The following is a 114044-nucleotide window of genomic DNA, read 5'->3' as shown; positions in this document are numbered from 1 at the left end:
TTTTTTTTTTTTACTTGCAGCTAGTATAGAATAAGTCATAAGCTGCCATCTTTTCTAAAGTGCAAACTTAAAAGTCCAAATCATGACTTTATCTCATTTCCTTGCTTTCGTCTTTGAGGCAAGTTAATGTTGTTTGTTTGAGCAGTAATGTGTGTCAGTTTATTTTGTCACTTTGTAAACAAATGTAAATTATATTTTAATATGAAGCCAAAAAAAAAAAGAAAAGACACTTAACTGGCGCAACATTTGTCAAGTCTAAACCGTGACGTGTTTGCCTATATGCTGTTCTTTGGCGATCTAGCAGTGAAGACTATTTGCAGTGTTAAGGGTTTAGAGACTGTTTTACAGGAAGTTTCTATACATATTTTGTTTCGTCCTTACTCTGCATACCTGATTATTTCTATGGCTATAAGCATTTAAAATACAAGGTGGAGAAACAGTCACTGATGTTTAGTGAATCACTACAATGGGACTGTGCAGAGGCTAATTTGAGAAAGAGGACATCGGTTCTTGGGACACTGACAAGCCAGTGTTGACACAGCATGTTTAGATGAGCCATGGCAGATGTACAGTCAGACTGTGTGTGAAATTTTATCACCCCTGTCATTGTCTTGGATGTGTTGCTTAAGCACATTTCAGTAATGTAATTCACCAGCCGCCAGGATGTTCAGCATCTATCTTCACATCTAAATCATCCAGCAAATCTGCAATTACTGTGTGTGTGTGAGTGTGTGTTATGAATTGAGTTTCCTTCATAATGAAATCTGGGCCTGATATAGTTCTGTGTAAGACGTGTGTCAGTAACATTCATGCTTTGTTCGCAGGTTTACTGTAAGTTCACACCTGTGTTACTGGAGAAAAAAGTTACAGCTCAGCACTGTACTCTTTGGTTCACTTATACAATCCATGTATCAAGGACGTGTGTGTGTGTGTGTGTGCAAGCGAGAGTGTTTCACTCTGACAGAACTGTTTTCTTTTTGAATTAAGAACAATAGACTTCTGTATTGTGAATGGTATTTCTATTTAGTTCCTTCATTCAATGTTCCTTGCCTTTCTGCAAGTCAAAAATGCTGTATTTATTATATGCCACAGCGCTTATGCAATTGTATAATCCTTCTATTGTTTTTTTCTCTTTTTTTAACCTTTTGTGTTCCTTATCGTTGATGTAAATTGTCGTCAAAACTTTTGTGGCAATGGAAAAACTTCTGCTAAGGGAGATTTTCTGTACTTTTTGGAAAATGATGGATTTGTGGGTAGAATTTTGGAAATTCGTTTCTAAGTGCTTTCAAGTATTTACTTGGCCTTATGTATATATATCTATCTATGACATTTCAGAAAGGTATGTATAGTAATTCAATCCGAAATTGTTGTAAATAAATTATATATTGTTAAGTCAAGGACTTGATCCTTTACTTGGTAAGTGCTGTTGTGTTTGTCAGTAAACGCTGAGGGCCTAATTGTAGGATTTTGGAGGGTTTATGTTTTATTATTTATTTATTTTATTTTATTTTATTAGAGTACAATCCCTCTTCATTATCATTATGTTTTTGTTTGTCATGAGCTTTTGTAGCAGAACCTCTCAAATTGCCTCATGTGAACACAGGCCCAAAGGAGACAAATCAAACCTTGACCTCTGACCCTTCTTGATTCTATTTGTGCTGTGCAGCTTTAATGTGTTGTAGTGGTGGGTTGACATAGATACTAGCATCTGAAGGCAAGTTTCACCCATACACTTTGAAAAGGGAGTAGTCAAGTCAGTTGCAATCTGCAACCCCACCACTAGATGTCACTAGATTGTACACACCAGTCCTTTAAGGATCACAGTAAAGCATCTTTGGATGACATGAAATTATTACACAGGACACTTCAGGAAGTGCCTCTGATTTTTAACCTTTTAGGCTCTATATAAAACCGTGCCTTTTTGTAACCCTTTACTGCCATAAAATGTGATCAAACCTGTTGTTAAATATTAAAAGCTAAAGATTCTGGAGCTTTGGCCATATCCAACATCATCTTTAGAAGATGTGCTTGTCTGATGTGTGTTTACATGACCTACATATGGACCTATGGTCTTATGAATCATCACGAAAGGCAGCCGTTGAATAAGCTCCACAAATATCAGTTTTTTTAATAAGTATAAAGCTAAAAAAATTATTTTCCTTCTCAGATTACTTATTAGCCTTCAGCTGATTTTATTTCATTTAGGTGTTTATTTTTTTAAACAGTGCCGGTTATCTGTTTCCCACCTGTTCTTAGTCAGGACTACTTCAAAGCATATTGACTGGACAAAGGTTTACTGTAAACTATACTATAAATTGCAACAATAATTCCTGAATTGTCGGGATTCATCGTTATAAGCGTGAAGCGCTGTGTTCAACAAGTATTTCAGTCCATTGTCCAGTTGTCGGGGAGCAGGTGTTAGTGGGCGCACAGATATCAAGACATCAGTCGATAGAATTTCTCACAGATGGTTCCCCTCCAAAAAACACTTGAGCTGTTTTTTTTTTTCTGCCCCAGCAACGTGCTGTTACTAAATCCTTTTATTTGAAATTTTCAGCAGCTATAAAAACCACTTACAGGCTGGCTCTGAAGCAAAATAAATACATATTCAACAATGGCTTGAAAGTATTCAAAGGAAAAAGTCACAATATCATAAGTGTCACACGAGAGACAGACATGGTAATTTTTTTAGATATAAAAATTTCCAATAATCAAAGCTAATCTATGAAATATTAAAAAAATCATTAGCATGTTTTCCATCACCCATATGTGTAATAACATTGGATCAATTAGGACTGCAGTATGTGCTCTGATTTCCCAGAGCATAAGTGAGTCTTTGTGTGGGAGGGGGGGGGGCAGTCATGCAGAATCAGGACATCCCCCTTTTCTGCTTGACCGGCCCCCATTACATTAAAGGGCACTGTGGTAAGAGCCGATGAGTGGGCCGGGGTCCTGAATGGGGCTGCCACTTCTCTATACTTAGTGGAGGAGGAGGAGTGGCAGATCATTACTGCAATACGTGGGAAATTGGAAGATTCTTACTTGACTTCAGGATTAACAATAATGAGATTCTTCACTAACAGCTACAATTAAATCTAGATGTATAGAAGCTGTCGTTTTTATGCTTAATCTATAACAATTCAAAAGTCTAAAAAGTTAGTGATGAGGTGAAATAATTCCTTGACTACTTCCAGTTATGCAACACAGCATTTAGTATTACAGGCAGTGATGTCTCAATGTCCCTAACAGCACAGTAAAGTGACAGTTTGTGAAGGCAGCGTTAAACTTCAAATACAAGAACAAAGTCTACAGGATAGAAGAAAGACATGAGTTTAACTTGGTGTGTGGCTGTCAATGAGGGGAGCATGTGGATGTGTCAGAGAGTGGAAGAGGGGGTAAAGAGGGAGGGAGAGAGAGAGAGAGGTGCTCCTTCCTCTGAAGATGTGGCTCGCTCTCTCACACTGGAGCAAAAGCATGGCCTTTGCACAGGGGCTTATCCTTCTTCGAGTAGAATGTCTTACCCTCCAGGTTGATTTGGCAGAGCTTTAAAGATGAAAGGAGACAGAGAGACAGATTGAGAAACCAGGGCAGAGTTGATATCAGACTTCAACATTGCCGATGTGAATTTACACAGTTTTCTACTGGCCAGAGCAGGCACATCTTATTTACTTGACTGCATCAGTTTTCTTCACAGGCGGAGAGATAGAGATAGAGGGAGATGGAGAGAGTGATAGACTGCAGGTGGCAGGTTAAAAGAGAGACAGATGGGGAAAGCTTGAGGTCCAAAGATAGAGGCAGGTGCCATTGTGCTGGGACGGCCACAAGATATGGGGCAAAGAGAGCCCACATGGAGCCCTTATCAATCAAAATGACTTACAGCACAGACGAAGCACGTATCGTGCCAGCTGTAGCCCAAGGCCTCCAGAAACCGATCCCCGGCATCAATCTTAAAGTCACAGCCGTGGCATTTGGTGCCAAACATCTTCTCATAGTCTGCAGATGGAAAAAAAACGGTGGCAAGTGGTGAGCAGGAGATAAATATAAGCACCGGAATAAAATATTTCAATCCAAAAGAACCTTTATGATCATCAGGTCAGGCCATCTCCATGGCCTCCACCATCACCATATGTAAACATTACTTAACCTTTACTGGATCTTCTGGAGCACAGAGTGTGAAATAGGTTTTCATGTCTTTCATCTTTTTAAAAAAAAAAAATATGTGCGATATCTCACAACGCACAACCACTTAAGGGATGGAATGGTGGCAATAAAGATGGATGAAGCTGTTTTGATGGCGAATGTTGGCTGTGTTGTTTGATAACTTGACGTTATTTTGTCCACCCGCTGTACATTAGTGCCTTTCCAGAGAGTAATGGAGGGATTAGGATGAGGGGGAAATTGCTCCAGATACTTGACTGGATTTGCCAGTCTCTTTCATCACAAGGACTCTGGGGAGAGTGTCAGGTTATAATGCTGCTTCTCAAGAGTGAGTGGGTGAGAGCTGTACAATCCCTGAAAGATGCTGAGGCAGCAGAATGTTTATCAGAGCTAAAGGCATTATTCAGAATATGAGCACTCAGGTTCTGGCTTCGCCTCTGATAAAGCAGCCATCCACGTCAGAGCCTCGGTGGTGAGCAAGAGGCACGCTGCCCCGCTAAATCATTTACAGCATAATAGAAGAGCACACACCATTCATAAAATCCAATAGAGAAATGTATGAGGTAAACTGGAGCTAAATAGATTACAGTAGATGAAAACATCACACTTTATGATTGACTGTGGTACGTGCCAAGAGATTTACAATACGGGCTCACACGCCAACCCCTCACAGCGATACTACAACAATGCTTTACAAAAATGTCGCACAAATAGCTTGATAAATAATATTCAAGCAAAGCTGCATTACATCCTGGATGTGGATTCTTTGTGTTTGCTCAGTGCTGGCATCCATTTAAAGTAAAAAGCATTCGTTACCACAGCAGCTTGATCACAGACTCGCCAGTGAGCGACGCAATGTCAGTTCCCCTCTGTTTATCCATGTACTCATTAAGGCCAGTGCAGATTTCAAAAATCTCGGTGTGTGAAGTTGGAGGACTTAAAAGAGTTGACATGTTCTCTGTTGGCACCAGAACTAATCAATCTTCACCCTGGGATTTTGACACAGAGCTTCATATTTTCTGCTCAGGCATCTCACTCTTGACTCTTTTGAATGAAATGAAATTAACATTAAAATTGCGGGTTGCTATTCAGTTCTGATGGCTGCTCCCACCATTGCTTCTTTTTCAATTGTTCGATTAGAAACCACATAAATGCTACCTTTCCTTTTTTTTCCAGAAGAGGATTTTTTTTTTCTCACCATGGTAAGACCTTCATTTCTATAATGAAGCCTCAAGAGTGTATGACAGGAAATGTATTATTAATTTTGAATGAAAAGAAGACAATCCTTGAGTAGAAAAATATTCAAATAGGCTTTCACTGAGAACTGAGTAAGGATCTTTGTTGTATCACTGTTAAACATCCCGAGGGCTTCGCCTTGTTCTTGCTTAAATGTATTGTTTTCCCCCCTCAGTACAAGAGATTTGAGAATTCAACACTTTGCATACAGACTATATAGCATAAAAGATGTGCATACAGCCACCTGGACACCATGAATTGGTTTGTGGATTTTGTTCATTTTGAAGCCAGGAGTGCCCCTATTTGGATGTGATGCTGGAGATGGAGAGGAGCAAGCTAGCCACATCGAAATGCACACACACATTCTTCATCATCTATTTTAGTGTAAATGTGACCACAATGTACAAATTAAACATGTTTATGGACATTTCAAATACATAAATGAACTGTACTATCAGAGGTCATAAATCAAGTGAGAATGTTTTTAAAGACACAATTAGACCTATCGGTGCAACCACCGAAGTCGCCCCCTGCTGGCCATTAGAAAGAATGGCCTATATCGGAACACAGAGGAATATTTTGTGTTGCAATCAAACATTAACACACTGCACTGCCTATATACACTGCTCAACTAATAATCATTTAATCACAGTGGACATGTTCAGCCAGTGTGTGTATGTTATGAACAAGCATGCAGCAGTTCACCACTCACCCCTCTCACAGTAGGGTTCACCCTCCTCCATGTAAAAGGCTTGATTCCTGATGGGATTCTTACAGGCAGCACACTTGAAACACTGAACATGGTAGGTCATCTTCAGGGCGTGCATGATTTCCTGGAGAAAGGAACATTATTGTTTTCTTCTTATCTTCACCTCAGAATTCACATCCTTTGGTTCCATGTGTTAAGTATTGAAGTTCTTACCCCGGTGATCTTCTTTTTGCACTTGGCACAGTTAGGAGCGTAGCGGTTGTCATGGCACTTGGTACAGTAGACAGCCCCCCTTTCCTCAAAGAAGCCGCCCTCCTCTAGGACTGCCTTACACTGAGAACATGTGAACTCCTCCGGATGCCAGGAGCGTCCCAGAGCCACCAGATACCGACCCCTGGAAAACACACCAATGCAAGCCCATCCATAAAACTCATCAGACTCATGTTTCAAGTTCTCCTTAGAAATTTGAACCCTCACTTGTTGAAAAACTGCTCGTCTCTCAGCCTGTAACAATGACCAGAATAAGAACTAAGTCTTGTCTGTTATCAGTGAAATGCCAGGATAATGCCTGTCCCCCACTGATAACGAGATGTCTCCAAACTGTGTGAATTATGCTGACTGACTTAATTTGCAGCAGATATACGGTCGGTTGCCGTGCATATTAACTGCCTTAAATTATGTGTCATCGCTAACAGAACTCCGAAAGGAGCAAACATTCTATTATTCTAACAAGAGGAATCAATCAAACTGACGGTGCTGATGGGTTAAGGTGCAGCCTCACCTGATGATTTTGTTGCAGGCGCCACACACTGGGGTCCTCCCGCTGTCTTCTGGCGCCTGCTGCGCTGCCTGCAGGATAGAGCTGCGGTTCTGCATGGGCGTTGGTTGAACCGGCTGCTGGTGCTGGGTCACGACAGTGCTGATCTTGTCTGGGCTGAAGCGCTCAGCGAAATTAGTGTCAGTCACCCACGGCGGCCGGCAGGATGGACCAGAACGGGTTGCTGCTGCAGCTGCAGTCTTAGAGACTGGGTCAGAAAACAAAAAGTGACACTGAATGACTACAGGTATTATGTAATAAATACACACTCTCTCTAGATGCCTGAAGCTGCTGATTCTCATATATTGACACTTAAGAAGAAGAATCTATTAGCACAACCTCTACTGGAGGCTGCTGGGATTCTTTTTACGCATCAGCAGGAGCATAAACTCACCATCTGGTTTATCTGCCGTTTGGGCCTTGGCAGGTGAGGGAGCTGGCTCAAGGCTGTAGGGAAAAAAATGACTAATTAGAAAAGGTACTCACAGCGCACACGCACACTCCTACAAGTTACCATGGTTACTTCTCAATGAACGTTACATTTGGACACACAGTAGGCATGGCCACTGAGCTGATTATGAAGGAAAATATACAAAAACATCCTTGTTTCAGGTCACGTTGTCTGCTGAGATGATTATTAACGCTTTTGTGAGACACAAATCAATCACGGAATTCAAATAACCAATACTGAATTACAGATGTGCATCAAAACTGTAATGAGAGCAATAAGAAACCTGAGCATGTTCCCAGATTGATTGACATCACTGACAGACAAAAGTTACAGAATGAGAAAACTCATCAGACGTCTTGTCTTCTGAAGAGTTTTGCTTCAAGCCTGCATGTGCAGGAGCGAAATAAAGACTTTTCTACATTTCAAAGTTCTGTTTCCTGCAGCAAGCATCACTATATTCAGAAAATCTTCAAACCATGACTGAGACAGAAAAACAACTTCTGAGCCAAGACAGTGAGCTCTGGAGACATTTTAACTCACGTAAAAAAAAAACTATATACTACTGCCTCAGGCATCCATCATGTTTACATCATCAACTGTGCCATCTACAATGCACTAATGAAGGATGATGAAATCAGTTTTCCATTTGCAAAGACAAAGAGGAAAACATGAAGTAAATGACAGCAATAGACCCATTCTCCATTCTATGGTACTGCCTCCATCAGGCCAACAGGTTGCACATCGATTATACTCTTTATATATCTATACAGCTAACACAAGAGGAGGGTTATGGAGGCAGGGCAAGTTGCAGACTTACAGCTGGGAGCGATCCAGCAGGAAGAATAAAGTCTTGTATTTTCTGAACAACATACTCTGAATAATAAAGCATGTTAAATCCCTTTGCAATAGCGAGAAGATAGCTCGGAGGGCTGTGACAGTGAGGAAGTTATATTTTTCTAAATGAAGGAATGGAAGATACCACCCCCCCCACCCCCAGCAGCAGACATCTGCAAAGCAACTACAGCCTAACAAGACTGACAGGAAGTGAGAAGGATCTGCAGTAGCTGGGTCAAACAAAGGGCACAGCTGGTTTGACACACAGGGCTCGGGTCAGCTGCCCTCCACTTTCCACTACGACAGGCCTGCCTACTGGGACTCCACCTAACAACATCTCTCAGTCAACACCGCAGCCCCCCTGCCCCGACTACGCTCCCTCGCTGTGCTGCCCTACATGGCAACAGGCCAGTGGTCCAGACTTCTCACACAACTTAAGAGAGGCTTTTCTGGCTGTACCTCGCTATTGTGAAGGTTGCAGGTGCAAATTGGAGTACACTCACTACAGCTGCTTATTCCCACCTGCCGTGGCCTGGATCGTGTTTTCTTGACATTTTCTCTGCTTTCAACATCCCCCTCCCCCCTCCTCTGCTCAGCAAGAGGCTTGATGTGAGGCAGGTGCACAACTCCTGTGTAGACGTTGAACGTTCCCTTTCACTTTTCCCTGTTCACTCTTTGCACCTCTGATTTCAGATTCACCTCCATTTCATGAGTTCTCCTTTTTTTTAAACTTCAACTCCTGTGGGGCTCATCACCCTGAGGAATGGGGGAAAGCAGGAGGTTGTTGGCAGCTCAACATCTGACAGAGGAAGAAGCAAGTTTTGATGTCTTGTGGAGTAAGAAGACACTGACGTACGTATGTCACCCTGCACTCAGCGTGGAGGGAAGGGGTGACGGAGATCTGCAGGAGCCTGAACGTGAAAACAATCCTGTCAGACAGCAGTGGCACATGCCCAAGAGGGGAGGCCGTTATTTATATGGCACCTAACGTCAAAACAACTAGTTTATTAATTCTGTAGAGGCTGTTGTTTATTACTACATTTAAAGTAATAGTTTTTACATTTTTAAAGTAAGCCTTTAAAATGATTTTTCTACATCTGGAATTGATCAAATATGATCAAATACATGCAACTAAATGTGCTGATAAACATAAGATGATATATATAAGATTTACAATGAATTTATGCAATTTAACAAAGTGCAAAATTACATTATTTAAATCTTACAGGTATAATTACAAAAACAGTTATTTCAAACTATGCAAGTCCGAGCGATCTGCTCATCATCACAAGTTTCAGATGTTTCTAACATGAACCTCATTACTTCCGGGCATTTTTCTCATCACTACCTACCCATCACTACTATGTGAAGACACATCTTTTTGTCCATGTGCAAGTCATTTTTAGCCATTTTTTTCTATATCTGAAAGTCAAATCCTGACAAATCCCGTCATTTATTCAGTCTGGTGTTGAAAGGGCGCTGTGCTGCACTGCATCAGTTGAACTATTAATATGGTAATATTGATCTTTATTATTATATTTTAAACAGCCAGGTATTTTTATCAGCCGAGTGCTAAGGACTAAAGGCTACATCTGCTCGCTGTTCACCTCTGCACTTTGTGAATGTCTGTTACTTTGTGTGACCGCCCATCTGTTTTTTTTTTTTTTTTTTTGCCTTCCTGCAAAACAATTTTCTTCCTGGGACAATAAAAGTAAACCTTGAACCCCGATCTTTGAGAAGACACACCAATAATTCAGACCTGAGGAAAGTCCTGATTCTGTAGTCGCTTCTTTACACTGGGAAAGTGAAGCCAATGTACAGAGAAAAAAATCATTGTTTATAAGACACAGCCTTTTAAACTGAGATACAAGAAGAACGGGAACAAAGAAGAAAGGACAGAGGATCGAGAGTGGCTTTTTTCAGATGTTTTATATTTTATATACTGTTGATGACAGCAGAAAAAAACAAAGTACAGATTTATCTTTCGTTTCTTTCTTAATGGTTGGAGAAGCCTATTAGATGAGGGGATCAGAACTGAAAGGATGAAGAACTAAGTCAATGTAAACAGAGAGAGAGAGACATACACAGATAAAAGGTGGGTCTGAACTTCACAATCAAAGAAGAATAACGAACAGAAAGGTGCTTCCCACTGCTGAGACCCGCTTCCCACCTTCCCACTAGTTTACTCCTAAGTGACGCAGTGTGAAATGGAAAGCTGGACTACAGACACAGGGAAAGCTTACACTTAGGCTCAGTATGCAAGGATCCACTTTGGGCTTTGTCATCTAGGCTATGTTTCTTCTAGTTTTGCTTTTCTTCGTTTCCCAAAACTTCTTTGTCACCCCATCTGTATCTGAAAGGTGAATTTGTAAACTGCCGTTAGACAGTCAGCTATCTTCGTCGTCTTTGTCACGTAGTCATTGCAGTGTGGCTATCGCTAGCAGGCTCTGTGTCCCAGGGCGTCTGGACTGTCGCTCAGGATTTGATATTGAGGGCGCGAGCAGACCTGTCGTGGTGCCAATCCCTCAGACGGGCATAGCGGGGACTCTGAATCTCAGTGAGGAACTTTTCCCTGATCAGCAGGAACACAGATGTGAAACAGAGATAGACGAGCAGGAAATAGAGTGCAGGGGAGAAAATAATATAAAAAAAAATGAGCAGGAGAGAGTGGAGAAAATCGTAGCAGAGAAATACACAGGTGAAAAACAGACAGATAAATAGGATAGGTTTACAAGCCAATATTTTAGATTAACAGTATTTTTAAAAATGTAGTTATAGTTTAAAGGAAAAGAGGCTTTAGTATACACAGATTTGAGGGTCGAAGACCGGAAACAGAAGGAAACAGCTGGGATGGCTCTGTCCAGAGGTCAGAAACAGAACACATCTATATACAAATTGATATAAAGGTTTGATAGATTATCAATCCCAAAATTAAATATATGGCCCTTTGGCTGAGATAGGTAGATATGAAGAAGCACAGGGATAAAAGATGAAGACGTTTTTTCTGTCATTTTCTGTCGAGGGAACTGCAGAGGAACCCGTAGACAATGTTTGGTTTGTGCCATGTCCTGGAAGGCACCATTTTCCCCAGATATACACTGTTCCCAATCCAGAAATTGTCAGATTAAACTAGCTAACAAGCTGATTTTGTATAGCTGTATTGCCCAGTTTCCCATCTTTACGCTAAGAAAAGTGGCTCCTCCTTTGTACTTATCAAATTTTTACACTTGAATTCCAGACAGTGTTTCCCATTGTTTCTCTTTCACACATGCAGCACACAGCAGGAGACTGTCCGTGTCAAATGCATTCTCTTGTATCTACTGCATGCCTCAGGACTGGATGCAAAAGCAGCACTCTCTGATAATGATGGCTGTTGATATGCACTGATATCCACACAAGATGTGTGTGAGGGCGTTGGGGGTAACCAATGAGTGAGGAAAAAGCAATATACAGGCAAGCAGACCACAGTAGGAGGCAGGTACATTTTGCACAATATCATCAGCATGTCATGTCAGGTCGGCGCAGGCACTGGCTCAATCAGACGTTACATGACTGTGTGCTGGGATATTCACATGTCAGTGCTGCGGTGCATTTGTGGTCTTTGAGACTGGAATCAAACGTCTCAGCTACAGTTTAGCAACAAAAGAGCAAAAATGTCAAACTAGACAACTTATTCCACACGGTAGATACCTGCACAACTACAACAACACACTATGTATAATACAAATGCATTTATTCCACACCAGCCATGCATGTTTCAAGTTAATTGCCAAACTCTACCTTGCACAAACACTCGTGGATGTTCATATTAGTGTCACTCAAGTCTTTACCTGGCCCTCTTCATGTTTTCATCATCTGGGTCCTGCACTGAGAGATCCAGGAGAGATAACACACATCAGAATGCCTCACTGACCAGCATCCGGCTGACCAAAGGCCCAAACTAAATTAAAAAGTAATAACATTCATATTATATAATGGTGCCATTTCTTCCACTGTCTAGCTGCTTTGTCAGACTCATAACAGCCATAAGAAAATGCTGAGCTGTCATCCACCTGACAGCTGAAAAATGGACTCTCTCAGTATCCACCTTTTCGGTGTCACTCATTCTACCGTCACTCTCACCATTAGCCCCCACAATCAGATCACAATAGATCAACCGTTCAGTAGCAGGACCCCATCTACACCTTATCTTGACTACCAGAGAGCTCCCCCCTCCCCCAAAACAAAAAAAAAACATCACTCTCCGTTGTCTGGCAGCGTATAGGCCCTGACTTACTGAAGTCGGTGCCTGTGAGCTGGGCCAGGATGCGAAAGGAGCGAGACTGGGTGGTACCAGTGCGGGGCTGCCAGTCTTCAGTGTCCTGAATAAGTCTCTTCTTGCTGCGGTCGTTGGGGATAAAACAGGGCATGTTCTCCATCCTGAGGCCGTGCCTGCACACACACCCAGCAGCAGCAGACGGCAGGCGTGGTTAACACAATCCCATCTAGGGACTACCCACACACACACACTCACTCAGCTAATCAGGTGACCTTGAAAGTAAAGGACAACCTGAACACAACATGCAATACTTTATGCTCAGTATCGGTGTCACACAGTAAGAGAACTAATGGATACCCATTAGTAAGATTTCTCCTGGGTATAGTCTCATAAATGGACATTACCACATTAGATCATATTTATTAAAATAATGGCACAGAGACCGACAGACATCAGCCTTGTTTGTGGAACAACAGCACATGTAGTACTTTTTTATAAACAACTCAAACCTTTTTAATGCTGCTGTTGGTCAACCATGCATTCATCAACATGCAACTAAAGGATAAAAGATGAACGGTCACTAATGAGCAGCCATCGTTGTTCTGTAAACCACAGTTGATAGCTCTACCAAAGAGCGATCAGCTCTTTTCTCTTGTCATAAACAGTCTGAGCATTATAATCTCTCAGGCTGAACACCAGGCCAGCATGCAGCTGCCCTTACTTGGACTGATGGTAGATATCATCAAAGTAAGTGGCTTCACCCCTGTGAAATAAACCAAAAGACCAAATGAAGCAGACATATGAAAGAGAGAGAAAGGATAGAAGGGAAGTATGTAAATAAATAAATACACTTAAAAATCAATGTTTTTAGGTTGGGTCTGGATTGTATTGGAAATTTTCACAAAGGTTCCCACGGTAAATCTAATGATTAGCATACATACATACATACAGCATACTCCCATAGCATACATGAATGTGAAGGACAAGTTGTCCCATGAAATAGGGTGCTATGTCTTTCTGTGAGTTTCCATAATGAAACAGGAAAACCACAACATCCCTATCTAAGAGACCGGTCTGCTATGAAGAACGCTTTTCATTGGATGCTGGAATAGTTTACACCCCTGAGTGAAGGCTCACCACTCATCATCATCACATGTCATCAACATTTTAAAAATATTCTACAACAGACAATACTTCTTAAATGATCTTTTTGAGCACCTTTACAATATCTGCCTTTACTTGCAAAACTAATAACTATAATATTTCATTTATGGCATAATTCATTCTGGACAAGCAGCATGTTTGACACTGTAGTGCAAATGAGTAAAATAAATATACTAACTTTTCAAGAGTTTCCATCTGTGGAGGTAAAAGAAAAGAGGAAAACACAAAGTAAGAGAAAGAGGTCAGAGGTCAGCTTTGGGGAGGAAAAGGAGAAGCAGAAAAAGGTTACACACAATAGAAACTCAAAAATATTGCAAAATGCAGAAAGCATGCAGTAGGTGATATCAGACATGCCGTTATTGTTATCAGGCTCTGCGAGAGAAAGGCAGCTTTGTTTGTCTGTCAAATCATCCATTGTGACCCTGACCCAAAATGACGCAGAAGGCTGGCACAAAAAAACTGTTGTGCTGTTCTCCTCTCTAAACACAAATACTCCGCAGAGTTATGTAAATGATTTTTTGCCAACAAAAAAGGGCTCAATTTGTGTGCCACAGTACTTAGTCACATCTTTCTTGCATCATAAAAAAGATAAATAACGCAGCAGTGACACATGTCAGTTTCTGTATAAACACTAAATCAGCATAATACATGACGGTCAGGCCGGGACACGTTATGCTGTTTGTATCCCACTGTTACAAACAGCATCTTCACTAAACTATGCTAAGAGTCATGGGGAAGCTTTAAAGATGAGAGCCTTCCACAGTAAGACTTCACAAGCATGTGCAGTCCCTCTTCAGTAAGTAAGGCTGCTTCAAAACATGAGCAGCAGTGCAGTAAAAGCAGAATTTATGAGTGAGGCTAAATACAGCAACAGTCCACGTCTCAGCGCTACCATGACCTAAATTACAGGAACTGGACCGGCCAATCTTTGAAGACCATTTCAAGCACACAGGATCATTTAAAATACTCTTTTTTTCCTGGAATCCTTGTAAACGTTGAAGCCATTTTTCCTCAACCACTTTTTCCTGAAAGTTGGTGACACATCTTTTAACTTTAAAAAGATCTATCTAGTATCACATACTACACGATGATGCCACAAAAGACTGCAGGTAGCTCCACGAGTCCAAATGTCAACAGAGAGAGACCTTGATTAAAAAGTGAAAATACAAATAAAATTTAAAAAAATAAATATGACTGAGGAGCTGATTTTTGTTCTTACAAGAAACTAAAGTGACAACAAAGTGAAGAGAATACACAACAAAGCAGCTCCTAAAACTGACAACTCAATCTATCTTTTTCTTCATTCTACTAATTTATTTGTCAAATACAAGTAATAATAGGAAGTAGATAGAAGTAATAATAAGATTCAATAACCAATCCCAGTCTAAAAAGATGAACTATTTTCTAAAAAATACATTTGCGTGTTGCTTTTTTAAAAATTAATTGTGTTTTCTCACACACAAAACACACAGCTTTGTGTCCATCATTTCAGAGGACATTGGTGTTTGACAGAACTTTAAACCCATGCCTGCCTCCTCTAATGTAAAATAATAACTATTAGATTGACATTATTTTTTAAAGCATGTCACAGTGACACGTTTATGAACACAAAATAAACTGTGACTGATTATTGGCACATTTTCAAATCTCCAGGGGAAATCCATACCTCAGCACACTATTCCCTGATATGCCAACATCTTATTATCAGTTTGTGAGGACACAAATGTCAGTTCAGACAAAAGTCGTCATATGTTTTTCATTTTCTGCATTAAATAACTGGCAGAGTTATTAAGATGGTCTCCTCAGTGAGTCAGTGTACGCTGTTATATTCATCTTTTTCTTGACAGAAAAGATGACATCGATGTGACATAATTTTGGCAGCGTACTCCGATTAAACAAAATCTCATGTACATTCTTGCAAATCCCAAAGGACTTGTTTTCTCTGAAAAGCCAGAATAATGAGACATCAGCAATGCTCTGAAAACCACATTACTCACAGTGGAATTCCCAAAAGGTGAAAGGATTTTTTTGTTGTTGTTTATTTAAATGCACCTACCCATTCTGAGGCTGCTGTGTACTGGCCTGGCCCTGTGAGCTCGGAGTGTTAAGTTTAGGAGCGTAGGCCACAGGTTTAATAGCAGGTCCTGAGTTGGCACTACCACCACCTGCTGTAAATGGCCTCGCCATCTTGTTAATGGTTGCGCTCGGGGCAAAGGAGTACTTTGGCTGAGCAGAAGCCGCAGTGAGCGAGTCCTGTGAGGGTGTGGGAGAAGGAGACAATGCAGCACAGTGCACAACATGCAGTTAGACATTTCTGACACAAAGGAAGGCAAAAAAAAAACTTCCTTCCTTCTGCTGTTGCACAATCCCGAGCTTCTCCGATGCAGCCTAATATTTTCTCATAGCAGATGATTACTCTGTGCTGCAAGAGCAGCTCTGTCAAAGCCTGCAGGCTTTTCTCTAAACACGGAAGAAGTGCTTAAGAAGTGTGAACACAGCCATTTTATTTGTATTGGCTGACAGCCAAGGACTGGCCAAACTAATCTGCTACTGCCGGTAATAAGAAAATGCTCAAAGTGAGAAACTGTCATATATAACTGACACGTCTCACTAATGAGATTCTGCCAGAGCATTATGCATGGACTGCAAGTACACCTACTAAAATGGAGTTCTGTATTTGTGCTGCTATTTTATGACAGCTGCTTCAGCACAGACACAAAGCCACCGCCATTGTACTATTCAAACAGTAATCAGCTGGGCAAGTAGCTCTCGAGAGGCTCAGCGGTGAAACTTAATGTATCAGTGTTTATGTGGCATCAGGGATTGTGCAAGGCTTTTCAAAATAAACTGCAGGAAATTCCAAAAGCAACATTCACAACACTCCATCCAGCCAACAACTCATTTAGCGACTCGCTGAGGCTTGGCTAATGCACAGTGTATGGACTCGCAGGTGATTCAGATGAATTTAAACACAAAGTGACATAACACACTGCTGAATCCCATTATGAGGAGGAAGTTTTTAAACTCAGAGTCGGTGCAGTCCTGCAGCACACCATGCCAAAACCATCCAGGTGTTCATACAGAGGTGGTCTCAGGCTTACCTTCTGGTCTCCGCCCGCTTTGAAAGCTCTGAGAAAGAAGAGACAGAGACAGAAATTACAACGAGGCAACTTCAAAATGACAATCAGGCCAGCACATGATGAGAACCTCTGCAATAAATTATAGCATAGAATATTCTTCAATATGTTAATCACAATATGACATGTAATAAATACATTAAGTCTGCTACAACATTACGTTTGCTCACAGTTTCCCTCACTTTTCTCTCTCCATCTGAGCGGTCAGTGTTGTTAAGTGAGCAAATGCTTTTAGGCTACAGATAGAAAACATCAATTCTATTTATTCAGTGCACTGTGCACTTAACTGACAGCTTGGACATAAGCATCACATTTATTTCTATCTCTAAACATGTGGTTCAAGAGCTCTTGTAATTCTGACCCGTTAGCTCATGCCACTTATGTTTGTATTGACCATTACTGACTATTGCCAAATCTCAACTGATAAGCCAACACGATAATATCAACGATGAAAAAAACACTAAACAAATGCTATTGTTGCACATTCCGCATTCTGTAGATTCACCCACTGAGCTAAGACTTCTGTTAGAACCACAGTGTTGTACACTTTCTAACTCTACTCCCAGGATTCACATTACTGCAGTGCCTTTGTTGACTGCAGCAACACAGCAGATGGTGCATCAAAATATATTTACACATTAAGCATGGAGGCCCACCGCTGTAAAAATAACCAACAGTGATTCCTTACCATTACCATGACCAGTATGCACGCTACACAAAGCTACAACAGGGCTGAGTAAGAACGAACCAGCTCTGCAGCCACCCTCATTGTTTCAGGCCATACTCACACACACACCAAACAATGGACAGCATTTCCTGCTTCTGTGAGAAATGAATAACTGCTTATGTCCCTGCCTGCTCAGCCACTCGCAGAGATAAAGACGACAGGACTGAACAGAGAGAGAAAGGAGTAAAAGGGATGATGTACCGACGTGTCTGTGCAGGTCACATTTCTGGGAAGATAAATCAATGTTCCGGAGCTCAGCGTAACCCACAATTTGATGAGTCATACTCCAAACCATAAGGACTGTGTAGGATAGCTGTTCTCTCGCTGTGTTTGTTCTGGCACAGAGGGACTTCAAAATATGGAGATGATTAAGTCATTCTTTCTTGGAAGTAATTAGTTTTCTTGGGCAGAGTTTGACCTGTGCTGAAACTGAATATGCACACTGTATGAGATCATTTCCTACTTCGTTTCACGGATCACTTATTTTAGCTGATGCATGCTTGGCTTTCAAGCTGATGTTAGATAAAGTCAAAAATTTCCCCCACAATAACAAGATCTCCCATGACACTGTAATCAGCATCGCACATATCGCAGACGTCCTCCGACCACAGCCATGCAGGCCAATCAGTGAGACACTGAGATATGGACCCGTGCGTCCCTGCAGACTCTGCACAGGCTCCATTCTGTGAAGCTGAAAATCTATTGCTCATATATTGCATTCCACTCCCTGAAAGACTCTGGATAAAGTTTAAACCTTTCCCATAAAAAAAGACACAAAATGATCATTGGTACTGAACAAAATGAGACACTAAAGCAAACAATAGACCATATCTCATCACCATGCAGCTGTCCTCCTCTCTTGACATAAAAGAACTGTGGATGGCAGCCAAGATACGAATAAATAAAACTGACAATAGCTCCTCTCTGAGAAGTGTTTTAGGAAAACAATATTTGCTTGTCTTACAATATAATAAGAACAGAACCGGGTGAGATGAAGAGAGGATTCATGGGAAAGGGAGTCGCTGGTGGAAAGAATGTGAAATGTTTACAATAGCTGGACTCCACAAGGAGATGAGAAATAGAAGAGGCAAACCGCAGAGTGCAGGAGAGGTATGGCTGATGTTAAGTAAACATGCCGGCTTATTAAAGGCCTATCAAAATATTACATCGCCCCCAGTGAGATCAAGGTGAAAGAAGAAATCCCATCTTTCATTTCACTGCACCTCGAGCTCTGAGTTTCACTCCACCCACTGCATGATCTCAAAAAGGGCTGAAAAAAAGTAGGTATGAGAAAGGGGGGGGGTGGATTTATGAAGCAGGAGGTGCTCTGTGTCAGCCGGTGCCAGCCCTTTACATCTGTTTGTTTCTCCTCTCTTCTCTGTGCACATATAACACACCTCAACACAGCTACATGCACAGAAAGCTGTTCTTACTATACAATTATCTGTTTCTCCTGCCAGTCAATAAAACACGTCATACAACAATGACTGAAACACAACAACACCTGAAGTTACCCTGACATTATAACAGTGACATCTAAACATGATTCCCTAACATTTCTTCATCTGACATAAACTATCATACAAGTGAGTCGTGATGTGAGCTTCAGTGTGAATGTGAGGAGCGATTTCTCTCAGTGCAAAACTTTTAACAGTCTGGCAGAGCTCATCTGATTAGAGGGCGTTAAGACTTTTTTTTCCTCGTCTAGAAAATTCATGACCTACAGAAGTCCCCAAAAGTTAACTCTGTGGACTCTACATCAGTACTGAAAAGTTTATGATGATGATGGAGTATAAATAAGTCATCATCTTTGATATATATGTGTTTTAACAATAACAATCTGTATGATCTACTGTTAATTTCATGTCCAAACCAACAACACTTGGTCTAAAATAACACTTTTTATGCATTCCCCTTGTAAACATAAAGGGAGGCAGAGCCTCAGCGAAGAGCACGATGTCACCTTTCTTATTTTTATCCTTCTCACCACATGTCATTTTGGATTATGCTCATTTCATTTTCACTCTCACCACAAACTGTAGCACATCAGTTTGTTTCACACTCACACTCACTCTTCCCTTTAAGGCATTTAGTAAACTGATTTCTGCCTCATCCTGTACGACAGAAACTATATATATTCACATGTACAGCTAACTTCAGGAATGCATACTGTTTGTTATACGAGGGAAAAGCAAAGATCTTTATATGTCAATCAATGCAGTAACTCTTCATTCTTGCACATTATAACCTTATGCTGCATTAGACTGCATTTAAACTATTCTACAGAAAGCATAGGTAAGCCTAAAAGCTTCTGAATCATTTGATTAAATGTCAGAAAATGGGTTCATAGCAATGCCCTTAATTACAGGAGTCTACAGTGACATCTTCAATGCCTAAAAGCACAAAACAACAATTCTTAAATTTAAAAAAAGACTAAAACTATTTGTCGCCTGAAAGAAGTAGCCAATTTTCTGTCCAGATAAAAACAAATTAATGAACTAAAGAGAGCAGAGCTTTTGGGAAATAAGAAGTGGTTCCACTGGATTTTGTGAGTAAACGTATGAACGTGAGAATAGCTTTGAATATGTGGACAAATACGGAGCAAACAGTCTCCAGGATCTCTAAATCTGAATCGATTTGATTAATGCCTCTGCTTTCTGGAAGCTCATATAAATGACCTGCGGCTGCTCCGATTCAACAAACTAAGAAGATTTGCAAGACTTTAAACAGCTGAGTCTCTTGGCAGGAAACATTAAAGTGAACACAGATATTTTCACATTACTTACGAGGATCACAAAACCAAAACGAGTCCCAGGACGGCAGAAAGTTCGTCTATTACTTAACAAGTCAAAACCTTCTCATTTTCTGGAGGGTTTTATGTTCTTGAATAATTACACTTCATTTTTCTATGGGAGGAGAATCTTTTACTTATAATTAAGCTCCTGATGAAACATTTTGATTTCTACTCTACAGAGATACTTCGTCAAGAATTTATAGAGAGAGAGATGTATGTGAGGAGGTGTAAGTGCTGCCGATAGGAATCCAGTGCTAATTAAAATTACTGAGTGAGCAGAATTAAACAGGAAAAAGTTCAGAAGTAAGATTTTCCAGGCTCTCTCAACAACAAAGTCCCTCTAACTTCGTTATGAAGTTAAAGTGCCATGTAAGGTAGCCCAGTGTCTTCTGACACTGGTTCATTTTAACAGAACAAAGGCCAGTGTATCCTCCTAACAGCAGCTGGCATTCATATCTGCAGCTGCAGTGCTGACTTCCACTCCAACTCCTTGCTTCTTTAAGAAGACATGGACAGAGTATTACTGCTGGAGGAAAAGCTAGAAGGAACCCAGAGAGTGTGTCTCTCTGCCAGTATCACAGTCCTCTGGCTACTCTGCTCTGAGAGCTTTTTTAACCTGTATCTGGATTTGAATCAGGATCAAAACATGCCGTCACATTTGGCTGAGCTCTTGGCCTGTTTTATTGAATTTGGTCACAAACGCATCGATGCATCAAGATAAGGCTTTTCAGTGATAATGACACGACCAAATGTCAAGAAAATGTAGGACAATAGGTCAGAGAACGTACATTCTACATTCTTAACATGACCTGTTGTTGTGTCATGGCAGTATTGACCACCAGAGAAGGTGCCACTGCTGCCATTAGGTTCAAGCAATTGATTGCAAGTATGCCATGTATCTAGATGGCATTTGACTGTACTGAACCTGAATGTATGTTGCCTCCAAGTCATAAAAATCAATTGGAGAACTGCTGAACCGAGGGGTCATTTGTTTCAGCTGGTGCAAGCCAAGCCCCCTAAACAGTACAAATGCCTCTCACATGACCAGTTCTGTAAAAACAGGAAAATATTTGTATAGAAGTAATAAAACTAGTTTTTAGAATTGTCTGTATAGTGTCATAACTATGAAAGATGTGAAAAGAGAAGGATTTCTTTCTCTTTATGAAACAAATTTCACGAAAACCCACTAAAAACTGCTCAGTCAAAGCTAAACAGATCAAACACATGACCTCCCTTGCAGACATAATAACTTTCTTTCCACAGCGTGTAACAACAGGATGATAACTTTGGAGTAAAACTGATTTTAAACCAGGTCAAAATCTAAAACTAATTTAAGCCGTAGAGAGGTAAAATAATGGAATGTGTAGTAGTACTGATAATTTTAATGTATTTCACAACTATCTGTCATTTTGGGGCAAATTTCAAGGACATTCTGGTATCTCATCTTGTCCAAGTGAGGATGAAGGTGTGCTTCGTGGTGATTTATGCTGCTATTCGAAAGAGATAAAATGCAGGCTGAGAGCATGGTGTTGCATCATGCACTGCCCAACGACGACCTACTTGCTGAGGGTGAGGGTGAGAGAGTCTGTTGCTGCTCTGATCTTGTTTTGTGCCTCCACGTGGGTCATGTCCTCTGCGTTGGTATCACCAATGGACACCACCCAGTCTCCAACACCGATCCCAGCCTGAGCTGCCTTTCCGCCCGGCGTCAGCTAAAAGAGAGAGAACACAAAGAGAAGGTTAGAGGAGAAACGTGTTTCCTGTGATAACAGAGAGGGGGAAAACAAAAGAATCTTAAGGAGAATATCACAGCTGATGATCACTTTATCACACAAAATGCAGTGTTTGATTATAATATCCATTTTTTTACACCAGGTCTCACAAAGGTTCAAAACACTAGTTTGAAAAATTCATCTCTGCCCATGTCTGAAATTTAATAAAAGCATTTTGGCATTTTACTTAATCCTTTTTAAAAATTCAGTCAAAGCATTCTGAAGACACGAACAACACAAAAACCGAAAATGTCACAGTGTGACCCATTATCTCATACACACTCAGTCCGGTGATGTCTGTTAACACTCAGTAATCAATTTAAGTTGTTTCTGAAAACATTTCACTCAACACTACCAGGAATGGGCAGTACAGGTCATCATGATGTCATCAGTCAGCAGCATATGATTTACTGCAGATGTGACTTCAGACTATGAGCAGCAAACAAGAATCATATGTTACCATGTAGTCATACCATTGACTGGAATGAAGCACCTACTGCTCCCTCATTCAGACAGGTAAGTCATCGGCTTAAAAGAGTGACATCATCCTCTCTCAGACTGGGACATATTGAGTCAGAGCTGGTGTGCCTGACAAACATACAGGCAGTAATGTTGCACCTACTACCCTGCTTACCATGTCCTCCATCTCCAATAATATAAAGAGCAGAGATGCCAAACTGTGTTAGGTAAGGGCTCAGTCAGCTTTCCCGTGCGGCTTAATGAAACTCAAGCTTTATGTCAAATTCTCAGATAACCGGAGAACAAAGTGCTCTGGATCAGATAAGTAAGCGAGTGCCAGGATTTCTGCCACAAAAAAACCCTTATTAGGATTAGTCTCTGATGTCATGGATCCCTGCAAATGTTAGCTCATCAAAAGCTCAGAGGACTCAGCGCTTCAATCAATAGTTTTCTGCCATGTTCAGCTAAGCTATCCCACTTGCTCCTTTGATTTTGCACATTAAACATAAACACTTGTCTAAGTTGGGAGGTAATGTGCTTCATAACCTGATGACAGCTCAAGCTTACAAAAAAAAAGACAACGAAGTTAAAGCCAGTCCTAAATCAAAACATGGCGGTGCTAAAAATAGGATGAAATGCGTTCCTCTGAGGCATTCTGAGTTACACTCATTTTACAGCCAAGCTGAAACATCACTTTAATTGCCTTTGATTTAAACTCACTGGAAGCAATTAGAGGGGTTAAGAAAGAAATCATTTTTCCAGTTTAGAAGAACTTCAAAGAGTTTTAAGAGCTGGAAAAAAAAAACAACTTGACATGGACACATGTGATGTGTTCTGAAAAAGGAACCGGAGCCTGGCACAACGCCGCCAAGGTTCACTGTAGGGAGCTGCTTCATTTCACTCTATTACACTAGATAGTAAAACTTTAGGAACTTGCAAACAATTATTTTACTAGCAACATTTCCTATTTGTATTACCAGAGGAGCCTCATAGGAGCTGTTCTTATTAGATAGATACCCATGCAGTGTAAACTATGGACAGACAGCAGAGAGAAGCAATAAAGCTGCTCCTTAGAAGAGTTACAATTAACAATTTAGCCAACTAGTTAAATGAAAGCCAGCAATAAAGGCATGGATTCCCTTATAGCTACCCTAAACAGTTTTACACTAAAGGCTCTACAATTATGAGAGCCCTTATCTCTCTATTAAATACACCTGCTGACCAGACACTTCTTGTGTAGGTTCAGGCCCCAAAAGTACTTTGACGAGTTTAGAGAGTGTGATGGTTTAGGTTAAATATGTCCTTTTAGAAAGCTTGCTTTTCAATGTGCCAAAACTTTCCCCTAAACTACAGAGTCCTGTCAAGTTTTCTGAGCTTTTATCATCAAATAAGCACTGATGCTGTTTTATGCAGGTCGAGCACCGTATCTGCTGCAGCCACATCAGTGCCACAGACAGCTATTATTAAAATGTGGTGCATGATTAAAAAAAATCATATGAAGTTATAAAGCTTGTAGATTGTAACTTAGGTACATGTGTGTGAGTGGTGTTGATGGACACAGGCACCTGTGCTTCTGGCTCAGGTTCAGAGTGCAGCTGCTCCCTCACTTGAGAAGGCAGTAGTTAAAGTTGCTGCGCTCAGACCTTTGGTTGGTAGGGGGTAGACAGAAACCCTACACCCACCCCCCACCCACAGCAGTTTGTCAATACAGCAAACGACATTGAACCACATATTCTTGTTATTGCAACATACACACACACACACACAACAGCACCTCACAACAACGTGACGGTGTAGCCGCACCACAAAGACGGCCTCCTGATGTGGACAGTTCAGACATGCAAGCAAGAATCTCATGGTGTCGTAAATGAATTTATCTAAATATGATGGGCCCCATTGATGACGTGACATTGGAGCAACTTAAATTATTCACAACTACAGGAATGGCCTCACAGTTTGCAGCCTGTTTCAAGGTTTTTTGGCAGAGCACAGCAGCAGAGCTGTTTTGGTACGCTATCAAATTTCAAAGCATTAGCCAACCTTTCAAAATGCAACGTCTTCAATTCACCTTTGAAGTGCCTCCCTTGTGAAAACCTACAGGAGAGCCAGGACCTCATACTTGCTCTCTGCTGGCTTTGCCTGTTTTTGGTTAAACTAAAGTTTACCTACAGCCCGTGATATACTGGTCATGAAACTTTGCACCAGCTCACTTTTATTCTTTCCAGGGCTATTTGGGGGCCGAGAGACAGTCTGTCCTTACATCACTCACACAGCACAGCTGATGCAAAGCCATAAATATCACTCTGAGAAATGGAAAACCAAACCTGCAAGTATGTGGACCCGACCCCCCCCCCCCGTGATGACCGCACTGCAACACCTAGCACTAACTCACCTTAAAACACTGCTTACAACATTAGACATCCACATCCCACCAGAAGAAATGCCCCCTGCGGCCAATCTATCAGTATGTACTGAATTATTAATTCACCCCTCTAACACGGCCTCTTTTCCCAGAGTTTGTGTGTGTGTGTGTGTGTGTAAGAGAGAGAGGGAGTGTTTAAGAGGATACCAGCGATAAAGGAACAGATGGTCTACAAGTCAGAGACACACAGAGAAACAGGAATATAGAACTCGATGACACATCCAGCTGTGGTGGAGGAGGCACATTCACAAATCTCCGCACTCACTTATTGACATGACATCATTTGTAATTTTCTCTGAACATTTGATTTCGGTTGTGTGGCATGTGTTTGTCGATAGGAACCAGATGGCACTCAGGAGGCTCAGTTATGGTATCATAATGTTTATGGAATCGCAAAAGGCACGAGATCTGGGGCAGATATATGGACAAACTCCTCAAAGGAGTTGTAGAGCTGCCCCAGAAACACTGAGGAAGCCATGAAATGACTTTACGATGAGATCTTGCTTTCTACATTTTATGTCTTTCCGGCTGAAGCAGGATGTTGGTGCAAATACACGGAGAGGGATCCAAGTTTATTTAAGTAGATCTCCATCCTTTCAACATTGCAGAAGTCTCAAGGAATTAAGAAGGCACAATGACCTAACTTCACATGCTGTCAGAGGAAGATCTGCATTTACCATAGACCTTACATGACAACCACATAAAGTTGAATTTTTCTGGTCGAGACAAATGCTTGGTTAATTGAGCACTTAAAAAACACATGGATTTCACACATGGAGAAAAGCCTCACTCATTAGAAGTTGTCTGTGGCTTGGAGGGAAATTATGATGATATATTTGACAGAGATTCTGCATGAACAGCTTTAAAGTGCAGAATGTAAACACAGACAGGGCACTTAAATTAACACATATACAACAGCACATGTCTTTACATTGTGACACAATTTAAATCTGTTTCTTGCCAGATTTACCTTACTTTCCTACCTAAATCCCACCTAAAAGCCAGCAGTAACAGATCAGTGGAAGACGTTTTTTTATCTTCTACTTCAGCCAGCAGTGCATGAACAATGTGAATGTGGATGGGGACAGAAGTTGCTAAAAAAAAAAGGGTGCCAACAAAGTGACACCTATGTGTCATATTTACATCACAGCCAATCACAGCTAGAGCTGGTAAACACCGGCGAGTTGTTCGTCCCAACTTTCCCACTGCACACTAAAGGCATAATCCAGTGTGAAAGAGCTGATTTGAGCAGCATCCAACTAGTATTTAACAACTGTGACCAGAATCACTGTCGCAATAAGTGATAAATAGATGCACACATGTTACGCTAATGTCAAAAAGTTATCTTCTCCTTTTGCTGTCAGATGACAATGGTGATCACTCCTCTGGTCTCACTGGGAAAGTATTCATTTGAGATTGGAGGAGTCAGTTGGATGGATGCAGGAAGTGAATGTAGAAGACATATTGGACACGGAGGGGAGACAACAGGATAGTGTTGTTGGCAGCGACAGGGTGGATATGAGAAAAATCCATGGAATGCTGAGAAAGCATCACTTTCCAGGTTCGCAGACAGAGGAAGGAAACAGCTAACACACCGACTCACACACACTCAGCTTTTACAATCATAATATCAAGGCAACAAGTACATGGTAGATTATCATAATGCAGCACTGATCTAATAAAGCCAACAATGCTAATGATAATCACCCTGTAGTGTTGTTGTAAAATCACTCTTCCTTCAGTCTTCACTTATGACTCTTGGCCTTCCACAGATTGCAGGAGCTTTCTGTCCTGTTGATCCACATGTTCTTCATTAAGTGATCGCTTAACTGTCTGTCTGGGTCGAGATACTTATCTCATCGGCCAGCCAGTAAGGACCGACCACCCACTGAAATCATCTCATATAATCCCTGTACGAAGAGGCCAGAGTTTACTGAAGGATGCTGTATATCTCTGAGGTTTACGGCCCATTGTTGGGCTGCAACTGTGGGAGTCACTGTCCCTTCTTTTATGACAATCAGGACAAGAGCCAACAGCCCTGGAGAGGGACACATCTTTATAACTTCTGTATCCTGAAGGCCCGGCTGGATCTAGATATCATCCACTGACCAGTCGTTACGGCTCCAGCCACAAACATTCTCTCTTTTCCCCCCTCAAATATAAGGATTATTAATAATATAATAGAAATGTTTAACTGCTCAGACTCATTTAAGTATGCCAACATTCATGGAGACACTGGTGGAGAAAATGTCAAGCATACATCTGTCATCAAGTAAAAAAACAGCATGTGTAATGTATCTGGATTGCAGAAAAACTGGCACCCAACATGTCTGATTAGTAATGATAAATCAGCTTGAACTGCAGCCTCACCCACTGACATTCACCCTACAGTGTGCCTCGCCTGTCTAGACTGAAATTCCTCTCAAGTCAACAACCACATCCCACCAAAAATCCTTGTTTTGTTTAAGGGCCACTCATCAAACTGAGTTTTTTTAAACATCTGTTTAAGGTCTTTTATAAGTAGAAGAAAATGTTTTTCGTCATTAATCCGAGGAGAACATTGTGTTTCTCACTGGCAGAAAACAGAGCAAATACAAGACATGTACTGACAAGGCTGGCGATAACTCCTGCCCTCACCAAGGATTACATCAGCTCCACACACACCTCAGTGCTAAGCCACTTACAACATAACATCTCTGCACACACACACACACAATCAATCAAAGCAACACCATAATAGTGCATTTGATTGCTGTGTTTTATCGACAAACTCAAATAAATCACATTGTTAATAACACATGTAAAGTCCAGGACTGACCCTTCTCTAATTACCCATTAACTCCTGATGATCCCCTAAACAGCCAACTGTGAATGAATTAATAAATGTAAATTAGGCTAACACTTATAGATCACCTCGGCCTCTAAGATAGCAACATCATAACGCCAGTGCATAACAGAATACCATATCTGTGTGCGCAATAGCTGGCAGCAAAGCTGGAATTATTTTACGTGTGTGAGCGTGTGAGAGTGTGAGCCTGCATGTTTGTCAGGCAAAAGCTGCGCTGCACTTATAAGGCCTGGAAAGTGGCTGCTGCTCTCGTCAATAGCAACAGTGAGTTTATACAGCATATGAACATTTATTCAGTGACCCAACATGGAGAGCAGCATTGTGAGACAAACAGCAGCAGGTCCCTATGACCACTGGAGGCTACTTATGCCAACGGGTCAGGTATATTATACACTATGAATCCTATGTGTGCCTGACACAAATGATAAAATATGTGGTCAACCTGGTGTATGATAAACTTCCATGCAAACCCACAGTAAGAGCACACACACCTCAGAGCTACAGAACACAAAGGTACACAAGCAACTGTAGTTTCTTACCCTTGACACAGTGAGGGGCATGCTGAAGTCCTTGCCTCCCTGCAGCCTGAAGCCCCAGGGTGCTGGGCCGGAGAGAGTAACGGAGTACATGTTCATACCCTAGAGGAACCAAAGAAACAAAGGAAATGTCTTCATTAGTACAGAAAAGCCTGGAAAGGATTTCCGAGGCCATACATCCCTTTTCTGCTTCATCTAAGTCAGTGGAGTGGCTGCTTGTCTGCTTTTGTTTCCAACACAAACACACTCCATAGAGAAAACAGCATTTAAGTTGTTTTTCTTTCGCAAAGTACGATATTATCTCAGAACATTGAGGTCATAACACTGACCATGTCTGTATAATTCATTAAATGAGTTGTAAATTATGTGTTGTACAAATGAGGTGTATTTGTGTTAGCATGCAGGAGCTGCTGCTGGAACACCATACTGCTATTTTAAGCCTTGAATGTACAGTATGTAATGCATATAAGTAACACAGAAAACATTAGAATCCAGGATCGTGAGAACAATAAGAAGAGAAACCAGGCTGAAAAGTTATCCTTTTCCCTGACCCACTTGCACGCAACATCCGATTGTGACCTTTTAAATATTTCTGTTAAACCATGAAAACAGTATTAAACAGCATTATTGACACAGAATGTCAACGCACTGAATACCCGGGTCATTTTAAGCACCAAAGGCAACTTGAGATATCACTGGCTCTCACTCAGGAACTGGCCGCTGACCTCTGTGCTCGCACCCACTCCGGCCCTTCTTCACCCTTCACACACACACACACATACGCATATCTAATCAGGATGCCACCATGGCATGCAAAACCTACCTTGTCCTCAAGGGCCGGCCGGTAGCCCAAACCTGGGAGAGAGCCTGAGAGTCAGTAAGCTAGGGCAAGCAGATTCTCTGTCTTGCTGGCAAACCCTACCCCCGGTGCCGTCTGTCTGTGTGACACAGGCAAGCCCTCGCCTCTGCTCACTCCTCAGAGAGGCTATATAAGGAATGTAAAACTACACCAAACTATTTCAGCCCAACACCCACATGAGTCACAGAGAGGGGGAGAGAGAGGGAGAGGGCAGAGGAGCATGGAGAGAGGTAACGGCAACTACCCCAACATCCTGGTGAAGGCCTATAAAGTCAGTGGATTTATTTATTTTAGAGCATTTGAGAAATGCAGACAGTTCAACACAGTTGAAGCCTACAGGACTCTGCACTCTGTTCCACACAGTTTAACCAACCTACCAATTATAACATCAAGTTCTTAAAGCAAAAGTAGCTCCCACACATGGGAAAGAGGCAAAATAAAAACAGACTAAAGAGTATTCAGCAGGCATCCCCAGGATCCCACTAATAAAACCTAATTCAACGCAAATCCTTGTTAGAGGGGGCTTCAGTTATTTTCATTTATTGTGTTGAAGAACTAGTGCAGATCTACCACTCTGTTCTCTCATATGACTCCTCTAAGAGCAGAGAAAATCAATTATGAGACAATATACAGGTGAGGATCCACAGCAGGGTCAGATTTCACTTCTGATAGAATAACACAGTGAATTAAATATTCAGCTACATCTGTGGAGGCAGCAGCATCAATCTGAACGTTAATTAAACACTATTCTTTAATTTAACCCGCTGGAGGGAAACATCAGGCTAAAGCAATAAATGACGTAGTCCCAGTTAATGGTGTTGCTATTTATAATCCCCCCATGGTGTTGCTGTTTAATCTCTGTAGGAACTTTTAATATGAGTGTACCTTACCCAGCAATGCGCCGAATTACACGCTTATTTCTAATTATGAGCTTACACAGCTTACTTTTAAATGATCTCAGTGTGTCTAAGACAATCATTTTACACCAGTAATTAAAGGGCCACGCTGTGAACACAACACTGCAGCCTGGAAATAAACACACACACTCACACACAGCAGAGGAGGAAGCAGGACCAGACACGAACCCTACTGGACTCTAACACAGTGTTCCGCACTGACAGCCTGATGGAGGATCACACAGAACACAGAAGAAGAAGTGAGCACAGCGCAGCCTCTCAGTGACTGAGCCTGAGAAAAGTTTACAAAGTCACAGCGCGCACACAAAGAAAGCTCCAGCTTACCTCCTGTCCCTCCTTGTGTTCGCCAGACATCACGAGTCAGTGTACCCGATAAACAAATTTAGAAAAAACAAAGAGTCAATCGGAAAGCAGCCGAGTGCTCGGACTTCCTTGAAACAGACGTCGGATCCCCCTGGTGAGCAGCAGGATCATTCCCTCAAATTCTTTTAGTAGGACTCGGATGAAGCGTCACAAGTCACATGGGCCGCGGCTTCATTTCATATACTGCGAGTATGAAGCCGCCGGGAGAGGCTGAGCTCCCAGAACCGGTCCAAAACACTACCGCAGAGTCTGGATGGTACAAATAACACACGTCCAATAACGCGGTGTTTACATTATAATCATTTTTATATTCACAGTCCAGGTGCACGTCATTATATTGGGTTATCCAGGGTCTCCTTCCCATTCATTTACACTCCACTATTATACTACACAGGATTCTGCCTAAAAGTTTGCTACCTCAGAAACGTAGGTGTAAATATCTATATATAAAAAATAGGATTTAAAGACTTGATTTTAGTTTCTGTATTAAGTTCGAGAGAAAACAAATGAGCATTAAATTACCCGAACGTAAACATGTTAAATGCTTTTAGGCTACAATTTAAACAAAATGCAGGCTACATGCAGTTTTGAGGTTTTCAGACATTTGTGCATGTTGCAATGTTTTTCTATCTTCCGGCCGTGACGCAGTTATTTACCTCATCCGCTTATAATTAAGAGAAGTCGTTTAATTCCTCATTTTAATCACTCTGTCTCACAGCTTGAATATTTTTAATGAAAAATAGCCCTACTGGGCACAGAAATTGTTAAACTCTAACCAATTTAAGCTCTACGATTTTCTTTTTACTATAATAATATTTACAAATACTTGTTAATATTAATAATGAGATATTAATAAGAACCATCTACCTCCTGTTCATGCTGTAGCTTTCGCTCTTATAGTAACTTTATCTTTGTGCATTGTTCCTCATTATTGTTTATATTTTATTTATGTGTATTTTTGCTGGTTTGCTTTCAAGCTTTGAGAACATGCTACATGACAGTTGACGGGATGGCCAGCAGATGGAGACAAACTACCACAGGACGCCGATGGTACCCTCGGGGTGCTGCCCTGCTCTCCATCATCACAGTGGTGGCTGAACAAGTGGAGAAATCATGAATCATCAGTGAAGGCCTTGAATCGAAGCTAAAACTGTTTGTCGTAGACGGTTTATTTCTTTGCACTGTCGCCCGCAACGGTTTATTTACGACAGCTCGAGTACAAATTGAACTTGTTCATAGCAGAATAACAAACCGCTGGCTTCATTTTGTAGGGTTAACGTCAGCTAGCTAAAACCCACCAAGCTCAGTTAAACTTGTGCACTTTTGTGAAAGATGGCTGACAACGGAGCACACCCGGCTGAGGAGGACCCGGCCGCGGCATTCCTGGCTCAACAGGAGAGTGAAATTGCGGTAATAGAGAACGACGGCGAGGGATTTGGGACGCTGGAAGGAGCGGGCGGTCTACAGCCGTCTCAGTCGGCTAACTATGGCAAGTTTGTCACTAAGCTAATGTTAGCAAACAAGCTAAGTGAAGCTAGCCTACCGGTACTTACGTCGGACAAATAGTTGTTAGCGAACAAAGGCCCTTTAACCATATGTTAAAAATAGCAGACACGGGCAGTGCACACTAAATAGTTTACATTAGCGACAACGCCTTACACTAATACAGATATAGTATGTTAGCCTTTAGTTTGGCTAGCTAATAAAAGTACGTTTAGTGACTGTTAGTAGTGTCTTTACAGAGCATCGTTCAACATTACTAGTTAGCATGCTGCTAACACTTGTGTTATTTAATAGTCTCCGAGTTAAATAAGATTCGTAATATGTTAAGTTGTTGGAAAATCCTTTGAACTAACAAAGCAGCTCAGACATCATCAGTGCCCAAACAGGTGCTGCTGCATTTCTCAGGTCAGGACCAAACTGACAGGATGTTAGCACTCATAGGTTAGCTCTGATAGTGAGGGAGAGTAAGTGCTTCAAAAAGTCACGTTTTAACTTTCAGCGTGTGTTTTTTTATTTAATCATGATGTTAGACGGATTTGGAGAGGAGCCTGCCACAATGAATGGAGATATGTTTCAGGTGAGTTCAGCCTGTCTGGCTTTTCATTATGTGTGAAGTTATGTTTTATTCTGGTCACCAGCAAATAACTTTACCTTTTTTAATACTGCTGCAGTCCTGTATGTAATGTACCTTAAAAGTGTTGGATCATCTAGACAGTATATGGACCAAATAGCTGTTTTTATGTCCTCCAAAAGGAGTCCAATGGCCCAACAGACAACTATGCAGCCATCGCCCAGGTGGACATTCAGAGGCAAGAGCCAGAAAGTTTGCGTAAATGGAGGGAGGAGCAGAAGACACGTCTTGAGGCACTAGGTGAGCATGAATCATAATAGCATTAGCAGTAGTGCTCAGTTTGTTGCCATTAGTCACAATCAGCCACTGTGGTTAACACACAGCTACAATCACATGTGAATTCTCTTCCCCTGTTTGTCCTGCTTTGTTGTTTTCTTCCCTAACAAGACTCAGCATCTAAGGCAGCAGAGGAAGAGTGGAGAGTGAAAGCCAAAAAGGAGCTGGAGGACTGGCATGTACACCAGAATGAGCAGATGGAGAAGAACAAGGCCAACAACAGGTCAGGCTCTGACATCTCCCTCGTTAATGTGCAGAGGAGTAACAGTTGGCGGTAACGCTGTAGTATTCAAACGTTATAATAACTTTATTTTAGGTGGTTTTAATGACTTACGCAAAATGTTTTTCCTGTCCATGACAAAACTTGCATAGTTTAATGAGTAGTGAAACATGTGTTGAATTTATTTAAGAGTTTATTGCTTATATAAAGGCAGCCTGTCCACTACTGCTAAGATTCTTACAAATGCATTGCAGCCTTTCCTTTTCTTGACCAAGCTAACCAGTTCTTGTCTCACACTTTCCAACAGACTCTGTCCAAGTCTGGCACGGTATCACACTGCATCTGTAGCTCTAGTTTCTTTTCCTTTTTTTTAAGCACCGAGAAACAATCCCCTGATGAGATATTAGTGTAGAGCCGCAAATCCAGTTCAAATGCCTGGAAAACAAAACAGGAAGCTAGCTAGCTCGAAGGAATGCAAACACAGAACAAATGTCACAGTTTCCCTCCATGCCGGAGCCCAGTGGCCTGCGCTCGCCTGAAATACGTCATCACTAAGCTTGTTTACTTGCAGCTGTGTATTACAGCAGTACACGATGTTTGTTTAGACAGCATTGGATAACTTTAATCTTTTTATTTCCACCTCATCAATAAACTGTTTCTCTTTGCTTGCATAATCAGACCCTAATGTTTCTCAGCTTGTTGTTTGACACTGAAAATCTTCTTTTTCCTTCTTTTACCTGCTTTCTTGGCCTTTGCCTGCGCACTAGGATTGCTGACAAGGCTTTCTACAAACAGCCCAACTCTGATGTTATAGGCTTTGTGTAGGTTTAAGCTTCTTAATGTTGTATGCCGTGACCCTTTCACTTGATGCATGCCACAACACTAAAATGACTCCTTTTCAAGGCCTAATTTGTTACTGCATTTTTGCATTTGATGGTTACATAGGTCTCAAAAATATTCTAAGCATTTAAACCATCTTCCAACCAAGTGTATGATAGGTACAGAAATGCATGAAGTAAGTTTGTATTTTGTGCAGAGATGGTATTGGTGTGATTGAACTTTGTGGTTGAGCACCATGTCTAGCTCAGACTCAGTTTGCTGTTCTGAAATCCCTCTAATGCTGCAGCTCATTTATATCCCTCCCTGCTCTCCCTCCCACCTGTAGAGCATCAGAAGAGGCTTTCCTGGCAGAAAGCGATGGCAGCAGCCCGGGATCTGAATGGGAGAGAGTAGCTCGTCTGTGTGACTTCAATCCAAAAACCAACAAGCAGGCAAAGGATGTTTCTCGAATGCGTTCTGTCCTCATCTCTCTCAAACAGACGCCCCTAGTGCGTTAGACGGTGTAGAAACTTTGCCTTTCCAGTTTTATTCTCACATTGCATCAGAAGAATTTGTATGCCCCCTTTTAAAATCCCTGGTATGTTTATAACGTTTAAAATCTTCCTGCCTTTCGTGATGTCTATTATATTCAAATAATACACTTAACATGACGCCCTGGTGAGACGACAGCTCACTGGCAGACCGATCTGTTTGTTACATCCTTCAGCTGGCCAGTTTTATCACTTAAGGAATTATTGTTACTATAAGTTTTCCTTTCCCCTTAACTTATAAATTAATTTTATTGCATGCCTCTGCCAATATTTTGGAAGCACAGTTTGTATTTGTTTTATACATTTGCATTTTAGCCAAACATTTAATAATGGAGCACTGCTGCAGGTTAGATTGTAACCACGTATGCCTCTCACTGAAGTAGAATCGTATTTACAAACACCTTCACATTTGTTGCGTTATAACCCTTTTTACTGTACTTAAGGTAGCTAGTATACAGTATTTTTCTCTCCAATATACATTGAGCTTGTGGCCTTTTGTGATCTAGCTCTTTACTCCAGTTTGTGGATTTAGCCGGCTGGATTTTTCTCTTCAATTTGGTAAGATTTCATAAGAAAAAAAAATCACAACCAAAGATTTCTGGTATCATCTAAAATGTTCACAGCTTGTTTCTGAGTTCACTGATTTTCTTCAGCGAAAATCATTTGTTACGCCAACACATTTTCGATTGTTCTTTAAAAACACACAGTATGCCGTCGGTTTCAACAGTAATGCCTGCATTGTTTCACAGGTTGCCTATTTGGACTTTTTGAACACTGAAAAGAGTGAATGTTAAAAGGGAACTGGAAAATAAAAGCAGTGGAGTATGATCACTTCATCTGATTTGTCCTGAAATCTTTCCACGCTGACACTGTTGTCCTCTAACTGCACCCTGTAGGATTGTTATCCTCACTTTAGCAGTTCTCCCCCAAGGCTGGCATTAAATACATAGTTAAATATTTAAGGTAGACCCTTACCTCCCTTGTATCGAAAATTCTAACATTTCAGATACATTCAAACTTTTATTACAAAAATTGTGTTCACAATGAGCTTCCCCAGTTTTTCTGTGTTAGCAATAGATGCCACCTGAACAGAGCTGCGTGGTGTTGTATGGTAAAAACACAAAACACTGGTTTTAAATTAAAATTTATATCCATAACAATGGATGGGATACATTTGTAATGGAAAAGAAAAGCCCACCTAGGAGTTATTTATACATTGCTGTTCCACAATATCAGCTTAGAGCAAAATATTTAACAGTTTTTAAACAAAATAAATAAGGATGGAAGATTAATACATATTTTATTCAGTCAAATTCCAAGATGGAACTAGAGTGACTCCAAGCTGCTGAGCGAGTGGTGGAGGTATGGCACTGATCCATCTTCATTGCTTGGGTTTCAGAGCTGTAGCAAAGACACCAAAAATGATGGCAACTACTGTAAAGCCTTGAGCAAAGATACGTCCCCTCATCAGCAGCTGGGACTGTCGTGTTTTCCCTTGATGGAAGGCCCGGAGGCCATAAATGAGTGCCCCTGCTGTTCCCAAACAACCTGGATAAACACAACAAAGTAACCTGTCAGTACAATGGGCAGGTGCTGACAGCGGCCATTGTGCAGGCAGGGTCATACTATTTAAAACCAAGTATACCAGTGACAGTTTATGGCATTGGAAACAGTCCATAGAGTCTATAAAAACATTACAAATACCAGAGGCACAACATGGAGTTACAATCTCGATCAGTAGTTTTGACACCGTTCAGAAATACTTTCAACAATAGGGCTACAATATGCCAGAGGAGGAATTTCACGTCTCTTCGAGTTTAAGAGTAGAATGGGATAGATTATATTGCAAATCACAACCCATGGCATGAAATTAGTTAGATTGATTTTACTGACAAAAGTCACTTTTACTCTGCTTAGCTGACTTACCAACTTCTTATATAAAACTTATTTGGTTAGTTTTAATTGTTTAAACTGATTTATTTTGAACGCTGTCCACGAAGGACGCGCTGTACTTGTGTAACTCTGCAGTTACCTCCTTGTGTAACTCACCTATCGGGACAAATGGGTTCTCCTTGGTTTTCCGCATAAATTTCTCCTTAAAGGTTTCATCTTTGAGTTTCGGCAAAGGGTTGAAGCCTTCAATAATCGGGGGCTGAGAGAAGTCAAATGGTACGGACACCGACGTTGGCGGTGCTTTGATTGTTTGCTTCGTCGTTGCTTCCGCCATCCTTGTTTTAGTAAACCATGTAGCAACTTAAGAACTACACTTCCGGGTATACCTTATGTGCTTCCGGTTTCACGCTGTCCTGCGACTTCAAAATAAAAGTCTAGTTATGCGCTGATGTCATAATAACGCCTCCTGTCGTCTGCCCCTACAATTAATACAGGGGTATAAAAGGTAACTAAAACAATTTAATTAAACTTAAATATCGCATATGATAAAATATTGCTATTTTAGAGCTTATGTGTAATGTATTTTCTCAACTAAAGCCGTGTTAAAAACTTTTTTCTTCACTGGCATAATTAGCTGCTTGAACAATAAAGTATAAGACGCATTTTCAACATTTGGGATGAGGTAGTGTACCTTTCAAGAGCGACATTTATTGAGAAATCACTTGCTATATACAACAGCGTTAGTCTCAGCTCTGACAGTACTTTTAGAAATATTTACCAATCAGTATTTTTCCAAACCCACTCTAACCACTACGTGGCAGTATTGTATAGGATTCAGTGTCCTCCTGATGGTAAACGTTTTCAACTTTCCCACCAATCCGATTGAGTAACCTAAAAACATAATACACCTCTGACTGTATTGAAGACAAATGTGTGGCAATAAAATAAAAGATAGTGAGCAGCAGGAGTGACCCATTTAATATGTTCAAAAACAAGAAAAGGAGTCAAGGGCAGGGTTTAATAAAGGAACACAAAAATACTTTTCAACCTTTTTATTGAATATTAAGGTAAATATTTCACATTAATACAGGCTACATAAAGTAGAGCCACTATACGACATGAAATTTACTCTCATTTTAACCCTTTTTAGTATGTAAACAATTATACATGTATTTACCACTCTAAAAGGTTCTGATTTCTCTTTCTCTTTAGGTAATCATCAGCTAGTTCTGGGCCAAGTTTAAATAGCTACTTCATGTTGAGCGCCCTGCAGCCCAAGAACGGTGTATGTGGGTTTAAGTCAAAATCGCTAAACTACGCAGAGAATGGATCCTGTTGAACAGGTGATCACGCATGTCTGTTTGCATCATTGGGACACTGGTAACAGCTCCTGCCCAATTACGTTTTCTTTGTTTGAGATAGGCACATCAAAGAATGGCGTCAGGAGAACTTCCAATTCTTTAACCTCCGCTCTGCACTCTCAGGTCTCTACTAAAGTTTACATGTATTTAATCTTTTTTCTTTGTCTTATTAGGTCATATTCGTCAGTTGGTATTACATGTTTGCACTGTGGGTCATGCTGTCTATGTTTGATTGCAGTGGACACCGTCTAGTTGACATGGTTGAGGTGCACATTGCCCACATGAGGTGCCCAGGTACCAGGCCACACCTAGAGAAGACAAATGGGTTAATATTGTATCTGTAAAAATGACAAGTTTCCATAAGCCACCCAAGTTTGACTTAAAGTCACCTGCTGTTGGGAATCAGAGCTATCTGCATTGTTTGGGACCACTTTGATGATAGGGCTCCATGCGGGGTCACCAGCGTGCAAACCATTGTACATCCCTGGTCCATCTGCCATGGGAGGATGAGGGGGCAGCATGGGTCCTCCATACATTGACATAGGCATCCCCTACACATATAAGAATGGATAAATGGGCAAACCTGTCTATGTAAGAGCAACAAAGGTTAAATGCTTGGTAGAGATGTGAAGCTGTGTTACCTTGGGGAAATCCATGTAACTGTTGGGCAAATGCTGAGGCTGGTGGTAGTTGTTAGCAGGGTTTGCAATGCCTGTGTCATCCTGCTCCATGGGCTGGTGCTGAGAGAAGGCTGACTGCTCTGCCTGCAGCTGTGGGTGCATCATGTGGCTGCTCATCAAGGGCTGGGACCAACCAGACATGGCCTCTGTACCAAAATACACAGGGTGTTGCTGCCTTTTCACTGGATATCACAGCTATAGTGACAAAATATGTTTGGATTATATGGATTTGTTGAAATTTCACACTTACCCGAGGCACTGCCAACCCCAAATGACCAAATGCCTCCCTGTCCCACAGATGCCGTGTAGCTGGTTGTGAGCAAAGGTGGGTTAACCGACCCCGTCTGCCTAATCCTGGCCAACCGCTCTGTGCCGATGGGTGGGGGTACCTTCCGGTCCTGCTGCGAGGAACTGCCTGGTTTAGGCTGGGAAGGTGGAGCTACAGCAGAGGTGGAAAGGGCAGAGGATGACACCGTGGAAGGAGGAGGAACAGGAGATTCGCCTGGTAAAAATGAAAATAAAAGTTCAGTTTTTGCATATTTGAAACTGATAACTTTCTAGAAAAAGAATGCTATAAAATACCTAGGGACTTATATAAAACAGTAAAAGAAAAGGGTGACAATGACATATCAGAAGCGCTTAAACATAGTACCTGATGTAGATGCACTCCATGGATGAGGAGAAAAGTGCTGTCTGCTGAATGAGGGCGTGCCAACTCCTGTATGACCATGCAGATACACAGGGCTGCCAGAAATACTGGTCGCATAGCTGGTTAGCGCTGTGAACAAATTCAAAGAGATCAAATGCATCTCAGTACTTCACCTTATAAAAATACATTTTGCATTTATATATATGTTCCTACAGTGCAAACCTCCTTAACATATATTTTAATTTCTGATACCACATTTGAATGCATGTACAGTATCAATATCAAACAAGCTCAAAGAAAAACATACCAATGGGGCTGTTGACCATCCTCTGGGTGGCAGATCGGTAGCCAGGGGCTTTGGAGCTGTCTGGGGGAGGTGGAGGCATCATATTCTCCATCTGGCCCATGCTCATATAGGCTGGAGGGGCCGAGTATGACTGCTCTGGAGGTGATCTAGCAGGCAAACGGCATGCACCCCACACCTGACTGTTTCCCACCTTTGAGTCAAACAGAGTTCACCACAATAAGTAAGGGGCATGCTGGCTAAGGCTCAAGTGATTGTTATGCAAGTTAGTTAAACCTACCTGGTTGTTGTTATCAAAGATGCTGCTGAAATTGAAGAGACCTGCAGGACCGAAGTTGGGGGGTATCTGCTGAGGCTTGCCTGCATTTGCGACATGCTGTATCTGGGAACCGTTAATCATACCCACATTAGCAGAGACCTGAAGGGAGCCTGGAGCCTGGGATTGAGCTTGGTTCTGGGCTTGAGGAGGCAAACTTGTTGGTTGGGAAGTCTGGTTTTGGGTTTGTTTTGGGGGTTCTTGACCACTGAAGGGTACAAACACAGACTGCTGTTGCTGTTGCGTCTGCTGTTGCTGCTCAGGAAGGGAATAGTAAGGCCCTGGTGGCTGCATACGATGGGAGACTCTGGGTGCAGGGGCTGAGAAGTGGGGTACAGTGTTGTTGGGATGTGCAACATTGTGTGAGAGAACAGGCGGAGGTACTGAGGGGAGGTGGGAGCTGGGCTGTGGGTTGAGAATTGGTGGTGGAGCCTCTGCGGATGGTGCAGAGGAGGGAGGAGGAGGTAACTGCTGTCGGGGCTCAGGCTTGGGAACCAAAGCCATGGCAGGGGTAGTGAAACCCACAGAACTGATGCTGTCACTGACAGAAACAGACTGGTTCTCTACAGGCAGAGAGGTCTTGTCTTTTCCAGGAGGTGCAACGGCACTGGGCTCTGTTTTAGCAGGCTGGACGGTAGGCTGTGTAATGGATCCAACCGGCTGCTGAGGGGCATTGACTGTAGATGTAGTGGAACTGTGATGTGCAGGAGAAGCTGTGCCTCGAACTGCATTGCTGCCACTAGAAGCAACAGACACAGGGGTGACACCAGCAGGCTTAGGGTCCGGAGCAAACAGCTGTTTTCTGACGGACGAAGGAGTGGGAACGCTTGGCTGGGGATTATATGGAGTAGGATTAGGAGTATGAGGTGAGACTGCAGACGTATTAGGGGCACTGGTGGTTGTGGTACTGGTGGTCGTGACAGGAGCGCCTGAACTGGCAGTGTTGCTGTGCTCACTATGGGTTGAGTTGGGTCTGGCCTGTGCCCCAGTGCCGTTTGTTCCTCCATTGTGTTTTGGGGAACTGTTAGCACTGCCAGGACTCACAGGACGCACTGGAAAGGGACCCCAGGTGCTGGCAGCTGGAGAGAAGGTGCCACCAAACTGTGCCATTGGTAGACGCGGGTGTCGGATTTGGTGCATGGTCTGTGCTGCTAGTAGAGCCAGCTGAGGGTGGGCGTACGCCAGGGGCAGAGACACTGGGAATGGCTGTCTGACGTTTGATGACAGCCCCTTCCCAATCTTTCCCCCAGCCTGAGAGGAGGATGAAGATGTGGATGCAGAGGGTTGGAACGAGACGCCTGAAGAAGTGACCAATGAACTCAGAACCTTTGGCCCAGTGGTTGAACCACTGGTGGCCCCTGTCGTACTGGGAAAGGAGGCCGAGGTTGTTTTAGAGCCTGGGGCTCTGATGTGATTCCGAGGAATCAGATCCTCAAGCTCTTTGGCTGGGTCTTGGATTAGAGCATTGATGAGCTGAACTGCATACCTTGTAGACTCTGTGCCACCTCTGTAACAAAACAAAACACTCTTTTCAATGGGCTAAACAGCATTTAAAAACACTTGAGACTAAAAAAAACTGATACTGGTAAAACATCTGATCTAAAAAGAATTTGCATGCTTCATATATGTAAACATTACATTTCATCTGAAATGGCACTTGCAGTCCACCAGAGGGCTTTATTTTTACCTTATGGTGATCATTCTCTCTCCATTTTTGTCCTTCTGTTTGTCCACATCAATATGAGCTCCTGTCACGTCCTGGATGGCTGTGATGTTGCAACCTCCTCGACCCATGATCCGAGACACAACAGAAGCTGGCACAGACAGCTTCTTTGATCTTCAAAAGAAGTAGCAAAATGTTTATCTGTATGTGTGTACTGTGCTGACTGCACAATTTGATAAAGTACATGCAGATTCATTAGCTTTGCATGAAACCAATTAATACAATTGAAATATACACATTGTGTAGAATGTGTTTTAACTGACAATAATAGAAATATGTTCTTGAAAATGTCTTGATAAAATCTTATATACTGACCTTCTGACGACCTCCTTCCAACCTTCTTCCCTCTTCTGGCCTCTCTTTGGACTTGTGAGACTGAGCTTATTGTTGGGTGAAGTGACAGGAAGAGCCATGGTCTTGAATGGAGACGGCAAGGAGTTTGAGGTGGAGTCACTTGAATCTGGAGCTCTGTGACAAAGCAAGTAGAAGTTACAGATGTGATGAACATGGAAATACAGTATGTTCATCATTATAGGTGATAAGTCTACCTGGATAAAGTTACAACAACAAATGTGATCTGTTCCATCAAGCACTCACTTTTGCGTTGGTTTTGAGATGGAGACTGTGACTTTATTGTCCACTTTGCCATCGATCTGTGGCTGTGGACAGTGTCTCTTCTCTGGGGCGGGCAGGAGGGCCTGAGACTGGGCTGCTCCTGAGGAGGGGGCTGAAGAAGAGCAGGAGGAAGAAGAAGAGGAGGACGAGGAGGAGGCTGAGGAGGTGAGGTCAGGAAGGTAATTGAGCTCCTGACTCTTGCCCCCACTGCTGCTGCTCTCACTGGCACAGTCCGTGCTGTCCAAGGGGTCAGAATCGCTGTTGCCACCAGCCACTCCCCCACCCCCACCCCGTGGCTCACCATGGATCTTGTTCTTGTCAGCCTTATGCTGTGCTAGTGCAACCTAAAAAGAAAATGCACAACAATAATCATTTATGTTATTTGATATTAAAAGAATTCTTTTACCAACCAGCAAATACAAAGAACACTCACCTGCGGATCCTGTAATATGATTGGTTCATTGGGCACGGAATCCTTGGTTTTGTTCTTTTTGTTCTTACGATTGGTGCTCGGGGTAGTGGCCACGCTCGCTCGCTTCTTACCAAAAGCTGTAGTGAAAGTGGTGGACGTAGCAGAAATTCCAATGGTGGTGGTGGTGGTTGCACTTGGTGGTTCAATAGGAACTTCTGTTTCTACATGGTAAAATACAGATAGAATGGTTATTAGCCTAATGACTTCAATAAAAGTTTAAAATTATCAAAAGTCTTATAAAAAGAAAGTCTAACAGGCAAAACAGGCTACCTTCAGCTGAATCCTCTTTCTGCTCCTGCATCTCAAAGAACTCCTCCTTGGTTTTCTGCCCCTCCTCTTCCTCCTGCTTCCTCTTCTGTTCCTCCTTCTTCTTCTTGCGTTTCTCCTTCCTCTTCTCCCGCTTGGCAGCTAAGGCCTGCTTCTTACTCTCCTCCCGGGACTGTTAAACACAACAGTGTCATATATCATAACTGTTTCCGTCCAACCATGCCTTAGTATATAGAACGCTTTGGCCACCCAAACCATACCCATCTTGTCTGTAATTACCTTCTCCAAGTCTAACTCCTTGAGCAGAATACTAGCGTTCTTGTTGGCCTCAGCTGCCTGTTGGTCTTTAGCTTTGACAATGGTCTCCATGCACTGGTGACACTTCTTCAACAGTTCCTGCAGGAACACCAGTATCTCAATTACATCTGTCAAATTAACAGGTGTAAGCCAACCAATGACTGCAAAGAAAATCGATTCCTACCTTGTCAGCAATGGTGGCGATATATCTCATGCATTCGATATCTGATGGGAACTGGTTGACCTCCTTCACGATATACTGCACCACTTTGACATGACCCTGAAAAAGTTGGATATCAAGGTTAGGGAACAAGTGGGTTGCCAAAAAATAACACGACACGCTACTTTACTTTACGTTAATTTTGTACCTTGCGAAAGGCAGCCATGAGTGGGGTAATCTTGCGGTTGTCGGCTGCATCCACATCTGCACTGGCATGAACCAGGAGCTGGACCACATCAAAATGACCACCATTTGCTGCGAGCCAAAGGGGAGTGTTCCCTTTCTTGTTTCGTACATCAATATGAGCACCCCTGACGAGACAGAAAGAAATCTTAGGCAGTCAAAAACACAAGTTTGCAAGGCTGTAAAGGCCAGTAGGTTGAATTTACACTAAGATCTAATCTAACAGAACTGACAGGCTTAAGTTAAGTGAATGTAGGATAGGATAAGTCAAATAAGGTTCTATACACAAAAGCACAAGAGTAATTACCTGTTGATAAGCAGCTCACAAAACTTGTAGTGGCCCTTGTCGGCAGCAATGGTGAGGGCAGTGTCTCGGGATGAAGGAACAGGAGGAGCATTGACATCAGCACCTTTGTCCAGCAGCACTCGACCCACCTCTGCATAACCTCCAGAGGCTGCCTCCATCAGAGGAGTAAGACCAGTCTGTTGGAAGCAAGAAGTTATTGAGCAAATAGGCCAACAAAACAAAAAGTTTAGAAAACTGATTTTTATTAAGGAAAGCACAGTATGTTTTAACCAATATGTAAGAATGAGTAACAGGATCGCTTTGCAATATATTTAAACTGACCACAGTGATCAAGACTTACCTTAGCACGATGCTCTACATTAGCCTTGCGATCTAGCAGCAAACTAACAACCTCAGCCCGTCCCTGAAAGCAGGCTAGGGTAAGAGCTGTGTTTCTGTTGGTTTCAATCTGAGCGTTGATGTCAGAGCCCATATCTAACAAAAGCTTCACTGCCGGCACATGACCATTCATAGCCGCCAGCATGAGAGGAGAGATTCCCAGCTTACTGCCAGTCCTAGCAAAAAAGTAAGAAATATATTATTCAGAGGCCAAAATCTTAAATAAACCTGGAATTGTTAAATGTGATGTTTTTGTCAGTAACCTGGAGTTAATTTCAGCCCCAGCATTGAGAAGAATCTTAATGATGTTGACGTAACCCCCAGAAGCAGCCAAGCTAAGTGGTGTGTAGTCGGAAACATTGCGATGTTCCTTATTGGCTCCCCGCAGCAGCAGCAACTCAACAACCTATCCAACATAAATGACACTGTAGTTATTGCCAGAAATATGTTGAGCAATAATTATTGTGCAGGTAAAATACAAGAATTTATCTACCTCCTGGCGTCCCCCAGAGCAAGCCAGGGAAAGGGGTGTGTCTTTGGTTCTCTCTGATTGAGCCTCAATGTCACCCCCTTTGTCCAGGAGTACCTCGACCACTCCAACGTGACCAGCCGTGGCAGCCAGGATAAGCGGAGTAAAACCTGTTTAACATATTTCTGTTATAATACTTCTGGAAGTCTTTTTATGTGTAAATTTTACTATCACCATTCCATACCTTTTTTATCCCGGTGCTCAATGTTGGCTCCCCGTGCAATCAGGACAGACACAAGCTCTTCATGTCCTCCTGCACATGCCAGCGTTAGTGCTGTGTCATGGTTACTCTCCGTCTGGAGGGGAGGAAACACATCTCTTAGCACGATGAACGGGGTATCTGCATTTCTCTGCATGTCAAAATAGTATTGTGTCTTACATGTGCATCGATGTCAACAGAGGGGTAGAGGGGCAGGACCGAAGGTGGAGAGGCGATGTTTGCTGGCGTCTGTGTGGTCGGCTGGGACAGGGGTGTGGGTGAAGTTGTAGTGTTCAGCATGGGTACACGGCTGCTCACAGCTGCAAAAGAAAAAAAAACACAGGTTAGTGTTATAGTAGTTTGCAGTTTGAGTTGGTCATCAGCAATTAAAAACTCATGTCACATGCTCACTGACCTGCCATGATGTCATCCAGTGTGTCTGTGAGCGTCTGTGCAGGTGTAGCTACCATGAGCCCATCGGGAGCCTGTTGAGGTATCATTCCTGGGCCTAACCCAGCCAGTTGCTGACCCGGACCCTGTTGCTGGCCCAACATCTGCTGCCCCACCAGTACCCTCTGCAGCTCTGGGCTAGTACTTCCCGGATAATCTGCAGGGTTGTACTCCGGTAGTGGCTGAATAGGGACGAAGGCAGCCTGAAGAGGTGGAGGAGGAGGCTGGGCCTGAGTCTGTGGCGAAGGGGGCAAAGGAGGCTGCTGTGGTGGCTGTGGGCCATGCCTGTAGAGGATTGTGCCCACCTGAGGAAGCTTGGGGTAATCACCCTCTTCTCCATCTGCCTCTTCCTCAGAACACTCCTCTTCATCGTCATCATCGTCCTCCTGAAAATATACCAACAATAGTGAATTTCTGAGATCTATGAATACGCTGCCAGAGAATTTATAACATTGATTACATTAATGAAAAACTCACTTCGTCTCCTTCCTCTCCCAGCTGTTCTTCTTGCTCCCCATCTTTGTTCGCCTCCTCGTCCGTGTCAGAACCTGTGTGTACCTGGGCACCTGGTGCGGCAAGAAGTTGCCCTGGAGCAGTTGTCGTACTTCCAGGCCCCGGACCTGGACCCTGGCTCTGTCCTGCCTCCTGCTCTTCCTTTAAGCCCTTTGCCTCCATGTACTCTTTGGTGAACTGTTGCTGTGTTTTCAGTTGAAGCTGGCGCTCCACCTTCTGCAACTCCTTCAAGATTTTCTTCTTCTTCTGCACCTAAGGAGACAAAAGCATTGTTTGAGTAATCTTAGATGTGGTGCAGTGTATATTATGTATTATGTGCAACTTACTCAAGTCTTTTTAAAATGTGTTCAGTGGACAATGGCTCATACCTGCTCCTCTCTGCTCTTCTTCAGCTCCTCAATCTTGTCTTTGGTGAGTGGCTCCCCCTGAATGAGCTCAAGCGACTGTAGCTGGGCTTTCTCAATTGCGCTTATTCTCTGGCCCAGCTCATTCAGCTTCCCCTCTGTCTCCTCCACAATGCATTCTAGAGGCTGGCACAAGTGGAAGGGTGGCAGAGGCTCTGCTTCAGGCCCCCGGCCAACTGAGGTGGGGACACCGGGTTGAAGGGCTGCCTGTCTCTGCTTGGACATGCCTGAAGTTGAAGGAGAGATTGCAAATGTTTAGAATTTCAGTGGCTTACTGAGCTCTTGAACTTTGTTTTGTGTCTTGGTGGTTTACAGGACTTGGTAAATCGTGCAATCTTTACCTTTGCTAGAGACAGGTGGGGGTGTAACGATGTTTGATGGGGCTCTGTCGGGCTCTTGAGGGGGCACTACCATAGCGAGAGCTTGGAATGGGACACGAGGAACCTGTTACGAAAGAAGATTGGTTAGGCTTAAATGATCTAAAACTGTGTCTTACTCAAAACAGATTTACATTGCAAATGAACATGTGGCATATTATGACCAATACCTGAGAGGAGTCTTGCGATGGGGGAGTGAGCTGGGAAAGGTCAGGGGCTGGGACAGACAGGATGTTGTTAGGGTAGTCCAACAAGTAGGACACCACATTGGTGTGGCCACCCTTAGCAGCTTCTATCAACATGGTTGAACCATCCTACAAAGACAAAACATGACATGGGTTTCATTGTGCGTTTTTTTAATATATAAGCATGTGGATTATAAACACTTCAATGCAAACTGTATGTATTACCTTGAGTCTGTGTGTAGGATCTGCCCCATGTGCCAGCAGCAACTCTACCACTGCCAGATGCCCTCCAGCACAGGCCAGAGACACCACTGTATGATCGTTATTGGCAGTAGCTCTGTTCACATTAGCACCTAGGAGAAATTAAGGACAAAGACAAATATGTGAACTCACTGTGTGTAAAATTAATTAGAGATATTCATCCATACAACCAAGAATACATTTATTAGTATGAATGAGCCAATAAAGTTACCTAAAAAACTTTGCAAGTAAGCTCACTAATACAAGTAATGCACTACATAAGGATCATAAATGTATCTGTAACTAGTGTCTTGTCTCTTATCAAGGTGAGTGTACCTAAATATACAGTACTGCAAATACTGTCTTTGAGAACCTCCATGTTGAAAAGCTTATAACAAGCCAGTGGTTCAAATTTTTTAAGTAATGCTTACCCAATATTAAATATTATCAAGTCCCCAATCTCTATATCATTTCCTCTAATGTACCTACACTCAATTACATCAATGCAGCTTAGAACTTTCCCATTAACATATAACCATGAAATATAATTGTAACTTGGTTACTGCAGTAAGTACTTCTTTCTATCCAACAAAGACCAGTGAGCAGAAAGAAACAGTACTCAAAGTGCTACTAAGTCACAAAAACTGTGTATAACAGAGCTAGGCTGTTGCCTTGTACATTCCTTGTGTTATTATACAGCTTATTCTAAGGTTTAATTATAAAAGGCATCAGCTAGCCTTGATGCCATTCACATACCTTTGCTGATAAGAAACTGCACTGTACAGAGATGTCCTGCCCTTGCTCCCTTCATCAAAGGCGTCCGACCCCCTTCAGACTCATGCTCCTAAAGGACAAAGAGAAAGATGCATTTGTGACGTTCAATACAGAAGTTGTACAAAATACCAATGAAATGCTTAATGTACCCAATAACACTTAAAACTATGCCTTGCTTCACACAATGAACCATGAGTGGTTCAATCACTTCATTTTTGCACACAAACATACAAAGGAGTGAATACAGGCATTACTTACCAAGTTGGCTCCAGCCTGCAGCAACACATCTGCCACATCGGTGTGTCCGTTCTCACACGCATACGTCAATGCTGTGTCACCCGTTGCTGTGGTGGCATGAACATTTGCTCCTGAATGGAAAAACAGACAGATTAGTATTTTAAACAGAATCAGAAACCGTTATTGTCATTGTATAATCTGCAGCTCCTTGTATTAATTCTGCTTGCTCACCTGCAGTAAGTAGGTATTTGACCAACTCCAGATGTCCCTCTTGTGCAGCCTCCATTAGAGGAGTAGAGCAGCCCAACTCAATATCAGCCCCTGCTTTAATGAGGAAGTCAGCCACTTCCAAGAAGCCACCACAACATGCTAGAGTCAAGGCGGTCTCCTGCGTCTCCTCTGTCTGGGCATTGATGTTTGCACCTGGTCAACAAAACAACAGGTAGTGATTAGTAAGTGGTTTGGTTAAAAAATCCTGTCATGCTTAAATAAATTATCATGTCAATATTGCTTTACAATGTACTGATTTTCCTTATTCCTCCTAAACAGCAGACAACATAAGGGGGTATTGTGAACTATTCATTGTAGTGGCAAGTGAGATTAAGTTTCTATACAAAGTACAAAGCTACGTACCTTGAGCCAGCAGCAGCGCTACCATCTCCTCATGGCCTTCTCTGGCTGCCTCCATTAGGGGGGTGTAGCCCTCATCGTTAACCTGGACAAAAACAAAGTGTACGCAGATAAGAACATGTGAGGGTAGGTGTGAGCAAAATTGCTCTGTGGTGTAAAAATCAGGTGTCTGTTCACCCAATTTTTAAGATCAAAAAGATACCATTTCTAGTTTACTTGGTCATTTTCTTTTAAAATGTTAATAACAAATTAGATTCCAATTTTGTACAAAGGCTTTTATCAATAAAAGCAGGATTTTACACCCTCCTCTCTTGTTCAATCGTTCTTCCCTGAAGACTTCAGGAGTCCGTCTCTTTACATACCTCTTCCAAGTTGGCTCCTCTCTCTATAAGCAAGGCTGCCAGCTCCACGTGTCCTCCGCAAGCTGCAAGGGTAAGGGGCGACTCGAAGGAATCAGCTGGCATGTTGACCTGTGCACCGCTGTCCAACAGCAACCGTGCGACCTCCACATGGCCGTCCTGGGACAGCGTGACACACAGAGAAAGTAGAGATAAGCACCTGAATGAATATGTACTTCCATTTTCTAGTTAAACTAATATGAATCTGGAAAATAAAATCACAATTTACAGTGACAATACAAACCTCTTCAATAACAGGACATTCCCAATAATTTTTAACAATTTTCCTTAGATAGAGAAGTGTGGAGTGATCTAATCATTTGAAAAACAGCTTTGAATTGGTTTGTATGGTGTCACAAGCATACTTACAGATATTAGTATGACTAAAAACAGAAATAAATTGTTTTACTAAAGGAGTTAATTATTTCCTTTACTAAATTTCAGAATAAAGTTTGGGTCAGAGGCTCACCATGCATGCCTCCATTAGTGCTGTGTGCATCTCATCTGTTTTATGTTCCTGGTCTGCTCCAGCCTCCAGCAAAAAACGCACCATATCTAAGTGACCTGCAGTGGACATACAAAAATAAATGTTATCACTGTTAACATTGTATTAGTAAAGAGGATGTTAAATAGCATACCACTGAGAGAGTTTAATCAACAAATATATATAAACACACAACACATTTGAACTCTGACCTTTGTAGCAGGCTAGTGTGAGAGCGCTCTCCTTGAACTCATTGGAGTGTGTGTTGATGCCAGCACCATACTCCAAAAGTACCCTGGCCACTTCTACATGGCCAGCACTGGCTGCCTCCATAAGAGGTGTGTGTCCGTTCTCGTTGTGGTCCTCGATGTTTGCGCCCTCCTTCAGCAGCACCTTCACCACATCCACAAAGCCACCAGCGCATGCGTACGTCAGAGCTGTGTTGCCTGGAAGACAGTGGAAAAATTAATCTGAGTGCAAAATACCCAGAAAAGGGGACATTCAGAATGACAAAAATTAAGGTCATTTTACCTGTTGAGGACTGTGCATTGACATCTGCCCCATGGACCAGAAGTAGTTTGACAATGTCTACATATCCTCCACTGGCAGCAGCCATAAGTGGCGTTATGTCCCCCTTAATACCCCTGTCCTCCACATTGGCATGCATGGCCAACAAAACCTATGAATGAAAGCATAAAGTTATGAAACATACATGATGAAGATGGATAACTGCAGTTAGATTTGAAAAGGTATAGTTTTAATAAGTTATACAATTCACTAAAATTCTTCTCTTACATACCTGTGCAAGTTCATAGTAGCCAGCCGAACAGGCGAGGCAGAGTAGGCTCTCCCCTTCTTCTGTGTGTTCATTGACGCTCCGTCCCTCATCCAGCAACTTCCGCACAGCATTGACATCCCCATCTGAGCATGCTTCTGCTAAGCTACGGCTGAAAATAACCAGACTGCTACAATTACTGCCACTGTGACAGGTGAACACACATACGCCTCATAATGATGCAATCCAAGGAGCACACACATACACATGTACTGTATCAGCTTAGGATAAAAGACATAAAGTACGAATGAGATACATACTTGTCGGCCTGGCCGGCGTTGAGTGTGTTTTCAGCTCTCATACGGGTCAGGGCAGCTGCGGCTTCGTCCAGGGCACAACTCACTGATGACGTCAGTCGGCGTAGCACCTCGGGGTCTGCAAAAGCTTTACCATCGGCAGTGGACAGTTTACCGATGCCTGGTGAACACCAAAAAGGCATAGGTGCATAGGGCAATGCAAACCACAGGGGAGCACAACCACACCAGACGAGATGAAGAAGCAAGTCCAGTCCAGCCAATCCAATCCAGGGTTAGTAGCAGCATACACAAAGAGGAAAATGAAAAAAAGAAAAGAAAAAAAAAATCACACACAGAAAACACACACAAGCATTGTTAATATGGCTTAAGATATCCTTTCACTACCTTCAATTTACTATTAATGATTTTAATTTTCTTTCTTTTCTTTCATCACATATTGTATAAGACAGTGTTTACTGGGCAATAATGAGTTTGGTGGGCTAAGAGCTGTGTCCATAACGAAAAGGAACGTAGTGAAGGAGTTATAGTTCAATAAATCAACACAGGTTCAGGCTGTTAATGGTTGAAGAAAAATGTTTCATCCCATTAAATTATACATGTCAGAGGTAGCGAGTCTGAAACAGCTGAGAAACTGAATGCAGCGGACATTGGGAATGATGGCACAGCTAGGGAAAAATGCCATAAAAGAAAAATGTGTTTAGCGTATATGTTTGTCACAGAAGAGAAGTGAGCCAAAGAGCGGAATGACAGGAAAGAGCTAAAAGATTGCTTTAGGAAGACAGAACAAGGACCATTTCCCAACCAAGAACTGAGGTGTTTGTGTGTGAGTGGGGTAAAGTTTATTTTAAGGGCATGTGCAAAAAATGAAGTAAGTCGAGCCAAAACAAGAGGACAGAAGTGTTGGTTTTGAACTTTCCAGCCTCAGATTTTACCCATCCATTAGACAGGCAGAGGTGAGCTCAGTCCATGAGGTTCTGTGTTTTCACCACTAGGCCTGCAACTACAGCTAAACTTAGAACAGCTCTCAGACAAGGATTTCACAACACTCCCCAAGGCACAGAGAAAACACAAGGGGTCAAAAGAGTTGATCATTAATGATTTACTGTATCATAAATATGAACCAAAATAAATTATGATACACTGTAAGTAAAACTAAGTGCAACTTTGAGTCACCCTTAAAATAATAACTGATGTCCTCTTAATTAACTTTATTTATTCTGAGAGAAACTGATAATGAGCTCAGAGACTATGGACATATTTTTGTTTTGTTTCAACTGACACTAAGTACTGGCTAATTACCAAGCTGCCTATACCCAATGCATCACCGACATACTACACAAAATACACACCAAGTTGTAAATATAGCCTTTAAGTGTTTGAAATAAGCTCAATACAGGTCAACATTAAAGCCAACTGATTTTTCTGATGACAGGCATGTTTGGATATAGTATGAAATGCAAATCCAAGATGTACTAATTATACAGCATGTCTGATAATTCTCCCCCTTTCTCTGGATTAACAAGAGCAGAGAAAGATATTTCAGATCAGCCTTTTCAGTGTATTTACCTATAAGCACACGCTCCTACCCACCACCACCCAAAGCTCTGGCCTGTTTACACAAACAACATAATCTTCTATCTAGAAGCACTAAAATAATATGTGTCAGAACAGGTGTATATTCACCTGACACATACTCAGACTATGCAGCAGCTATTCACACTACGGTAATCTGGCAACACAGATTCATAGACAATCAGGTTAAAGAGAACAACTGTTTTAAGGTGGTAATCTTCCCACAAATGTCCAAAGTGAACCAGTATACAGCTGTGTATGTGTGTGTGTTGTTAAGCTAAGTGCTAAGCAGAACATTTAGAATTCTGGCTCATACAGCAACTGTTATTTGCAATTATTTATACACCATAAGATATGGTAAGATATGGTAGTGGAGTAATTACTATAAAAATGTTTAACACAGATGAACGATAGTTTACTGAGGATTGCTGTCACTGAGTTTAGTTTCATAGTAAAAACAAAAAAAAAATCTATGTCATTAATGTCATCCTTTCTGTATCATTAGGTCCAAACTATATAATCTGCATATAAAAAAAAAAAGGAAAAGAGCAGGTCTGTTGGCTTTGGGGCTGGAAGATGTTTTGCACTCTGCAGCAGGTTGAACAGGGGAACTTTATACTGCATATGTGCCGCAACGGCATGATGATTACCAGAACCCACAGCAGTCAGTCCGTCAGTGCAATGTGCCTCTACTGGACCAGCTCACTTGAGGACTGTGAGTCTGCTGATTGCATCTAGTTCAGGGAGTATTCTCATGCAAGCCACAGTCAGCGTCTCCTTCATTTATGTTCTACATATTTAGCAAAATAATCAGTTTCTGATTAATCTACACCTCTGACATTCAATAATACTGTTGTCTAAAGGTACTTCCACACTTCTTTTAGTTGGTGTATTTTACTTTAACTTAACCAGCCTTCTGAAAGAATCTTGCAATTGACTGATTTGCAAAATTCATAAAAAATAAATTCCAAAAGAGTATGTCCTAACCATTGGCAACACCGAAAGGTTTTGTTGATGCACTACAACTACTCTTAGAACTACTACGCTTTTGCATTTACAAGTATAGTACCAAGAGTTATAATGGCTAGTACCAAGAATGGAAGATATTATCCAAGGGCACCAAAGTATGACTAGTGGTAACGGCAGCCTTTATTAATAATCCATGAGTAACTTGTCTTACATTGTACATTTGTTGTAATTAAGTCTCGTGGGTTATTATAAAGGCTTAGTTTATTTTATTTTTTTATAAACAGAATCTATAAAAAATGCGTAGCAAATTCCTTAATGAATTGTTATTTAGCCACATAGACCTACATCATAGGCTGACAACATACTATACATACATACTATCCTCACTATAGATCACAAGCCTGTACACGGGTACACTAGGTATTTAGTCAACTGTGTGTGGTAAAACGTTTGGACAGCCTTTCTACAACATGACGAAAAAGCTCATGTTCAACAAACATACATAAGCTACAAAACTTTTTGATTATTTGCCTCAATAGAACAAAACAGTGGACTCCAAATAAAACATCAACACAATAGCTGTTGCAGTTAAGTTTCAAGAACCTAAAATGAATCGAAAATGTACAAATAACCCTAAATATAATCATCAAATCTTTTGCTATAAACTGCTTGATATCTTTGACCCACAGACTGCACCAGGCGCTAGGCATCTTTGATGGTGACGGTCATGACAGGTCTGGTATTGGGCTACTTTGTTCATGCTGGGAAGGGGGAGCCTGTCCAGATCTCCTAGCCACTACCATTACACATGACTAAAGCTCCACCCAAAACATTTTGGCAGTGGACTGGTTGTTGTCCATCAGTTACAGAATGCTACTAGGGTTAGGCCTTGAAAGCTAACAGCCACTATATTCACTGTTGGAAGTGTTTAATCACACTACAGGCTAAGTTTAAGGCATTTTAATTTGGCCTTCCTGCTAGGGTTGGGCAATATTGGCAAAAAAATTAATCACGATTAATTGTGGCATTTAACCGATAACGATTAATTTGACGAAAAAGTTCAGAAAAAAAGTCACATTAAAAATATGTGTCTGTGCAAATTAACCTGTGACTGGAATATGTCACATAGTAGTGCATGTTTTCACTCATACTGTAGAACAGCAGCAGAAAAACAAACAAACTAACCGGACAATTCCACATTTAAATGTATGTCTGTGCAACTCAACCTGCGTTACATCCTTCCAGCGCTTAGTTTGGTCGTAAGGAGCACAATGACTAAACGTACCGCGGATTCTCGGATGAGTCGAATTCTTTCCCATATCTGCTGGAGGAGACTTCGCTGTTGTAATGTTGTTGGTTACTATGGCAACAACCAACGTATAATGCATGTCGCGTATGCTTGCACTATATATACAGCTGTAGCCGGCGTTGTGGCCTCATCGCACTTTCTTTGGCTTTCTTCGTGCAATTTCACCGCTTTCACTATAAAACTCAAACAACCAGCAACCAGCATAGGGAGCTCACACTGAATGTACCACGGCCCCTGGGCCCTTTTGTCTTGTGTCAAATGTGATTAATTTTTACTTAAAACATATCAGATGAAAGCTCAAAATGGTTCATATATTTTGATGCCACTGCACTTGTCATAATGGGCATTATACTTGAAAATAAACACCTTATAATATCAGACTATCTATGTAAAGAATTAGAGTCAACTTTTGATATTTATGTTAAGAATCATTTTGTTTTCTCAAAGAAAACACCAAAACATTAATTTAGTGTAATGTACCACCTGCACAGACAAACACAGCCGTCCCTGGCGACATTACACAAAATAAAATTAGACAACTAAACCAAAATATAAGTGTAATATAAAATATTATATGATTATTGTAATTCTATACGTGTAACAGGCGTTAAGAAACAGATAATGCACCTCTTCTGCTGAGACTAGCCCAGGAGAAAGGGAAAAAGAATGAGATTAGCCATTAGCCGTAGCTTGGTGAACGCTGGGGAGGCTCAAGTGTGTTCCAGCGTTAATCTGCATGAGGCTGCACGAGGCCAGGACACCCAGCTCTAATGGATTAATCTACACAGACCTTCTTACACTGAGATTACAAGTCCTAATCAAACTAATTTATCCAAATCACTTCCAAACTATCTGCTGATATGATACTTAACACAACCGGCAAGTTAGATTTATTGTCACTTCAGTCTGTGCCTTAAACAACAGCAATCCACTTTGTGAGGATTTTAATTGATACTAGGGAAAAGAACTGAAGCAGAAAAGTGTGGTTTCACTTGTACAAAGTTAAAGTGAGCCCAAGCACAAATTAAGACTGGTTGTGAAAAAATGGGTGTGGCCAATGAGGCATGGCTTCAATGCAAATTAACATGTTAAGTTATAAACTTAGTTTAGCTCAAACAAACATACCTGCAGCTTCCAGTAGAGCTTCCAGTCGGGCCTGTGTCTCTGGATCAACTGTCCTCAAATCTACTCCATCTGTGGCGCTGGACAAAAGCAATTCTGACGCTGTCTTCATGATGGGGTTATCAAGGTCTTCCTGGTCCAAGATGAATGACTCCACCTAGAAAATATAACAGCCAAACCTGAGACTTTGGTTTTGAAATAGCAGACAAGAAAAGCAAATTTCTAAAATAGCTATATATTAGAGGCATGTATGCAGACCTGGGCAGAAATAAATGGCTGTTAGCATCTGACTACATTTTGCTGAAATAAAGTGAAATGTGAGGCTAATAAGTGAGTGTGCTTTTATGTAAACAAAAAATTATTGTTTACACTAGTCTGTATAAAAGTGTCCCAACACAAAAATAAACAAGCAATCTATAAAAAGACATGTGGCTCTTGTTTACTGGTGGTTTCTCTATACCCAGAAAACAAAAACTAGCACAGGGATGAGAGAATCAAGCACAGGAGGTACGACAGCCAGGAATTACAACCCCTACACACAGAAAAATTCAGCTGAGAGTCAGCTGCCCAAGTACAGCACCACCAGTCTCATACCTGAGCTTTGGCCCTTTTGGCTATCATGATTTATAGTCTGTAGTGCAAATACTTTATTCTTCCAAAACAGTAGCCACATACCAAACAAGACTAACAGTAAAACAAACAAACATTTTATTTATGGTCATTTAAGTTTAGTTGCAGCAAAAGTGACCAAATGTGATAAATAGCCAAATAAATATCCTCAGCATAAATGTTTTGCCTGAAAAATGCAAAACACTTGTTTACAACAGATCACAGACTTGTTTTACTCCTCTATTCATCAACATTGCCATTTATTAACAATGTAGACATACCAGAAAGCAAATTATGGATGTAAACGCACCATCTAGGGGAACATTTCAAGCTTTCGGGTGGCATATTTTGTACACTGGCAGATAGAATCTTATGGCTGGCCACGCATTACTTTAAGCACCAAACACTCTACAATAACTGCCAATACACTTACCCAAATATAATTGCAAACTGTAATCGCAGATTCAAGCTCTTAGCTTGAGAAACAATGATCAGATCTTTTTAAATTGTAATAAACGTTTTTTGTTGGTTTTCATCTAGAAGGGCATCTTGTTGCCAACTAAGTCTTCTGACTCTATATGTAACAGGCTGATGAATTCTATGCAAGTAACTGCTTTAAATTTAACCAACAATTATGCAATCTTTAAAAAACTGAATTCAATCATCTGGTAAAGTAGACCCAGTATGTAACAAACTCTTTATGCCCATACATAAGCTGCAGGAGACTTTCATGGTCTGGTCCAGAGGGCAAATGTTTGGAGAGAGTGAGCATTCAGCGATGTGGAGGAATTCAGCTATAGGATAGGAACACGGCGCACAACAGCCTATGGGGGATGTAGTTCTACAGGGGCCTTTATAATCAACAATGGATATCAGTCTTCACCATTAATGAACTACAGTTCCCAGAGTGTTGGTATCCAGAGAGCTGGAAAGGCCTAGAATGGCATCTGCTTAATCCTGGAGCTCAGATTTTAGCTACTGCCCAGAGCAGCGAGTTCTCCACTGGAGTAAAACACCACAACAAATGCTCCCTTTCAGCCTTATAAAATAGACTGGGTGAGAGAAGAAACGTGACACAGACTCCATACATTTACAATTTAATTCAATTAAGTTGCCTGAGATGTAATTGGCAAATCTGATCATTTCTTCCTCTGCTACTGCTACTCAGCTGATGTTCAGATAGGAGCAGCCAATAAACACTGACAGAAGTATCAGCATCCTTACTGTCTGTGAAGTTGTAGTGTGTTTCAGATAACACTAATTTGGCCAGTTATTAGTAGTAGTAGTAACAGAATACACACAGCTCAACAGGTAATGTCTAGCTCAGCAGTGCATATTCTCTCCACAACTATTTGATTACTGTATCTGACAGTTAATACTACATCACCCCTTTAAGATGCCATGAAAATGTCAAACTTAGACCTTTGGTAGGTTTGTTGTGCAAATTAAATATTTGCCATCTAGCCGACCAACAACTTCCATTCCTATGTCCGCTGCTGTCATACTGTGAGGTAAACTCAACTACATGACAACAGTTTAATTGAAACGTCCAAATTTTCCTAATAATATCTCCCAACTGATTGCACACATTAAACATGGCATGCAATAAAAGTGTTTTGTTATCACATGCCACTTAATGACTCTGACGAGCAATTCGTTGGCTATTATGACAAAATCCTCTAAGGGGTGGCAGATCACACTGCTGTAGAATAAGATACTTTTCTACAACGTATACATCCACCTATGTTCTTATAAAACATGTCTAAAGTATGTTTAGTTCAGACGAAGAGGTGTCATCACACATGTCCCCGTGAGTGACATGGAAAGTTGTTCACCTCTCAACATGAACTCAAGCTGCTTTCAAATGTGACAACGCAAATAAAGTTGACAGTGGTACAGTCCAAAAGAGACGAATGCTGCAAAAACAACAACTAGCTTATTTGTCAACATCGACTGTGGGAGATCCGAGTTAGGGGGGAAACATAATCTAGTCGCATTGAAAAGTTAGCTGAGCAACCACTGGAGTTAATTTACATGATTTAGAAAAGTGACGTAATTGCACCAGAACTACGAAATGGCAAGTATTTAGGTGTCCGTGTACGTCCTTTAGTTTGTGGGCATCTTCCATTTGCTGTAGCTGGAAAGCTGTTGGAAGAGCTGCAAACTTGTGATGGGTGTTGCGAGACGACAGCACCGAACGAGGCCGCCGTCGCTTCCACCCGAACTAGGCCGTGGCCACAGCCTGCGCTGCATAAATAAAACATTTCAGCCGTTTAGCTTGACCAACTGCACTTGTCTCGCCAAACAATGTCGACATCTAACTGTCCACAAGCATTTCAGGTGATAAGAGGTGTTATTCCATTACGGCGCTGGTTATTTTTACGTAATTTCAGCGGCCTGGGAGGGGGTGGTTGCCAACTGCGAGCTAGTGTGCTAGCTAGCAGGCAACTCGCGCTAGGAGAGGAATGTTGCCTAGCTTCTCTGGTTAGGCTTAGCTAACTAGCTTAGCGTAGCTACCTCTGAAACCTCGTCTTCGTCGCTGCCGGATCCTGGACCAGAGGAGAGGACGGCCGCAGCCGCCAGTTTGAAATCCAGTCTTTCGGCAGCAGGCCCGCCTGGTTCGCCGTACAAACGTACTTTCTTTCCACCTACACCAATCCCGATGCCCCCTAGTCCGACTCCTCCTGGTGTCGCTCCTACCCCCATCCCTGCCACTGGGGAGCGAGGAGTCACCGAGTCAATCTCGTCCTCGAAGCCGTCCGTCAGCATTGCCGTCCCGGCTACTGCATCCTGCATACTTATATTCACGATACGTGTGTTAACGAGCTAGTTGTTGACTTAAACGTCCGTCCAGGCGCTTTCTTTTTGGATATTTGTTAGATTTTACTTCAGGGAATCCAGGAACTCTCCCGAAGCGAGGGTTGAGGAGGATCTCTTTCCCCCAGCCATTAACTTTCTAACAACCTAACCCGATACGCACTGTTTCTCAGAAAGACCGCCCCTGTAGGAAATCCTCTTAATCCTATTGGTTCATAAGAAAAGACATCGATTTTCAATTGGTCAAAATGAATGCTTCTCAAACATTAGACCGCAACGTCATGTTAGGTTTACCAATATCACGAGGCTGTAGAACGAACGTCAAGACATGACATGGTAGGCCAACTTAACTGCTGTCTAGTTTTAGTACTTCATGTGAACTTATACTGGGAACAGATATACAGTGAAAAACTGCTGTGGGAGGACATTGGTACCCCCTTTGTACAATTTAATTACTCATATAAAGTTTTTGTTTTCTTTTTTTATGTAACATGACAACTGATAAGACGTAATTGAGCCTCACAAATTACACATGGATGCAATGTATTGATTAGATAGTAAATACTTTCCACCATATTTAACATTTAAAAAATACAGTTAATAACATGCAAATGTTATCGATACATACACACAGAAAAACAAGGTATACGATATAACACATCCAAGTTACAGTAAGGTGCAAAAGATTATTGTAATTTCCTTTCTTAAACTAGACCTTTGATCATTATGAGTTTAAGTATGTGCAGGCTCCAGGTAATCCATTGGTCCAGACTCAAAGCTGCCTGAACAAATTCATTGAAAGTCTTTACATATTATTCCATACATCTATTTTTAGAACAAATCATGTATTTTTTTTAAAGATGGAACTTTTTTTTAACTCTGTGCATGTAAACAGTGCCAGACCTTATTGCACCCAGTTCAGTATAATAAAATAAATGCTAAATGTATTAGCAGGTGAATTCTGCCAGATTTTAGGACAAGACAAGTTTTAGTAAAAATGTATCAACATGACTTACAATATCTTTATAATTGTTATATGTGCCACCATCTTTGTAGTATTATATGCACCATATCCCTTATTCTAGCAGTCTAAATTGTCTTTTAAACTAATAAACAGCAATACAGCAGTATAACAATAGTCCATTGTGTACTAGTACTACTAGTAGTACTAGTAATTATTAAGTATTTACATTAAAATTATGTATAATGTGTGCCTGCATGCCTACATTCAAAAAATAAATACCAATATGATTATACTAAAGTTAGATTCAAGGACTAAAAATATCCTTTACTGCATTGGTTACATTTATTAAATTCATTACTCAATCTAGATTCTGCAATTATGGTCAATCAAGGTTTCCTCCTAAACACCTTCATTAAAGCAGGATGATATAAAGTGCCTTGCTGAAGGGCATATTTGGTATTCACTGATTTCAACAAGTGCTTCTATATCCAGATCACTATAGGCTGCCCCCAGTTCAGCTCGTAGACCAGGTTATTGTTATACACTGTCATCATAAAAACTCTAATACCTATTGTGGTTTAGTGCTTAATGACTTTAGTGGTAGTGCAGGGGTTTGTCTTAATGTATTGTGGTAGTTTTGACAAACATTAAATCTGTTTGGACGTGTAAAAATTATTGTATGGAGAACATATGCAGTACCTTAAAATGGCTGAGAAGCATATCGAGTTATTGACCACTGATTGTAAATAGGCTTACTTAGAGTTGTACGCTAGGGATGCCATTAGGCCAGCCAGGGCCTCGAGCAGCAACGTCATCAGTTTTGGGCGTGAACGCAGGCCGGTCAGACGCGTTTGGTTATTGGGTTGCCAGGTGCGGTGAAAAACCCACACTTATAATTTTAAGATATAACATAAAATCAGTTTTGATTAGATAAATTAAGATTGTTATAGTTTCATACAACAGAAAACTGAATACACTAATATCTGTTGCAAATATATTTAAAACGAATCATAGGCTATCATCAAGTGAGCCGTTTGTACGCCCTGAAAGGGGGACGTCTGAGAAATCCTGGCAACCCAGTGCAAGGTTTCAGCTGCATCACGCACGTCTGATCATACATTCTGGCGTGTTGAACCAGCGGCTGTATCAGGTAAATAATAAACGCATCTATCGTTTAGCTTAAATGTGACAAAGTAAATCGCTGGCTTTGCTACGGTTAGTGGCTTTATACCGGCACCGGTAAACATTTGATTCTACTCTAACCTTAGTTTACGATGCTAGCGCTTGTGAGCTAACCGTTAGCGCTAATAACATGGCGCAGGCTGAGAAGGCCTCTTTTGTTCTTGTACGTGGGTGCGGTAGTAAAAGTACTGAAGAGAATGCAACTTATTTTAAAGAAAACAATGTCTTCCGTTGTAGTCCGTAACGTGGTCTATGCAGTCTATGTAATTTTTATTTAAACGCGTCCACGCCGGACATATCGTAGAATGGCGGTAGTTAGCTACCCTGTGGTGCCGCTAGCCCGGGACTGACTTGGTCTGGCGTTTTTGTGATATGGATGGTTACCAGGTTTATTAAGTAAAAAACAATGTAATTCCTTTGATTGCCGTTGTTAGGCAATCAAACTATTGTTCTTCACCCTTTTTCTTCTTCTTTTTTATTCTTTCGTACGTTTTTTGGCGCATCTTCAGCATACATTGACCGATTTCAGCCATTCAACTATCAAAATGTTCATCTCACAGAGGGCATTCCGGGTCAACTTCAAGTTTATAATAATTGTTTGCGAGTATGACAACAAATCTCTGCAAGGGGAAAAACCACCAAAGTGAGATTTGTTTTTATTTGAGAATTGCCGGTTAAAACTACAAAACGGTCTCAAGATGGCGCTGCTACCTACCTCGAATTCACATTAACTTAATTGGTATTTGGTGTTATAGCTTTGTAACTGATTTGTTGGTGACTAAACCCATTTTTGCAGTAGAAAGTAGGTAGCGACCAAAGTTATACTAAGGCCTTTTTCCACGCCTGCTATTGTACGAAAAACCAAACCATAATTTTTCAATGTGTGACTAAAAGTTTTCATCAGTTTAAAGTCACTCTCACAAGGCCTCAGAAAAGGGCTATACACGATCGATTACAGAATCTGCATGAACAGTCGGGATGAGCTTTTAGAGAAAGCATGTGTTTTTTCTCACAAAATGCATACTGTTATATTCTTTTTGTTAGGGATTGTGACCAATCATGGCTGATGAGGGATACGTTGTGCGAATCAGGGGTCTCCCTTGGTCCTGTTCAGTGGATGAAGTACAAAGGTTTTTCTCAGGTATTTATACTTTATTGTCCTTAATTATACAAAAATGAACACTCATCTTTGTGTTGCTGAAACGAGGAATGATCTGATGACAATGTTTTTGAAATAGATTGCAAAATCGTCAGCAATGGAGGTGGCATCCACTTCACCTACACAAGAGAGGGACGTCCCAGCGGAGAGGCCTTTGTCGAATTTGAGACGGAAGATGACCTGAAAATTGCTGTGAAGAAGGACAGAGAAACTATGGGTCACAGATATGTAGAGGGTGTGTACAACAGTATACAGATAAGTACTATACTTGTTTCACTTTTAAACTGTGGTAACTAATTGTTGTGTCTTATGATACAGTGTTTAAATCAAACAACGTTGAGATGGACTGGGTCATGAAGCACACTGGCCCAAATTGCCCAGAGACAGCAGGAGATGGGCTTGTGCGGCTCAGAGGCCTTCCCTTTGGTTGCAGCAAGGAGGAGATAGTGCAGTTTTTCTCAGGTAAGAACACACGTTGTTCAGTGGTTAATAATAAATTCCCCTAATGTTTGCAACTTAATTTAGTTTTACCCATCTTCCTTTTCTTGTTTCCTGTCTCTTACCAAGACTGCATTTAATTTACAAATAAGGTAATACATCAATGGAAAATGATTACTTATTGTATAATATAATAGTAAGTAGAGTAATAAAATAAATAAATAAAGTTTTTGCTTCGGTATCAGTGAGTAAATGGTGCCGGAAAAGGAAGCCAAAAGAGACTGGATATTTTGTTCAAGGACAGGACTTTATGTAAACACCCTTTCCATTCTTTGTCGATCATATCCACCTCAAGCTCACATGATTGTTCATTTTGTTTCTTCAAATGCTCCTGATATTTTAAGTTGTCTTTGCCTAATGGTGATTTACTATTGAAGGAAGGGGTCCCACTCATCACTGGAAAAAAAGCTTCTTTCTTACCCGAGTTTCATTGTTTCTTTTCCCCATTTCCCCACGCCCTTGTCTTCAGAAACACATTTTATTTATATATAAAATACAATGCCAAATGTAAGATTAGCACCAATAGGTGAACAGTGAATTTACTCATGTCACCCACCAAGATCTTGTTCTCTCTTCATCAACACACCAATACTAGCCCGATGTCCTACACAGTGCCCTTTTCCATATTCTTCCTCTATTCTGTCATTTCTATTTTATCCCCAGAACACAGCAAATGTAACTCGTTTAAATGGCCAGTCACTGGTTAAAAACTGAACTGGTATGTGTGATGATGTATAGAGTTTTCCATAAGTTTTCTATCTCTCTTTAGAGAAAGTTCTCTCTGTGATTGGGCATGTGATTTAATATGTCCCCTGCTGGGGTTATCTGTCCTTGGGTTGAAGGGTTGGAAATCGTGCCAAATGGGATAACATTGCCGGTGGACATCCAGGGGAGGAGTACGGGGGAGGCCTTCGTGCAGTTTGCTTCACAGGATATAGCTGAAAAGGCTCTAAAGAAACACAAGGAAAGAATAGGGCACAGGTGGGGATGGTTGGTTGGTTGGCTGGATAAGTTGCTTTTCTTATGGTGTGCACCTTCAACATCTGAACCAAATGCAAAACTTGACACTTCATTAATTCTGGCTACTCTAGTCTATGCATATTGTAATATTTACCACACACATTTACACTAATTGCTATGTTAGATCCAACTTTGACATACACTCACAATGCTCAGTGGGAAGATTAGTGCTTGGGCACCATTCAAAATTGAGATGCGTCTTAAATTAGAGTACATGCCTAGAAAACAAATGGTGTCTCAGCACTAAACATGAGTCCAGGTTGAATATGGTAAGGAGTCTCCTGGTGGTAAAATCAGAGGGCCACTGTACACAAGGATCTGGAGCCCACTGTTAACAGGTAATGCTTAGAGTGGGTTGCAGAAGGTCTGGAGCTCAATCTGTCCCTTTAAATCCAGGACAATGGCTGTCATGGCAAGGACACAGGATACTCTTATGCAGCACAATAATTCAGATGTCTAAATCGCTTCAGGTAACCATAAGAAAAGTGTAAAAGTCACTAAGGTCCTTATCAATTTGGACAACTTCCTTTTTTGATCTCTGTAAATGTTCTTTTATCTACTTTATTAACATCTAGCATTAAGCTATCAAAGCTATTACTACCTATGGACTACACCATGACAGCATCTGCATAGCCCAGTTTCACCAGTATAGAGCAAAGCAAGCACTTTTCAGCCTTTCTCCATTCCCTCACTGTGGTATCTTTATGCTCTCAGGTACATTGAGATCTTCAAGAGTAGCCGCGCTGAGGTGCGGACCCATTATGAACCCCAGCGGAAGCCTATGGGCATGCAGAGACCCGGCCCCTATGACCGCCCCTCAGGTGGTCGTGGCTACAACATGATGGGCCGAGGGGGATCCTATGACAGAATGCGTCGCGGAGGCTATGGAGGAGGTGGGTGTTAGCGCAGTGGAGAACAGCTGAAATCAGATTTAGTGGTGTTAATCTGCACCATTGTTTTAAATAATCACTCACCCTATATCCCATTATATCCCAAACACTGCACATTAGAATTAATAAGATTAGCATGTGAAGTCCACAAGAGACCATGTGTCAATCTCAATTATGTGTATTCAGGTGTATCGGACGGACGGTATGGTGACGGCGGCTCTTCATTTCAGAGCACAACAGGCCACTGTGTCCACATGAGGGGCCTGCCATACAGAGCAACAGAGACAGACATCTATAATGTAAGCAGCACCTGGACAACACTGACAACATGGTGCTGATGTTTAGATTGGGGCTGCAGTGCAAGTCCACAACTGGTTAATTTGTCTGTTCTTTTTTTTTTCTAGTTCTTCTCACCGTTGAATCCAGTACGTGTCCACATTGAGATCGGCCCAGATGGTAGGGTAACAGGAGAGGCAGATGTAGAGTTTGCAACACACGAAGATGCTGTGGCAGCCATGTCCAAAGACAAAGCCAATATGCGTGAGTGTGTTTTTAATTCGCTCTGAAATGACTTGCAGAATTTCACCTATGTAAACCTAAACATTCATAATGATATTTCTGCCTTTAGAGCACCGCTATGTAGAGCTGTTCTTAAACTCAACAGCAGGTGGCAGTAATGGGGCCTACGGCAGCCAGATGATGGGTGGCATGGGTAAGCAATAAACACACAGCCATGGTATTAGATATGCTTCTTGGCCATGTGTTCAGACAGATGGGGAATATGTCATGTAAATGTTATATCCTCTCCACAGGGAGCCAGTCATCTTACAGCGGTGGCCAGCTGAGCTCAGGGTACTCCGGTGGATACAGCAGTCAAGGAAACATGGGTGGCTACAGTGACTATAGTGAGTGTCGGCTCTGTCATTTAAGTTTCTTCCACTGTCATCTTATAATGCACTGTTCCGAGATTCCTTGAAACTGAGGCATTCTTTTTTTTAGAGAGGAACAAACCTGTACTATCCGAGAGTCGGATTTCATAGCTCACATGTGCGTTAAAGAAGATGCTATGAAGTTGTTTCACTCATCAAAGCAGCAAAACCTTTTGTAAGCTTTCAGACTCCTGCAGTCCAATCTGGACTAACTAAACAGTTTTGTCTCCAGCATCTGTGAAATGTACGCACAAGTGCACTTAATAAAAATATTTGTCCACTGATTGATTATTAATTAAAGATAAGTAACAAGTAGAAAATGGGCCACCAAAAGTGGACAGATATAACAATGGTGGTCTAAACAAAGAATTACTATTAAAACTGCTGCTTAAAAATAATCACAGAAAGGATGCTCTGGAGGGTCCAAGGAAATACTGCAATAGATGTGACACATTTAGTTTTGAAGATTTTTACCTTGAGGGACAAAGACACTGCATGTTATTTTCTCTGCCTGACATCTTAAAGAACTCCTCGGTCCTATAGTGTGTATTCTCTCTCTTGTTAGGTAACCAGGGCGGAATGGGAAGCAGTTACTACGGCGGCGGTGGAGGAGGAGGAAGCAGAGGCTCAATGAATGGACTGGGTGGGGGATGGGGAATGTAGTTTTTTTTTCCTTCCCCTTTAAGATTATGTGTTTTTTTTAAATCAGCATTTTGCTGAAAGGACTGGAAATGTCTCACCTAGAAAACATGAGTAGGGTCAGATGAGGTTGTTTTGGAATACCGAGGGGTAGGGTTTGTATTTTTTTTAAGTGGATGATCTCCAGAGAACATCTGTTGTCACATGAAATGTGTCCTAAGTGCTGTTTGTCCTCCCCATTCCTCACAGATTGACAACGTTACAGAAACCGTGCTTTATATTGTCATTACCTGAAAGTGTGCCGTTTTTTGTATTACCATTCTCCAAACACTTTCACAAGATTAACTCCTCCTGTTCTGGCAGATTTAACTCAAGTGTCGAGTGCATGAACAAAATACTGAAAAGGACTGATATCGTCTTATGTTTAGACTTTGTTTCATCTTTTGTTAAGTTTGTTTATTTCCATATAAAATGTCGATAAGAATTTGAGGCGGGACAGAGCATGTTTTGTTTTTTTTAAAGGTATGACTGTTGAATTTCTGCTATTATGAAGGTTTCTACTGCTTCAAATGCTATTTGTATTTCCTGTGCACAACGTGAATAAACTAGTCTGGAATATCTAATTGAAACAAATGTTGGAAAAACATTAGGTTTTATTCTATTATGAAACATTTGGATAAAAAAAGTTGCCATTCCCAAATTAAGAAAATGGCTTTGTAGCAGATCCACAAAACCCTGTTATAATACATTCTAAAATAGATTTATGTCAACATTCTACAGTCATTTACACAATTTTTCATGTATCCAGCAGTGAGGGGGAAAAAATGCATGATTTTCTATAAACCTGTTGCAAAGCCTGAAATATCAATAGCCACGAGGCAACACTGACATACTCCACATCCACTCTTCCAATTTAAAATTTTACACATTTAAAAAATTATCAAGTAAGTACCAAATTGTTAAAGTGATGTTTCTTTTCATTGTTAGCAACCATTAAACACTTTAAATCTGCATAAATGACAGCAGCTCATCCTATCGGTGTTAAACAGGTTTAGTACAAATTAACTAATGTGCCTGAATTTCAGGTAACAAACTGCATTGGAACACCTAGGATGACACAAGCTATTAAAATCATAGTGGATGTGCAATATGCAGTGTTACAGAGTTTTTGAAATGACAACACTTGTAGGTGTTTTGTCAGGAAGCTGTGGAGGAGCTTCTCTGCAGCAGTAGAGAGTGGCACATGTCACACACTCGCACAGGCCGGGGATAGGAGGGTAAGGCCAGCTCATTACTGGAACAACTGTTGCAGTAGATGTCTCCACAGTTTCTGCAGTGGTGCTGCAAACAAAATACAAACAGAATTTCTGTAGGAATGCATATTAACAGAAGATAGTTAAATGAAATGCAAAAAGTGAAGTACCTTCCTGCGTGCAATGGAGAACTCCTTCTGGCATTGCTTGCATTGAGTGGCTTCGTCATCTTTCAGCCAAGCGTGGCCCTAAATTGAAGCAATGGTCAGATGAAAGAATCTCACTATTTGATGCATTTTATAGCTGCAATTTATAACTATATAGCTGCTGTTAGACCATTTCAGTTTACCTTAAGAGCCTTGTTGACCTCTTTAAAGTCCTCCATTTTGAGTTTAGACCTTTGACATAAACACAAACATAATTGTCACAATATGAAATGATGTTTCATGTTTTTTTTTAATTATTAATTAAAAAACACTGACTGGCTGAGATGCAGTCCCATCTCCTGTAGAGCCTGTTCCTGCTGCTCACACTTCTGCTGCAGCTGCTGCTTCTCTTGCTTTAAATCCTTCAATTCCTGCAACAAAGATAAAAAGTGCGTCTCACTTCTGAGCAGAATTATGTAGTAGTGCAGTGCTTAACAATAGCCGAGACACAAACATCTCTAGCTCAAGCAGTTACACAGGTCTCCGTAACATTACATATGTACTTGACAACAGTCTATCCAGCACAGATTTCTATTTTGGTGGGAGTTAAACCTTTTCAGCTACTTTTCTGGATGCCTGGAAGTCGGAGTTGTGGTTTCATCTTAAGATGTTCTACAGTGACGTTGATACAAACATTTTCCCTCATTTCAACATCAGGAACCTTCCAAGGAATTCTTCCTAATCCTTTCTTGACCTTTTGGTATTAGATGGCTGTTAATCCAGTTGCACACATAATAATGACCCAATGAACCTGGAGGAGTCTGTGCATCCCTGGGTTCACTTGTAATGTTGTTGCAGGACTTGCATTAACGTTTTTTTTTTAACTTAAGAAAAAGAAAAAACATGTTCTGGGTTAATTGACCATAACTCTCATCGTCATCTGTGTGTGTGAGACACTAACCGAGTGCAGGCCCTGGAGCTGCTGCAGCTGCGTGCGGAGTTCAACACTGTTGTCCTGTTCCCGCTGAAGAGCTTTTTGAAGGCTTTGTCTCTGTTCCCTCTCAGTGCAAAGCTCATTCTCCAAACCCAGCCTGTGCTCACAGGAAAGACACTGTTGTAACCTTAGTTTACTTTTAACATGTTCAGCTTTTAGCACAGCAGGTTTAAAACCAAACAAGTGTGTGTGGACTTAAATCTTTTTTTGATTCTATATTTAATCTAGACTCAACTTACATGGTGTAAATTCTATTTTCTTTAGACCTAACTTATGTCATAAAAATACCATGACTGCAACATCTGAACTTGATAGACGTGTTTCTCTTGTTTAACCAAAGTCAACATAGGACAGATTGTTGCTAACTGTGTGTAAAAACCTTTACACAATTTATGTATTGCACACTGGTACACTAGTTCCAAACTTTACACCTGAAAAGTCCACACAGTATGTTGGTCACACTCAAGATCAGTGAAGAGGGAACTTCTGCTGACATGGATCAGAGGACTCTCAGTATTCTTTGAGAGTCTTGGTAAAACTTTATCTTTCAAATTGTGTGTGTTAACCTTAGTGTATCCAAGTCTGTTAGTTGTTTCTGCAAAGCATCCGTTTTTCTTTCCAGCTCCACCCTCATATCTTTGTCTGACTGGTCATTTTGCTTACGCTCCTGCTCCGATTTCTGAAGCCTGTGAGGAGAAGAACATTAAGAATATCCCTTTAAAGAAAGATCACTTTAGCACAGGGAAACTTACACATGCACAAATACATACCGGTTTTCCATTTCCACCATGGCTTTCTCCATTTCATTCATCCTATGCTCAAGCATCTCAGCCTCTGCCTGTTTCTTTTCTGCTTGTTGTTCTGAGACCTTCAAAAGCACATGAATGAACATCAATGTTTATTCTGTCCAAATGTGCAAAAGAAAAAAGGACCTGCACCAACCTGAGCTTTGTGGAACATTTGCAGATTTAGAGTCTTGACTTGGTCTAGCTGGAGCCGCAGGGCTGCCAGTGTGTCCTGTTTCTCATGTGTGTCCTTCTCTAGTAGTTTCATGGCCACCTCCATCTCCTGCTTCAGTCCCACTTGGAGCTCCAGTTCACGCTCAAGCTCCTAACATCATCCATTGCAAATACACACACAATTCAGTTCTAGATGCTCACAAACAAAATGGCATAAAAAAACACAGGCTGCTGATCCCGTTACTGCTGCATGCATGTTATGTTGTAACCAGTTGATAACTGACCTGGCGAATGCGCTTCTCCTCTTTGTACTGCTTCCACACCACATTGTACATCTCATCCAGGCCTTGTCGTGTCTGTTTATAAGTCTCCAGCTCCACCTGACTGTCTTGAAGGGCTACCTGGAAAAACTCCTGCAGTTTAGGTTTTTCTTTAGGACATGGAGTCATTTAGCTGCAGTTATTTGTAGATGCATTCAAACCTCTTCCTTTTTCTGGCTAGACTTCAGGATCGACTCGTTCTCCTTTTGCAGGTGTTCCCTTTCATCCCGAAGAGAGTTGATTCTGTCTGTTGCTGCTGTGAGCTGAGGAGAAGAGAAACATAGTCAGGTCAAATTCACAGACGCTGTCCAGACTAGCTTAAAATTTAAAAAAACTGCACAATTAAGCACACACAACCTTACCTCCTCCATAAGTTTACCGTTAGTCTTCTCTAGAGAGTCCATCTTAGCCTGAAGGTCAGTGACGGTGCAACTTAGGTGGCGATTTAACTCCTCAATGTAGTGCTTCTGATCTAATATGGCTGTCATCTTAGAATCACTAAAAGAAAGAATAAAACAGAATTTATGTGCATGATCTACCACAGGAACACAGAGCAATTAAAAACATCAACAAATCAGTGAGATTTGAAACCAGGCACTCACTCTTTCTGAGTCTCACTGTTAGCAGGATCTTTTAGGTAAAGAGAGAAGTCAATAACTCCAACCTAAAGGTAGAGACAAACAGATTAGTGTGTGTCCTAATCCACTTTTTTTCCCCCCACATCCCCTGTTCACACCTAGCATTTACATGAGCTGATCACAAGTGAACAGGTTTAGGTTTTCCAGGATGCATGTTTACACCAGGTGTGAGCAGGGCCTCAAAAAAATAGCTCTAGAAACTTGTCAGCACTGACCAGAGAATCAAGATCCTCCCCTTTGATACAAAGGTTAGCATCGATTACATTGAGGCCCACGAGGAGTCCCCCCATCACTGCCCCCTCCTCCTCCATCATCAGAGCTCCAGAGTCATAAAACTCACTGAAAGATTGAGAAGAACAGAGAAAGATTAGCACATTGCAGTGTTAATTCTTGCTATTGATCCAAACTTGCCTATTATTTTAACCCACCTCAGGAGGTCTTTATGGTCCAGAAGGGTTTTTAGATAGTCTGCTACTTTTTTCTGCATTAGTGCCAAATGTAACCAAGCCCTTGCTCTCCCCAAACCGGTCCTGTAAAAGAACACCAGAATTTTTACTCTGTCACAGAGGTCTTTAAAATGGTCTGGTCTACAGTTTCAGTAGAAAATGTTCTGCAGTGGATTACTTAATGCCGGGCATGTCTCTGGCACTTGTGGCAATGTTGACAGACTCTGGGCACAATTTCTCCACCAGTTCCAGTGGCCCCCATATAGACTTGTTCTGACCAATAAAGGACTTCTTAGCTAAAAGTAAATCAAAACATAAAGGTTAACTGGTGTTGCTTAGAATCAATTACTTTTAATCGAATGTTTTAAATCAAACTGCTTCACCTTTGAGTCCATGTTTGAGGCAATGCTCCAGTACAACGAAAAACTGCTGCAGAGGAGGGTACTCCGAGTCTAACGTTCTGCCTAGACTCAAGGAGGACTGGATTAACACTTTGATGCTCAGCTTCATCATGCTGAGGAGGTTGGATCTTTCTATTACCATGGGGTCTTTGGGGGGCAGAACTGTAAGGAAAACAGGACAAAGAAAGGATCAGCCAGGCTAATGCAGAAAGGGAACAGTGACACAAGATGTAAAATCAATGTTAAGCGCTTGGAGTCATGTGGTCTGCTGTGGAGTGCATGAGGAAGTTTAATCTTTGAAGGCTGCAACAATGACAACTTAAGCGTGAAGTGTTCACTATTCAAGAGAGTGAAGGGTCACTGGTAAACGAGGCCTACCTGGAAGCTTGTTTGCCGTGCTGTTGAGATCATTTTCCAGCTCTTTCTCGGTCGAAGAGCTCGCAGCGGATCCCTGTGAGAGCTTTCTCGGGGCAGCAGCGTAGCTCATCCCGCTGCTAATCGTCTCCGTGGCCTTCCGAGCCAGAGAGAGGATAGGAGCAGACCAGCTGTTCTCTGCCGCCACCGGTGACGGCTTCTCTGCACAGGCCTGCCCGTCCCTGCTGTCCGGTTCTCCGTCAGTCGCAGGTTCTGAAACTTCGGGCTCATCCTGCTCTTGTTTTTCTATGCATTCCTCAGTAACTGTGTTTACTTCCCCTGCCTCGTCGGCCATGTTTGTCCCCCCTCCCTTCGCCACGGGAACTCACGTGACCATATCTGGTGAATCACGCGCTGTTTGGGAAACGTAATTCTTCTTCTTGGCTTTTTTGGCGAGCAAGCCAGGGCAAAAAAAGCATGGCTGCCACCTTCAGGAACTAGAGAGAACTGCACGTCCATAAATTGGAGTTGAGATGAAGCCTTTAGTAGTTAAATTGTGGTCCCTCATTTCAGGAACAACTCTCCAAACAATTAGACAAATGTCATATAAGACACAATCTAGATTCTTGAATGATTAATAAATTAAAATACCTCAATACCTGAAACTAAATGAATTCTAACCTGGTTCATTTGGCAGCAATAAGAGTAAAAGAAGAATCGACATACGCCTAAACCCTTTGACATATGTCGGTATAATCCTATAATAGCATCAACATGTCAGTAAATAAGGGAGTTAAGTGGGCTATACCTGACAACAAAGCTGATGCATCTGCACCACCAGGGGTCTCCACGTGGTGGCGCAGTCAGGCTCTTCAAGATTTACATGTCATACATTATGCTATCGTCTAAGAGAAATCCATCAGTCCAGTCAGGTCAGTGTGATTATTTTATTTAAATATTGTGGTAGCTGTAAATAGCCGTGCACTCACGCACTGTGAATGTGTGTGTGTATGATTGCCCACGAGACTGATCAGAAATGAGTCCATATACAGGTGGGGGGTGCAAACAAGAGTAAATAGCCTGTCTCTCTTTGCTGCATGTGTTTCTTCACTTTACCGGTTGTTGTTGTTGTGTTGTTTAAAAGACAGTTATGCCCAATAATTGATCAATAGGCCTGGATATTAAATAATATATTATATCACAATAGTCTACAGTAGGCGTACGTTTAATAGCACCTAAATCTATACCACTTAAAAAACGGTACAATGTAGGTCCAATTGGTAATATACATAATAGCCTACTCAATAAATAGCTGGCTGCTGTAATGAGCTCACTCACTGCTTATTAATTAGTTGGTGTAGTGTAGGCCTGCTTATAATAACATCAGTCCACACTTGTGTCTTAGAGGCTATCTCACTTCATAACAGCGCAGTGCTGCCGTGGAGCTGGAGGCGTGGTGAAGAAGCGCCATAAATACCGCGGAGCCTCTGCGCGGACGCTCTTTCGCTCCGCTCCTCACAGGCAGAGACGCGCCAGCGCCTTACCCAAGAGGTCGCAAACAGACGGAATAAAACCACACAAAAAACATCGAGCCCAAAAAAAGCGAAAAAACGGAATATAGTTACGCAACAAGTGGACGTAATACAACGTGTCGACCACAATTTACTTTTCATTTTTTTCTGAAGTCACTGGAAGTTTTGACAACATGAGGATTTTCTTTGCTGCGCTCCTGCTGGTTCACGCGTTGGGTACGTTTCATTCGCTCTTTCACGTTAACGCGTGTGTGTGTGTGTGTGTGTATGTGTGTGTGTCTTGTGTAGGTTATGTTGGATCATCAGTTGTCTCTTGTGCCTGACGCTCTCTGTTACCTCATGATCATGTATGTCATGTAAACTTATAATCTAAAAGGGTTTTCATGATGCCAGGCTACTCAGGAGCTAATGGGGTCATCTCTCTATTTTAGAGCATGCTTTATGTAACTGGATACATTTATTTTTAACTCATATTCTTGCCTGACATTAGCTAACTGTCTGTCCATGCATGTAGTACGTGTGTATGGACACAGGAAGCCAATTCCCTTTTGCCTCCCCTGCTTCATCTCTGTTTCAAAACACGAGTCTGACTCACATTTAAGGCAGAGTATGCTCTGATGAAGTGCTCCTGTGCAAGGCATGGATGGAACACATATCATCCTCTTGGGAGTCTGTATATCTCCTAATAGGGATCCATAAAACCCAGAAAGACCAGCCTGGAGCTTTCTTGTGCTCAACATGTTTCAACTTGCCCACAGCGTCCCGCCCACCTTGGTTAACTAACCTGAGTGCTGGTCCTCCCCTACAGGAGGTTTTCCTGTCTGTGTTTAACTGTTAAACTCCTCCACATGCACATGTTAACATTTCTTCCTTGTTCTTCCAGTGGTCTCCAGACCAGCCAGCGGTGCTGCAGTTGACAGGTATGAAGGCGACAGGCAGCGGCACACATCTGTCATCACCTTGGATACAACCGCAGACCAGAGGGCCAAAGAGGGGAGCAGGAGCGTGGGTGCAACAACAGTGGAGTATGATGGTGAAGACGAGGCAGACGAGTACGAAGATGAGTATTACTATGAAGAAGAGTATGAGGATGGCATATCTGGAGACTATGAAATGGAACTGCCACGAGGTGAGGCTGCCACTTTCTGACACCTTCTCATATTTTTATTAAAGTAAAATGTAATCTGTATTCACGCTGCATTGTTTTCTCTCATTAGTTGCTATGTCAAGCAAACCCAAAGATCCGTCTGCCATCCTGGAGGCTGGAAACACTGAAGCAAAGAGAAGGCATGGGAAGGGAAGAAAGAACGGCAAAGGCAAGGGAAAGAAGAGGAACCCTTGCCTGAAGAAGTACAAGGATTTCTGCATTCACGGCACCTGCCAGTACCTGAGGAACATCCGCCGCCCCTCCTGTGTGTAAGTATCAGGTCTGCATCTATCAACATTAACACTGCAAGAGGTTTAAATAATTAACTGTATATACTTTTCTGTGCTCTTTGAAGGTGCCACCCAAATTACTCCGGTGAAAGGTGCGAGTTTTTCACTCTGCCTGCCGTGCAGCCATCCGAAGGCTACAACAGGACCACGGCGCTGGCTGTGGTGGCAGTGGTGCTGTCTTCAGTCTGCCTCACCATCATAGGCCTTTTATTAATGCTTAGGTGAGCAAATCACACAAACACAAATGCGCTCAAGTACACACTCGTAGATTTAGAGCTTAGTTTGTGAGGTAATAGTCTAAAGTAGTTCCTTTATTCTTGTGTATTGCAGGTTTCACAAGCGGGGAGCGTATGATGTAGAGAATGAAGAGAAGGTCAAATTAGGGTTAGCGTCCAACCACTGAAGAGACAAAGAGAGGTGAGTAGTCAGGAAGCAGCCCATCCTCACCAGGACACAACAGCAGTGGTTAAATCCTGACAGAAAGCAGCTATCTGACACCTGGGATCATATTTGGCACCATTGTAATTAAGAAAATGGCAGAGAAGCTTGTTGCAGAGGACATTTGGCCTGTCCTCTGCTCTGTTTTGATGCAAACACAAACCCAAGTCTCCTTGGTGAGAATATGTGTTGTATTCTTGTACTGTATGTATGTGTTCCTGTGAGGATATGTTGTAGGAGCAGGGCTAAAAGCATAAACATTGGCATATATTTCCTCCAATGTGTGAAACGAAGAGGTTGCTCATCTTCTCTGTGTCTTTTTTCTTCTTCACATTAGGAAAAGATGCAGAAATTCTACCTCAAAATAAAAACCAGAGAAGTGAACCGCAACAGGAGGTCCCAGAGGAAAAATGAACGTATGTGAAGAAGGGCACTGAGGGCACCTGCCCGACGTTCTGACAGACGTTCAGATTAAAAAGAATGGGCTGCTGAAAGTATTCCTGATGGCCTCAGAAGAAGACGCCCCGACTGGAACTGGAATACTAAAAGGGCTGAGAGGATGGACTGCAGACGTGACGAGTGTGTGAAGGAAAGGAGAAGAAGGAGCATGTCTAGACTCTGTGCTGCTTCTTGACTGTGTGAAAAGAAAATGGAACTGAAATTAATGAGAGCTCAAAAATCAGATTTTTTTTCTCTCAACAGACAGCATTTTATATTTTCCTGCACAAGGCCATCATTTTGTTTTGTTTTTGTTTTGTTTTGTTCTTTTTTTGTGTGTGTACAGTAAACGGTATATTTATAACTTTAATTTATTTATTTAAGCTAACTGTATTTATGGAGATTTTTAACCACCTTCAGCCGTTTTTAAAATAATAATGTTACACTTGTTTTTGTATTTCTTATTGGACGATATTTATTTATGAAACAGAAAGAAAAACAAACAATGCAGAAGCTCCTGGAGTCAGTAGGTGTTTCAGTAGGTGTTTCATCAAATGAGCTATAATGCATAATTTATCAGATTTTAATTTAGGCACTCAGTAGATGATCAAAGGCACTGTGATTAATAAATTGATCATTGAATAGATATGATCTTCGCTTTTAATTATTCAGGGTAGTTTAAATGTTTTTCCTCACTCTTTTTTTTTTTAACACACACATACCTGGAAGCTGCCCGGTACAGCCACTAAGTGGCTACACTTGTGGGTTTTGGGCTTTTGCTCAAAAGCACATCAGTATTGGCAATGAGGAAGAGAGGCGAGTCCTGCTTTTTCACTTTCCCCACCCCACCCTTATCCTGCAGGTTCGGGGATCTTTAGGCCATGTTAGTCATCATTCGGCCGTTTGTGTAATGGCTGATCAACACAGGTTAATTAGAACATGGTGCACTGGCTATGTACTGTAACTGCATTGCTAATAAAAGTTGAAAAGGGAGTCAAATATGAAATGCACTGTAGCATAATTGGATAATAAAATATATGATGTCTTACCATTCTAAGAGGAGAAACTGTTAAGCTGTCAAGGGAAAAATGTGAATTAAAGTGTTCTACCCTTTCAAATCCTGCCCTGCAGTTTTGAAGTGATTTTTATGTGATTTTTTTTTCAGAGCAAAATAAAAAAAGAAATATCTGAATTTTATTTTGTTCTTGGTTGTTTCTTTACCACACAAATCCCTGTTAATAGGAGCCTCAGATGTTGCACTGGAAGATCAGTTAAGTATAAGGTCAAGTTTATTTTCATTCGCTTCCTGAGCTGGACCGTACCCTGGTGCCTGTCTGGGTGATGATAACGCTGGTGTGTTCTTTTTGGCCCTTTCACGGCCTGTAATTATATTAAACATAATATTTTTATTTCCGTGTGTGCGACTGCTTTTAACCAAAGCACCTGCATCCTGGCCATTATGTTCAAAAGGCAAACACTTTTAGCCAGTGCTGTGTAGATATGGAATCACAGAGCTTTCCCAGCTCATTATGTTTAATTCTGGTTATCTGGGCAGGCTGTGCACATGTGTGGATACCAGCCTTTAATGTTTAACAGATGATTGTTGCTAATGTTTCTTCAGAGGCCTTTCTCTTTGGATGATGTGGTGAATGAAGACATGATTCACTTCATGTGTTGACAACAGCATCATCGGTCTCACTGACAGATCAATCATACAGAGCAGTCAGGACTCACAGATATGTGTGTGTGACCTGCCCCAGCGAGGAGATGTGAGGTGTATAATCCAAAGAACACCTGATGTTCAGCCACAGCACCACACACACCATTACTCACCCAGCCAACAGATGTCATGTTCAAAGACGCACCATCGAGCATAACATCTGAGACCTCAACCAGTCACCCCCCCCCCCCCCCCCCCCATCCCCTCTGTAAATGCCACAGGGTTCAGAGAGACCACATACAGCAAATACTAGGAGGCAGCAATGCTGTCATGTATGCCGCACACAGGTTTAATGGAGGTAGGGACGGTCAAAAGACCCAGCTGGACTAAAAGGCAGGTTGAGACCAAGCCAAACGTTAGTCACCCCTTGAAGTCACCTCCTACACGGATGTTGTTACACCGGTGAGTGTGTGTGAGTGGGAATGTGGTAGGGTAATGCCTCAGGGCTGACTCCATCTGGGTTACATGGGTTAACCAAGCCATTACAAGCACAAATCCACAGCAAAACATGCATGTTTGCAGTGTGATCCTGTTCACTGCTGCTTGTGGGTTTGATTCCCATACTGTCTATATATACTGAATAAACAAGATACTCCTGCAGGACTTCATGTTCACACTGGGGGATGGTATAACAGACAGATGTTCTGCTGGGTGTGGTACCTGATTTGAGACTTTCCTCATACCATTTGTTGAGTAACTGAAAAACAGCAGTTCACTTTTAGTGTTTTTCAGAGGAAAATATGCTGACGGTTTGTAAAAAAAATCTTACATATCAGTTCACACTTTTCTGTTTGTATGTGCTACAGGAGGTAGTCATTTACAGTAGTGGAGCCACCTAATCCTGGCCCCCTCAATGTCAAGTAGCAGAGCACACAGAAATAGTGTCATGCAGTCATGCTCACATAGCAGCTATTCCCATGCCTGATGGCCACCAAAGAGCCAGAATGCTGAGAGAGAGGGGAGTTCACAGCTTCTCAGTGCCCTGGTGGATGGACACCAGCCAGGAAATAATGTTCACTACATGGTGGCCTACCATCAGGCAATAAGTACCACACTACTCTTGAATTTTCCTCTCTGGGCCATAGAAGCTCACCACGTAGCCGTCTTGGTGTTTTTCAGGTTTCCTAGAGAGAGGTACAAGGAAGATTTTTCCACAGCAGAAAACATTTCCTTGCAGTTTGCTAAAATTCATTGGAAGTGGCTAAATTCATTGTGTTAGACGCCAATGAGGAAATACCCAGCTCACTGCTGTTTTTAGATCCTGTTTTTGGCGGCAGTTGTTTTCCGTGGTTCACACACCCACAGTACTGGTTTCTCTTTAATATTATCAATACAACCACATTCATTTGAATGCAGTAAAACTGCTTATTTTGCCCATTACAGGCACTGTTATAGAAACATAAATGCTACACACATTTACCTAGATTCTAATTCACTGATTCAAATCTATTGAACCAATTTCTTGATACATTGCCAAATAGACTTAAGTAATCAGATGCTACAACAGCTGCAATGGACTGAATCAATGTAAGGAGGCTAAGTTTGTTGTGAAAGGTGCTTCCTGCCCTGCTGAGAAGCAACAATGGGTAGTTTCCATACTAATATGGAAGTGCGCACACCACCAGTTGGAAATATAATCATACTCTAACCGGACATTATCAACCGGAACATATTATTACCTGAAATTACTAAGTGTGTGTGTGAGGGTCTGCTTTAGATGTTGATTTGTAATCATGTGCGCTGCACTTGTAAAGTCAAAATAAAGCACCAGCGTGCCACTCAGACCAGACTGATGATGTGATGACAGGGATACAGCTATTGTCACATAAGAAGAAGCTGCTAAAGGACAGTGTGTTGTACACACCCTGTGTCGTCCCATTTACAGGCCGCTAAATAGGAGGAGGGTGGGGAGGGTGACAGGAATAAAGAGAAGGGGAGTGAGATAAGGTCAAAAGAGTAACATGAGAAGGAGAGAGAAGGATAGAGAATGGGTCAAGGTGAGAACTTCTACTTAGGAGGGTGCTGACTTGTCTTTGCCCACATGTGGATAAAAAAGTTTAATGTGTCAGAGTGGCTCTGTCACTGCCTATCATAGCGCTTACTCTCCCTTCTCTGATTCTTTGCTGGTCAGTTCCTGCAGACGACACTCTTTCTTCTGTGTATGCATCCTTATCCCCCTCCTTCATTTCCTCATCCTTTTCCTGTCTCCTCTACTTCTGGAACCAACACGTGGCCAGAGGCTGTCATCCTTTTGGCAAATACACAAAGCCTCAGTTGCCCACAAAAGCAATGAAAGCTAATTTTTCATTAGGAGATATTTTCTGACTGACCAACACCCTCCGTTTTTTTTAGACGAAAACCTAGTCAGTCTTGACTCATGCCTGCTCCCTCCAGGATTTCATCATGCTCGGCTACCTCTCTTAACCTCAAACATGTTTTTTTGACCAGAATTCCAAAGGCTTCATGGGAAATGTTGCTGCTTAATAAAATCGCCACAATACCAGCTGTTACACGTTTACAAAAGAAATCTTTATTTTAAGAATAAACTCCTGGACCATGCTCTATTGTGGAGCACTGACACAAACACTGTTAATGATCTCCTCATGTGAATAAGCAAAGATAACAAATAAACATGTCAAACATGTCTGGAATGCCGATCTCAAATGTGGCAGGAAGACAATCCACACGCAGGAAACCACTGATGAGATCTTATGGCACCATAACAGTGCATTTCCAAAGAACTGGGTATAACACTTGTCCACAACAGACTCCAAATAATCAAGTGCTGAATCACTGGGCCCACCTTGGACCTGAAGAAATAATGAGGAACAATCTGCTATTATTTAGGCAGATCCTAAAAATGAAAAACCATGTGTCAGACTTTTAACCAGAGTAACAATCAAAACAGAAGAATTACTCCCAGTCCCTGGTTACCAAGCCCGGTGATCTCTCTTTTGGTCAAATCAAATGGATCTGTTTGCTTCATAATACTCCTTTTACCTCACACTACAAAGATTTGAAAACAAACATGTGCTTTGTATTTTGCTGAGGATCCCCTGGGGACTGGGTTGACCTTCACTCACAGTGCTGCTTTCTGAAGTATGTTGAAAAAGCAGCTCAGCTCAGTTCTGCCTCTATCCACTTGCTCCTGATGCCAGCGAGAGCTGGGCAGGGATACCAGCAGATTCCCCGCTGCTGATGTCACCCTGCTGGACAGACACTTGTTATGTATCATGGTCACACTATTAAATTCTCACTGAGGTCTATTTAGGCCCCAAGACGGCTGATCGTGGCATCACATTACTTACTGGGTAAGACGAGATGAGAGAGTTAGAGACAGAGACAGAGAGTTGGGTTAAGAAAGGACAAGGGAAGGAAATAATCTAACACACACACACACACACACACACACACACACACAAAGAGTGCGCGCACTAAAGAACACAACACACAAACAACAGCATGCTGACATACAGACAGGAAGACTGGATGACTGCATGCTTGACTCATCTGTTTTCTCTACCCCTTACAGTATGCTATGCAGTTCTCTGAAATAAAAAAAAACTCCTCCCATATCCGCCCAGCATGCATTAGTGTGTACAGAAGCAGGCACCTAATGGTGGTTTTAGAGGATCAGCTCTACGCGTGCTGGCTAGTTGAGCTGGCTGACACCGCAGCTTATGACAAAGGAGGGGCGGATGGATGTCAGAGAGGACAGCAGCGAGCTCTGGTTACCACAAGGAGTGGGCTCCAGGCATTCTTCTTTACTGTGTTTTATTTGTGGTTGACTGCTGTTGAAACTGAAAGAACACCTCACCCCACCACCACAACCAACATCACAACTCACCCCTAAGGCAAACACTTTAAGCAATCTTCAGTGTAACAGATTGATCCTGAGTGAAGAGTAAGAGAAGAGTGAAGGGATTTTCCTTGTGGAGACACACCGTTTCATGTCTAAGCCCTGTGTGTTTGATGTACGTCAGGGAGGAACGTTCCTGTCCGACCAACAAATGACTACAACAACAGTGTGCTCTGTCTCTTACAACTCTGATGTGACTGCCTGATAAAACTATTCCAGACAATCAGCTCAGACAGATCTATGAAGGTTTTTCTGTCTGCACAGTAGAGGTCAAGAAGTGAAGCTACATTGTTGCTGTTGCTAAAAATGATTTCTGATCTATACTGTAGTCAGACCCCAGGGGCCATTGAAATGATCCACCCATAGCATCCTTTGCTGAGCCTGTTTTCAAATGCAGCCTTTCAAGACTCTAGCCTCTAAAGTAAGACACAACAACAGACAACCCTCAAATGGACACATGCAGCAAACAGTACTATCCCCTAGTGCCCCCTCTGTCACCCTGTAGTACAGAATAAAGCGGGCTCAGAAAATGGATGGTAGGGAGTTAGGTGCTGTCAAGATGGCTACTAGCCACCTGGAAAAAAAAGGCTTTTTCTTCTTTTTTCTCTGATGTCACAGAGGGTGCATCCATCTTTATTTAGCACCTACGGTCCAGACCAAACTGCTGGGGCAGACAGGTCGACCAAGCCGCACTGCTTGCATTTGAATATTTGAATGTATAACCCATTGATAGACTGGCAAGGTGTCCAGCAGTGTGATGGAACCAAGAACCAGCAATTTTAATTTTATTGACGCAATGACTTCCCCCTGTCTGAATTTGTCTATTCATCTTACTGACTCCCAAATAAATTTACATTCCTCCTGAGGCCGCCTAAGCAGCCCACGGGCTATTAGAAGGGTCCGTGACCTCAGAAAGACTTTCCTCTCTGCTGTTCTCAGTCTAACCGTCCACCCACTGTTACTCTGTGTGTTCCCTCTCTCCTGCTGCAGTCTTGAGACAGTGTGGGAGCTGTTCAGAGAGCAGGAATGCAGAAGGAGAGCTCAGAGCTCAGCAGCTGGAAGGGAGAGGAGGGAGGAGAGAAAGGCAGCAGAGGGGATTTTTCCTTGGATGAGGTCATGGGTGATGGCAGGAGCTGAGCTCGTGGCAGACGCGCCCCTGACCTCTCTCTGCCAGCACACACACACACACACACACACATGCTTAGAAAAAGAAAGGGCTGAGCCCACAGATGCAGAGAGATGACATCTAGTTTTCATCTCTGCCCATTACACTGCAGCTAATCTTCCAGTCCAGATTGCTCTGTCTTTATCAACACACCACACACGAGAGCCAGCTTTACACAAGGCAGGAAAGTCAAGCCCCAGTGGACCACTTTAGTGGGCTTAGCCATGTGAAAAGCCCTACTAAAATCTACTCTATTACTGGCTGAGAGATGGAGGTGGTTAGTAACACACTGCAATTAGCGTGCTCAACACAGCTGATTCAACAGCAACACTGTCTCATCTTGAGGAGTGATCTGATTTGTATTACTGCACTGATTGAGTGAGGAGTGCTGGTTAGTAGCGCCTGTCGAGACAGCAGGATGATGGTGGTTAATATTGTTTTTGATTAGTCAGCCCCTTTTCCTCCACATGTGTGAGTCACCGAGACCGACGCTGTGTGGCTTTGTGCCTTGGTGTGAAAAATATCTCTCCTTCCCTAAGCCCCTTTCCCCAGCGTGGATGTCGGGAATGTGACATCGCACCGACGCTTTGTGGGGGGGACAATAGGGCCCCCATCTGAATGTGACACATCCCTGTGGGAGCGGTTGTTGTTTTTAAACGTTCTCTGATCCTCCCCTTTGCACTGCAACAGTTAGGTCTTGATGGTTGACTGCAATATCATTGAGCATCAAAAAATAAAAACACAAAATGTATGACTGTATTGATTTGCATTCAGACTCTGTCAGTGTTTAGTCTTCTGTCAACTGACATTTGGCTGACTGTTGTGGAAGTGATGACACATGGCTAACGGTTCAAGAGGTGTGGTGGTCATTTCCATTGAACTTGTTGTGAAGATCCTCATCATTGGGACCCCTGGATGTTTTTCTGCAGTTATTGTGAAGGGGCATTACCCACAGTGATACAGTATAAGGCCATCTGTGTAGCAGGCTGTCTCTAGCTTTTAATTTTAGTATGAATGAAACCGTGTGTGCAACCGCTGTCCATGTAAACGTGGAAACCATGAATTAGCCTTAATGTAACCGAGGGCACTATGGCTGTGGTGTGTTGTTGGCCAGGAAAGAGGAAGTTACGCAATTATAGACGTTATTTGACCAAAAAAAGCTAAACTAAGAACAAAAAAGATGATGTCAGAGATGGTGGAATTTTTCTGCTTCCACTGACTTTTCAGACTTGCAAATGACTAATTTCTAACCCTCTTATTTCTCACATCTAACTCTCTAATGTCAGTGAAAGCTTTTTATCATACAGAGACGCAGGTGTTTTCCATCCATTAAACACAACAGTTACAAATAGACAGTGGTATAATGCGTAGTGCGTAGGATGCACTTCTTTGTAGAATCAGGGTGTGACACTAACTAGCACAGGTCAACCTTTGTTGTGTTGGTTCTTTTAGGTTGGCTGATGTGTTAGAGCTTTAAAGAGAAACGCAGTCTATGGGACTGATTGAGATCACTAAGCAGGTCTGGACTATCAGGTTGCCCTTGAAACTAAACCGGGCAAATGTGTGTGTGTGTGTGTGTGTTGAAATGCTATTTTTGGTTCTAAATTTCAGAAATGTCACCTCTGGAATTCAATCACAGTCACCCCACCTGTTTTCATTTTCCTTTGTCTCTTCTTTTTTTCCTCTGTTGCACACACACACACACACAGGCTTCTTCACTAAAAGGCTTCACTTCTATTTTCTAAGACAGTGGTGTGATTGTTTCAGACTGCAGGTGTGTTTTGGACGATGGGAGTTCCCTCTCACTAATTATAGACTCAACACTGACATCTTTATTGTCACTGAATCCTCTCCCTCCTCAAACACTCCCTCCATATCTCCCTGTCGTTATTTTCTTTTCTGACCTCACATTCAGGTCAGACGCTATTGAGCAATTACGTCTCAGAAGACTGCAGTGGTCTGAGAAAAGAAATGAGCTTGGTAAACCGAGCACTGGCCACAACATCCTTTTGCTTCTGTGCTCATTAGCAGCCCTCTTTCTTTGGCTTCTGACTTACGTCCATCCCAGTGGGGTATCGGCTCGCCCCCTCGTCCACCAACAAAGACCCCACATCAAACACAGTAACGGCCTGCCAGGAAGTGACACCGCCACATCACAAGTCTTTGTTTAAGAGGCTTGGTTCAGCATGGACTCACTTCAGTCGCTGCTGGGATCCAAGGGTGATTGTTGCAGAGTGAGTAGGTACTGGCTACTGTCCAGGATGGCATTCCTTTCACTCCTGTGCGTTAGTGTGTCTGTGTGAATGTGTCAGACCTCATTTGTAGGACCATATATAGTGAATCACATCCAGTGAACTTAGCAGTGATGGAAGTTTTTTTCCATCGTCTATGACCACTGAATCAAACTCCCTTGTCTTTAGTCAGTGCCAGCCTTTGCTGTCCATCTCTATAGTTACTGAAAGCTATGCCAAGCAGGGAAAACAACATCATAAAAAGTAAATTGCTGTTGCGTTTTTACAGTCATTATTGGATTCTATAGCTGGGTGGGTGGGAGTAATGGATTACAGATGTTTCTTTGTGAGACTGAAAGAGATGTTTTGTGTGCCTGTGTGTCACAGCAGGATTACAGTACACAGAGAAGATGAGTTATAGCTTTCCTGGTCAAGGTTATTCAGAATACTTCAGGAGCTCCCACACCCAGCCAGTGCCTGTCATTTATCAATTTGTGTGCAAATGTGATGTAATACTCCCTTTGTTCTCTGTCTGTCTTTTGCCTTTATCCTCATTTGCTGCATGTGACTCAATGTAGGAGTCTAAATTTCCAAAAGAGCAAAATTTCCCAAGATAAATCATGCTGCACAAGAGCCTTTGGTCAAATGTGAAATAAGTAAGATGTGCTTTAATTTGAAAAGAAGCAGGCTGGCACGGTGGTGCAGTGATCGGCGCTGCCGCCTCACAGCATAGGGTTTGCATTTAGCTGTGGACTTCCTGTGTCTCCATGCTTCCTGCATGTTAGGTTAATTGGAGGACCTAAATTGGCTGCAGGTGTGAGTGTGAGCATGAGCGCTGGTTTGTCTCTCTATGTTAGCCCGCTTGTTGACAACATCAAACCACTTATAAAATGTAACTATGCATCTGATTAATTAATCCAAACTGCTAAAATATACGTGGTCTGACAGTGGACTGACACTTTACAGTAAACCCCAAAGGAATTATTTTGAAAACACGGCTCTGGGTATGACTTGGGATTTTATTTGGGTTTTTGTTTGGCTGACATTTGTCTGACCCCTCCCTTCTTCACGCCCTGCACATTTCTCCATTTTGTCCTCTCTGACGAGTTTTCCATTCTCTTATCTTGATATCCAGTTTGCTTCACTGTAGGTAAAAATAGCCCTTCTGTCAAGATCATTGTGTCTATTTATTCCATTGTAAACAGTGCAGCACTGTTGTCTCACTGTGCTTTGGGGTACAAGTTTCATTTGCTTCTTCCTGGTATTATTTTGCAATCTTGCACCATGCACATTGTTGTCTGTCATCTGTCAAATGATGCTACACACGTGTGTGTATTTGGGCTTGTGTGTGTTTATAGTGTGTGAAACCGGGTGGATTCTCAGGCTAAAGGAGATATGCTGTCTGCATTTGGACAGGCTCTTCCTCGTGGCTGATTACTGCAGAGTCATAAACGGAAACACAGAAAGGAACACGGGCGCACATCCACCAACACACACAGACGCACACTCACACACAGACAACACACTGCTGACCCTACACACCCAAGAGAAGGCCCGTCTTGCATAAACATCAAGACTGTTCTCTGTTTTCCTATTTTTCCAGTGCCCCGTCCTTTACCAGTGCAGCTGGGTTGTCTGTCCGTGGTGTTGTTTTCATAAGTGCACTGTAGAAGTGGGTGTTAGTAGCCTAAACTACACACTAAAAATACAATATTCTAAATGACTATAAATAAACAAAAGAGGGAACCAAGGGAAGAGGAGGATGTGGAGGAACTGACCATGAACACAGAGTTAGTGTTCACGGTCAGCGTCACAGCTGTCATTTAAATGAACTGACACATACAAACACAACAATTTAAAAGACATAGTAAGTTGTTGTTGTTGTTGTTTAGTGAATTTACATCAATTTATTGAGGAGCTATTACAAGACGCAGTTGCTTAAGCTTAGGGTAATAGCAATTGTTCTTTCTTCATTATTGTCCAACATCTCATTAGTTGCATCACCACTACTAAACATGGACTTTTTTCATGCAGTGTCAGTACATCCTGCTGTGGTCTTCTATGTAGCAGCTCTGTCTGTGTATCATAATATTATGTATAAAGACTGTTGAGAGCTTAAAGTGCAGATTTTGCTTCTTTAGTTTTGATCTTTCAAAGGAAGATGACTTCAAAATAGAGAGATGCTTAAAAAAAGTTGTAAACAGGAGTTTGGTTGTACTGTTGTTATTATTTTTGGTTTCCATGACTGTAGTAGGGGAGATAAAAAGGCTGGAAAGGGCATTTCTCGTCATAGTTTAGGGTTAATCAGTTGCTAGTTATGGCTCCTCCAGGTTCATTGTAGGTGCAACTGAAATGTATGACTGATTAGTTTTTTCCCTTTCTGGGTCATGAGGTGACAATGTGACCAAAACCATTTAAATACTAAAATATTCAGGCATGCCAAGATTAAACAGCTTGGTGTGATGAGATGATAAACTGAAAGACACGTGGTGGTCACTACCTTCTTACCACATGACACACCAGTTACACTCTCACACATACATGGGACCTCACCACCAGGAGATATGTACCCGCACGCGGAAAACAAAAATAGTTTGGTCCGTCTTCACAAACAATAAGTGGAAGTCATGGTAATGATACAAAACCACACACACACACACTACTTCCTGTATAGTTTTTTTCATTGATTAAATTTGAAACTGTATGACTCTCATTCTTAAAATGAGTGAGATAAGTTTAGATTTAGCTTTATTCCTCTTCCGTTAAACAATGATCACAGTCACTGCTAATGTGTAATGTCCCTCAATTCCTTTGAACGCTGTAGTCACAAAGTCCCATCACACATTTCTTCCCTCCACAACACCTTTTCACACCCCTCCTTCTCTTTCTAATTCTGTTATGTCTGTGTGGGTGCCCTGGCTGTGTCATGCTGCTGTGCCACCACATTCCTCTCTGACCAGTTCCTGTAGCGTCTCAAAAGCAGTAAAGAAAGAAGAACAGAGCAGAGGGCTGAAACTGGCTGCAGTGACAAACAGACAGACGTCAAGAGAGCGTGGCCCTGTGAGGTCACTGCTCCTGTGATGCACTGGAAATGCTGCTGGTCTCCACGGAGGCGCTGTGTGATCATTTTGAGCTAACGGTTTAAAAGCGTAACATGGTTGGTGTTTATGGACTGTTTGAACTAATAGTGGAGTACAGTTTAGGAGGATGTGGCCTCACCAGCTCCCCGTACAACAGTGGATCTTCACTAAACACTCTGTAAACACTGAGAAGCTGAAATAACAAAGCGTTTGAAGTGAGGAAGCACGATTGTTGTGAGAATATGAGGGTGAAGGGGTGTGTGGGGGGTGGGGCTCAACAAGCTTTTTGTCCTCTGGCCTCATCCAAGACATTTCTGTGTTTTTACTGCAAAAGTCTTGACCTTCAAATGAATAAATGGGAAAAATAGGTCCTGTCTGGGTATTCAAGGGCACGATAAACATAACATACATACAATGCCACAATGGGGAGGCACTTATGAGGTGGTAACACTTTCACATAATCCCCCTGGGTTTGGGCAAAACTGATGGGAAGCAGCTATTTCAGTTTTTCTGTCAGTATTTATGCGCATAGTGGGAGTCAAAAACACACTTCCTGGTTGTTTTTGGCACTCTTAGTCTCCATACCTAAGTGTTTGTAAAGAGCCGAGCTTCCCGTTAAGGAGAACTCTCTTTATGAGCTTTGTTTCAGTGGAATGTGTGTAAAATCCTAAGAGGGGCTAACTGTATTTTAAAGTATGCTCCCACCACAGCCAATGAACTCTGTGCATGCCAAACATTACTAAGCAACACCCCTATCTAGTATTGCTATGTTTGGAGACAGCCAGGCACCAGGCCTTTTAAACCTGCATATATTATGCACTAATGGCTAATCTGATAAAAGAATTTGAATGACTGACCAATGGAAAGAAGACTAATGGAGGGTATAAAACATTATCAGCTGAAGTCATATGGCCATTATATAACTTTCAATTATGACTTTATATTGATAGTCTACCTTTGAGTTTGGCCAAGAGAACTTTCTGATTCATGTCTGCCTTTAACTTCACCTGTTACAGTTCCGAATCAGAATCAGAAATACTTTATTGATCCCAGGGGGAAATTGCTTTCATTCCAGGTGCTCCATGTATACTCAAAAAAGACAAGTTAGAAATATAAATAAGGTAAAGTAGTAAGTGTAAAATAAAAATAAAACCTAATAAATTCTAAACATTAATAAACATTCAAGTCAAATCCTGGCAAGTGAAGACTGAAGTCATATATAATACAACTTGTACCGTGTGCAGTAAAATCTTGTCTAAATAAATCCAATATGGATATGATTTCAAGACAGTGTGTTAGATCTGATCTCAGAGGGAGGAGTTGTACAGTTTGATGGCCACAGGAAGGAAGGACCTCCTGTGGCGCTCAGTGATGCATTTAGGAGGGATCAGTCTGGCACTGAACGTACTCCTGCACCTCAGCAGCATGTGGTGTAGAGGATGGAAGCTGTTCTCCAGGATCCCCTGCAGCTTAGACAGCATCCTTCTGTCTGACACTGCTGTCAGGGAATCCAGCTCCACCCCCACCACATCACCGGCCCTTCTGATCAGCTTATTGAGTCTGTTTGTGTCCGCTGCCCCAGCACACAACAGCAAACAAAGTGGCACTGGCAACCACAGACTCATAAAAAATCCTCAGCATAGTCCGACAGATGTTAAAGGTCCGGAGCCTCCTCAGAAAATAGAGGCCCTGGCCCTTCTTGTAGAGGGCTTCAGTATTTTTAGTCCAGTCCAGTTTATTGTCCAACACCACTCCCAGGTATTTGTAATCCTCCACAATGTCCACACTCTGCCCACTGATGGAAACTGGAGCCGCGAGTGTCTTGGTCCTCCTCAGGTCCACAACCAGCTCCCTTGTCTTTGCCACATTGAGCAGCAGATGGTTCTGCTCGCACCATGTAACAAAGCTGTCAACCACAGTCCTGTACTCAGCCTCTCCACCTTTGCTGATACAAAGGTGGAGAGTTGAGAGTAAAGAAATTATTACTTAATGCACAGTTTGTGGACTGCTGCCAAGAACCACGTAGGAGGAGGTAACTGACAAGAGTGCAGGGCACTAAGGCTGTCTTTGGGAGAAGCTTTTGATTTGATGCATGAAGCCACAAATTGGACTGATGTCCAAGGACTACGGTCACACTAGTGAAGGCGAAGAAGAAGTTCAATTCAATTCAATTCATTTTTATTTATTTATTTAGCGTGTAATTGTCTCAAGGTGCTTTACAGAAACCCAGAGCCTGAACCCCCAACAGTGGCAAGGACAAACTCCCTTTTAAGAGGAAGAAACCTTAAGCATCCTGCTGTGGTCTTCTATGTAGCAGCTGTCTGTGTATCATAATATTATGTATAAAGACTGTTGAGAGCTTAATTTTGCTTCTTTAGTTTTGATCTTTCAAAGAAAGACAACTTCAAAATGGAGAGAAAGTTGTAAACTACAGGAGGTTGGTTGCACTGTTGTTATTATTTATGGTTTCCATAAATAATCCATAGGGTATCCATAGGGTTAATCAGTTGCTAGTTATGGCTCCTCCAGGTTCATTGTAATGCAACTGTAATGGATTTGGTTTTCCCCTCTGGGTCACGAGGTGACAATGTGACCAAAACCTACTTAAATAATAAATTATTCAGGCATGCCAAGATTAAACAGCTTGGTGTGATGAGATGATAAACTGAAAGAAAACAAAAGTGTTTCTAATTTACAAGGGTTTCCAAGCATAAATGATCCCTTGGGTTGAATGGCAGCTAAAGCAACCACACACACACAAACACTAACAGAATCTTTCTGTTCAAATGTCAGGTTGTGTCAGGAGAACAGGAATGTAATAAATGAGGCGTGGTAAGCAAGCAGCTATGACAGGAAGAACAACAGAGTGCTAAGTGTAGCCTGGGGCGGCTTTCTTCAAGGCATGTACAGGTAAGACCTGAATGGACCAAGATTTACAGAAGGAGGCCTGACTCACTGAGATAACACTGTTTCATAAAGCGTCCTCTGTGCTTCCTCTCATCTCCGGCCCGGTCCAGTCAGACCTCCATAGTAACCTGAGTAAATGTGTGATGAGGCAACAGCACTCAGGTATCTTCAAAGCTCCTTTACAAGCAAACATATCACATGTCCCTCTTAAAAGAGAATGTTCCACTCCCACAGAGATGCTTTCAGCTTGCAGTCAGGGACCCTGTTTAATTGCCTTTGTGTGACATGAAAGGGAAACCTTTGATCGCCACTAACACACCTCTGTGTGCTCTGCTGACTGGTAAAGGTAAGATGAAGAACATACCATTGTCATGTCAGGCTTTTTTTTTTAATTCTGAGCTCACACAGTAGCACCTGTAGATAAACACGTTGTTCACATGCATATACTGCTGTATAAGATGCAGGGCACTCATGAATGTGAAGGATGGAATATTTCTGAGATGGCTCACCATTCCTCTAAATACTTTGCAGAACAATCCACGGATTATCTAAATTGTTTCCTCAACACGTGTTTACCTTAGGCCTTGTAAATGCATGTCGGACATGTTTTACATGCACAATAAGTAAATCACTGAAACTACCCGGGGACACCTTGATAAACTTCAGCCAGTTCCTGGTGTAGCTGACAATGAATCACTGTTATTGCATCACAACACATCAGGGAAGTGATGTGATGCAATGCAGAGTCAATTGAGAAAGTGGTATGGCAAAATTTATGAGTGATCACACACTATTTAGCTAATTAGCTATAGCTGACTTTCAGTGGTTTTAACTTTCAGAGTGAAACATTAGTTTTTGTTGGTCAAAGTTCACTTATTCTTGGTAGCACAGTTCTTGTGTTATTCCTTGAAATAATATCTTCATATTTGGTAACATTGTGGCCACACTGTATACAGCTTTGTCGTGTTGTCTAGCCTCATCAATGTCCTTTACAATACACGTCATGTTGCTAGAAAATATTTTCACACATTGCTTAAAAATGATGTTTCTGTTTTATTTTTTATGAATAATAGGGAAGCCATAAACACTGATTTCACACCTCAAAAACAAAATATGAGCTAAGTGAATGTGTGTCTCATAGGCTCATATCGATGTCTATAAAACTGGTCTTGGCTCTAACAGTTGCAGATAAAATCATCTTTACTCATTTTACAGCCAGCTTTGATTCCTGACTTACAAAGCTTCAGGATCTGGATGGCTGCAGTTATAAGTTTCATCACTGATGATCATGACAACACAGGCAGAAAGGCCACAGTGTGTTTATGTGTTGTGTTATCAAGTTACACTGGAACCGAAAGCAGCACTGATCAAAATCGATACTGGTAAGATTCTTTGCATTCCCTTTCTGTAACCTATTGCAGCATCAGTGTCCTGGAAATATGTATTGTTGACGAGCTGCCAACAGAGGGTGACTGACCCACAAAATAAAGAGTGATGAGAGACAAAAACATTAAAAAAAAGGGGGGAAAAGGGACCCTGGCACCTTATGTTTTTTTTGGCACACGATTGGTGATCATAAATGTTGCATGCAGCTGTTGGAGCATCGATGGGCCAATGTATATGCGGAAAACTTTAGGCCACAAACTTATCACTCACCTCCCGGAGTGCATTGGCTGAGCATGTGTGGGCCTTTTTGTGAGTATATCCATTGAAGACAGAAATCTCTGATACACATGTCTTACTCATTTATCTATGATCAAACATAGAGTCACAATCAGATGAGAATTACAGTAGTCACTGTCTACTAGGTTGCTTTGGCTCCAGCTCACACACACACACACACACGCACGCAACACAATATAACTCCTTGCTTTTTATCCAGCTCCCCTCTGGTGCCTATGTAACCGGATCCGGCTGTCCTGCCTTTCTCATAGAATGGAGAATGTCACAACGATAGATCAGCGTTCCACAGACTCTGCTGACCTTCACACAATGCTGCTTTTGAAACTAAATGTGTGTGTGTGCTTGTGTGTGTGTGTCTGTGTGGCACAAGAGGGGAATCCCTGAGACAAATAGTGTATATTTTTTTTTACAGTCCCAGAAACTAAATGGTGAATTTGCCAACATAAGCACGCTCTCCAGGCTCTGCAGACTCTTCTTGGACGATGTGGTTTCTTTTATTGTTTTCACAAGTCAGCAGAAATGAGAAACATGGAACACCAGTGTGTTGATTTGAGAAGAAAGATGATTCGTCATAAGTAAGATGACTCTGTCTGCCTTGAGTTTCCTTGACTGAGTGTTGCCTCCCATGATGAAAAGTGGTTGTTTATTTTTCTGTCGTGGACCACACTCACGTCCTGTGCAGAGGGAATATGCAGACAGTCCCAGCTGTGCTTCATGGATTATGTGAAATATGCGGAGGATGTGTGGGAGACAGACATGTTCAGTTGGAGCGTGGAAATAAAACCGATCCAAGCAGACAGACAGTCTGATGCTGACACACAGGATGATGAGGCAAAGAGGGAGAGTTCACCACAGTCACAGACAATATCAGTCCTTAGCTCCAGACTTTTATGGATTTGACATTTTAGATACTGCATGGTACACTGTGAAAGACATATAACCAATCCACAACCATAGTAGCATCACTAACAGCAACCTGCCCATTATATTCTAAAAATCATTTTGTGTGAGGAGTACAACACATGGTAGTTTACCCTCACACATTGACTTGATTGTCTATCAGTCCATAAACATGAGAGAAAGTCTTCAGTTGGTCCTGCATTGGTGGGTGGGTTGAATCACACCATGACATGTAAATAAAGAGCTACTACTACTGTCATGTTGTTAAAACAGTTGTACAACGGTTGTAATGTAGTGGCCAATATCACCCAATCACAGAACAATACATTTCTACATTTCAGACCTGACACACCCAAGGTCCCAATCTCATCAACGTGAGGGGTTAATCTTCATTATGATGAACCATCTACCTATTTTTCCAGGCACATCTGGATGTTGAATTTTATGAGGACTGTCATAACATGTCAGAGCGAGCGATCAGGAACACAGCTGATCAAACCTTTTCCACATCACCACTGTATTGCAAAAAACTCAGTATTTAAATCAATCTGTATGAAAACAAGAAAGTCTAAAAAGCTGATAAGGTCAAAGCAGTGTACACTGCTGTAGTATTATATCTTCATTCACAGTATGTTGTTATTGATGCATCTTGAGAAACGATGTTCTTATCTCTGCTGATGCAGAGGGAAGAAAATGTACCTGCCAGGTGAAGGTGTGTAGCAAAGTGTTGACACTAATCCCTGTCTGTACATGTACGTGAATACAAAAAATGAACTTGTCATGACATCACGCTCACTGATTTACCCTCCTCACGACTCAGGAATGCAGCCCAGGCTTCCCCTTCTTCCAGGAGTCTGCCTGTGGTACTTTTCCAAAGCAGAGCTGGAGTAGTTTTCCAAAGCAACAGCAAGAAGCAAAATAGCAGACTAATCTTTTTATGTAACAATTAGATACTATCTGCCTCCTTTGTTTCTTTATCCGCTTCATGTTTTGTTTTCTCAAGCATGGGGATACCTCACAAACACACACGTCACAGATTACAACTATCAGCACGTCCATAATTTATAGCACCTCTCTATGTGAGCCACTGTGTCTGCAGACTCTGTTCATAACCCACAGATCATAAAAACCAGAGCTCGCCATCTGGAGCAGCTGTGGCCCAAATTCTGATTTGTATGTTACATTTGCCATAAAAAAAATACACAACATGCAGAGGAGTTTATTAGTTTAAGAATAATGCACATAGGTGTTTAAAGGGAGTGAAGGTAGAGGAACCAAACATAGTATTCGGTACACTGGGTTTGCATTGCCAGCATTCCCCCCTCCCTGACTCTGTATTTAGCAGGCAACCACCCCATCCCACCGCCCTCAATGACAAGGATCTACAGATCAACATGATCTCACCATCCAGGAGGCTCGTGCATCCACACGGTCGGGGGACGGTGGGTGTTAATTTACAAGTTAACATGATGTCATTAAACTGAGCTATGCACGCACCCATCTGACAGCCCAGACTTGACCCCAACATTAGCCAGCATGAACCCCATGCTCTGTCTCCAGGTTTTTACATGAGGGTAAAGGTGAACGGTGCACCCCTGATTTTTCAGATCCAACCATTCTGCATGCAACTTTTTCAGGTGCCTGCAACCTAAGCTTTGCAGGCATTGTTGAGCAGTAGGTAGACTTGAGAGAGTATATTGGTGTATGTTATTAATACCTCAAAGGCTGTCAGTTGGGGGGATTTGAGAGGCTTCTTGGGTTTCAGTGTTTCTGAGCTCACAGACAAATGTCCTTACATGGCGGGTTTCTTCTCCACTCCAATGTGCTAACGACTTGGCCCCCATACTGAAGATGCCACCCCCCATCAGATCCCCGGTGCAACCTATGCAATGTCGCTGCCTGAGTAAGCACATATGCACGTCCTCACTTGGGTCAGCAGGCACTCAGAACAGAAGTTAAATACACACTAGGCGCTGAATACAGACCAAAAAACTTGTGACTAGGGTGTCATAAATTCACTCTGAGGGTGATTTAAATCCCAAGTGAGGCAGGGAAGATCTATGTGGGATGGATGACAACCACTGTCATCTACCTCAACAATGTTTACTGCAGTAAAAAGGGCTCTTGAGCCCACAGTGCTCTGTGGGGGCTGTTCAGTAGTCAGCAGGAGAAGTCTGTGGTTGTGCTGCATAGCTTGAAAAAAAGAGATTTTAAATGAAGAGCAATCATGTGAAATGCAATGAAAGCATGCAAAGAAGCCGAGGAATCGGGAGTATGTCCTATATAGTGCATGTGTATAATGATAATAGTCATAGAGGATGCATTCTTAGAGGTTCCATCGTTGCTTTAGGTTGAAAACATGATGCAGCTCTCAGTACTGCTTTCATGCAGTGACACAGCATGCCTGTCTATCAGCCACTCTCTGACCTTGTCCGTCCATCTGTCCGCCAGTCTACTTTAACACCATCACTGCATGCTGTGTGCCTGCCTATCTGTCTGGTCATCTATTTACAGTAACAGACAGTCTATCCTGTTTGTGTTTGACAGTTGATATGTTATTTCGTCTGTGGTTCTAAGTGATGTCATTCAGGTGCAGTGTGCCAGGGCAGAACGCCCAGGTGTCACCATCTTCTAGCCCCCCGCCACACACCCACCCACCGCCACCCCTCCTGCCGCTCTGTCTGCTATCACTGGACAGACTGGACACTTTCCACTTTTGGATTTCTGGGGATGCATCTGATGCATTGTGTGTAAGACTGGTTTTGCACATCAGCAGCTTTAATATTAAAAAGGTTAAACGGTTATTCTAAATAACACACACTATATAACAAGTAAGCCTTAAGAAGCTTGTTTATAAATCAGCAGATTAATCTACATGTTATTAAGCTGAGACATTTGGACCTTTTTCATGTTACATCGGTGCTTTTTATTATGATTAGGGTGGTAGCTGGTCACTTTACAATACCATGTGACACACTAAAGGGTCAAATGGTTTTTCTGGGATGTTGCAGCCAGTTTCAAAAAATACTTGACAGGTTATTGGATGTAGCATATGTCTATCAGCGGCAAACAGATCACAAAACACACCAGTAGCTCCTTACAATATATTTGACTATATGTGTGGTTATTTGGACACAAAAGTATAAATCATGATATCAGTCTTTTGATGAAGTCCTTCCAAAATAAAAGTCTGAGATTCTACTCCCTGATCATAACTAAAACACCTGCAGTAGTGCAGGTGTGCAATGCTTAGATGGCCCAGTGTATGGATGCAGGTGTTTAGTGCAGTGCTGTAGGTCTGGTAGTACAGCGTGACCCGTGGCACTGTTGCATTGAAAATGTGAGGTGTTTTAAATAGGCAAGCCCTGAGATTGGACTGTGGTGACTGATGGGCCACACTTTCCCTTCCTCGCTCCCTGGCTGTCTGTGCTTTTGCGCTGCTATGATGGATGCCCATCCCTCTGTAAATATAGCCCTACCCCAGCTAGTTAGCATGGCTGGCATGTTCCAGGCTGGTGGTCATAAGCTAAATATATATCCAAAATAAATACTTCCAGATTCAATTCTCAACTGTTGTTTAGACTAGCTGCAGCATAAATCTTAGAGAAAAGTAGTGAGAAAACCATTTTGTAATGAAGCAAAGACAGTGGTTTGAACTTTGCAGAATCAAAAAGCTCAAAAAACCTCAGAGTGAAACATTTTTTTTAGAGAGAGAGAGAGAGAGAGAGAGAGAGAGTGGAGGAAAATACTGCGGTTCTGCTTGAATCTACAGAAGCTCTGCCCAGTGCTGTGGCGACAGCGGTGGCGAGTCACTGCTGTGGTAACAAGTCATTGCCATGGTTTCCATCCAAACTCCCTGATTCTGACTTCAAATGCACTGATATTGTGGAATGGATGTTGTGGGTGGAGAAGTGGAGAAAGCCTGCCCAGTAAGTGACGCAAGTTAAAAGACCATGATGTTAGTGTGGCACTCATTCAGGTGTGTTGTTCCAAATGAAGACAGACAACTGGATTTGCTTCTTTCAGTTGCTGCTTGGTACTGAGAGAAGAACAATGGCAGTTCTAAAAAGGTGACAGACACTTTATCAGATCAAACAGCCATCACTGTAGGCATCCACAGGGCAGGGACACCATCAAATCTGTAAGCTGCTGTCTGAAAACAGACCACAGAGGTATTTGAAAAGGGGGAAATCATTTCGATCTCACAAAACAAGACAACAGACTCTTTGAGTTTGGTTCAGAAGACCTTATCAGACTGCTGCCACCGTGACCACATCAGTAGGAGGGAATCTGGCTTTGTCAGAGTTCATATTCTCTCCACTACAATAGAAAGCCTTCTCCGCCTGCTTCCACCCCGGCAGACTTGCAGCACTGCAATCATCCAAACATGTCTCTTTGGTTTTTCCCTTCCATTGATTTGTGTCGTACAACCTCACTTATGAAGGCAAATGCAAACACTTTCAAGAAATAAATTGGACAGCCGCAGCACAGTTATTCTTATTACGGCTAATTTGTAGTTTCTGTGTCCAGCGTTTGAGCACAGATAGTGGACATGCTTGTTTACATTCTTGTCCCATACTTTTTAAGACATTTTTAAATGGAATTTCTCCCCACCACTTTGACAGTGTCATGCTAATGAAAGCCAAAGATACAAAGGCAGTTACAGCGTCACAGTCCGCACAGTCTTAGTTCACATTTTAAGTTTCATGTCTGCACATCCAAGCTTCTCCAGACAGCCAGACTTGGACAGATAACAAAATTTGTGTGGACCTGCAGATAGATAGATCGACAACTATTACCGAGCAAAGTTTTTTTAAATCATTTGTTCCGGTGCCATTTTTTGCCAGTAGAGCTGATTGATTGTTGCTGAGTTCATGTGCTGTATTTTCCCCACACTGTATATGACCGAACATTCTCCAACACATACCCTTCTGACTCCTGATGTTTATGTATCTATGTTGGTTAGCACCGGATGTCTTGTCTCTGTCATATTTTAAAAGCCCTTTTACAAAGAGCTCATTTATCTGTTATCATGCTGCACCTCCACCTATCAACACAATAACAGCTCAACACAATGTTGACTTCATGCCCTGATATGAGCCGCCTCACGTTAAATGTTTCTCTGTGATCTCAAATTCCATTTGAGTCAGTATGGAAAAAGAAACAATGTTTGTAAAACCCCATGTAACACCTACTGTAGCCGGCGCCTATACCACAAATTATCTGGGGGCAAAGACCTGCATGACCACAAAACTATTAGGTATAGTTTCCAGTACATGTTGATTGTTTGCCACGTGCCTTATCATGTTGTTGTTGACATGGTTACCATGATCACCAGTATCAAACCCATTATTGTATCCAATCTAAAGAGCTCACCCCTGCAATTTGAAGTCTTAATTTGACATTGGAATGCAAGAAACCATGTCTGTTTGAGGAAGGCACTGACACATGAAGATGTTTATCAGGTGTTACATAATCTAATGATATGTTTACATCATGACCTCTACAACATTATTTCTAAACAAATATGATGCAGACTTTAAACAGAAATGGTCAAAATATAAAATTTTAGGCTGGACACTCTGGGTGTGAGGGCTCTGTTGTCTCTGGTTAGAAGTGGTGGGGTCAGGTTTCATCTGTATAGTAACAGGTTTCTATAGGAATTTCTCAGGATCTGTCCGACAAATAACATATTGTCTATTCACTTATTGTCCTGAATCTTGCACCAAGGGAGCTGACAATCTGTGGGAGATACCCAGCTCTGTGGTAATGTGTGTCAATATCATGTCATAGATCTGTCTGTGGTCTCCTGTGTGGTGACGAGTGGCCTTCCAGGAAAGCAGGTCATCTCCCGGGCTCTCTGCCAAGTTTGAATTCAGCACCCTGCGTTGCCGCCAGCACTTGTGTGTGAGTTTCTTGGGTGGAAAGCCCATGAGCTCAGGGTAGCAGATTACCAGACAAAGGTTTTTTATTGTTATTTTATTTTACTTCAAACATGAAGAGATACTTAATGTTGGTGGAGACATCACCACACTGTCTTGCTGGCAGTGGTATAAGTGTGTGCCCTTTATCGCTATCTGGACATTACTTCATGTTATCTGTGTTAGAGGAATGAGTTCCCTCTTACTAAAATGTCAACACAGTTCTTTAAACTGTCTATTTTTCCAGACTGGCAGCTAAACCTGTTCGATGCTGATTATAGATTTACTCCAGGCTGCTTTGTGCTTGTTTTTTTTTTGCCCTGCTTATAAACTGCGACATTTCACATGGGCCTCGAAACTGTCAGTGCAGCATGTTAACTTTGACCCAGTTAATCAATGATTATTAAACTTGATGAACTGTACAGAGTGCATGCGTGACTTCACCTTTGATTTGCTGCTCTTGTAATGATACGCACATTAGCTGAAGTCATCAGCATGTTGCTAAACTGAAGGAACTCCTTTAAATGCTTTGTTTCGACTATGACATTCCACAGACGTGGCAGTGAAGCAATGAGAAGGGCCCCTAAGTGAGAGGTGGAAACATAAATATTTCTGATCAAAACTTTGAGACGGATGTCTGCAGTGTCTAATAGTTTTATTATTAACATGTCTAATGCCCACAGTGTGTGAAGCGGGGGCCACCCTTGTTTGACTCACTGCTTTTACCTCATCCTGAAGGAATCCAGTGACCCATGCACACCACACCATACTGAACCTGTACATTGAACCAGACCAAAAGCTGATTCCCAGGAGATTCCCTCACGTTAATAATTGCCAGGCCTCTCAGCAGTTGGCGGCAGTCTATGTGTGGCTGTCTCATTTAAATGTGTAGTGCTTCAAGAAGTAAATAGCTGACATGGCATGGTATCAATAAGAATTTAGACATGTCATCAGCTCTGAGTGATTCAGGATGGAGGAAGCAAAGAGCTTGTTCCAGCCAATAACTCATGTCTCTCTTGTTCTCACCAGCCACTTAAACACAGATGCACTCAGGCTCTCTCTGCTCATTCCTTCCATTTCTCATTGATCTGCCATCCAGGTCCTGTGAGGAAGAAGAGGAGGAGTAGGAGGACGGGTAAAGTGATCAGGCTATGACATCATATTCTTCAGGGCTACCTCATTCTCGACAGTGGATAATGTGTGTGTGTGTTTATGTGTGTGCATGTGTATGTGTGTCTCAGTCTTGGAGACAAAGATAGACTCATACTTTAAATAACAATTTCCTCTCTAGACATGAGGGGTCCTGGGACACTACCAGGACTAGACTAGTCTAGACTAATGATTTCCACTATAAATGAAAACATCTCCTTTTTTTAGACTGTTGTAATGCTGCAGTTGTGGCTCATATAACATTAGTTTGGTCCATTTAGCACCGGGCTAAAATACAGCAGTTACTGTGCAGGTGAGTCATTTAAAGTTTTATCACTTCTGCCATATAATTACTATTATTGAGCTGAAGCAATCAGAGGAGATGACGTGAAATTTGCTCAGGTAGGCAAAGCACCTGGTGGAGACGGGGGTCTGTATGACACACAGTGGTACCGCGCAAGTAGAGGACTTGCGACACGCAGTCGTTGTTGTGCTGTCTGCTGCTAAGCAACAAAGGTGAATGCCAGAAGGCACGGTTTCATGTGTTCACTGGGTTCTCATTTTTCTTATCTTCCCCTCCTCCCCCTTTTGTTGCTTCACTCACTGTTGGTTGTCACAATCAGCACATGCACACACACTGCTGGTAACCCCGCCCACTTCCTTCAGGAAGATGACCTTTTATGGACATGACTCGAGAACACAGGTAAGGCACTCATAGTCATGTAGAGAAGTGTTTTTTGTAATGACATTTAATGTTTTATTTATTTATTAGTTGTGTCATTTTCTATTGTGATAATAAATAAATGTAAAGATATAAAACTAAATAAAATCGGGTATGTCTTTGCTATTGCTTTGCTGCATACAACTAGCTGCTTGTTTGGAATTTATATAAAAATAGTGACCACACACACACTCACTCACTCACTCATACACAGACTGACTCTCCTTTCTCCGAGGTGGTAACATCATTATTAGTTAGATAGTTCACTTCTACCAGCTATTGAATCTAATCTCTGGCCGCACATGCAGAAGGATGTTCTCTGGAAAATGTCAGGAAGCACATGGCACGTTTTATTCCAAAAGAACCTAACTTATCATCACTACCAACCCTGTCACTTATCAAGCAGCTCGACCCATGCCACCTACTCTTTTTTTACATTCCTGATACCAGACAATGCAGAGAAGACTTTTCCAGTGACCAATCGGCCCTCCGGTGGGTCCATATCAAACGTGGCTCCAGGGGGTCAAACTCACCCACACACTCCTGGGTGTGGTGAGGGTGATGGGCCTCCTGCACAGCGTGTGTCGACACACTGTGGGGTAGAAAAGTGGTCACAGAATCATAATAATAACACAATGGAAAGAGTGCAGAACCCAACTGATGATGTCATGGTGTCTGTTTTGTATGTATGTACAACATAAACACAGAGGATGTGTCTGACAGATGTTGATTATCAATGATTAATGATTAGTTAGGATGAGCTACAACATTCTAGTTATTGAACATTTCACAAAGTTATATTTCCACTAATATGCAATCTAAAAACCCACTATCATCAATTTGCAATGATGAGCTCTATGTGCAGAGGGAGGACATGGCTTTGAATCTGAGAGACAAACTGAATCTGTTGTCAGGGTTGTCTACACAAACATTGCAGTTTAATTCTGGATTTAATTCTGAGAGGTTTGGTAAGCTTCTTGGAACAGACCCAAGGTCTCTGGAAGTGTGTATGTGTATTTGTCGGTAAGTGATTTGGTAAAGGCGTGTCAGGAGGTTTACATAGATTAGTGTGTGTCCCTAAGGTGTGTCTAATCATTATCCAGGTTGTGACAATACAGGATCCTAGCCATAAAATGTTGGCATGGGTTCAGTTTTATTTTCTATGAATGATGATTTTAGCCTAAGATTATTGCGATTACACACAATTTCTAACCAATGGCAGCATTCTTATCATTTTTAAAGACATGCCAGGAATACACAGGTTCAGGGCTCCTTGTAGTAACACACACTGTCAGTTACATCAGTGTGTCTCTTCTCATTCTGTCCTTATATTAATACTGACAGACTGTGGATGTTCTCTCTCTGTTGAGAAAGTACACACTTTAAAAAGGAGGAAGAAGTGTAATACTGAGTCAGGCATGCACATTAACAAACACACCAAGGACTCTCAGTCCATAGCTTACTGGTGATTAATTTTACCACCATGCACATCAAAGACAGCAGACAGCCGTCTGCCCCTTTACCCTAACCAATAAGGTCCTGCTCACAAGTTTACAGGTTTACATGCGGAAACATTAAACTGTCTGGCTGTGCCTGGGTCTTCTCCTCTGTATCTCTCAGGATGGGACTTCCTGTGCTTCTCTGATGGTCTCTGGTACCCTCCTGTGGTGACAATATGCTTCTACAGGTTTACAGACTTCATAGGCATTCCTGCAGCATATTTGATAATGTCTTTGTTTTGCACAACTCACAGTAAGTTTAAGAACTTGTTTTGAGTAAATTCCACTTCCTGTGACCTCATGACACCACATTAAAAACAAACCCAAACACCGATGAATCATCAGCTGCTGACCAGCGCCCTCTGTAGGCAAAGGGCCTCCTTTCATCCTTTCAATCTCCCCACATTCATAATAGCCTTATAACCATATTTTGGCAATATTGGTAATGTTATTTCTAATAGATTAATTATTGAATATCATGTATCATGTATGTGTGTATAGTGTGTGATGTGCTAGCAGTGAGGAGTTGTGGCAGTGTTTGTGCGGTCTATACACACTGCTTCAATTCACAGTATTTTCTATTCCACTACTTTTTTATTTCAGTGCAAAAAGCATTAACATTTTAATATTTGATAATTTATTGCACTGCAACAACATTTTGTAAACCAATAATTTAACAGTAATTTGCACGATTAGATTAGCACCAAAGTTACAATACCAGCAAGAACACAAATAAAGAGCAATGCATATGTGACAATTTATTGTTTCATTGTGTTGCAAACATCATGTGCACAAACTCACTCATCACATACTGGTGAAAACAAAATAATAAAATAAATATGAGGTCATTTTAAACAGTTTTTTTTCAAGTTTTTTTTAGATTTAATTTGAGAAAGTACACACGTCATTGATTATGCTCAATTGATGTTCTTACCCTTTATAAAAAACATCAGGTAATAATCTTTGGAACACCTCATAGAAAAAGTCAGACTCACTTGTATTTGCAAAACTATTAAAACAAGAATCATAAATATAGATTTGTTTTCAAAGCAGCTCAGCAGAGAATATAGCAGCAAATAATTGCAGTCTTCAGTTGCAATGTGAAAACTCAAATAACATTACAGGCTAACATTAGACACCCCTTTATACACTGTGTATTTTAAACCCAACAGGCTCCAGGACGGCGGTCGCTACCCTCTATTTCAGGACCTTTTCCCCCCTGTTGGGGGTAAGTTGGGGGGATGTTTGTGGTAATAGTCTGGTGGGGTGGTATTGGGGCTTGCATTCATCCCTGTGGGGACGTAATACATGCTCTCCAGGTAACTGTGGTCCAGTGGTGGATGGTTCTGGGGCTCTGGCTTAGACCCCTGACCAGAAGGATTCCTGTAGCTGACCACAGGCCCACTTGGGTGCATCGCTGCTGCAGCAGAGGTCTCAGGATATCGGGGTGGCTGGGGCTGAGCCTGGGGGTGGGCTTGGTGAGGAGGAGGAGGAGGAGCTCCGTAGGGCATGTACTGTGGAGCAGGGGCATACATGTTGGGGTTGTGGAGAGGTGGGTAGGGGGCAGCTGAAGGAGGATACAGGCCTGAGTGTGACATTGCTTGCTGAGGGATGAGAACTTCCACATACTGACCAGTCTCTGGGTCAAACAACATTTTCCTCAGTGGCTGTACAGGCACCTCGATATAAAAATACTTTCCTGTTTCAGGATCCAGGAGCACTCTGCGAGGTGTCTGTCCATAGCTACTCTCTGAGTACAAACTAGAGCTGTCACCCCCATATTCAGAGCCATAGGACGGCCCCATGCTCTGTGGGCCACACAGGTACTGAGGGTCCATGGGAGGAAGGCCAGGCGAGTGGCTGTGTCCAGGATCACTGTATGGAGCTGGTGCCATACCTGGTGCCTGCTGATGGGGAGACCTGTGGATGGGAGGCCGTCGAGAGTCAATGTGCTGCGTTGGCGGCAATGGGCGGTCAGCAGGGCAGCCCTGCATGAGGGAGTGGTGGGGAGGGCAGGGAGCAGGCTGGTGGAGAGACTGGTACATAGTCGGAGGCTGGTTTGGACCATGAGGACTTGATTTGGGGGAGCTGGGGAGGTAGCTCATCGGCTGAGGATCAGGTCTGCACTGGTGTGGACGCAGAGGGGGCTGAGTCACTGGATAAGGTAGTGCCTGGCCTGGAGAGTGTGAAGGGGCTGGTGGGGTGAGATTATGGGGGCTCCGGTGATGGTGAGGTGGTGTGAGACCGGGATGAGAGGGGCAGCCAGCTGTGCAGGAGCAGGGAGGAGGACGGGAGGAGGGCTGATAGCGATTTGACCTTAAATCTGGGAGCGCGAGTGGACTGAAGCTCTCTCTTTCATCGTAGCTTGGAGGATCATCTGAGGCATAAAAACGCAGGTCTTCTGCTCTTCGGGAGCGTTCGCTGGAGAGAGATCTGCGACACGGCTGCTGAGTGTATCTTGGTACTTGTGTTGTGGAAACAGCAGCTGGTTGTTTTGTATTGTTTGAGGCTGTTTGCATAGCTTGTTCATGAGGGTATGCTGCACTGGGACATGGCAGTTGGCTGTTGGGATCCACAACAGCTTGCCGGCCTGGCTGGCTGGCTCCAGCTGGGGCAGCTCCAGGGATTTGGTTTGGTACTGGGCCAAGACCTGGACCTGAAGCTGAGGTTACACATGAAGCTGTGGCTGATGTTGGAACTGTAGCTAAGGTTATAGGTTTTTGTGTGTATCTGCTGCTCTGAGGAGACGCAGTCGGCGGCTGCTGCTGCTGCTGTCCTCTGTCATTGGCTGTTTCTGTGTCTGCTGGTGCTGTTGACTGGTTTGACAGGGCGGAGATGGCGGTAGCTGTTGTTTTGTTAGCTGGAGGCTTGAGACTGGACACTGCAGACACAGCTAGTTTTCTTGAATAATTTGACGTTGAAGTGGAATCACTGGAAATTTTTCTGTAGATTGTCGGTGAGCTCACTACAATAGTTTGAGATCTCTCCTCACCCTGTGCCTTCATAGTTGACATTGTTGATGGTCTCTGTGCTTCGTTTGTTCCTAAATCTGATGGTTTGAATTTGCAGCTCGGTTTGGGAGGCACTGCTGGCTTTTGACAGTTTTTAGCTATAGATTTAACTTCAATGGTTTGAGGCCTGTTGCTTCCTGCAGAGTTTGTGGGCATCTCTTGCTTAGGTGGTTCTTTCGACAGCGACTTCACCTCAATTGGCTGTGGTTTAAATCTCCGTATTGCAGGGGACCTTGGAGGAAAAGTTGGATCTAGTCTTTTCACTGCTTCAAAGTCTCCTAGGTCTTTTTGTTTGGCAGGAAGTGGTGTTTGCTCCTGTGTATTCCTCAGCACAGAAAAACCTTTCTGTTTTTCTGTGTCTTTTCCTGTAATGCTGACTCCCTCATCTTCTCTGGTCTTCATCAGGGCTTCTGTTGCTGGTGAGGTGCCGCAAGTGGAGGATGAGGAGGAGAATGTCCTCTCTCTTTGAGACTCAGTCCAGCCTCCCTCTGAATGAGGTATCGTCTGCAGAGGAATCTCCAGACTGTTCACATGTTTACGGGGTGCTCCTTTACTTCCAGCTGCATTCGGGTCACCCACCACTGCTCCAATGTCAGCTTGGTAGCCTTTCTCCTTTAATATCATAGAAACTGAGTGGCCACCGGGGGCACTGCCCTGTGCAAGGGGCCCAGGTGAAGGTGAAGTAGCAGGAGCTTGGATTGGGCTGGGAATCTCTTCTCGTGCTGGGGATGCAGCAGATGTCTTTGTCTTACTTGGTGCTTCTCTTATTAATACCACAGCAGTGGACACCTCTCGTTCCTTACTTGGCATTTTAGGGAGGCTTCCCAGCACAGGAGGTTTCCTGTCTGTTCTAACCACCACAGGTTTCTCATTATCTGGAACTTTGTGCATTTCTCTCTCTTGTATTTCTGTTGTTTCATGTTCACATTTAGCAGCATCCCCAGTCATGTGATGCACCTTCAATGCATGTGATTCCTCATTTATCTCTGTGAGGGGCTTTGAAGAAGCCTGAGGTTTGTCACCTGGGTATTCAGATTCTTTCTTGACACACGTGATTTTATTTTTGTCTTCTTTCCAGCACACAGCCTTGTATTCTATTTGCATTGGTTGTAAAGCTGTTGGGCACTTTCCTTTATTTGGAAGAGGAGGAGTTAACATCTTTGAATCTTTTACTTCCTCTGTCTGTTCCTCTTTCCAGAACTCCTCTTCTCTTTCCTCCCTCTTTATCTCCTGTTGTACATCGATCTCCTCCCCTGCTATGATTTCTTCTGTCCCTCTGTCCTCATTCATGTTTACAGCAGTAGCTGCCTTAAAAGACAGGTTGTATGTATTTTTTACGAGCCGCCTCACATCTCTGACTTTGTGAATTGGGCCCTTAACTTTGTTATTCTCACTTTCTTCTGCCTCCTTTTTTGTTTCTGCACTTATCTCCATCCTTTCCTCCCTTTCTCTGTCAGTCACATCAGGGGAAGAGGCAGGTTTGTTTTCTGCTTCAGGCGTGAGACAAACATTTAAGGAGGCTTTCTTCTTCTCCACAGCTTTCATTGTAGCGTCTTGTGTTGTTGACATGCTGGGGCCCTTGTCACCCTGTTGCAGTTGTTTATGGTCCTCTGTGTTTTCACATTCCTGGTCTCTGTTTGTCATCCCAGTCTGCATGCTGCTGGATCCAGTGGCAGAAGGAGCCACTGGGTTTTTGGCAGTGGCATTCGCTGAGTCACCTTCCTCCCTTTCGTATTTTTTGCTGTCATCTGCTTGTTCAGTTCTTTGCTGTTTACTGTCAAATGGCACCTTCAGTTCTGATCTCATTTCAGATCTTAATGGGGTTGCATTCCTGCTTTGGGAATCAGCCTCCTCACTGTCAGTCTGTGAGAAGTTAACACTTCTGCTGCTGCTGGAGGAGCTTGGCCTGTTAGTGGATCTCACTCCAAAGCTTTTGGGTGGTTTGCTTTCCTCCTTTGTGCATGGCTCCCCTCTCACAGGAAGACCCTCAGATGACAAACTGTGATCTGACTGAAGACTGGAACTTAGATTATGTGCATCAGGTTTTTCACTCTCTGTTGGTGGGCTGTTCTCCACAAACGTAGGGCTCAGATCCTCACCATCAGGTTGTTTGTCCACACTTTGCATCTTCTTAGACAACACACTTTTAATGAGGCAAGTAGCCATCTTGGTTTTAGTGCATGTTTCATCCATAGAGGCAGATTTCTGGAGTTTGGATTTTCTTTCATTTTGTTGATTGGGCTCTGGGCTGCACTCAGTAGGGTAGCATTCTTGTATTGCTGCTGGTGTGCTGTGTTGTCTCATGAGCGTCGCCCTGGTGTGAGTCTCTTGAGAGGGACTTTCCACCATCACTGGAAGCCCAGGGCTGCTATTTTCACTGCTCTCATCCTGCTTCCCTTCTGTGTTATTCTTTCTCTTTAGCTGTATTTGTCTCTTCGGCACCCCTCTTCTCACCCTCCTGCACTCCTCTTTCTCTACAGCCACATCTACACATTCAAAGCTGCCCAACTCATAACACCTAGCTGTATCAAGGCCATCTGGATAGCATGCAGGAGGTTGCTGGAAGGAAAGCTCATCATGGTCCAGCTTTGGAGCAGACCCTCTGAAGTCAGCATAGGCCGGCCAGGCAGCGTTGACTCCAGCTGGGCTATCTTGGGTAGATGGTTGAGAAATGTTTGTAGATGAACGGTGGCTGGAGTTGTACATGTCGAGGTAGTCTACCTCAGGGCTTGACAAGCTGCGGAAAGCCAAGTCTGTGAACCATTTCACCTCATTGTCTGCCTCATCCAGTTCACTCCCCATGCTGGAGCTGGAACTCTGACAGGGCCTGTTTACAACCACACATCCAGGAGCAGTGATCTTGTTCTGGGATGCCCTGTGCTGGAGCCGTCGACTGGCACTAACACCCCTGGTGTCTTGTTGAGAGGCGAGTCTAGGTTGTTGCTGTAGCTGTCTTGGGGCAAGCAGGCTCTCTGAATAGGAATGCACTGTTGGCAGTCCCTGACGGGTCTCTCTGCTTGTGGGAGCTGCACTGCGACTCACAGGTCCTTTTCTATTCCTGGCACTGAATGACAGCTCAACCTGTTCCCCTCTGTAACTGGCGTCCCCCTGCCACCCCTCCCCTTTTTCTGAAACCCGCTCCTCCCTCTTTCTCCCTCTTCCAATCTCTCTGTCCCTTTGCCTCTCTCTATCTACCTCTCTCTGCTGCTCCAGCAGCATTTCACTCTCCATCTCCAATTGCCTTCCTTGTCTGACCCAGTGGGCCTGGCTATTACTGTCAGCAGCATAGGGGCTTTCCCTGTTTGCCACCGCTTTCTGTAAATTACCACTTGGTGGAGATGTTACAACCTGAGAGGGGCTGCGGCTTCTGTTCTGCCACTGTCTGTATGGCTTTTCTGGGGCTATGATGTGGACAGGTGTAAACCTGGTGAGTGGTGGAGATGGTGTCCGCCTTCTGCTTACATGACGAGACATGTCTTCAGTGGACCGCTCTCTGTTTTCACGTCTAACTTTGGGTGTCAGCTGTTTTCTTAAGCTTGCGGGTGTAAAGGTTGATTTTAATAAGTTACTGTTCTCAGAAGTCAGCGAGTAATTAGTGAATTCAGATTGGTGGTTTTCTAGTCTTTGCACAGGTGAGTTGGATATGGCTCTATGAACAGGGGAAATGTTTGGACTCTTGTCCTTGGAGACAATAAGATTAGGGGATGGAGATTTGATTTCAGTGTCTTCTCTCTGAAAAAATAGGGGGCAAACCTCTTGCCTTTCTTCAGAGGAGGAAGCTACACTTGATCTATCCTGAAAGGTTTCTTGCTTGCTTGGGGGTCTCTCTTTCTCTGTGCTTTGTTTCGGCAAGCTGTCTTCCTTTGTAAAAGCAGGTGAAGTAGACACAGATGAACAAACAATCTCCACTGGTGAACAGCTTTTGATTTCAGCTGACCTGTCTGTCCTATCTAATTGAAATGAAGGAGACACACTATCGTTTCCCAAAACCGTGGGCAATTGTGTTTCTGTAATATCAAGTGAAGAGGAATTCCTTTCAACCTCAGGTGTTTTCCTTACAGGAGAAGCAGGTTGTGGGTTCTGAGGGATGTACTCTGGGGAGACGGATGCAGGTGAACGCTGATATCTCTGCCCAGGAAATAAAGCAGCAGGTGATGGATCTCTGCTTGAGTAATGTGAGGATGGACTCTGATGCCTGTCAGGTGAAGGGGTTTGATATCTTGGTTTAGGGGATGGGGTGTGAGGATTTGGCTGAGGGGAAGGGGTTTGGTACCTGTGCTGATATATTTCAGACTGTTGGACAGAGCTTGAGAAGCCTAATGTGTGAGGTGAGTCTTTCGGCGTACCTCTGCTCTCCGTACTGTTGCGGCTTGCAGTAAGACTCCTTGGTTCAGAGGACATATGTGTCCCGTCTGGCTCCAGAGTAGAGAGATGAGCGAGTTCAGGAAACAGGGGTGAATCCCTGTCCTCAGGCTGAACAACAGAGTAAGAAATCCCTGTGATATGAGGAGAGGACGTGGGGCTTCGTGATAAAGCAGAGGGAGGCTCTAGAAGAGGAGAGGCTGAAGGTGTCTCTAAATTAGATGACTGCTCGTTACTCCTAACTTCTGGTGAGGATCTTGTAATCCTGATTTCAGGTGAGGGAGTTGTATGTCTGTGCTCTGTGGGAGAGCAGCTGTCCCTTATTCCAGGTGATGGAGATAAACTATAACTCACCACAGGTGAGGACACCTGCGTCCTGATTTGACAAAATGTTGAATTGTGTCTGACTTCAGATGATGGGTCAGGAGAGGGAGTTCTTGTCTCAGATTTGGCTGAAGAGGCAGCACTGAGCAGGCCAGGTGAGGGAGCTGTGCTTTTTAATTCAGGCTCCACAGGCTCAGGGGATCTTGCTATTGAACTGACAGGTGAGGGAGGTGTGTATCGGGGGACAGGTGAAGAAACAGTGCTGTCTAGTCCAGCCTCTAACCTTGTACCTTGGGTCTCAGGAGTAGTTGTGGTGTCTCTTTCTCCAGGAGAGGGATCTGAAACCAGCTCAGGTGTGTGGGTGTAATCTTTTAGTTCAGGTGTGGAGTCTCTGCTAAACAAATCAGGTAGAGACACCCTCCCTCTAGGTTCAGTGAAAGGGGATGATGTGTGAGTGTTGCGTGATGAGCTACTAGGCTCAGGAGAGACCAGTGTTTCTCTGGACTGAGATAATAACTCTGCACTACAGGGTGACGGTCCAGGGGATGAAATGACGGTTGCAGATTCGGATTCTGTAAAATCCTGGGAAACGTCTTTCAATGTGAGCTCAGGTGATGGACTGATGATCTGATTTACGTGTCTGGTTTTGGACTCAGGTGAGTCCCTTGTTACTCTGTACTCAGGTGGAACTGATTCAGAGGAGGATGAGATGACACAGTGTCTTGGCTCAGTGGAGGGACTTACAGACTGATGTGAGGGGCTGTTAGGTCTATCTTTGAATGACGGACTTTGTTCAGCTTCTGAAGGTGCCTGTTTTGCATCAGGTGATAATGGTGAATGAAGTGAGGAGGAGGACAGAGAGGACAGTCTTCCCTCTGGACTGGGGGTATAAGGGCTGATGTGTCCAGGAGAAGGGGTCCTCTTTCCAGTTGTGATGACTTGAGTTGTTGGGCTTGCTGAACAAAAGTGAGTTACAGGTGATTCCCCTTTTGGTTCTAAATTAGGGCTACTGTCCTCAGAAGCTTCTGGAAGCCCTGAGCTTGTCCCCTGTCCCTTTGATAGAGTCCTTTCTGAAGGCTCTGTCTGCAACAGGGGGCTGGTAATCCTCTCTCTTGAATCTTCAAAACCTTCTTCTCCTTCGCTGGAGCCAGGTGCAGTGTGGTAAGAGCCGGAGGAATCGTTCAGATCATCTGCCAGGGGTGATGCGGCAGCAGTCTCATCCAGCTCCCTCTGAGGAGGGACAAAGGCCCCAGCAGCTGGGCTGCTTGAGAGAGACGGCGACTCACAGTCGTCCCCAAAAATGTCACACAGGCAGGTGGTCTCAGAGATGGCACTGCGCTGTGAAGGGACGTTGATAATGTCAAAGATTTCAACGTGGTTAGGGGTGCCGTCACGATGGCACAGAGAAAAGGTGCGGGGCGCACTGCGCAGGAAGGAGTAGCTGTCCCCCTGGAGAGTCCAGCTGTCCATTGCTAGTCCACAAGCTCCAAAGTTTTACTGTGGCCAGTCCAGTCTGTTCCTCTAGTCTGCTCTGGGCTCTGCTCCTGGACTAGAAATAGGATATGGTCATCTGGAGAGTGTGTAGCTCATTCATGTACAGTGTATGACAAGTAGCATTTGAATATGAGCCATAAACTGCATATTTAGGGCCTTAAGTGGCATGAATTCTGTTGTATTAGCATGTCTACATACAATGTATTTTCCACCTACAATGTTCTAAAAATACATGCAGCTATTCCTTAACATACTGCAGGAAACAACTTAAAATACAGACCCTGGTCTCTGTGCTCTAAATTTGGTCTACACATGCTCAAAATCTCATAACTTTATTCAGACTTCAGTAAATTACAAAAATGAATTCAAGTTAAATGCATAGAGTGACAATAGCATTCTGTGTTCCTTTAGGAATTACTCAGTGGGCTTGACCGTAAAAAGACTGAAAGTGAGAAATGGAAACACAGACTGACTGGTACTGTACCTTTGGCCACTGATGAAACTTTCCCAATGACATCAAGATCCTGCGTGTTGCAATATCTGCACCTCATCCAACAGACTGTCTCCTAAATCCACCATCCACGGCTGAGCAGCTCTGCACAGCTCTGCCTGCCAGTGCCACACTGACTAGACAGATTCAGAATGTCACAGGCACTTCCATGCATTAGACTTGAATAGAAGAAGTAGAGAGGCCCATCTCACTCCGACACATTGCATCCGATAATAATCCCATCTCTATTTCTGCCCCTCCCTTCCGAACTGGCATCAGGGAAAGCACTTACTGCTTCTAACCTGGATCTTTTTTCTTCTGCAGACCGGCCTTCGGTTGGACATTGGCTTTCCTCTGTGAACTGGGCTAGGGTGCGGTGCAAAGGGTGGGTGGGTTTATAGTTAGCAGCAGGTGCTGATCCAGCCAGGATGGACGAGTGCGCCTGGAATCTGACACTTAGAGCTAGCTCAGTCACAGGGCTCCACTAAATATAGACTTACACTATCAACGCCAGATAGCCATAGCTTTAGCTGTTTGCCTGGGTATGCTGGTGGAAAAAGAAAGGGGGAATACAGAGCTTGGAGTACTGCACAGACATTGTTCACTTGGCCACAACATATGAGGTTGGTATGATTAGATACTGAGGGTGTAGACATTCCACCTCTGCATGTGTTTGCATACATGTACATATGAAGGCTAAGGTGTAGCCAAGGGAAGGGGTCAAAGGTGAGAACAGACCACCTCACTTTAACAGCTCTCATGCAGAACTTCGGTTACCGAAGGTGCTCTGTGTCATATGTTCAGGTCACATTTTCCACTTTAATGTCAAATTATTTTAGTAACTTTTCAGTTTTAACATCACATACAAACCTCATACAACACACAACAAACTGTAATTCACCCATTTTACTGTACTGTACTGTTGCTCCCAGCAGTGCCCTCAAAGAGGTTGTCCAGACTTGCCTGATGGTAGTAAGTCTGGATAAGCTGTCTGTCTCTAACACAATACCTCATGAGATTACTGTTCATTCTCAGTCATTTAGTCATTCAGGGCAAACCAATGGAGGGTATCTGATAACACATATAACTGTGGCATCAAAGACATGTAGGAGAGTAATGGAATAATATGAGTTATAGATAAACACACACATACACAACACAAGCTAAATGTCCTACATTGTAATTAACTTGCAAGTCTGCAACCTAGTAGGTAGTACATGGCTATTATTTTAATAAGATTAGTTGCAAGGAAACAAAGATAAAACTACATAGTTTTTGTCACATTTTATTTTTCATCGATTTTTATCAATGAAAAATTATTTTTTGAACTCTGAACTTGATGCCGTACAGAATAAAAGCAACATTTTTTAAAATATCACTAGGCAAACAATTATGGGTTTTAAAAGCTGTGTGCTGAGTACGAGACAGCGTGACCTAAAGTTTAAAAAAAGTGCTGATACATATGACCTCCAGCAGCTACAGCAGCTACAGCAGACTGGAGAAGGACTCAGAGGGAAAGAATGATGAGCACCTCAGCAATGGGGAGCTTTGGTCTACATCACTGATAGATTAGTCAGCCTGCTAAAGCCCACAGACCTCACCCACTCTCACTGTCAGCAATGCAACACACATGTGAACTGTGCATACTCAATGAACCGCAAGGGCATCTATGAGGATCTGTCAAATGCCGTCTGCCCCAACACTTCGTGATGCACCAAGATACACAAGCTCAAACTCACCAGGCAGCCTACTTCTTCTATTGATGTTATATGATTCTAAACAAGGATCCAGACTCAGGATATGTTATTTAAGTGCTTGCAGCCTATTTATGACAAACAGCAAGAATATAAACATA

General features: G+C 42.5%; 8 protein-coding genes across 19 annotated transcripts; 3 read left to right on the top strand and 5 right to left on the bottom strand.

Annotated features, from left to right (window-relative positions):
• Window positions 1-2497: 2497 nt before the first annotated feature.
• pdlim7 (PDZ and LIM domain 7) lies at window positions 2498-30626 on the bottom strand. 3 transcript variants are annotated; one of them, XM_028415726.1, is made up of 12 exons: window positions 30423-30626; window positions 30232-30303; window positions 28326-28424; window positions 21846-21997; window positions 16729-16756; window positions 15684-15880; window positions 7315-7367; window positions 6885-7128; window positions 6317-6497; window positions 6107-6227; window positions 3878-3993; window positions 2498-3543 (listed from the first exon to the last, which is right to left on the bottom strand). In XM_028415726.1, exons 3-12 carry the CDS (start codon window positions 28419-28421, stop codon window positions 3457-3459), a joined length of 1275 nt encoding a protein of 424 aa, XP_028271527.1. In that variant the 5' UTR covers window positions 28422-28424; window positions 30232-30303; window positions 30423-30626; the 3' UTR covers window positions 2498-3456. The 3 variants fall into 3 exon arrangements, with proteins under 3 accessions (XP_028271527.1, XP_028271525.1, XP_028271526.1); XM_028415724.1 differs by lacking the exon at window positions 30232-30303 and having other exon boundaries at window positions 30423-30612; XM_028415725.1 differs by lacking the exons at window positions 30232-30303; window positions 30423-30626 and adding an exon at window positions 29146-29302.
• Window positions 30627-31501: 875 nt separating this feature from the next.
• On the top strand, window positions 31502-35297 carry cltb (clathrin, light chain B). 2 transcript variants are annotated; one of them, XM_028415758.1, is made up of 6 exons: window positions 31502-31950; window positions 32495-32541; window positions 32718-32835; window positions 32983-33094; window positions 33399-33419; window positions 34257-35297. In XM_028415758.1, exons 1-6 carry the CDS (start codon window positions 31794-31796, stop codon window positions 34426-34428), a joined length of 627 nt encoding a protein of 208 aa, XP_028271559.1. In that variant the 5' UTR covers window positions 31502-31793; the 3' UTR covers window positions 34429-35297. The 2 variants fall into 2 exon arrangements, with proteins under 2 accessions (XP_028271559.1, XP_028271560.1); XM_028415759.1 differs by lacking the exon at window positions 33399-33419.
• Window positions 35298-35589: 292 nt separating this feature from the next.
• On the bottom strand, window positions 35590-36757 carry higd2a (HIG1 hypoxia inducible domain family, member 2A). The gene is made up of 2 exons (XM_028415766.1): window positions 36511-36757; window positions 35590-36009 (listed from the first exon to the last, which is right to left on the bottom strand). The coding sequence occupies exons 1-2, from the start codon at window positions 36686-36688 to the stop codon at window positions 35843-35845; spliced, it is 345 nt and encodes a 114-aa protein (XP_028271567.1). The 5' UTR covers window positions 36689-36757; the 3' UTR covers window positions 35590-35842.
• A 634-nt stretch (window positions 36758-37391) lies between these two features.
• ankhd1 (ankyrin repeat and KH domain containing 1) lies at window positions 37392-59207 on the bottom strand. 7 transcript variants are annotated; one of them, XM_028415667.1, is made up of 39 exons: window positions 58737-59207; window positions 55614-55767; window positions 50642-50798; window positions 50346-50508; window positions 50078-50225; window positions 49759-49992; window positions 49532-49626; window positions 49027-49188; window positions 48668-48749; window positions 48266-48457; window positions 48056-48165; window positions 47780-47867; window positions 47009-47136; window positions 46769-46912; window positions 46563-46665; window positions 46186-46448; window positions 45782-46069; window positions 45270-45690; window positions 45035-45174; window positions 44840-44951; window positions 44620-44765; window positions 44390-44532; window positions 44089-44302; window positions 43749-43924; window positions 43407-43569; window positions 43223-43318; window positions 43021-43137; window positions 42745-42913; window positions 42436-42635; window positions 41985-42346; window positions 41703-41855; window positions 41352-41501; window positions 39629-41171; window positions 39352-39541; window positions 39048-39173; window positions 38646-38897; window positions 38357-38541; window positions 38105-38266; window positions 37392-38023 (listed from the first exon to the last, which is right to left on the bottom strand). In XM_028415667.1, the coding sequence occupies exons 1-39, from the start codon at window positions 59013-59015 to the stop codon at window positions 37964-37966; spliced, it is 8070 nt and encodes a 2689-aa protein (XP_028271468.1). In that variant the 5' UTR covers window positions 59016-59207; the 3' UTR covers window positions 37392-37963. The 7 variants fall into 7 exon arrangements, with proteins under 7 accessions (XP_028271468.1, XP_028271469.1, XP_028271470.1 ...); XM_028415668.1 differs by having other exon boundaries at window positions 49027-49182; XM_028415669.1 differs by having other exon boundaries at window positions 50346-50493.
• Window positions 59208-61058: 1851 nt separating this feature from the next.
• Window positions 61059-66940, top strand: hnrnph1 (heterogeneous nuclear ribonucleoprotein H1). 3 transcript variants are annotated; one of them, XR_003671332.1, is made up of 12 exons: window positions 61059-61150; window positions 62227-62323; window positions 62421-62576; window positions 62660-62803; window positions 63682-63820; window positions 64574-64752; window positions 64936-65048; window positions 65154-65289; window positions 65378-65461; window positions 65562-65654; window positions 65749-65853; window positions 66244-66940. XR_003671332.1 is itself a non-coding variant. In XM_028415730.1 (11 exons), exons 2-11 carry the CDS (start codon window positions 62242-62244, stop codon window positions 66339-66341), a joined length of 1224 nt encoding a protein of 407 aa, XP_028271531.1. In that variant the 5' UTR covers window positions 61059-61150; window positions 62227-62241; the 3' UTR covers window positions 66342-66940. The 3 variants fall into 3 exon arrangements, 2 of the variants coding, with proteins under 2 accessions (XP_028271531.1, XP_028271532.1); XM_028415730.1 differs by lacking the exon at window positions 65749-65853; XM_028415731.1 differs by lacking the exon at window positions 65749-65853 and having other exon boundaries at window positions 66240-66940.
• A 10-nt stretch (window positions 66941-66950) lies between these two features.
• Window positions 66951-72227, bottom strand: rufy1 (RUN and FYVE domain containing 1). Its single transcript, XM_028415691.1, has 17 exons — window positions 71853-72227; window positions 71457-71636; window positions 71252-71369; window positions 71056-71157; window positions 70843-70966; window positions 70592-70653; window positions 70352-70487; window positions 70151-70252; window positions 69954-70070; window positions 69653-69820; window positions 69481-69578; window positions 69277-69396; window positions 68678-68807; window positions 68053-68147; window positions 67920-67968; window positions 67741-67818; window positions 66951-67658 (listed from the first exon to the last, which is right to left on the bottom strand). Exons 1-17 carry the CDS (start codon window positions 72181-72183, stop codon window positions 67515-67517), a joined length of 2154 nt encoding a protein of 717 aa, XP_028271492.1. The 5' UTR covers window positions 72184-72227; the 3' UTR covers window positions 66951-67514.
• A 1081-nt stretch (window positions 72228-73308) lies between these two features.
• On the top strand, window positions 73309-75707 carry hbegfa (heparin-binding EGF-like growth factor a). The gene is made up of 6 exons (XM_028415753.1): window positions 73309-73576; window positions 74244-74489; window positions 74578-74776; window positions 74863-75018; window positions 75128-75214; window positions 75573-75707. Exons 1-5 carry the CDS (start codon window positions 73534-73536, stop codon window positions 75198-75200), a joined length of 717 nt encoding a protein of 238 aa, XP_028271554.1. The 5' UTR covers window positions 73309-73533; the 3' UTR covers window positions 75201-75214; window positions 75573-75707.
• A 27781-nt stretch (window positions 75708-103488) lies between these two features.
• Window positions 103489-108993, bottom strand: LOC114443022 (uncharacterized). Its single transcript, XM_028416929.1, has one exon. It carries the CDS (start codon window positions 108991-108993, stop codon window positions 103711-103713), a length of 5283 nt encoding a protein of 1760 aa, XP_028272730.1. The 3' UTR covers window positions 103489-103710.
• Between the last annotated feature and the right edge of the window lie 5051 nt (window positions 108994-114044).

This window comes from Parambassis ranga, chromosome 10, assembly GCF_900634625.1.
Source record: "Parambassis ranga chromosome 10, fParRan2.1, whole genome shotgun sequence".
NCBI classification, from domain to species: domain Eukaryota; kingdom Metazoa; phylum Chordata; class Actinopteri; family Ambassidae; genus Parambassis; species Parambassis ranga.
The sequence above is the reverse complement of the archived record's forward strand: the minus strand, read 5'-3'. Positions and strand labels throughout refer to the sequence as shown.

Bases quoted from the DNA above. Each gene is read 5' to 3' on its own strand.
- ankhd1 (XM_028415667.1), bottom strand. From the start codon at position 59,015: ATGCAGGATGCAGTAGCCGGGACGGCAATGCTGACGGACGGCTTCGAG. The intron at 47,868-48,055 runs GTAAGTAATGCC...TTTGTCCTTTAG, and splicing joins TGCAGGCTGGAGCCAACTTG to GAGCATGAGTCTGAAGGGGG. The intron at 43,925-44,088 runs GTAAGTCTTGAT...TGCTTCCAACAG, and splicing joins ATGTAGAGCATCGTGCTAAG to ACTGGTCTTACTCCTCTGAT.
- cltb (XM_028415758.1), top strand. From the start codon at position 31,794: ATGGCTGACAACGGAGCACACCCGGCTGAGGAGGACCCGGCCGCGGCA. The intron at 31,951-32,494 runs GCAAGTTTGTCA...TCATGATGTTAG, and splicing joins GTCTCAGTCGGCTAACTATG to ACGGATTTGGAGAGGAGCCT. The intron at 33,095-33,398 runs GTCAGGCTCTGA...ACTTTCCAACAG, and splicing joins AAGAACAAGGCCAACAACAG to ACTCTGTCCAAGTCTGGCAC.
- hnrnph1 (XM_028415730.1), top strand. From the start codon at position 62,242: ATGGCTGATGAGGGATACGTTGTGCGAATCAGGGGTCTCCCTTGGTCC. The intron at 62,324-62,420 runs GTATTTATACTT...TTTTTGAAATAG, and splicing joins AGTACAAAGGTTTTTCTCAG to ATTGCAAAATCGTCAGCAAT. The intron at 65,655-66,243 runs GTGAGTGTCGGC...CTCTCTTGTTAG, and splicing joins GGGTGGCTACAGTGACTATA to GTAACCAGGGCGGAATGGGA.
- higd2a (XM_028415766.1), bottom strand. From the start codon at position 36,688: ATGGCGGAAGCAACGACGAAGCAAACAATCAAAGCACCGCCAACGTCG. The intron at 36,010-36,510 runs GTGAGTTACACA...GTGTTTATCCAG, and splicing joins GAACCCATTTGTCCCGATAG to GTTGTTTGGGAACAGCAGGG.
- rufy1 (XM_028415691.1), bottom strand. From the start codon at position 72,183: ATGGCCGACGAGGCAGGGGAAGTAAACACAGTTACTGAGGAATGCATA. The intron at 70,488-70,591 runs GTGAGTGCCTGG...TCTTTCTTTTAG, and splicing joins AACAGTGAGACTCAGAAAGA to TGATTCTAAGATGACAGCCA. The intron at 68,148-68,677 runs GTTAGTGTCTCA...TCTTTGTTGCAG, and splicing joins AGCTCCAGGGCCTGCACTCG to GAATTGAAGGATTTAAAGCA.
- LOC114443022 (XM_028416929.1), bottom strand. From the start codon at position 108,993: ATGTCTCGTCATGTAAGCAGAAGGCGGACACCATCTCCACCACTCACC.
- pdlim7 (XM_028415724.1), bottom strand. From the start codon at position 30,452: ATGTCTGGCGAACACAAGGAGGGACAGGAG. The intron at 16,757-21,845 runs GTAGGTCGTCGT...CTTCTTTCTCAG, and splicing joins CTCACCCTCACCCTCAGCAA to AGCTTTCAAAGCGGGCGGAG. The intron at 3,544-3,877 runs GTAAGTCATTTT...TCATCTTTAAAG, and splicing joins ATACGTGCTTCGTCTGTGCT to CTCTGCCAAATCAACCTGGA.
- hbegfa (XM_028415753.1), top strand. From the start codon at position 73,534: ATGAGGATTTTCTTTGCTGCGCTCCTGCTGGTTCACGCGTTGG. The intron at 74,490-74,577 runs GTGAGGCTGCCA...TTCTCTCATTAG, and splicing joins TGAAATGGAACTGCCACGAG to TTGCTATGTCAAGCAAACCC. The intron at 75,019-75,127 runs GTGAGCAAATCA...TGTGTATTGCAG, and splicing joins GGCCTTTTATTAATGCTTAG to GTTTCACAAGCGGGGAGCGT.